General features: G+C 40.5%; 7 protein-coding genes across 10 annotated transcripts; 6 read left to right on the top strand and 1 right to left on the bottom strand.

Moving 5' to 3' along the window:
• Positions 1 to 4865: 4865 nt before the first annotated feature.
• On the top strand, positions 4866 to 17236 carry efna1b (ephrin-A1b). The gene is made up of 5 exons (XM_066683252.1): positions 4866 to 5050; positions 14597 to 14892; positions 15131 to 15196; positions 15371 to 15481; positions 16056 to 17236. The coding sequence occupies exons 1-5, from the start codon at positions 4959 to 4961 to the stop codon at positions 16178 to 16180; spliced, it is 690 nt and encodes a 229-aa protein (XP_066539349.1). The 5' UTR covers positions 4866 to 4958; the 3' UTR covers positions 16181 to 17236.
• A 4458-nt stretch (positions 17237 to 21694) lies between these two features.
• On the top strand, positions 21695 to 39061 carry slc50a1 (solute carrier family 50 member 1). 2 transcript variants are annotated; one of them, XM_066683794.1, is made up of 6 exons: positions 21695 to 21923; positions 25151 to 25228; positions 27621 to 27744; positions 32584 to 32745; positions 33452 to 33571; positions 34464 to 39061. In XM_066683794.1, the coding sequence occupies exons 1-6, from the start codon at positions 21856 to 21858 to the stop codon at positions 34569 to 34571; spliced, it is 660 nt and encodes a 219-aa protein (XP_066539891.1). In that variant the 5' UTR covers positions 21695 to 21855; the 3' UTR covers positions 34572 to 39061. The 2 variants fall into 2 exon arrangements, with proteins under 2 accessions (XP_066539891.1, XP_066539893.1); XM_066683796.1 differs by lacking the exon at positions 21695 to 21923 and adding an exon at positions 24264 to 24629.
• Positions 39062 to 52521: 13460 nt separating this feature from the next.
• trim46a (tripartite motif containing 46a) lies at positions 52522 to 71608 on the bottom strand. 2 transcript variants are annotated; one of them, XM_066682997.1, is made up of 12 exons: positions 71319 to 71608; positions 69185 to 69440; positions 66760 to 66910; positions 64268 to 64466; positions 63847 to 63993; positions 62906 to 63001; positions 61800 to 62053; positions 61109 to 61230; positions 58652 to 58990; positions 56088 to 56317; positions 55936 to 56003; positions 52522 to 55821 (listed from the first exon to the last, which is right to left on the bottom strand). In XM_066682997.1, the coding sequence occupies exons 1-12, from the start codon at positions 71376 to 71378 to the stop codon at positions 55431 to 55433; spliced, it is 2313 nt and encodes a 770-aa protein (XP_066539094.1). In that variant the 5' UTR covers positions 71379 to 71608; the 3' UTR covers positions 52522 to 55430. The 2 variants fall into 2 exon arrangements, with proteins under 2 accessions (XP_066539094.1, XP_066539095.1); XM_066682998.1 differs by lacking the exons at positions 52522 to 55821; positions 55936 to 56003; positions 56088 to 56317 and adding an exon at positions 56731 to 57343.
• Positions 71609 to 90087: 18479 nt separating this feature from the next.
• Positions 90088 to 94588, top strand: krtcap2 (keratinocyte associated protein 2). Its single transcript, XM_066683962.1, has 5 exons — positions 90088 to 90245; positions 91888 to 92042; positions 92547 to 92610; positions 92713 to 92779; positions 94106 to 94588. The coding sequence occupies exons 1-5, from the start codon at positions 90242 to 90244 to the stop codon at positions 94224 to 94226; spliced, it is 411 nt and encodes a 136-aa protein (XP_066540059.1). The 5' UTR covers positions 90088 to 90241; the 3' UTR covers positions 94227 to 94588.
• Positions 94589 to 100725: 6137 nt separating this feature from the next.
• Positions 100726 to 103210, top strand: s100a10b (S100 calcium binding protein A10b). The gene is made up of 3 exons (XM_066682905.1): positions 100726 to 100865; positions 101684 to 101833; positions 102789 to 103210. The coding sequence occupies exons 2-3, from the start codon at positions 101693 to 101695 to the stop codon at positions 102948 to 102950; spliced, it is 303 nt and encodes a 100-aa protein (XP_066539002.1). The 5' UTR covers positions 100726 to 100865; positions 101684 to 101692; the 3' UTR covers positions 102951 to 103210.
• Positions 103211 to 110630: 7420 nt separating this feature from the next.
• On the top strand, positions 110631 to 113765 carry s100w (S100 calcium binding protein W). 2 transcript variants are annotated; one of them, XM_066683901.1, is made up of 4 exons: positions 110631 to 110738; positions 110835 to 110965; positions 111624 to 111766; positions 113425 to 113765. In XM_066683901.1, exons 3-4 carry the CDS (start codon positions 111626 to 111628, stop codon positions 113599 to 113601), a joined length of 318 nt encoding a protein of 105 aa, XP_066539998.1. In that variant the 5' UTR covers positions 110631 to 110738; positions 110835 to 110965; positions 111624 to 111625; the 3' UTR covers positions 113602 to 113765. The 2 variants fall into 2 exon arrangements, with proteins under 2 accessions (XP_066539998.1, XP_066539997.1); XM_066683900.1 differs by having other exon boundaries at positions 110738 to 110965.
• A 22863-nt stretch (positions 113766 to 136628) lies between these two features.
• Positions 136629 to 138954, top strand: LOC136708326 (ictacalcin-like). Its single transcript, XM_066682806.1, has 3 exons — positions 136629 to 136769; positions 138194 to 138339; positions 138688 to 138954. The coding sequence occupies exons 2-3, from the start codon at positions 138202 to 138204 to the stop codon at positions 138832 to 138834; spliced, it is 285 nt and encodes a 94-aa protein (XP_066538903.1). The 5' UTR covers positions 136629 to 136769; positions 138194 to 138201; the 3' UTR covers positions 138835 to 138954.
• The last annotated feature ends 5225 nt before the right edge of the window (positions 138955 to 144179 follow it).

Here is a 144179-nt window from a genome sequence, read left to right on the forward strand (position 1 = left end):
TATTTGGACTTTTAAACCCATCCCTGTGCTGTTAACAACCCACCCTTTGCATTAAACAGTCATTCTCTAATGTTTTTCAGCTGGAACTACATGTGATATCCTACCAGTTTCTTTAATAGAGTCATTCCTAAGCTGTGATTTAGCGTAAGTAAATTTCACTCGGATGTGGACATGAATAATACATGTACTGTACGTAAGAAATACTTGTAAATGATATATTGTGTCACCTACAGGTCTAGTCTAATACATGTAAATATTAATAAAATATTTTGGCTATTCATCTTTCACGTTTTTCCTAGATTTTCCCTCAATATCCGCAATATAGCGGCCATAAGCCCCCCTTAAAAACCTGCGAAGTAGTGAATCCGTGAAAGATGAACCACAAAGTAGCGAGGGATTACTTCAGTGGGAATCGTAATGGCAATATGACAGATTTTAATGTGAGAAGCAGGAACAAGCCCCTTCATTTAGAAAGTGAATAGATTCCTTAATTGAAAGTCTCTCCTGTGAGATGATGTTGGCAAATTTGCAGGGAACCATAAACATGGGGAAGAATGGGAAGATCTTTTTTTAAAAAAATAAGCCACTTTTTTATGTTCTTAATATGTGTATTATTTTGCAGTTGTATTCTATGAAAATAGATTCTAATATAAAAGTCCTCTAGGGCGGCAAGGTGGCAAAGCAGGTTAGTGTCGCAGTCACACAGCTCCAGGGACCTGGAGGTTCTGTGTTCAAGTCCCGCTCCGGGTGACTGTTTGTGAGGAGTGTGGTGTGTTCTCCCTGTGTCTGTGTGGTTTCCTCCGGGTGCTGTGTGATTTCCTCCCATGGTCCAAAAGACACACGTTTGTAGGTGGATTGGCGACTCAAAAGTGTCCATAGGTGAATGTGTGCATGGGGTGTGTGTGTGTTGCCCTGTAAAGGATTGGCGCCCCCTACAGGGTGTATTCCCACCTTGCATCCAATGATTCCAGGTAGGCTCCGGACCTACCGCGACCCTGAACTGGATTACAGATAATGAATTAATTAATTAATTAATTAATTAAATTCCTGTGTAACTCACAAAACTCATATAATAACAATTAGGAAAACTTGATAAACAGCTTCTGAGGTGATTCTAAATTGCATGAGAAAGCTGTAGAACATCATAATGCTTCATGTTTTCATCTCATTGTAGATAACATGAAAAAATTATTATATAAAATACAACATAATTATAGGATGTTACACTATTCTATGATGAAATTGCTTTAACACTTCCTACGAATCCTGTATTTATAATGCTTTATATGTGCACTTAGCATACATAAGACCTTATAATGCCTGGTATAAGCCTATACTTACTAATAAGATGTAATAATTACATGAATGACACCACAAATCTTCATAAAGTTGGGTTTCATAATGCATTGCACCATCTGTGGATCCATAGACGCTGTTGTTATATGAAGTGGTATGCACGTAACATAAGAGCAGATATGCCATGCATCATAAGCATCAGATCCACCATACACCTCTTTGTAAATGCTCTTGCAAATCCTTAGCAATAGAGAATTTCTAAGAATCGCTTCCACTAATTCTTTATCATCTGCTCCCAAATAACAATTTTTCTTCCAAAAATACTTGCTGGAGTCTAGTTTAGAAAGTCTGATTCCTCACTGTATAAATTATTATGTAGTAAAGTAACAGTGAAGTGATTAATATGATCAAGTCCTTCCAGCCTTTTAAACAGTGGCGTACGCGCAGTCATTAGTGGACAGCATGCACCCGCGAATGGAGCGTCCACCCACGCCCAGTTTTCTGGACACGGACAAAGGAGAGAACAAAGAAGGCAGCAGTGCGAGACGCGGAGTGTGGAGGAACAAACGGGCGACAGAAGTTTCAAAGGAGAAAGCGAGAAATGGAAAGAGAAAGGACAAAAGGGACATCTTGGCTTCGTCTAAAAACAGTGTCCTATGCCCCGCATAGTGTGCATATATAGTTCACTATTTTGGGAGTCCAGTAAATTAAGATCAGTATTACAGTCTCTTAATGCATTGCAATGGGTAATGTATAAACAATATACCATAGCTGAATACCCACAATGCATTGTGTCATTGGCAACAGAATGTAACTATTGTGATAGTTCTGAGCAAATCTATGTACTGTTCATGCAGAAACATTTACTTCCATCATAAAGTCAGTTCAGTCTAATAGTGTTCTGTAGAGTGCTGCAAGGTGGGAAACGCTGATTGGGAGGCTATATTTGTTCCCTATTAAATGGTGCTGATGATTTTTATGCCTTTTGGCAGATGCTATTAGCCTGAATGAAGTACAGCTCATGTGCAATCATCTTACAGATATAGGCTAATGCAGTGTTAGATATCTTATCCAATGCTTACACGAGCAGGGAATCAAACAGTAGTCTTCGGCGTAAACCATCAGCATATTTTATGTTTTCAGAGGGCATTAAATCTCTGCTACTTCTCTCGGTGACACACTTCAAATTTATAACTTAAATGATTTTCCCTACTATAGTTTTTAGTATAGCACCTCAGTGCAGAATAATAATTAGGGACCATTTCTTCTCCATATATAAGAGCTCTGTATAGTGCCTCATATTTAATAGTGATTAAGGACCATTTCTGTTATTTTACATGGAACGCTTTACGTTTCCATCGTTGATTAGGAATTAATTTGGATTTGTATAATAGTGTGCCATATAGTGTTAATAACTTCCTGATGTAGGGCATTATATCAGGAGGCTATTCTGATGTTCATAAGTGTGCTCCAGACTTTTCAGTCTAGTTACTCATGATTGGGAGATTTCTGCTGCACAGACCCAAGGTAGGGAACAGTGATTAGGGACGTTTTCTGCTCTATGTTCTTGTTAAGACTAGGTTACTTCCAATTATAACGCTCAAAAGTAAAGATCAGTGATCATTGAACCAGTCCTCTTCCATGCAATAGCGTCCTATATCGTGGTAATGACTTTCCAGTGTAGGGAACAGTGTTTAGTAGACCGTTTTGAACACAGCATGCGAGATTCACAGAGTTGGGCGCCAAAGCCGGAGCCAAAGGGAAGGCCTGCTGTGGCCTGATCTGTTACCGAACATTTGGTGCTTTTTTTTTTTCTTCCTTTCCTCGCCCACGCTGATAAAGCTCCAACACTGGCCTCTAATCCATTATGTGCAGTAGTAGGTTTAGTTAGATAGTGAGAAGTAAGAAATTTTATTAGCTGGTGATCACACACAGGTACAGTGTTTCAGATCACTAGGTAAAGATGAAGCTGCACTTAATAAAGTGCATTACAGAGAGCTATATACAGGCAGGTGGATATTGTTATGTTAGCATTAATCTAAACTCCTTAGACCTTAGAGTTTAGCATTTGTTTTCTAATGAAAGGCTTTTTTTTTTTACAAAGACTTTTCACATTAAATACACTGTTAAAATGTTCGTGTTTTCCTTCAGCGTGGGGACATTTGGTGTCAAGAAAAAGCTAAATATATCTAACAAATACACACACGCACACACACAGACACATGTTACGTTGACTAATAGGCTCATTCTGGAGATTGCAACAAAACAGGACAAGCATATACCTGCCCAGCCAAGCCCAAAGTAGAAACCAGCCAGACGTACACTTTACTCACTCCACTTTCCACCTCAAACCACCAGGGTTTTTGGTCATCCTGTCTCCACTTTGCCCCAAGGCCATGCTCCTAAGCTGGGTTAAAGACCACCAGGAGCCCCTCTGGTGCCCCCCAGGTGCATGTGTGAGTGGTGGGAAAGGGGGCTGAAAAGTGGAAAAGCCCTGCTGACTGTTCAGGGGATGTCATAACACCCTTATAAAGCTCAGTAAGGATTACTAGGATTATTCCATTTAACTGACACCTGGAGCCTGGAGTTTTTGTTTTGAACGCTGACGCACAACCCACGAGTTTCCAGAAGTTATATTTTATTCACTGTCACATCAGATTCCCCTGTGAATTTTAATGTACGGTTAATGTAAGGTTTAGATCGTTATGACACAGTTTTGCCCCTAAAATCGAACGGACTAAAATTACATTACTGGAAAATCTAAAACACTTCTAATATCAGTGTCTTCAGTCGTATTAAAATCAGTTTGTGAAATATATCCTGGAATAATAACTCTTTTAAAAACCCCACGTCTTAAAATCTTGTAAATAACCAATTTTGACATAATATCTCAAAAATAACACTAAAAAGCTAAAATTGAGATACTAGGCAAATATTTAAAGAAAATAAGAATCTTTTTTTTAAAGATATTTAGTCCTTATTTGAGAAAATAAGTTAATATTTCCAGACATGCCAAATTTTCTAAAAAATAAATGATATTTTCCTGATATTCCAATAACTTCTTTCTTTTTTAAAACATTCAGGTTTTTGTTTTTTGATGAAAATAATTATTTTGAAATTAGCCAATATTATAATAATATTATTTTTAGGATAATACATCAAGAAAATTATTAAAATAAGCAATCTTTTTTTCTTATTGATGTATTGTATATAAATGATTCCTTAAAAAAATTAAGCCAGTATTTCAGAAACAGGAGGAAAAAGAAGTGACACCGTTATCAACTGTAGATGAGACCTATTTACAGCTTCTTCAAATATGCCTTTTACAAGTTGGTCGTGGCATGAAAAATTACTCACAAGTTCTTATTCGGAGTATTTAATGTTGTATCTAATCTCTGTTACAGTAATAGTGTCGACCTGCTTCTGAGGGGAAATCTAAACAATGGGCGTGACTAAAGGCGGGGTGACGCGCCGAGTGGCGCTCTCATTGGCTAATCGTCGCCAGGGGCGGTTCTTTAGGGATAAAAAGCCGCCACACGACAGTCTCTGTATTCTTCCTCAGTGAGCGAGACGAGGTAGTAGTTACAGAGAGCGAATTATCAGCAGTTTGCGCTTTACTTTTCTTTATTGTTTTTAGAAAGTAAGTGGAACAGAACCTGACCATGGATTTCCTGTGGTTGTTTTGCTTCTTATTGAGCGCCTGGTTCATCTCAGCCGAGCGCCACAGCGTTTATTGGAACAGCACCAACCCCAAGTGAGTAACGGTTTGCTGCCTGTTTGTGTTTACGTTTTTGGGCTTTGCTTTTGTATTGAGTTTAATGCAAAGAGAGTGCTAAGCTATGCAGTCTCACCTTAGCAACTGTGGCAGTTGTATCACCTTTACCTGTGGTTTTTTAGTTAGTTTTAAAGAATTTAAATGTATTCCACCCGCACCCTAAAACTCGGATGAGTTTTTAATTTCGATCTTAACAGGTCTTTGTGGAATATTGTAAAACAGTGTTGTAAAAGTGGAAAAAAAAAAGTTACTGATTAATTTCTGTGATTTTTCAAAGACTTGTGCATAAGAATTAAGTCATTAAGATGCAAATTTATTCCGACTGGTTTGGTGTGGAGTGCTTTATTCTAGGGAAACTCTGATAAAGTGAAGGTAAAGTCAGATTTGTTCACAGCGATGATGATTTTTGTCCCTAAAACTACATTATCTACTTAAAGTTGTTACACCAAATGGCTACATTGTTGTCTGATGCCTCATGCAGATAAGATATTTGTGAGATAAGAATAGGGCCAGAAAAAAACAGGGCAGGCGAAGGCAAAATTCACTACTTGGGATTGGGATTCACTACTAGTTTCCTAAAAACTAAAACTCGTAAATGAATATTGGATTTGTAAAAGCTGTTCAGATTTATTACACCCTGCAGTGAAGCTTCCCTAATGTCCTGTTTTTATCTGTGTCCAACCTTTAACCTGCACTAATGTAGACTGTGATTACCCACTCTGGCACCCCTTTACTTACACATTATCCATTATAGATAGTGGTCTATGTTAGAAGCGAGAGAGTTCAATTAGTGCATTGCACAGAGTCTGAGTAGGGAGATAAGGCAGCAAAGAACATGAAAACAAATGCCTAGACATATGGACAGACAGATCAGATTAAATATACTCTTCTGCAGCGTTCTGTCTCACACACTCTCCGACAGAGCAATAAATAGGCAGGCATGACCAAACTAGACATGCATGTCTGTAGTAGCCCTCTTATTTTTATGGTAAGTCTTATATTACACTGTGTTACCAGGGGCCAAGGGGCCATACAGCTGTACGGCTCAAAGTGTGGATGTTTGGCCGACTGTGCCTCTCTTCTGATTTCACCCTGCATTGTAGAAACTGAAATGACAGACAAGCACTTTTGTGGGGATCGATACAAGATGCAGCATTCCGTGCAATTTATCTGCCCTTAAGAGGTCTACTATTGGGCTTTTAGGAATGCAACTTCAGCCCTTAAGAGCTCTGCGATATGTCTTACGGGTCATTCAACCACAACTGTGTTTCATCATAAACCTGTTTTATGAGCCTAAATCCCATATGTGGTTCCAAAGTAATCATTTGTTTTCGTTGTAAGTGGAGTTTGATCGCCTGTGTCCATTTCCTTGTAACATCTCTAGTAGTAGTGCTGTCATAACTAGCAATTGTAGGATTTAGAGTGGTTCATGTCGACGTGACCACTGGGGGAGTTGTAGAGAAGGGGGTGGTGCATGGAGGCCCCCGGGTTTTACTATTAGTCAATCACATGTTTTTACCTTATCTACCACGTCATTATTAATGTGATTGTGTAATACTAGAGTTACCTAGAATTTCCTGCTTCAGCCAGTCTCAGTGCAGCCTGACTCACCATCAGTCACTGACAAATGAGAGAAAGAGAGAGAGGAATAGGCAGAGATGAATTAGAGAGAAGGGAGGGATTGAAACTCAACTCTAAGCTAGGGAGGAAGAGTGTGACGGAAAGAGAAATCAGAGATGCTGAGCACTGGTGAAGCACAAGAGAAGGGGAAAAAGAAGACAGAAAGCATCATTTATGCATCACTGTAGACTCTGAGTTCTGTACATTTCAGAAGCTTCTCTTATTATATGAAATGTATGCAGTATGATGTTTCTTCTGAATTACTGATGTATGTTGTTCAGAAATACTGTAATTAATTTCAGAATTAAAGACTAAATAAAGTTTCTGTCTAGCTTGTTCTGTATCAGAGAGAGAGCGAGAGACCTTTTGGTAGTGGTGTGCCTCAAGGTTCAATCTTAGGCCCATTTCTGTTAATCTTCATATGGTCCAAATTCATGCTAAAGCTTTAAATTGTGTAACCACTGCTAGAAAAATCATAATATATCACAATCTTCTGTCCATGGCTAAATTTAGATTCCCTTTCAAAACAATCATATCACACACAAACCGACAAACACAGGAATCTTAGACTTATGAAAATAATCCCATCTGGGTGGGCTATAATCTGGTCGGGGACTTACAATTTATACACCATTTTCACTGTAAAACCCCCTCTGTCTCTCACTTGCTGTTTAATCACATGTTCTAAGGAAGAGAAAGGAGCACAGTTTTATCAATTACAGTTTAATCAGATTTTTTTTGCTTTCATTTCCTTGTTTTTTCCCCTAGTGGGTCACTTCATTTCTTGCAATTCAGTTTCCGAAAATTTGTTCTCAATCTCAGTGATCAATCAGAGGGAGAGAAAATAAAGATGGGCAATTCAATCCATGAGTGGATTAGTCAGCAGTGGAGGTGTGAATTGGAAAGCAGTCAGAGCACCTGAGTCTGCCAGTTACTGGAACACACAAAAAAACATATAAACAGGTACTGCTTGTGCCTTTATATGAAAGAGTGTAGTGTGTCACGTGTGGACTTGTTTATGAGAGGGTGTGAAGGAGTGTGAACAGTAATGGTTTAATCCTTAGCGTGTGCCTGTTGGAAAGTTGCCTCTCTGGTTTGGCAGGCGCGTGTGTGTGTTTGTGTGTTTCTGACGATGGGCTTGTCAGGTTTGATGTCTTTACACCCCGTCTGCAGGGTTATGTGGACCTGCCTTGTTTTTCTTCTGGCTGGTGCGTGCCTGTGCTTGCAATCTACATATGTTTTTGTGCTAAAGGGGAACAACATAATGAAGTTAGCAACAGCTGGCCTCAAAGCCGTTAGACATGGATACAAAATACATGTGTGTCTGTGTGTTGTTGGGCGGGGGTGTTTTCATAATCAATACATATACAGGCTGCACAATATATTGTTTGTTAATTACTATCATTATATAATTAAGCTTTGCAATACTGCTATCAAATTAGCGGTATGCTAATGAGTCTGTTAATAAACTGATGAATTATGCACAAAAATATTTACATATGTTCCAGATGAGTTTATAGCTTATGTATTTTTGGGAACTACTTTACAGCATGCACCTCTCCACCAGGACTTTGCAGGAGGCTGAACTAGCCAGGTCACCAAACAATGTGTATTCCTTTGTATTTGTAACATACAGAATCTACGTTCATCAGCCCTGCACTGCCAGTAAGGGCCAAGGAGTGTGTTGACTTTATGCAATGCCCTCTGATAAAAGTGACTCACCCACATACATAAGGTTAGCGCATGTGGAATGTGTGATTTGGGTATATTTAGTAAGCGGAGAGGCCTGCCAGCAGACGTGTTGCTATACTTGACCATCAGCTGTCCACTCATCCTCCAGCCATTCCCCTTGCTCTCCCCACTTGCTCTCTCTTCCAGTACCTGTCTGTTCCTTTCTCCATCCTCACTCCCTCGCTCTCTGCCTGCTGTGTATTCCACCACTCATATTCTTCCTCAGCTTACTCTTTTCATTGCCATCTGTTTTGTATTTGTGCAAGTCCATTCTCATAAATACAGCATTTTGGCATATGTTTACATCCTGAAACCAAGAAGACAACTGCTGTAAGAAGCTACAAGGCCTATGTTCGTCGACAAAACATGTTCAACAGGCCTAAAAACTAATAATGGAAGAGCAGAACTACTTTTTTTCTCACTTCCTTCCAGGTAGTTGTAGCGTTTTATTGAGTGCTGTATATGGCTCTAGATCGGAGGGTCGTTGTAGTGTTTTATTGGCAGCTGTGTATTTTTGTAGCCTCTAGGCCTACAGTGGTTCCCTGTTAAAAACTATGAATAGGGAGCCAGCTGTAGCTCTAAAGTAACAGACTGGGGAATAAATACATGCTTGCTTTCATTTTCATTCATGCTTATTCTTAGTAAACATTGTATTCCTTCTCAGAATCCCTACGTCTCTTGTCTCCAACACCCCCGCAACCATTTCTGCCTCGACCACATGCGCGCACACGCAACAGTCTCTGCCGTCCAGCCACGTATGGGCCACTATAATCTGTGGTACGGACAGTTCAGTCAGATTACAGGCAGCTGTGTGTAATCCGGGCGGATGACCCATTCACACCGCCATTCCTCGCTAAGCTTTATATATAGCCACTGTAATCCAGCGCTGCATAATCCCATCCCGACTCCATGTTATATACGGAAAACCTAAATCCACCACCTTATGGGACAAAGTGGACCTGTTTAACAAAACACTGTTCGCAGATCATTTTCTTAAGTTTCTACTTGAGACTTCTTTGCTTCCACTTCACTGAAGCAACCTGAGGATGGGTTGTGAACACGCTGGTATTGTTTTGTCAGTCTTGGGCTTTCCTCACCTCCCCCTCACCACATTCTTCCTTATCTCCGTCCCAGACTTCCTCCCTTACTCCTGATCCTTCTTCATCTCCCGATTCTCACAGTCGCTCCTGCACTCCTTTTCCTTTCCCCAGTGTTTTTCCTTTGCCATTCCCAGCCATCTCTTTTCTTCATCTCCCACAGTGATTGCTGTTTTGGTTCTCACTCCACCAAAGAGTTGAAGCTTTCCTGTCCTCGCTTTTGTAGTATAGGGGAGGAGCTGTTCTGCAAGGCTCTTTAAACGTGAGAAGTGTATGTTTTTCTAATTAGCATCTGCTTGTCTGCACTGATTGTATTGGCCTAGTCAAGCTGGGTCTTTTCCGTATGGTGTTTACTACAGCTCACTGTTGCCACCTAGGGAGCAGAAATAATAAATCATTACAGTAATTGCTCTATAACTGATTACTTCTCTTTTTCATCTGGAGAGGAGACAAAATAAAAGTAATATTTTATTGCATAACAGTTTAACGTTCAGCATCACAGCAGGCCGCAGAACCACAGGACGGCATACCAGCTAGCAATTAGCATCCATTTAAAAGGGAAAGGGAGAAAGTGGGGGGTGGTGTAGGAGCAACGTTAAAGGATAGATAGATAGGTGGGGGATGGGCCAAGGGCGCAAGGTCAGACAGAGGAGAAAGGAGGGTTCCCCTCAAAAATTAGTTGGAATGAAGAGGCCCCTGTTTATAATGTGATCTTAAAGAGAAAGAGTGAGGGGAAGGGGGATGTGGCAAGTATGGAGAGATAAAAAGATAGACAAAAGAGGGAGGATGGACAGGACATTGATGGATGGCATGAAATTTGAGGGTGGGGTGCGAGGGCAAAAAAATTGCAAGCTGTCTCCCATGAGTTTTTAAAAGAAGTGTCTGTCTAAGCTCAGCAGGGACAATAAGTGACATTGAGTTGAGTAAGACTAGCATATGGTTTACAACGGAAGTGTAAAAACGCGTTGTGGAGGTCCTAACAGATAATAATCATTAGTACAAGACAGAAATGTTTTCTGTATTTTTGCAGAGTTTTCTGCATTTGTAAAAATGATTGATCCAAACAGCAACGTAAAATAAGGCAAATGAGGTTCTTGATGCACCGAATCATTGACCATACAGTAAACTCCTCTTATATTCACCCTCTCTGTCAGTTGGGTTGTGTGTGTAAGGTCCGGTGCTGGTGAATAGACAGTATGTGATCTGCGGGCTTGGTGTGATAATCCTACTTTGGAATAGTGGATTATCTGCCTGGCATTCCAACCCAGTCGGCCATGGTTGGTTTAATTACTGCCATGATAGCCTGGAATAACAATAGACCAAGCAGTGAAGAACTTGTTTGGGGGGGGGGGCATGGAGCGAGAGAATGAATAAGGGATTGTTTGAATGCGGTGTGCCTCAAGGTTCAGTCTTAGGTCTGTTTATTTAAATACACAGTAAAACATAAGGGAAGAAAAAAATCATTCTGACTCATCCACAGACACCACAGAAGAAGGGTTAAGGCTAAGAAGCATTATCAAATTAACAGCTCAGCTTTCACAGCCTGCCAGCCTTTTTCCAGTAAGAAATCCCAAGATTGGGACTTCCCCGCCATTTACACTGGTACTGGGGGTGCTTACAGCGAAAAACAGAGCATGAGTGTTTGGTGTTGGGGTGGGAGGTGGTAGACAGATTTTATTACTTGATAACATAAGAATAAACCTTCATTCTTGTTACAGCATGCCGTCCCTTTAGTCTCATTCCAGAATGTGAGCCCACTGTTGTGTGTGTTTCTTTGTCAGAGTGTGAACTGCTGACTGTCGTCACAGTGCAGTTGGCGTGGAGTGCCTGTGTTTGGTGCTGACTGTGTTGTGTAAGCGTGTGTGTGTGTGTGTGTGTGTGTCTGTCTGTCTTGCTGACTCCGACAGTGTGTGTGAAACATCTGACCCCGCACTTTGACTCCACTGACCTGCTTGACAGCTCAGCAGCTAGAGACATTCCAGAGAGAGAAAGAAAAAGTTTGACCTCGAAGTCTGAACCCTAACCATCATTTCAGTGACTCCAGAGTCAGTCATATACACTCACAAACAAAGACCTGAAACAACAGCAGCGACAGTATTCAGGTAAAAATTCTAGTCTGAGCAGTCGTTCCAAACACGCGCCTGCAGCCCTCTACTAAACATGTTGGTGCCTGAGGGGCTGCAGCTGCAAAAAGTCCTGGGCCAATGGTCTGCAAGTACATGCATGCGGGTATTCTGGCTGTTAGTTCAAACTTTTAATTACAGTTTAGGAACTTTCATTTCTATTTTTGTTTTACTTCCTTTTACAGTGTAATGCAAGTTAAAGCTTTGCATTATTTACAAATAAGTCACTAAATAAAGCTAAATATAAGCTACACACCTCACAGTATTCACAAAGCTAATGTAGTTTCAAATATAGCCCCAAAAAATGCAAACTAGAAGCATAAAAAGTTTGTGCATTTGCATTCTATTTTTCTACTGGAGAAAATAACAGTTCACAATTTAAATAGTAGGCACAAAGTGCTGTCTTATATAAACTTGGAAAATACCAGTGGTTGATCATTATAAGCATTAAATTTTAAAGAAAGACAACAGATTATAAATGCAAATGCTAGTTAAAGCTAACAGAGCATAGGCTTTTCTAGTCCCACCAGATGATTAAGTTGTAAAAACAATGTGTGGAGCAGTGGCCTTGGCTGCGATAAAGTTATAAAGATACAGAATGGAAAGAAGCAGCATAATCTCCATCCCTCGCACCCAACACCTCCCCTCTTCCACTGCCGCTAACTATCACATGAGAACAAGGGAACAATCTTTTGAAGTGACTGATCGCCGAGACGAAAAGAACAACAGGAGTTACTGTGTGATTGTAGGCCCCACAATACACTGGCCTCAGATCTGGTGCACCCAGATGAAACAGGTCTGGGAAAACGATGTGGACTCGCCTACTGGGGGCCTTCGATGGAGCGGCATGGGTTTCTACTCTCCATGATGTCTTATAACCTTCATATGGTGCAAACCGTACTTCAAATAGGCTGCAATACTGTAAAGGATGCCGAAATCATCATATAATGGTTACTTTAGTCAGTTACTTGGAATAACAGGCGAGACTAATCGTATTTGCAGCCCACACTGTATCCATTCATGAATGAGCAAGAGCCAAACACCAGGCTATGATCCCATCTGGGTGTTTAAGGGGGGGTGAGAGAAAGAGAGAGAGAGTTAATGACACCTCATTACAGCTACTCTCTTGTTCAGAGAACCACACTGGAAGCAGACCTCAAACAGCTAGCTCCTAATCAACTTAGCTTCAAAGAAAAGCCGTGGTGGTGGGGGGTGACGGAGTGGGAGAAAGAGTTTGAAAAAAAGTTGGGTGAATAATATATGAAGTTTTATTGACGGTTTTTTGAAATTACTTTTAAACAGCTTGAGATTGCATGCACTTTTGCGCATTACTAAGCTTAGCGTTGCAGCACCAGTTCAGAATTTAAAAGCAAAGGTTGTGTAGATTTAACTATTTTTGGCCAAACTTTTGCTTCAAAAACAAGTCAAGCTGGGCTGAAGTTGGTACAGGTTTTAGCACCAATAACGGTCAATAGTGTAGCGCAATCATGACCAGCAGCATTGAGCTGAATACCAATTATACATAAACATTTCTGCACAAAAACACAAGAGTAACATTTACCCACATGCAGAAAAGTCAGCATGCTTAGCAGCATTTACCCTTATGTCACTTGAATGTGGCATTGATTACAAGCTGTGGGAGACACAGTGTAATCCCAACATTAGTCTGCGCTAACGAAGGCAGTGGGGTGTGTGTGTTTACCCCACTCTGAATAGGCTGCGAGGTCTGTTTTGACAGGTCGGCTAATTCCAACAAGACAAAAACAGTGGGGTGGGAATCCACTTTGTGAGTGTGTGTGGGGAGGGGGGGGTGGTCAGGAGCCAGTGTGTCTCTCGGAAACTTAACTAGGGGGCTTGAATACAACAACATGAGAAAAAGTGAGAGAGGTAGACGGCCATTGTTTTCAAGGCAGCTCTCTCTATCTCATACACACACACACACTTGTAAGTTCAGGTGCTAATCAGGGCAATACAGAGCTTAAAAGAAATGCAAATCAGAAAAAGGTGTTTATAGCATCGTAGCAGTCAATAGTCAGTCACAGGCTTCAATATACAGTAGGGTCCAAATTTATATAAATTCATCATATAAAACCAACATTAAAATAATAAGTAAATAAATGTAAATTATTGATATCAGTATCAAAAGTGCTGGATGGAATTTACTTGGTAACATGTGGTAAAGGTTAAAAAGTCTAATCACAGCAAAAGGGAGGACAGTAAAGTGAGAGAAAAGAGGGAGACAGCCCGAGACAGAGTCATAAACACACTGAGGGGGGGGACTAGCCGTCTCCATTACGTCTCTGAACCGACTGGATGAATGAACAATGTGACATTCACACTATGAGAAGTAATTACTTTCAGGATTTAACATGTTACTGCTTGCACATCACCTCATACCGTTGTATCAAAACCTGAAACATTGAGTAATTATTTTATATTTCAATTCTCACATATCAGTAACATAATGTAGAGACTGGTCTAAGGTTAGCAAACGACTGGAGACTCTTCGAAAAACAATCACGGCAGGTTCAGTCTCGACTTCGTGTAACCAAAACACTGCAAAGAAAACACAGACAGTGACAAGACGGAGGGGAGGAGACGGAGAGGACATAAAAGAAGTGTTTACGTCCTGTCACAAAACCAGAAAGACGAGGTGACGGTAAACATGAATCCTACCCAAAACATCAAATAACACCCAATTAGTCATGTGCCATGTTTTGGGGTGAAGGCAGGCTTTTGCTTGGCAGTGATGCTTGCCTCGGGCTCGTTGGGTGTGTTTTGTCAATGTCTGTTTTGCATTAAACAATCTTCTGTCACGAATTTTGTACATTCCCACACTGTCAGTAATTAGCACGGTGTTATTTATCTCCCAGCAGAGATTGCATCACCGCCCCAGCAACCCTTCCAGATGTTGATAGATGCTGACCCCTGCTTTTTCCTCTTTCTCTTTCCAGCTTCCTGTGGGACGAGTACACGGTTCAAGTGCGCATTAATGACTACCTGGACATCATCTGCCCCCACTACATGCGCGGGGAGATCCCATCCCAGGAGGCGGAGCGCTACGTCCTCTACATGGTGGAGCTGGAGGACTACGAGTCCTGTAAGCCTCACTCGTTCGACCAGCTGCGGTGGGAGTGCTCCAGGCCCTTTGCTGCACACGCACCGGAGAAGTTCTCCGAAAAGTTCCAGCGCTTCACACCCTTCACCCTCGGCAAGGAGTTCCGCCAGGGAGAGAGCTACTACTACATCTGTAAGTTTCTAAGCACAGACTTCTGTTGCCTGTGACATATAAATCCTTTTAGATTTATACATTTAAGTGGTGAAAGAACATCTCAAGTGTGCACACCCAGCTAGCTAAAGCCCACAGCTGCATTTGAAAGATATACATTCGTTCACTCTTAAGAGCAGCTGAAAGCATCTTTTACTGTATGTCAGCAACTGTTTGTTTTATTGTATCTAAAATTTCCCCTCTCTGCTCACCTCCACAGCCAAGCCTCTCCACCATCACGGGCAGGAGTGCTTGCGGCTAAAGGTCGACGTGGTCGGACCTCACAGTAAGTGTCAAATATATTATTAGCATTCCTAGCATTAGCCACAGGCCGCTTTACTCAACACATGCTTAGCGTTCACGAGCACCTGACGCAGACGAGTGGCGGCTATTTTTGGTTCCTCTGTCTAATAACTGGGTTCTTGCCAAGCCCCTAACAATGCAATGATTGATGTTGTAGGCTCCAAGACCCACAAGAAGACAGTGGAGAAAGAGGAGGAGACGGAGGGTGGAAGGAACTCGCGGATGGGCGCGGGAGGAGTGCACAACCCATCAAACAGGCTTCCAGCAGGTGAGCATCTCGCATCTGTCATCTCTCTCCCTCTCAGCTCTGAGCCCTTCTGTTTGCTTTAGAAAGACTCATCATTCCAAGCTCAAGCTTTAACCTGAAGAGTAAGAGTCGTAACCAGTTTTACTATTAGAATATACCCGTTTTTGATGGGATATATATTAATTAAAATATTGCATTTCTGAAAAATAAAATTACCTTTTCATAATTAAATGTTGGTTCAATTTGGATTTGTGTGCTTTAGTGATTTAGCCTCGTGTATTTAACCCCCTCCTGACAGCTTAAAGAATGAAAATTCACATTCACATCCAAGTTTACAATTTTACACCAGCACAAGTGCACAAAGTTTATTATATTTTTATAAACCTCGTTTGTTAAACGTGTATTTTGATTCATGTTTCCAATTTCTTCTTTTGAAAATTGGTTTCTGACCTCCTGAAATGAAATACTAATTTGCTAAAAGTAAGACATGGTATCAGCTGCTGGTGCATTTCTCTGCATGATCTATATTACACACTCACCCATTACTGATCTGTTAAGTATTGTTAACCAAGTGCTGTCTCTCTTTCTCTCACAGATGACCCTGTTGCAATGATCCCAGTTGTTCAGAGGAGCGTAGGAAACTCTGCAGTCTCCATCTCTTCAGTTTCATTCATCACGTTATTCCCAGTCTTCCTCACCTTGCTCTTACACAGAGACTGAGGATCTTTTTGTTGACTTTGGTCCATTTGGATCTACATTAAGACTTGAACAGCAGTGCTGGTCGCTGACTTTGAAAATACAGATTTTATATAGATTTTTTTATATCTGAAAGAACTGAAAGTGGTGTGTAAGTTGCTGAGTGAAGTGCTTGTGTTTGTGTGAGTGATATTTTTGACCTTTGAAGGAGGAGAATATTTTTTGTCTTTTTTTTTTTTTTAACAGAAGTATTACCTACCAACTTTCCATGTTTGCCCTGGATTATTTCTACTTTGTTTTTGTAGCCTTTGTGTGATATTTTTCCCCCACCCCAGTGTTCACAACAAAAGACTTGCCCAATAAGCCCCAAATGGAAAAGGAATGAATGTGTAAACTACAGTTTTTATAGTTTGTGCTTGGTATTCAACTTAGATTTACCATTCTCAGCATATCTGAGCCAAAGAATGTGGTGATTCTCTATTGTATTGAATAAACTTGTATCATCATCTTGTATATTATGTAGAACTTAATATCTAGCTTGGTGTGTTTTTTAAACATAGTTGTCTGTTTTCAAAAACCTGCTGTAAGCACTACATAATTTATACACTAAATGTGAATCTCCACAGGCAGATGAATAAAAGTAAAACACATCAAAACAGAGCAATGGGCTGGCAAAAAAAATTAAATATATATAAAATCATTGCTGTCATCCAATATGGCAAAATTTAAGATTTTATTCTTAGTAATTTTCCTATTGGTCCATTGATTTTTAGATGGTCACACAGTATTAAATTGCAGCTGGCGTTTATTAATCATTAAAATATTGTGATAAAACAGCAAAAATAAATAAATTAACTGACAGCAGTGCTATTCAGTTGTACTGTGTGTGTGATATAGAGAGCTGGATTTCTCTTCAACAGTAGAGCACTCAGTACAATTGAACACACAAATGGATCCAAGTTGGCAGGACAGTGTCTACTCAAGCTGTGTTTTGTTTACTTCTTGTAAATACATTTGTAAAAAGTGTACATAGAGAGATATATGAAGACTTTGTTAATTATTAAATGAGAATTAAATAAACTGTGCTATGTTAACATTTTGGTTGTATTTTCTGACTTTGCAATGGGACTTTAAGCTGTGGGAATTCATTTTTTATTGGAGGGTATTGTTAATAAAAAAAGTTGTGAGCAAAATAATGCAAATACCTGTTTAAACTCATCGTTTTACAGTTACTGACTGAAGTCTGTTCGTTTCTGCCGATTATATCAACATCATTGTAGTTCATTCATATTGGAAAAGGACCGCAATATTATAAACTCTTAACTTTACTGAAAATTCTGGACATTTTGTAAAATTCAATGAAACAGATTTTTTTGCCCACTTGAACCTTTACTTAATTAACAAACGTGCAAGAAAAAATATTCCAGTTTTCTCAGAAATCATGTTCAGTTTAAGATTTTACCTTTCTTTACCATCTACCATACAGAAAATTAGCAAACATTCCAGTCCATATAGGGTAAGGCCAAAAACCAGTGTTGAATTACTTTGACCTTCAAGCCCTCAGATGACACTGCAGGAGAAGCAGTCGTGGTAAATATAGTCAACATGGGCTTGGCAATATTTCAGAAAACTTTTCTCATCACAGTCGCCTGTGGCATCAAGAAATACGACCTGAAATTCCATTAAATAAAAAGAAAACTAAACTATAAATGAATTGTATCCAAACACTGGAGAGTTATTTGGCCCAGAGGTCATCTCAGACGGTCCGAGAGACAGTGAGAACGCATGCTGTGTTCAGAAGAATCAATACGTTAACTTGTTTTTTGGAAAACAAACATTGAGTTTTATGCCAGAAATGAAAGGGACCATTTAGGATGTTATCTGCAAAGGGTACAAAAGCCAAGTCTCTGAATGTCTCATGGAACTGTGGAGTGTGTCTTTGCCCACAGCAAGGGAAAAGTGTGATGGTCTCATTGATGTGGAAGAGTATATTTGTATTTTAGTTAGCCATATGATGCCATCAAAGCAATATAAAATTCTAGTCCATGGTAATTTCACTCAGACAATGTCAGGCTTCTTCATGTGTTACAACAATGTGGCTTTGCAGACAGAGTGTATGTGTTTGACAGGTAGAGATCTATCTCCTATGGCACATCATGCAGTTCCAGATAATGAAGACCCAAGGTCGTTGAGCAGTTAAAATCTCTTTTCATAGTTTATTTCATAGAGTTAAAACTTCCGTTTAAGGATGCAGTTGATGAAGAATTTGAAAGGAAGAAGCTGAAGTATGCAAACTTGGCGGCTGAGGTGAGGGAACGTGGGTGGCAGGCATGTGTAAGACCAGTGGAGATAGGTGTTAGGGGATTTGTAGCCAAGTCTGCCACATCCCTGCTTGTGCAGTTCAGTATTAGGGGCCTGAAACTAAGGGCAGGTGTGAAGGAGTTATCAGAAACAGCTGAAAGGTCTAGTCAGTGGTTGTGGAAAAGGAGAGCACTGATACTTGGGGAAATGCACTGTAGAGGTGCTGTTGTGATGGTTGGTGATGTAGCACATAAAGATCATATGGAATTGGTGGCACTGAGCATGCATTAACAGTGCCACTGGGGCTAGGTACAGCCTTAGTCACCAGGGAGGCCAGTGTGGATTCACGGTTGTTGATGGTTAAGGGAAAGGAATGACTGTAAAGCTAGCTTGGAGGAGGCTGGGACTGGGATGCAAGACTTCACTGTTGAGCCTTCTGCTGGTGTTGTGGGTTTAATTCAGCGAAACACTGACAAGGGGAGGTGCCTACCTGATGACCCGTGTGAAGAGCTAGTGATGCAGCGGGTGGTTTGGGTACTCATGTGATGGGCTTAATGATTAATCGTAGATGTTAAGGAGAGCTGGTTGCTGATCGGATCATAAACGATCACAGCAACCATATGGTGTAGTAGGATTGGAACAATGGAAATTGTGTGGCTGCTGTTAGGAAGAGAATGGGGTGGGCCCTATGTGAAGCTCTAATGGATCAGAATAGGATATTTTTCATCTAAACATGTGTTTGATTATTGAATTGAATGAATGAATGTAAAAAAGTGGTAATGCCTCTATGAAAACCTGAAGTGAGTTGCGGGCGCTGAATTCTAAACTTGCTTATATTTACAAACTACAATAAAGTTTGTCAGTGAATATATTAGAAAGCTTTTTTCCCTGTACATGTTTGCTTAAACAAAGGCTAAAGATAATTAACAAAACACAGATTATTGGGGCAGAGGTGTTGTTTGGGTTTGTTAGTTTCACTCTTTCACTTCACAAATTATCCCAACTTTTTTGAAAATGGGGTTTTGATTTGGCTGGTTGACCATAAACTGTAAGAACACTGGTGGCTGTTCAAATCACAGCCAATAAGTTTTCTCAGTGACAGCTCCCCTCTTATGTCCTACTGTTCAATTGTTATTGAGATACCAGCCTTAACAATGCTGACATTGTTGATGTGTGAAATATGCAAATGAACCTTTAGAATTCCTGACCACTCAGAGATTTTTTGGGGGTCATTTAGATGAAGTCAGGTCATTCATGTGATTAAACAAATGCAAATAACAACAACAACTGATCACCAATGGGTTTTGATGCATTAAAATGGACATATCATGCTATGATAGCTTCTAAACTTATGATTAATTTTTATTTGATTAAGGATGCCATAATTTATAAAGCACAAATGACACATTTTCATTGCTCATTTTGAAAATTGTGATTGCTTAAGTAACATCAGACTATAACAAATGTTTCTGTAAACAGCAGCTCAAAGCCATGTCCTCCACATGCTTTACATAGTAAACAATAAAATGTTGCATAGTGCTCTAGAAAAAAGTTAACAATGCTTGTGGCAAACCATAATGTTTTATGTTTCGGAACTGTGTAAACAGCTCAGGCAGAAACATGACATCACACACGGTGTTAGCTTATATCTGTAACATGATTAAAAATAAAATCATGCAATTCCCTCTGGATACGACCATCTGCCATAAGTGCAAATATTAATGTGTATTACTTTGTCCAAACTGCTGTATCTTTCTGACAAGTTACTCATGACTTTAGCAAGCTTATGCCAAACCAAATGTCAACTCCACACCACTACTTTCTCTCTGTTTCCCTCTCCTCTATCGTTCCCCCTTTCATCCCACGTCCTTGGCCGGGGCTTCACAACCCTTATTCAAACATGCGAAATAACGGGGGGGAGGAATGAAAGGAGAGAGAGAGGGTGCCATGGAGAACTGTAAACTGTCACCAGGGTGCGAGGATGTCACTTTTGCACACTTTCTCTGGCACTTTCACCCCGCTTTCTGTGCCGTCTCCTGAGAAAGGTCAACATTTGTCAGTGCTCATTGCGTTTATGCCAACTCTCAGACAAAGCCCCATTTATTTCACTGAATTTGATACCACAAAAACAAATCTAATGCAAATGGTGTCTAGGTCAAAGAAGAAACAAAAGTTACACATGTAAAACACAACGCTTCAGTTTCACTACAGTGGTAAACAAAGCTTCTAGAGAAGATTAAAATAAAAATTTGGTTAAGCTTTTTTGGCATAATATTAATTAGATTTTAAAATGCAAATTATTATTATTATTATTTTTTTATCGTTACACTTATATAGCGCCTTTCTAGATACCCAAGGACGCTTTACAATCTACACTGCTCAGAACGCAATGACTTTGAGTCGCCAATCCATCTACCAACATGTGTTTTTGGACTGTGAGAGGAAACCGGAGCACCCGGAGGAAACCCATGCGGACACAGGGAGAACACACCAACTCCTCACAGACAGTCACCCGGAGCAGGAATCAAACCCACAACCTCCAGGTCTCTGGAGGTGTGACTGTGACACTACCTGCTGCGCCACAGTGCTGCCAAGAAACAAACGGATAATCAAATTAAATAGTAAAGTCAGATATAGAAATAGGTATCTTTGTATTAGATTGCTAACATGTACAAGAGGTGTTTTTAAATGCCAGAAAAATTTTTGTTTTGAAACTCTCAGGCAGAAAAATTCAGTCATGTAGGTTTTTTTTTTTACATCATAAACCCAAGGGGGAAAATCCTGTCAATTACTGTGTGGGGTCTTCAAAAAATAGATGCATTTTAAACTATAAATACATGAATGAAGGCTTAAAGACGGTCATTGTTCATGAAAATTACATAAGCCTCTTAACTTTACTTGTGTTTCCTGTGGTTTAATCTTGTTTCAGCTGATGTACGTTATTTTTCTCATTGTTAATGGCTACAACACCTTCAGAAGCCTTTTATAGCAAATGACTGAAAGGTATGTAACAACAACAAGCAAATATGTGCTTCATGAAAAGTTACCAAAACGCATTTGATCTGTTAAAGAGAAAATAATGCTATACCAATACATGCTAACAATCAGTGGTACTTTTGATTCACTAGATCAGACACCTCGAAGGAATCGGTTCGCTGAAGTGAATCAAACTTCTCACTACTACGAGTCTTCGTCACAGACCGTCAAGCAACTCTCTGATTGGCGGAGAGCCTCGCTTTCGTCGCTGCTGCAGCCAATTAGCGCGGAGGAGAACGTGGACTGCGGATTACAAACACGGAACTAGAGAGGAGGACGTCAGCAGAGTTGCATTCGTGTTAAAAGTGTTTGTGTTGATGTTTAGTTTCTAGTAATAAACGTACACAATCCTTTATCGTTCTATGGATTTTCTGGAGGTTTTATCATGGGCGTGTATCGTGTTTACGGTCGGAATGTTCTCCACGGGACTGTAAGCCACTACCTGTTCACTTCAAGTCTTCATTACCGTAAACTGTAGCTACTTACTGTACTATTATTTTACAGGGGTTTAATACTGACCACGCGATATTACACAGCTTCTAATAAGACATATAAACCTGTGGCATGAGTCCTGCACTTACAGCCAGAAATGTCACCGTTCCTATTGTTTAAAGTAGAACTGGTTTGTCTTCATCAGTTTAAGTGACGTGTACAGTTTGTCAGGATGTTTTACCTTGGTAATGATACATAGACTAAAGTAGAGTCGATCTTAACCAACACAACTAGTAGTACAGGATGTTTCTAACGAGCAGGTGTATTCCATAAAGCAGGATTGCTTAGTTATCCATGTAACATAAGCCCAAAATTGAGGACTATCGAATAGGAATTTCCCTCACCTCTATTCCTGAAAGACAGGCTTAACTTTGGCTTGTGGAATACCTCCCTGGACACATGCCAATAAGTCAAAACGTAAATAAAGCATCTAACGGAAGCCTATACTTTGAGGAATATCCTTAAAAACTTACTCACTCGGGACTCATCTTCATGAACAATGTTGAATCCAGTCAGTGGTCGCTCAGATATAGAAAAATATTACAGAAATAATGCAAAAAGTGAAGACTGCACTGAGGTGGACACGGTCAGATTGGTGCCTTTTTTTCTTTTTTTTTTAAACTGCGCATGCTTAATTGCTGCTCCATTATGACGTACCTGGCCAGCGCTAAAAAATGAACCATTTAAAATATAAAATCTTAATATGAGACTTTTTTTTGTAAACACCCCTTAATCCTGAAAAATTGCTTTTTGATATGTGCTATTTCAAATAATAAATTAAGGCAGTGCAAAATGTAAATATATATCTGTAAATTATATGCTTAAGTTTAAAAGTATCTTTTAAGACCCCCTCAGTTAGCAACAAACATTCCTAAAATCTTATTTTGGTCAGCAAAACACACACACACACACACACACACACACTATCTTAAATAGTCAGCTCACATGACCCTAACTGCAATGCTAATTGGATTTATTCCTTAAGTTTATGGCATAAAATATCCTGCCTATCTGAATTAGCCCTTTTGCGAGTTTCAAAGCGGAAATTCTCAGCAGTGGCAATTACCTCTTATTTCACATATTGTCGCTGTCCAATTAAAAACATTTATCTCCCAAAAACGACATTTTACAGGAAAGGCATAGGACATTCTTAACTTAATGGAGGCAAATGTAAAAATATTTAATTCCAAGTAATTTTAGAGCATTTCTATTGGTCCATTCATTATGAAATTTGACAGCTGTTGTGTTCAAATGTTGAAACAATAAACTAAAAATTGACAAAAATGGAGATACGTGTTTTTAATTGCACAGGGAGGATATGTTATGTCTTCTAGCGTCTTAAAACCCTACATGGACATGGTCACAAAGGAAGAAAACTGGAGTGGGTCTTTAATTGGAAAGAGAAAAATGTCCATTATTGCATTAATTGAGGTTTAGGCACTAATCTTATGTTTACACACTTGACATTTGCAAAGTTAAGTGTATATTTATAGCTTTGAATTAATCCCTTTATCAATGTTAAGGTATTATAGGTATTATATACATATTATATACATATTTAAACTTTAAGTTTATTTAAGCAAAAAATAAAAATTATAAATGTGTAAGGTGTGAAAAGAGGCGAGAGGCTACTGGACCTCTTATTGGCTTTAATTAACATAACAACATGGGCTTTTGTGTGCCTCCCTAATGAAATACAAACTAATATTTATTTTTGCATATAGTCAGTGCCCTAAGAATTATATTTACTTAAGTTCAGTTAATTAGTTCAGCTATGTTAATTTTATGGCTGTATTACAACAGAATTCTTGTAAGGTCTGAAACTTAGTTTTAAATTAGTTTGTGTTTTACCATAAAAATGATTTCAGAAGCTTAAATAGGGTATGTATAGATAGTACAGTATTACATTGTCTAGAATTAGAAGTTGTTTGGTTTAAGTAGATATCTGACACTGAGTCACACACTAAACAGGGCTTAACACAGGGTCAATCACTTGATACGAGGATGTGTTTTACAAGGGCTCTCTGGCTAAAATGAGAAATGTAAGCATTGGTTCATCTGTTAAATGCCTAAAGTATTCCTACTCACCTCCAATAATAGTGCCTCAGCAATCCACCCAGGGGATTTTTTTTAGGTTTTTTTTTTTGTTTGTTTGTTTGTTTTGTTTGTTTGTCTTATTTACCCACTACCTGGCTAATACTGTATGAAGCCATATAGGTATTATTCATGGATACCACTTTACTACATTCAAACTACATTTTAAAGGGTTTTTAAATTTAGATCTTCAAGGGTTCAAATGTAATTAATTTGAATAAAAAAGCAGTAACACAAATAAAACGTAGCATGTTTTAGGCATTAGTGGCCTAATTGTTAACCATTACTAAACAAATTTTACACCAATCATAAACTTTCAAGACGGCATAGTGGCACAACAGGTAGTGTCTAAGTCACACAGCTTTAGGGTCCTGCGTGTGTAGGAGGTGAGGAGTTTGGTATGTTCTCTCTGTGTTCGCGTGGGTTTCCTCCAGGTGACTGTCTGTGAGGAGTGTGGTGTGTTCTCTCTGTGTCTGTGTGGGTTTCCTCCGGGTGACTGTCTGTAAGGAGTGTGGTGTGTTCTCCCTGTGTCCGCGTGGGTTTCCTCCAGGTGCTTTTAATCAATTGTTAATCCTAAATTTCTCTGGATTTATCATATATGTGTGTTTGTGTGGATAGTATTTAAATAAAACACAACAGTAATCAATGAATTCAGTGAAAGTCTATTAGGCCTAATGGCAGTTTTAGATCAGAAAATAAATTTAAATTAACCTTACTTACTTCTGATCCCCTGTCATTGTGAGTATAAGCCTTTCTGAAGACTCTTACAGTGTGTATATTGTCAGTGCAGATGTGAACTGAAATAATTTTTAGTGGTGTTTAATTTAACTTGGAAGATGCCTGCAGGCTCTCAGTTACTGAATGATAGATGTAAAGCCTGCTTTTTAAGAACTGCTCTTATGTAGGGTTTAGTTAAACCTCTCCAAGGGCTAATCTTCAAATGCCTTGGGTAATATATGATTTAAAATAATTACCCTTTGTAGTAGCTTCAGACATCTAGCCAAAAGAATTAAGTCAGCCTAAACCAAAATGTTCAGTAATTTATTTACTGTGTTTATCTTCATGTTACAGAACCGACCTGAAGAAAATGAGAGCTACTCAGAGTGCAGAGAGTGTTCAGTTCCTGCCCTTTCTTACCACATGCTTAAAGTAAGTGCTTCTGCAATGGTGTGTTGTTAACTTTTAATTTTTTTGGACCTAATTTAAAAGTGCAATCTATTCTTTGTCCAAAATTACTTAAAAAAAAAAAGTGTAAAATCTTTTTCTCTTAAAGGAACAAGCAGTCATTTTTACCAACAAAATGGAGCAAACAATATACAGGGTGGACCATTTATATGGATACACCTTAATAAAATGGGAATGGTTGGTGATATTAACTTCCTGTTTGTGGCACATTAGTATATGGCAGGGGTGGGCAATTATTTTTTCCATGGGGCCACATGAGAAACAGAAAATATTGTGGAGGGCCGGCCAAAAGGCTGATCTCAATTCTGCATAATATTAACTGTACTTCTTTGTAAAAAGCAGTAAATAGCATTGTTTTGACAAGCTGGTAAGAGTATATGTTATAATTAAGCAATGAAAACATGAGGTTGCCTTCCAAAAAATGTAATTTATTCAAGCGAATTTCACAAAACAGTGGGAAAGGCAATTAATCACTAAAACGGCATCATAAAAACACGCTAAACATGCAAATAAAAAAAAAAAAGAAGCTTGGTAAAAAAGCCTTGCTGCTTTTGCAGTTTAGCTAGCAAAGCTTCCGATGTCCGCGCCCTTTCAGCATCAGTCACGTTCTTGTATTTCTCCCCGTGTTTCGTCTCGTAATGCCGACTCAAATTGTAGTCCTTAAACATGGCGATCTGCTCCCCGCAAACTAAACACACGGCTTTACCTCTCACTTCAGTAAATAAATACTTAGCAGTCCAATTTTTGTTGAAAACCCTGCATTCGGCATCTACCTTCCTTTTTTGAGCATGAGCAGACATTTCTGAGGGCTAAAGTCGTCTTGTGACTTGCTAGTGACAACGATCAAATCACGCCCATGCCTCAATATACGTTTTGCGTCATCATGTACGTAAATAAAAAACAACTTCAAAATAAAAGCAATGCAGCTTCAGTCCATGCATCAGGTAAAATAAGAAAATATGTTTATTTTGTAATTTCCAATTAACGTTACACGGGCCGGTCAGAGTCAATCAAAGGGCCGTATGCGGCCCGGGGGCCGTACAATGCCCAGGTTTGGTATATGGGATGGGGGAAACTTTTCAAGATGGATGGAGACCATGGTGGCCAATTTGAAGTCGGCCATTTTGGATCCAATTTTTGTTTTTTCAGTGGGAAGAGGGTCATGTGACACATCAAACTTATTGGGAATTTCACAAAAATAACAATGGTGTGCTTGGTTTTAATGTAACTTTTTATTCTTTCATGAGTTATTTACAATTTTCTGACCACTTATAAAATGTGTTCAAAGTGCTGCCCATTGTGTTGTATTGTCAAAGCAACCCTCTTCCACCACTCCTCACACTCTGATAGCAACACAGAGGAGAAATGCTAGGACAGGCAATGGGCAGCACTTTGAACACATTTTATAAGTGGTCAGAAACTTGTAAATATCAAATGAAAGAATAAAGTTACTTTAAAACCAAGCACACCATTGTTTTTCTTGTGAAATTCCCAATGAGTTTGATGTGTCACATGACCCTCTTCCCATTGAAAAAAACAAAAGTTGGATCCAAAATGTCCAACTTCCAAATGGCCGCCATGGTCACCACCCACCTTGAAAAGTTTTCCCCCTCCCATAAACTAATGTGCCACAAATAGGAAGTTAATATCACCAACCATTCCCATTTTATTAAGGTGTATCCATATAAATGGCCCACCCTGTATATGAAATGTATCATCAAATACCTTCACACTACAATGGCATAGATTCACCAGTTCCCTGGATACATATAATGGAGAGGACCATTATATTTGTCCAAAGGTTTCTCTCTTATTTGGAGCTCATATACATCCACAATTTTCATAGGTATTCATCTGAGTGTAGATTTAGTCATCATCGTTTTATAATAATAAAACCATTCAGTGATATTTCATGACCTGTGTATTAGGCACAAATACATAAACACAAAGCTTATAGTAGGCCTGCAGTTCATTAAACTCTCATTACAAAAGTAAATGCATGGTTGAAGTTTTAGCGGGCACTGATCTACAAAGATGTGGAAAAATGTAATGCAGGTGAGTGCATTATGAAAATAGTTTAAATCTATTCGAGTTGTTTTGCTTGATCACCTTTATCCTGTGATAAAAGATTTCTATCCAGGGAGAGGTCTCTTCTAGAATGATGCCATCTACAGATCACAAGGGATCACTGAATGTTTGACCCCTGCTGTTCCAGTGCTCCAGTTCAAATGCTAAGAACTTTGAAGCTATTCATTTGCCTGTAACAGCCCAGCTCTTTATTTAGTAGTTTTTTTTATTTTATTTTCTCACTTGTCTGCACATGCATGCAAAGGTTTTATTAGTGTTGCCTCTTCAGTAATCTAGGTTGGCTGTACTACGGTCTTCTAAAACATGACGGGACAGTGATACTTGTTAATGCCATTGGAGCCTCCCTGCAGAGCCTGTACATCTTCACCTACTTAATTTATGCCATAAACAAGGTGAGTGAAGCTAACTAATTCTGGTTTAGATCTGAAGTTCTTGTGCACATAGGGTTTTAAACCATTTTGCTTATACACTAGCAGTGCTTTTCAAAAGTTCCATTCATTTTTCCTATTCAGAAATCAAGCTTCATTCCTAATACAGCAACAACCACAGCACAGTATTTACAGTAGTGTGGAATTTTTACAAATATCTAGTTTGTGCTTGTTGTCTGCATTTCACTGTGATTGACAAGTCACTTAGGCCAATCAGCACACTGCAAGATTTTCAACAGTTTATACCCTACTATGCTCCTTTGGAACAACAAGGAAGCAGGTACTAAAAAGATACCACCTACCAAATTTGCTTAATGTAAAAGCAGAAAAGCAAAGTAGAGTCAAGTCGAGTAGGTACTATGCAGTGGAAAAGTGCCATTAGATGTATGATTATCAACATAAGGCCAGGGACTCCAACATTTTTAACATCATTTTATACATATTGGATTATTTTTGTCATTAGATTATTACTGCATCCTCTGTGTCAGAATATTTTCAAAGAAAATAAATAAGAAAATTGAATATTTAAAATCAGTGGGCTGGGTGAAACTGATAATCCTGATTTTTCACAAGAACAAAATCGTTCTGTTTTTAGATATTGCCTTAACAATTATCAAAGAACAAGTCATTTCAATCATCTGCTTATAATTATCCATCCATCCATTATTCACCGCTTATCCGGGTCGCGGGGGAAGCAGTCGGAGCAAAGAAACCCAGACCTCCCTCTCCCCAGCCACCGACGCCAGCTCCTCCGGGGGTATACCGAGGCGTTCCCAGGCATAGTCTCTCCAGCGTGTTCTTGGTCTGCCCCGGGGCCTCCTCCCCATTGGACATGCCCGGAACACCTCTCCAGGAAGGCGTCCAGGAGGCATCCGAACCAGATGCCCGAACCACCTCAACTGACTCCTCTCGACGTGGAGGAGCAGCGGCTCCACTCCGAGTCTCTCCCGGATGTCCGAGCTCCTAACCCTGTCTCTAAGGGAGAGTCCAGACATCCTGCGGAGAAAACTCATTTCAGCCGCTTGTACCCGCGATCTCGTTCTTTCGGTCACTACCCAAAGCTCGTGACCATAGGTGAGGGTTGGGACGTAGATTGAACGGTAAATCGAGAGCTTTGCTTTTCTGCTCAGCTCTTTCTTCACCACAACGGACCGGTACAGAGCCCGCATTACTGCTGACGCTGCACCGATCCGCCTGTCAATCTCACGCTCTATCTTTCCCTCACTCGTGAACAAGACCCCGAGGTATTTAAACTCCTCCACTTGAGGCAGGATCTCACTTCCAACCTGGAGAGAGCATTCCACCCTTTTCCGACTGAGTACCATGGACTCGGACTTGGAGGTACTGATCCTCATCCCTACCGCTTCACACTCGGCTGCAAACTGGTCCAGCAAGAGCTGGAGGTCCCAGCTCGATGAAGCCAACAAGACCACATCATCTGCAAAAAGCAGACATGGGATCCTGAGACCACCAAACCGGACACCCTCTGCCACTTGGCTACGCCGAGAAATTCTGTCCATAAAAATTGTGAACAGAACCGGTGACAACGGGCAGCCCTGACGGAGTCCAACTCCGACTGGTTTCCCGTTGTCACCGGTTCTGTTCAGTACTTACTGCCAGCCATACGAACCAGACTCCTGCTCTGTTTGTACAGGGACTGAATAGCTCGTAACAAAGAGCCCAGTACCCCATACTCCCTGAGCACCCCACACAGAATACCCCGAGGGACACGGTCGAATGCCTTCTCCAGATCCACAAAACAAATGTAGACTGGTTGAGCAAACTCCCATGCACCCTCCAGGATCCTAACGAGGGTAAAGAGCTGGTCCTGTGTTCCACGACCGGGGCGGAATCCGCATTGTTCCTCCTGGATCCGAGGTTCAACTATCGGTCGGACTCTCTTCTCCAGTACCCCTGCATAGACCTTACCGGGGAGGCTGAGGAGTGTGATCCCCCTATAGTTGGAACACACCCTCCGATCCCCCTTTTTAAAAAGGGGAACCACCACCCCAGTCTGCCAGTCCAGAGGCACTGCCCCCAATGTCCACGCGATGTTGCAAAGACGTGTCAACCAGGACAGCCCCACAACATCCAGAGCCTTGAGGAACCCGGGGTGAACCTCATCCACCCCCGGGGCCCTACCGCCAAGGAGTTTCACTACCACCTTGGCCACTTCAGCCCCAGTGATAGACGAGCCCCCCCCGGGGTCCCCAAGCTCTGCTTCCTCTGCGGAAGACGTGCTGGTGGGATTGAGAAGATCCTCGAAGTATTCCTTCCACCGTCTGGTGACGTCCCCAGTCGAGGTCAACAGTTCCCCACCCGCACCATATACAGTGTTGGTGGAAAACTGCTTTCCCCTCCTGAGTCGCCTGACGGTTTGCCAGAAACTTCTCAGAGCCGACCGGAAGTCGTTTTCCATGTTCTCACCGAACTCCTCCCACACCCGAGTTTTTGCCTCAGCGACTGCCGAGGCCGCGAGCCGCTTGGCTCCTCGGTACCTGTCGGCTGCCTCCGGAGTCCCCTGAGCCAACCAGGCTCGATAGGACTCTTTCTTCAGCTTGACAACCCCCCTCACCCGGGGTGTCCACCACCGAGTGCGGGGATTGCCACCCCGACAGGCACCGACAACCTTGCAGCCACAGCTCCGTTCAGCCTCCTCAACAATGGAGGTCCGGAACATGGCCCACTCGGACTCAATGTCACCGGCCTCCCCCGGGATGCAGTCGAAGCTCTGCCGGATGTGGGAGTTGAAGATCTTTCTGACAGGTTCCTCTGCCAAACGTTCCCAGCAAACCCTCAGCACACATTTGGGCCTGCCAGGTCTGTCCGGCATCCTCCCCCGCCATCTGATCCAACACACCACAAGGTGGTGATCAGTTGACAGCTCAGCGCCTCTCTTCACCCGAGTGTCCAGAACATATGGTCGCAGGTCAGATGATACGACTATAAAATCGATCATCGAAATGCGGCCTAGGGTGTCCTGATGCCAGGTGTACTTGTGGACACCCTTATGTTCGAACATGGTGTTCGTAATGGACAAACTGTGACGAGCACAGAAATCCAATAACTGAACACCACTCGGGTTCAGATCAGCGGGGCCGTTCCTCCCAATCACGCCCCTCCAGGTCTCACTGTCATTACCCACGTGAGCGTTGAAGTCCCCCAGCAGAACAATGGAGTCCCCAGAATGAGTGTTCTCCAGCACTCCCTCTAGGGTCCCCAAGAAGGCATGGTACTCTGAACTGCTGTTCGGTGCATAAGCACAAACAACAGTCAGAGCCCTTTCCCCAACCCGAAGGCGCAGGGAAATTACCCTCTCGTCCACTGGGGTAAACCCCAACGTACAGGCGCCAAGCCGGGGGGCTATGAGTAAGCCCACACCTGCCTTACGCCTCTCACCCTGGGCAACTCCAGAGTGAAAGAGCATCCAGCCCCTCTCGAGGAGATTGGTTCCAGAGCCCATACTGTGTGTCGAGGTGAGCCCAACTATATCTAGTCGGTATCTCTCAACCTTGCGCACCAGCTCAGGCTCTTTTCCCACCAGAGAGGTTACGTTCCATGTTCCAAAAGCCAGTTTCAGTAACCGAGGATCGTAACGCCAGGGCCCCCGACCCCGACCACCACCCGATCCACAATGCACCAGACCCGGATTACTACCTCTCACACAGGTGGTGGGCCCATGGGAGAGTGGACCCATGTATCCCCTTCGGGCTAAGCCCGGCCAGACTCCATAGGTGAAAGTCCGGCCACCAGGCGCTCGCCAAGGAGCCCCTCCCCCAGGCCTGGCTCCAGGGTGAGGCCCCGGTAACCCTGCTCCGGGCAAGGGAGGCTGTGTCCTCGTTGTTATCTTTTTCATTCGTGTCTTTATGGATCACTCTTTGTCTGGCCCATCACCTAGGACCAATTTGCCTTGGGAGACCCTACCAGGGGCTATTGCCCCCGACAACATAGCTCCTAGGCTCACGCAGGCACGCAAACCCCTCCACCACGTTAAGGTGGTGATCCAAGGAGGAGCTTATAATTATTGTTTTCTTAAAAAAGAACCAAAATCCTTTCTATTATAACAGAAGATTTGCCACTTAAATTTAAGTCGTTTTGCGCGCAGGGAAACTGATCTAATATGTTTACGAAGCCAGTGCCTGTAAAGGAGAAAAAATACAAACTGTCTCAGTCCAGTATGCTAGGCTTTCTCTCTTTCTCTTTCTCTCTCTCTCTCTTTTTTTTCCTCTCTCTCTCTCTCTCTCTCTCTCTCTCTCTCTCTCTCAGTCCATGGATATTGGAGTATTTAAGACAATGGAGAGAACTCCAAATTTTGAAAAGCATGGACAGAGATGAGAATATTGCTCTATTCCTGTTCCATTCCTTGCTGTTTCTGATCACTTAAAGTAGAAATGTTTCCAAATTTGGAAGACGGTTAAGTGCATTGCCAAAAGTGCTACAAATCTAAACAACCCGAGTTAAAAATGAGTTTCTGTGGTAATTCAAAAAGTGAATAAAATCATATAGACAAGTTATACTTCAGCCACATACTAACAACAGTCATTTTGTCCCCATCAAACATACTGTTCCACCTTAAAAGACCTGGAGGTTCTAAATGTAAACGAACCAGAGAGAACGTGTGCGTTTCACCACAGTTGTAGACTTTCGCGTTAAGGTTTCAGCAAGAAAGAGCCATGTCGCCCCCTATGCATCCAGTTGTATACTGGAAAGGTTAAGTAGTTGAGTAAAGTATATTCATTTTCGTCTTCTACTTCCTAACCAATTAAACTGTGTTTTTGTGTGTGTGTCTCTGACCTTCCACAGAGGCGTGTGGCTATTCAGACACTGGTCATGGTGTGTGTGCTGTGTGTGGCCTGGGTTTATTTCAGTGTGATCCTTCCACACGGTGAATCTCAGCTTTCCCAGCTTGGCCTCTTCTGCAGTGTCTTCACCGTTAGCATGTACCTGTCACCACTCACTGACCTGGTAAACAAACACATCTACACAATATAGAAATACAACTGTTACAACACAGTAGCTCAGCACATTATGTACAAACAATGACATATATTCTCACTGGTACAAAGCACCAAAAGCTGCTCTGAGTGCCAACAGCAGCCTTTGCAGAGACTCTTCAGGCTGCTAAATGTAAGAGTGAGAGAACGAGTGAACGAGTTAATGAGTTAGTGAATCCACAGTGAGATAAAATACTGACTTCAGATAAACGCCAGTTCGCAAATAAATAACCTTAAAAATCCTAATATTTGTTTGTGGTATTGAAGTGAAGAAATGAGACTGATGTTGTATTACATCACTGTTATAAGACTGGTGTGAATATCAGTATTATCTGAAAGACTAAAACCTCCTTTAAAGCGTCTAGTTTTGAGTTTCTCTCTCCCTTCTTTTTCTCCCTCTTTCTATTTCCCTTGTCCCTTTCTATATTTTAGACCATCTTCCATTGTATGTTCTATAGTTTATTTCCTGCCTTTCTTTTGTTTCTTCCTGTTTTTCCCTGTTTCTCCATGTGTGAGTGTCTGAACCTTGGTGTGTGTGAGTGAGATACTTGAATATGCTGAATTCTTTTTATATTTTATGGTAATATCGTCTTCTGAATTAACTGGAATTAAACTGCTATGCTGTATTGCATTATTCTCTCTCTCTCTCTGTCTGTCACTCTCTCTCTCTTTCATAGGTGGAGATTGTTCGCACTCATTCAGTTGAACGTCTGTCCTTCTCTCTCACCGTCGCTACTTTTTTTACTTCAGCCTCATGGACACTTTATGGCCTTCAACTGCAAGATTATTATATAATGGTGAGGATGGGAAAACTTGAAGATATTATTAATACTAGGACTTCACACTGACTTATTTGTTTAAAGGGGAACCAATCAGTTTTTCTAAATGCCTGTGTAATTAAATATCCAAGGGTTTAAAAAGTCATTTAGAGTGGTTTGACTAGAGAAACTTAGTCAGAGTTGAGTCACAGTTGTTCACAGTAGTGGTGATAGGAACCAGGCATCTGAGTCCCTCACAGAAAACTATTACATGAAACTCATTTGAATTAATACAGGAACGTTAAACAATGCCCTTTAATCAAGTATTTTCGGGAGTTGAGTTTAAGCGAGTATTATAGCTGCTGTAACCCAATTGTTGCTCTGTGATTTAAACACTTTTCATCCAATCAGATTCTGTGAAACCAACTGTGACATAACATTGTTTACTGCAACATTACCACAACAAGGTCCTGAAACATGGTTAAGCATCGATAGCCAAATACTCCCCACAGAGCCTTTATGACTACACAGCTTGAGCTGGGTGGATATGTTTACGTGCAGCTTGACGATCCCTTAATAACTCAGAAACATTTGTAGGAACATCTCAATGAGGATATAGCAAACCAAATAAAATTACTGTGAGATTGAACAGAGTGGATCCTAGAAATAAATAGTTTAATAGCCTCTGAGTGCACTCTTATGCTCCTTGGCGTTATGGTATCAATGTATCTGTGTAGTTGTGGTCAAATTTAATTATGATATGCATGAAAATAGTGTATGTAATCAGATTATTGATAAAAGTGTACATATTAACATAAATCCAGATTGATACATTGGAAATGGGTGAAATTATTTGCCTGTTTTTATTTGAATTTCAGTTTTAAACATTGTTCATATATTCATTTATATATTATTCTGTCTCTTGTCTCAGGTGCCCAACACCCCAGGCATCATAACTAGCCTCATTCGCTTCTTCCTCTTCTGGAGATTTGGAGCTGTCAGTAAAGATAAACCATCCTATAAACTCCTCCAGATCTGAGCAGATTTGATTCCATTACCTAAGTGCCTTTCTCATGCTCCCAGGCCCAATTTAAATAATTTCTCCATTTTCTCAGTTTGGGATTTTACATCAGGACCTGTTTATTACCCAAACAGAACCTGGAGGAAGTGGGGTATACAGGGCCATACTGTGGACCGTTCTTTTGCTCTTTAGTCCAGCTGTTCCTGCCACTGGATTTTGACACATCCATTGGAAAATGCCAGCTTTCTCCCCGTTCTGTTTGTACACATGCAGCAGTTTGGGTGCCCTTATCAAAAGACTTATTACAGCCTATTTCAACTTTGGTCTCCCTTATCACATGGTGCTACCTACCTGCTTCCTCTGACCAGCACCTGCTTTCTCTGAGACATGTGATGCCAGCCACCACTTTTTGAAAAGCCACTAGGGCTGGACGATATGTCCGGAATTTATTTAAAGACATGTTTCTTAATTTCTGTCAATATAATTCCAATATCATTATGAACAATATAAAAGCCATGGTTACTGAAACAGTTTTATATTGTGATATATATTGATACTGAAGTATTGTCCAGCCCTTACATCAACCAAAACTCAACACCCTTGTAGGAAAACACTAACAGCCTATCTGTGTTAATGCATATTTGCGTCTAATGATTATTGCAAATAAAGGGGACAGAGGAAGGGCCATTCTACTCACCCAGAGAGAGTGAGGCCAATTATACGGCCTTGGACCATCAAAATATGTCGCTTTTCCATTACATGGGGCTGGCTCTAATCGACTCGACTCTACATGGGTCGGCTCGGCTTGCTTAAAGCCGGTCGCTTTTCCACTGGCAGGGCTCCCTGCGAAATGGACCCGGTGATATTGCAAAACCCCGTCTCTAACAGGAATCACTGGCTTTTCAAAAAGCACAACAACGGCAGCGGAAAAGTGAGGCAGTGTTTACTCATCGTGTATTCATGTGTTGTTTTTTTATTTTTGGACTGAACACTTGTTGCACGTTCGGCATTCACTGGAAATGTTCGTTGGCCACCGACCCAAGGAGCATTTAAACCTCTTCAAAACACCTTGAGGTACAGTTACGAGCTGCCGTTGTGAGTCTGATAAAAAATAAATGTGAAAGCTGCTGTACTTTAAGAGATTTTATAAGCGGTGGTTTGTGCTGGATTTGAACGAGCGCTGCATTTCGTGGTGATTGACCTGGCTCTGGCCAATCAGCGCTCTGCAGGGTTTACACCTCACCATTTAGTACCTGCTCGCCACGGATGGAACTCCGGGGGAGTAGGGACTGAAAACCTATCCGGTTCCAGGGACCATGTCCCAGATTTGGCCAGTGGAAAAGCAAAAGAGCCGTGCAGAGTTGAGCACAGTCGTGTAGGTTCTATGCAGTGGAAAAGCACCAATGGTCTGCCCACCTTTAGGTCCCATGATTTGATTTTGTAAGTGAAAAGTTGTAGACATTGTCTATGAAGACCACACATTAAAACACACAACTATGGTCCTTTGCTAAATTTATTTGAGACAAACATATTAAATATTGTCTAATAATGCCTTCGCATTCCACTTGGAATTTTAACAAAACGTAATTTGAAAAGAGGTAACCCAATGTGTGCATATTAATGTACATTTACAACAGAGTTCTATTCCAAACCGTCCAGAAAACATGCTACTTCTCTTAGCTCAGTACCTCCTTAATGAAGAAATAAAGGAAGAAAAGCTGGGACTTAAGCACAAAGCCAGCACTTTTGGCAGCAAGACCAGAGCTATTTGTTATGCAAACAGGTCATGCCTCATAGCTTTTCATTGCCACTTTAATCTTGCTATTTTAAAGGAACAATAGGTCATTTTAGAACCAAAAAGTAGCAAGTAATACCTAAGTATACATAAATAATAATATTCTTATTTATTTTCTATTTAAACTAAAATAAGATGAAGAATTTAATTGCTAAAAAAGTGGCAGCGTGTGTTTTAATTGCAGACTGTTTGATGTCAGTATGATGGCTTGGTCTTTATGTGAAAATGACTGATTGCTCCTTTAACCATTTAACTGCCTTACTGTGATGATCAGGTAGTGGATATTTAAGTAACTGACCCCCAGGTCTTATTCTGAATGTTTGTACTGCATAGTAATGTGTACAAATCTGATCTTGGACTTTTGGGCATAACCCACGATTCAGAGATGTAGTGTTTCTCCCTGCTCGTTTCTGACTCACCCCTGGACGTGACTTATCAAGTTTGTTTGGTTTGGGCTGGAGCAAACAGGGACACACCTAGTGGGGATGAAGTTCAGCTTATGTACTTATACCTGGCTTTGTTTAACAGTCTAACAGTTAAACAGCAGTTTTACAAAGCTACAGAGTGCAGTGTACAGTCCGGAGACCACCCTTCACTTTATTTCTTAAGTTAAAACAGCTGTACAAGGGGGAAAAGGCAAAAATGTATATTAATAAGGCAAGGCAAGGCAAGGCAAGTTTATTTATAGAGCACCTTTCATACAGAAGCAATTCAAAGTGCTTAATAATAACATTGCATCATGCACCATTTGCCCTTAATTTCAGAATCCATTCTTTTTCAAGAGACCTGCTCACTGTTTTTAATTTTTCACTTAAATCTGCAGGGGTAGTTTTCCCATTTCCAAAGTTAGCTCTTAGAAGTTGATTGCCAAGATGTTGCAACGACAATCGATGTTGAACCCCGGGTTCTGGGATAACTAGTCATTGTACTGCCAATGTTCTGATAGCACTATCCGCTCCAAATGTACTTCCTGAAGCTTGACAGCTATTTTTCTTTTCAAAGCGTAGATGAAATAGATGTCAACTGATGATCTTATATCGAGTCTCCTTAAAAACGAGCATGGACAGCACCCCCATGCGTTCCACTCCTTCTCCATATGTGAGTGAGTGAGTTACTAGACACTTTCATGAGGTGCTTTGCATCTAAAAAAAAACTGAATCAATTGTGGTCTCTGACTTTTATTATATGGTAGGTGCATGTAATAAAATTGCCAGTGTGCATAGACACAAGGAAAGTGTAGATAGATACAAAATGGTGATTCGTACAAAAGGGAATCCTTTGCCTCTAAGTCTTGGTACATACCTATAATTTTCAAACAAAGGCATTCAAAGGGTATGCAGTGTAATCAGCCAGAAACTGGACACTGCCATCTGTGTTGTTTTCCAAAGCAGGCCCATTCAATTCACTGACAAAATGCTGTTTGGACTGGACATTCTGGACAATCTATTCATCATTCCCATTTGTTTGGATGGGAAATGGCAAATTTGCACAGATGACAGTTCAATCAGAGCCCCTGGCTTAGTATCTCAACTTGGAAGTGTCCTCCCTTCCACCCACAGTCGAAGGCTCCATACGGCTTTTGTAAGCAACATTTGTAAAGGCACTTGTCTGTAAGGTGACAGAAGGGTTTCTTTGGATTGGAATTTTTTTTTTTGTTCCCTGAAGAACTATATTTGTAAATGAGATTTAAAGAACTTTGAAATAATGTAAAGGTTTAAGGTGAAATAATGTAAATTTAAGAACGTGTGATCCCTGGCAGAGGGGGAAAATGATAAGCACTCGTTTATCTTAATATATATTTATATGAAACTTTTCTTTTTAGTTACAGTATCTCAAAGTGCTTTACACAGGAATGTACAAAATGACTTTCCACCCACTGAGCATTTGCAGTAGCTGAGTGAGGTGGTTTGGCCAGGTTTTAAGGACTCAGCAGATCAGTAAAATTTTCTGAGGCTTTCAGTGTCGTAAGCATGACTTTGTAGTTAAAGCAGAATCTGATCAAATTGAATAAGACCAAAACGATGTGGTTTTTATTTTTTATTTATTTATTTATTTTCCCCCAAAACCTTTTTCACTCAAAAATTCCAGTGCCAAAAAAATTCCAAGTGCAGACATCCCGGAAGATCAATGGGACCTGCTCCTTATTGGGCCTACTTTTTTTGTAGCAAATTTCTCAAAACGAGGAATGAGCAGAATGAATTGACTCATGAGAATGAGAGGAAAGTACAGATGGAATCCTTTGCATATTCCTTCTGCCCATCTGGCAGAGTCCTGCAAGACCTGCAAAATCTGAGTCATTGTCGCGTCACTCCCTCTAAGGCCCATGTTTATTGGGACACATATAGAAAGCCAATATGGTGAAGCGGGATTGGTGTTCAACCAACATCTTGTTTGTCACAAAGTGCTTTGGCATAAGCTCCGTAGGAGTTGAAGGTTTTCATAAACAGATTCTGGACGTCATCACAAGCTTGTTTGAATGTGTTCTACGCGGAACTGTGCCCCTGCTGAAGAGTTCCAGCAAGGGAATCTGATGCGATACAAAACAAATCTCTGATTATTGAGATTTTCTATATTCTGAATGTAAATAATTGTGTTTACTAGTTTTCACGCTGTTATCTTTACTATTGGGGGAATGTTTTATCGTATGCAATTGGTGTTTTTAATACTGCATTTAATCTGAGGATTGAAGGGATGTTCTTTTTGAATCCTGACTGGAAACTCTTTGGAAAATAAATTTTTGAAAAAGTTTATATAACACAGTTTTGGTGTCTGATTTTTAAGGCGAGAATTAGAGGAGAGGCTCCCGGAGCTTAGTGTCTGAATGTGAGTGGATTTTCTGTCTCAGAGAGGATAATCTCTGGCTGAAAAGCGCAAGCAAACACAAAAGTATCGTCGCTTTTGCAGCTCATTAGATGGAATGTGGCTCATGAGGATAGGAATTTAATTACCGCCACTGTGTGAAATTACACTACAGCAGGTCTCCCTTACCACAGAGTTTCTCAATGTTTTTGAGTCACGAATCCATCCCTCTTGACACCCTCTGTACGGGCCTTGTCCCAACTGCCACATTTGCAGCCCTCATTTGTGCATGCCCACGAGCACTACAAGGCCACATTGTGCCCCATTTCTCATTGCTGCTTGCTCTTGAGGCCAGTCTGTGCATCTTTATTGTGGCCTATGGCAAGGACTGCATCGAAGAGTTTGTTCCAATTGCTCTCTAAACTATGGCACTCCTCAGAGTCTACGCTTTGGTGACATTAACAGCATGTAAATGTTAAAAGTGTGAATTTGGGACGGACATAGAAGTCTATACAGGCACAAAAACGCAACATAGTTATGTCCTTGGTTCTATCTTTTTTCAAGGAAGATTCAGTCCATTTTTTTGAGGATTAGCATTTTTCAGGAATGCTAATATTAACAGAATAGTAAAGGATTACTTGACATAAGTAAAGAAAACAACCATAGCCGACTAGCATTCAGTGGCAAAATTCTAATAGTGGTGTCTGTCTTTGGTAGCATACAATAAATATCCATTAATGACAGTGGCATGTAGGGTAGCAAATTTAAAAAGTGTTTAAATAATTCTAATCTGGTCATACCTAAAAATATGCTTAAGTCACAAGTAGGGCACAAAATGTATTGACTAGCGTATAAGCCACTGTGTAATATAATGTAGCATTAGCTTGTGGAACTGTTAGCATAGAGCATGATAGTTGTTTGCTTTATTCTCTTAAAAGACTTCACTAACTGGTGAAAGATAGTTTCAGTAACAGAAGCTCATTGGACTAATGTAGCATGTTGCTAGATATGTGTGCAGTGGGAACTGTGGATTAGTCTGTTCTCAGTGTCTCCTATGGAGTCTCGGAATCAGTTTCCTTCCCCCTGCTCAGGGAAAGATAGAGATGAAAGAGGAGAACAGTCATGGGAGCGATTGTTCATTGCTGTCTGGAGGAGAATTAAGGTAAAAGAGAAGGTGGGAGAGTCTATAAAGACAATGGAAGTACTTCTTGTTCTGGAGACAACTCACTGTAAAAGTCATATCTTCACAGGTGTAGGTTCTTTCATGTTTACTGACAAGATAAGAGATGTTATTCTAAGGTGGAGAGAGAATTTAGGCCTAAAGTCACATCCATTTTAACATATTCTGCCACTCGGTGACCATTTTATGAAAATTTTTTGTACTTTCACTTAGACGTTACTATAAGGTCTTCAACTTATTGCTGTGGCAGACCCAGAAGAAATAGTTGTAATTATATTCTATAAATATTTTACTTACCACTGTTTAAATTGAATGAAATTTCCTGGTCCCAAGTTACAAATATTTGCACTAAAGTACTACTATTCCACAGTGAAAGCACAGTATCTTCTAGATCAAAACAAGACTTTACCTTGCACAAATTTTTCATCTTTAAAAAAGTTGAAAGTATGCAGCAGACTTGAAGCATGAGGAAGCCAGAGTATAAACATTGGGAAAGATAATGGATGTACAGCTTGGAGACACTGAGACTAGACTACAGTATTTGTGTGTGTGTGTGTGTCTGTCTGTCTGTCTGTCTGTCTGCCTGCCTGCCGGAAAGATGTTAACTTTATTGCTTATGATTAGCATACAATAGTGCAAAATTAGTAATAACAATAATAATTTAAACACTTTAAATTATTTTAGAAGGTTTACAAAGCTGGAATTTGATTAAATTATTAAAAACCCAGAAAACGGGAACCATGCAAGACCTGCTAGACAACCAAACTTTCCCCTATCAGATACACAACACTTTCAAGGTAAATTCTCACTTATTTAACAAAAAATTGCACGGTCACATTCTAAGAGACATTTAGAGTAGTGTGCAAAAGTCAGCAGTGGTGGACAAAGTACAAAAACCATGTACTTGAGTGACAAGATATTTTACACAAGGTCAAATATTACTCCAGTAAAAGTCCTCATTGTAGATCTCCACTTGAGTAAAATTACAAAAGTATTTACTGTCAAACGTACTTAAGTATCGAATGTAAAAGTACCATGACGTATTATGGTTCAATTGTCCTATCATTTTTGTTACAAGACTCACGCTTAACACATTGTAGGTGAAAAGACTCTAGTGTCAATCTTGGTTCCTCAGTCTTTTAACAGAATGTTATTAATTAGATATGAATGGATAAACACAGCAGAAATGACCAAAGATTAAATAAAATGAATGAATGTTATATCCACTATTACACACACACAAGGCGCTGCCCCTCCAAACCAACAGAAGTCGCTGTGGCCTGAGTATTAAAGCCCAATTTATGCGTATGTGTTGAACCTATACCGTGAGCTGCGCGCTCAGACTATGACTATAACATGGTTTAAGTAACGGTTCTAAGAATGGAAAGTGATTACTTACAGTCTCAAATTCGCACAACAGTTGATAAACAAAGTTGGCTTCTGGTATTTGTTTTAGGCGGAGAAACATTTTCGCTTGTTTTAGCGCAGCAACTGTGTTCGTTCGTCTCCTAGCAACAGTGCCGCTGTGCGGAGCAGCGAGATATGTTCAGACATAAACCAAAATTAACGGTAGATTTTCATAATGTAGTGGAGTAAAAAGTACGATATTTGACTTTGAAATGTAGTGGAGTAAAATAAACGTCACCCCAAATAGAAATACTTCAGTAAAGTACAGATACACGAAAATAATAATAATGAAGTACAGTAACGAATTACATTTACTTCGTTACCGTCCACAACAGAAAACCACTGACGAACCTGTACTTTATTTTCACTCAAAACGGCCATTATGTACATTCAGTAATTAAATATCAATTTTTTTTACAGAAAACTTATAATTAGTGAGATATTATACATATTATACAAGCCTTAACCGCTACATATTGAATCTAGATGTTTTCCAAGATTTTCCACATTTTTTCCCCTTAGATTTGCTTTCAGCTTTTCAAAACCTTGAATTAAGAAAACTCCTATAAATTGAATGTATATTTTAGATTTCTTGAAAAATATATCTTAAATAATAAACCTGCCAACATGGCAAAAGTATAAATTTGACTTTATGTTAATATTATCTTAAGTAAGATGAATATTAACATACTGATTAAATGATGGGAAGAACAAAAATAGATGTACTCGGCTGGCTCATCACTATCACCACAGTAACACTGTGTGTGTGTGTGTGTGTGTGTGTGTGTGTGTGTGTGTGTGTGTGTGTGTGTGTGTGTGTGTGTTGGCCTAATCAGTGCAACAATGGGAGACTACTCAAAAACAGGATCCCTCTGTTTCCTGAGTTAGAGATGTGCATGTAACAGAGTGTTTCTCTTTCTCATTCCCACACCAATCTGTCCACAGTCATATTACACAGTCAAATGCAATTGATTGGCACCACTGGTCCAATCAGGGGGCACCAAAGGTTTCAAATGAACAAAATGTTTTGGGGTGTTTGCTCTTTTTAGCTGATTTTATCTGTGACACGTACACAGATAAAGATTGTGCTCTTTTTACTGAATGTTTCACTACTGATTTAAAGTTGTCAGTTTTTTTTCAGTAATATAGCACACATTACAGATTGATTTATAAATCAGTGCTATATTATATTAAGTGCTATATAATATTTAAATCCCAAGGAATCCTAGTCTATTGAGTGAATTAATTTACTATAGTGTCCAAAGAAAAGCATTTCTAATAGAATGGGCTATCACCATGCACCAATGACACGCATCAACTAGAGCTAGGCTTTCACTTCAACTTTTTAAGCCAGTGGGATAACCTGCATTATTGTACCTACCTTGTTTTTACAAAGAAATGTAGAATACACTATACACACACAGGCACACACACTCAGTGGGTGGTGTTAGCTGTTAGCATGTGTCTACAGGTAGATTTTGGCATTGCTTTCCTATTGGCTTTTAAGTGGGATTTGTGCATTGTCCCAGCTTTCATCATGTAGAAGCACGCTTCTGTTTGACTCCAGATTTTTGGCTGTTATTCATCACATTCATAAAGCATATGGAGCATTAAGGAGACTCATTTATTATGTTTGTTTGTTGGAGGTGCAAAGCCAAAGTCAAAAGTTTGTGTCATTGTATGTAAGCAGTTATTCTGCAAAGAAATGATCTCTTATTATGTGAAAACATCCGGTGTATCTCATTATGATCATGATATGATTATCCAAGCTACATGTTTCTGGATATTTGATCGGAACATTTAGGCCTTTTGGCATGGCACAGCTGTGTCTATTTAAGGACTAAACAATCAAGGTGGACCACTACAGAGCAAGTATGCTGGTGGTGGGTCAGTGTGTGTTGCTGGTGCACTGGTATGAGTGGATCAGACACAGCAGTGATGCTGGAGTTTTTAAACACTGTGTTCACTCTTTCCACTTTGTTAGACACATCTACTTCAATGGTCCACTTTGTAGATATAAAGGCACAGACTGTAGCTCATCTGTTGCTGCACAGTTTGTTGGTCACTTTATAGCCCTTTATCAGTGGACACAGGATGCCCCACATGTTTGAATAACCAATCCATCTGTAAACATGTGGTAAACATTTGGAATGTGGAAGGATACCTGAGTACCTTGAGGACACCCATGTAAACAAGGGGAAAACAAACTTCTCACTTAGTGAATGCAGATTATTGCTTTGGTGCTGACTCAACACAGAGCCTGCATTGTAGCCTGCACAAGTGCCCTATGCCTTTGTGAGTGAGATGTACATCAGACTATGGCCTAGGGTTCCCGTCTACATTGGTGTAGGTTTGTTGCAGAAGTATAAATTGGACTTCACGCGAAGCCACGGCTCCAAGACTGTGAAGCTGTGTGAGAGTAACACTACCTGTAGCGCCGCCATGACACCATTTTGGTATAATCACCTATTTGCTTGAAGGCTTGTATTGCTTGCACTGAAGGTTGAAGGCACTGTACTGTGCATGATCAAAAGTATGCAAACAGTTGGCCGTCACTCCTATACGAACTGGTGGGACGTACCACTCCAAAAGCTTTAAAGTGGAGCTGTTTGAATTATTTTATATTTCATAAAGGCCACCAATTCTAACTATTGCTCAAAAGTACAATGTAGTTACTGATTTCAGCTTCTTTAAAATGCATTTCTGATATATATTCAATGCTTGTATTAACTCCTTAGAAATTCATGGCCTAAAAGAATGGGGCACTCTAGAGCAAATGAACATGAGCTTAAGATCAGAGCTTCTGTTGACAAGAGCGGTGTATAAAATATTGTGAAATTTCAGGACCACAATTATTTGTTATATACTGATGCCTTTATTTTGATTTGATTCTAGAAACTCACAGGTGTTTTAAATAAAACCAACTACTAATTGCTTAGCAGTGCATTTGTAAAAAATAGCCCTGAGTGTGTTTGTCTGGAGTGGGGATGTGTTTACTCTCTTTTCTCTACGTCAAACGCACCTGCGATCTCCAGCTGTTGTTTTGGAGGGAGAAAAAGAGATAAGTAAAGGAATGTGCCTCCTCTTGTTTTCTCTCTTTTCCATCATCTGTAATTTAGTGTCTCTCCGTCTGATTCATGTTTTTCCCACTGTGCTTATCTCCACCTTCTTCCTTCTTATTGTTTACACCAGGGGTGCCCAAACTTTTTATTTATTTATTATTTTTTTAATCTTTGGGTGTTGGGTCAATGTTTTGTGGTGGGGTAGAGTGAGAAAAGAAAATATACTAAATTTCCAGTCAATTTTCTTACACTAATCCATTGATAAAACTTTAACAGTAGTAATGGTGCACTTTTTTAATGCCTTTAACATATTTTTGTAGTTTGGCTACATGACAGCTACTAATTCACGGTTTCTTTAAGAGGCTCAGAATGTAAAAGTGTGTGGATGTTTTGCTGAAGAGTTTATGTTGCAATGAAGACACAGGCTCCTTACGCTTTATTTACTTTTGTTTGTAATTAACACAGTCACAACACTGTGGGCTGGTTCTAATTCATATATGAAAAGTACATATGTAGCCATCAGAGCTAGCTTTATATGGTCACTGCTCAACAGGTTATTTTTACTACAGTTTATACAATGTCCAACATTTCTTACAGACATCCAACAATGTCTGTAAGAAAAATCCATACCACTTTAACCAAATTTTATATTTAAACATAGCACAAAATGTAAGGAAATTTGTGTTTGGTAGATTATTTATTTCTTGTAACAATGCTTCTTGGCAATAAATCTTATACTGTTGAAAAGCCTGTTCATTTCCCTTTTAAATGGTGTCACATTTGTAAGGAACATTTGTGTATTTGTGGGAGGAGCAGTAGAGCTGAGTATGTGGGTTGCACCCATGAAAAATCTGCCAAATCCTCTCTGTCAAAGTCAAACAGCTTATTCTACCATTGACTCGTTTGGTGTTTGGTGACTGGATGATGGAAGTTTGAAGAAACAAGACGTATGGGCAATTTAACAATTTATTCATTTAACAAACAGGAGCCTCGGTAGTGTGTGGAAGAACCATACACAGCCACAACAGCCTCCACCTCCTCCTCACGCTGGTCACCAGCCTGGTCACACACTGCTGTGGGATGGCATCCCAATCTTCAACCAGCATTTGTTGCAAGTTGCAAGCCACCGTGGTTGTGTTGGTCATTCTGGCGCTTAACAAGGTCATTCCATCCTCTCCACTCCTAAATTCTGGAGGTAGTCTCTGATAAACCATGCTCTGTGGGGCAAGCGTTTTCATCTTGGAGGATAGAGTTCGGTCCCAGACTGTGGAGATATGGGATTGCCACTGGTTGCAGAAGTTCATCTCGATATCTCGATATGCATTGAGATTGCCTCCAATGATGACAAGCCTCGTTTTTCCAGTGAGGGAGATGCCGCCCCACACCATCATACAAGATAAACTGTTTGGCATTGGCAGAGAGGATTTGGCAAATGTTTCATGGGTGCAACCCACACACTCAGCTCTACTGTTCATCCCACAAATGCATATTCCTTATAAATGTGACACCGTGTAAAAGGGAAATTAACAGGCTTTCTATCGGTATAATATTTAGTGTCAAGAAGCAACAACAAAGAAATAATCTACCAAACACATATTTCCTTACTTTTTGTGCTATGTTTATGTGAGGTAACATTTTGATGATACCTCTGATACACCTAAACTCTACCAGTTAGATAAATTGGACTTTGAGAGACAGGAGTAGATCCAATTCCACTCAAAGCTTCGGATCTAAAAAAAATCCAAACCATCCTTCCACTGTGAAATGACAGATCCATGCTATGGGCCTGAGACATGTGGAGCTATGAAGGCTCTTCCCAAAAAAGGAAACAGCCACAAAAGAAGAACCCAGAAGCTGCTAGCATTCTCAGGACACTAGACTGACAACCCCACTGCCATATTCCTGAAGCGATTTGTGTTTACTTGGATTTAAACATTGTGACCGTCACTGCCTGCATATGTCTATACATCTTTTACGTTGTCATGGATGTTAAGCAATACGTTGACTAGATGGGAGTGAAGGGTTAAAAGATTCTAACCCAACAAAAACTGATGATAATGTTTTACTTACTACAAAAAGATGAAAGGGTCTTTGAAGCCATTAAATACTTTTTGCGACATGTGGATGAAGAATTATTTTCTACCAGCTACACTGCCTCCACAGTCTCCTACTTTTTCCATCCCATTCGTATGCTTTCAAGGACAAACACAAATACAGACAAGATGTGGGCAGAGTACAGACAGAAGACAGAAGTGCATATCCATATCCTTGTTTAATTTAGAGTTTAAATAGCTTGCAGTTATGGTAGTTTAGACTGGAAATGTAATAAATGAAATTATGGTCTCTATGTTTTGCACAGCACTGAACCTCAGTCTAACCAGCCTGTGTAGTTCATTAACACACCCCTCTGGCACCTGCTGTTGTAAACAATTTGAGGGGTCAACCTGTTGTTAGGGTAACAGGTGAGGTCAGAAGTCAGGCTCATAAAGCAGTAGTCGCCTGACTTAGCTTTTGGCCAACTGTTAAAGGGAATGTTCACCTAAATATCAATTGCCAAGCCAAGATGTGTTTGTTCTTAAACGTTTACTGCTTTACTTTTGCATTGGTCGCAGTCAATTTATAGAATTTGCTGAACGGATAACACTTACTAAAATATATATTAGAGCATTACACACACCTGGTAGAGCCCCAAAATGTCCCCATCAGATAAACAGCACTTATTAGAAAATCATGCTCCCTTCTCATTTCCAATCTGATAAAATCCACAGGTGATGCTGCCCATCCTGACACTGTGAGAAGACAACTGAACTGAACTGTGTGGGTCTGAAATTATGTGGAGCTGTCAAAAATCCTCTACCAAAATAAGATGATGTTGGTGTTCTAAGGACAGGATGTGCTCCCACTTATGCACCCAGTGGTTAAGGGGTGAGTGTAGGCATAAAAGCAGGTAGTTTATCCAGTCATTCATTTGGTCTGAATGAAATCATTGGTCAGGGTTGGATTTGGGTTTTTTGATTGTTTTGTTTTGTTTTGTTTGTTTGTTTGTTACTTTTTTTTTTTTTTTTCTACAGTCCTACAGCTAACAAAGTTAATTATTTTTTACTTTAAAATTTTATTTTTACGATCAAATCATTTTATATATAGATTGCTACTGGGATTATGAACCTATTGATTATGAACCGAATAAATTACCTGCTCCATGTTTAATGATTTTGTGCTGTAAAGAGCATTTTAATTTTGCACATGTTTTGATTGTAGTGTTCAGGCTGTGATTACAGTTCTGGCTGTAATCCTGCAGCTCTAATTTCACATCTACTTGAGTAATTATCATTTTAAAACTTAAAGTACTTTAAAATGAATTTAACGGTACTCCAAAACACCCCCAAGTATGATATAATGTAGGTTCTCCCAAATGTTCAGAAATGGCCAGAAATATTCAGAAAACATTGAAGATTTGCACGGTGGTGCAGCAGGTAGTGTCGCAGTCACACAGCTCCAGGGGCCTGGAGGTTGTGGGTTCAAGCCCCAATCCAGGTGACTGTCTGTGAGGAGTGTGGTGTGTTCTCTCTGTATCTGTGTGGGTTTCCTCCGGGTGACTGTCTGTGAGGAGTGTGGTGTGTTCTCTCTGTATCTGTGTGGGTTTCCTCCTGGTGACTGTCTGTGAGGAGTGTGGTGTTTTCTCCTTGTATCTGTGTGGGTTTCCTCCGGGTGACTGTCTGTGAGGAGTGTGGTGTGTTCTCCCTGTGTCTGCGTGGGTTTCATCCAGGTGCTCCACTTAGTAGTTTATGTCACTAAACTATTGACCTACTTGTTGTGAAAAAGGGGTCAGGACGTTCACTTGCCACATAATAATCCCATACTGTCTGTGTGTGTGTGTGTGTGTGTGTGTGTGTGTGTGTATGTATGTATGTGTTTGCATTTTTCATCTTGGTGATGTATTGGAGGAGTTTATCACACTTTTCTATGTTGAGGCTCTTGTTGTGGCCATCATCAGCGTAAACAATCAACTCCTCCCTCAGTGTATCAGTGCTAATCAGTGTGTGTGATAGAGAATTTGTGTGTGTGTGTGAGAGTGAGAGAGTGAGAGTGAGAGTAAGAGAGAGAGAGAGAGAGAGAGAGAGAGAGAATGAGTATCTATCATTGCCAGTTCCACCTATTAATTCTCCCCCAGTCACACAGTATTACCAGTGTGGGTGGGAAAAGGCAGCACATACACACAAGATGTGTGGAGTTCAACATACATGGAGGAGAACACCACATGCCCAAATCTGTTATCTCAGCTAATAAATGCCCAGGCTGGCTGGAACTGTGCTGGGTTGTGGGGAGAGAGGTGGCCATTTTACCTACTCAAAGAGATAGAGAGACAAGAATAAGAAGGATAAGAACAAAGAATATATGACCACATCCAAACATTCATTCATTCATTCATTATCTGTAACCCTTATCCAGTTTAGGGTCGTGGTGGGTCCAGAGCCTACCTGGAATCATTGGGCACAAGGCGGGAATACACCCTGGAGGGGGCGCCAGTCCTTCACAGGGCAACACAGACACACACACACATTCACTCACACCTACGGACACTTTTGAGTCGCCAATTCACCTACCAACGTGTGTTTTTGGACTGTGGGAGGAAACCGGAGCACCCGCAGGAAACCCACGTAGACACAGGGAGAACACACCACACTCCTCACAGACAGTCACCCAGAGCAGGAATCAACCCACAACCTCCAGGCAACTGTGCCGCCCCCACATCCAAACAGTTATGGATATTTGTCTGCGTTTTAAGACTGGACACTGAAAACAGAGGAGTTCATGGTGGAGATTTGTGAAAACACCATTGTCAGTGTCCTCGTGTGGATGAGGAAAACACATCTTCTGATGTCACACAGTGTGCCCTTCTCTGGCTGAACTTCAAATAGCTCCTCACTCTTTATATAGTGAATTATGTACGTCATATAACAACAATGTATACATGCAGACAGCACCAGATTTTGGATTTTGGAATAAATATAAATGATATTGTATTAGAAATATATAAGACCCTATTAAGATTTGGTAATTTCATGATTTGCACAGTGCACTACATAGGGAGTATAGAGTGGGATTATTCATCTGTGATTCTGCATTTTCAAAATCAAACTAGTTTTTTTTTCCTATGGGATTTCATCTGTAGTCCCAAATGAGGCCCCAGTCAATTATATTGGAGGCATTTTCCTAAACTTAAATTGATAAGATGTATCTAGATCACACATAAACTCTCAATGAAAATGAAAGATATGGCTGCCATTCAAACAGGCCACAACGCTCCCACCACCATGTTTAAAATAGGAGACTGCCTTGGCTCTTTTTACATTTCCTGTTCGCTTCCACACCTTGCTCTTACCATCATTCTGATAAGTTACTTTTGGCTTCATCTGTCCACAAGACCTTTTTCCAGATATTTGCAAGTCCCTTTTACCAAACTGTACTACTCATTTCCATCATTCATTCAATTTTTAATGTCTCTGTGTCTCTGTTCAGGAAACCTTCTGTGGTCAATAAATTTTTATGCCTGTATTTTAATTTGGATTATCTCTATCCTGATATAATCCTGATACTCCGAACACGAGAAACAATGAGGTATAAACAGTGTAGCTTCTTCTTTCTTGCTTGTGTTTGAACTGCAGTGAAAAAAATGAGGGCAGGATCTCAACAGTCATTGGCTGTTGGACAAGTTATAAACACAGAACTAATAAGACATACCCATAGAATCCTTAAAAATCATTCATTCATTACCTGTAAGCACTTATCCAGTACAGGGTTGCGGTGGGTCCAGAGCCTACTTGGAATCACTTGGCGCAAGGCGGGTGGTAGGTGGTAGGTTAATCCTTAAAATGAAGCTGTCAGAAGTGCTGAACTGAGGAAAATTCGATTAAAAAACAAAACAAAACAAAACAAAGTAAATACCATATGGTAGACTAATTCAGAATTTAAAAATTCTTCTTATTTGTACATTTATAATTACTAATGCCATTTATTGTCACTGTTTAAGAACAATAATTGCTCACCATAAGATTTACAAATTTTTACTGGTTCCAGACTCAGTTTTTGGTTCTCAATTGCTTTTTGTGCTCTTATTTTGATAACTTTAAAGAGCTTTATGATATGATAGCCTTGACTGAAAAAAATTAAATGTTCAGCAAAGGACAGCAAAGGGACAAAGGGTTGTTGATACCAGAATTTTTCGGTGTCCTTAAAGCCATTTGTTCCTTATGTAAGATGATTTTGCAAAATATCCCTAATACATGTTCTGATTGACTTGTTAATGTATCCAAATTTTTTGGAGAAAATAAAGATACTCAATCAGTGTGTTTATTTATTTATTTATTTATTATTTAATGTATTTTGTTCTTCACAAAAGTATTTTATCTGGACTTTTATTATTTAGGAGTCATTTTACACTTGGTATAAATTTACCACACGGACTCCAAATATTAGAACAGAAGTGTTTACATGATGCCGGTTATGAGGCCATGGAAGAATTGTTTTTTATGTATTTTCACTCGTTATATTAAAGAGTTTAAATAACTTCTACTGTTGACTCATAAGGTGACAGAAAGTAGAGAAGCCACCGATATTCTGGAGAATTTGCAGCAGCCGGAAGCAAATATGCAGACAACACCGCCATCCACAGGCTACAACACGCTATTGTTGCTGTGAGACAGACACATTTACTACGAACCCGCCCAAAAGATTGTAAACACCCCTCGAGATTAGTGAAATTAACCAACACATGTATTCAATTACACACACAGATTGTAGGCCTGTAATATTCATTGAAAATCATTGCCAAAGCTTAAGTTCACCGTGTCCATTGTCAAGAATCTGCCGGACGGGTACAAACTCCAGTTATGTCCTCTGAGAGATGGAGCAACATATGATACTTTTGGAATAAATTGATTTACGTGACCGAGAATGAATCATCCACCATCCACTGTCGTTCATTCACCTGTAACCACTTCATCCAGTTGGTGTAACAGCTACTTATTCTTAATGGAAGGCATTACACTAGATATTGGAACATTGCTTTAAGGGTTTTATTGCATTTAGCCATAAAAACTTCGTGAGGTCAGGAAGTAATGTATTATTAGTTGTGAATCACAAACTCCACGGTATTGTGCATACATACATACAATCTATATCTAGACAAAAATGAGCACCTATATGGTGAGTAAAATAGACAGTGGGATCATTTTAATATATTTGTAAGGTGTAAATATAGAATGGAATTTAGGGAGCCAACCAGGAGCCTTGATTTTTAAACAAATATGAGGTTAACTGCTTAGGTACCAAACTTAGTCTCTCGTAATTAATAGTATAAAGTAATTCCATATTTAAAGTACTAGTTCTATTGTTGTCATATATATATGGCGTAGCAGGTAGTGTCGCAGTCACACTGCTTCAGGGACTTGGAGGTTGTTAGTTCAAATCCTTCTCCGGGTGACTGTCTGTGAGGAGTGTGGTGTGTTCTCCCTGTGTCTGCGTGGGTTTCCTCCAGGTGACTATCTGTGAGGAGTGTGGTGTGTTCTCCCTGTGTCTGCGTGGGTTTCCTCCAGGTGACTATCTGTGAGGAGTGTGGTGTGTTCTCCCTGTGTCTGCGTGGGTTTCCTCCGGGTGACTGTCTGTGAGGAGTGTGGTGTGTTCTCCCTGTGTCTGCGTGGGTTTCCTCCGGGTGACTGTCTGTGAGGAGTGTGGTGTGTTCTCCCTGTGTCTGCGTGGGTTTCCTCCGGGTGACTGTCTGTGAGGAGTGTGGTGTGTTCTCCCTGTGTCTGTATGGGTTTCCTCCAGGTGCTCCGGTTTCCCCACACACGATTGGCATCACAAAAAGTGTCCATAGGTGTGAGTGAAGGTGTGAATGTATGTCCCCCTGTGAAGGACTGGCACCCCCTTCAGGGTGTGTTCCCACCTTTCATGTCTGTGATGACTTATCCTACCCTGAATCACAGGGCGCAAGGCAGAACACACCCAGGATGGTGTGTTACATGACACACACTTACACCTATGGGCACATGAATAGTCAATTCACCTGCCAATGTATTTTCTGGACTGTGTGAGGGAACCATGGAGGAAAGCCATGCAGACACTGGGAGAACACATCAAATTTCTCACACGAGTTTGGGCTTGAACCCCCAACCTCAAGATTATGGAGCTGTGTGACAGTGACACTACGTGTTCCGTCACCTCATTGCCTACATGACATTAATTCCAGATATTTCTGTACAAATGTATTTGTAAATCCATCTGAAGATAAGGATTATACACCATTGTATTTCGATTTATTAAATAAATCCATGAATATAACTCTGTGTATTTGTCTTTATTGTCTACATTCCATTAATAAATAAATGGTTCCTCCTATCACACGTGTGCTCACGCCTATTTTTAAAAATAATTCCTAACTGAAATGAATCAACTCAGAACTGAATATTGTATGATGGCTTTGTAAAAGAATTGGAACAGACTCCAGGTCTTAAGCAGGTATTTATGTCTGATCAAATACATGTGAATATTAGGGATGTGACAATATAAATAACCATTTTAAATAAACATCAATGTACACGATTAAACAATCAGGGTATTTCCTCACAGAAAGTTATTAGAAGCAACTTTGGTTTAGCTAAATACGTCATGATTCTTTAAAAACAACAGTCAACAACAGTCACTGTGTACTGTCACCTGAAACAGGCAGGAAAACGATACACTGACATAAAGATACATTACCAAACTTCATTTTCATATTGTCACAGCCCCAATGAAGATCACAGTGAAGACCTTTTTGGCCAGTTTAGGCTCAGCCTGAAACCCTTGCAGTCTTGAGGGGGCCTTATGTGATCTCACAACAAGGACATTTGGAGACATCCATGAGAAATGTTCGGCTAAATACGGGGAGAAATAAAGGCTTAAGGCTGACAAAATGAGTGAAATTTCTGAACCAGTTCAACTTCTTGTGTTCTACAGCTCCTTTAAAGACCTCTGGTGGACATTTGGCACTAGGTGTGGTGACTTTAAGTGCAGCTGCTGCAGAGCATACCATTCATGGAAATTATACATTAGTTTGCATTAATTTCAAAGAGTGGCTCCAAACAAACTTTTGTTTTAAGATCACACCTGGCCCTGCAACACTACATATGAAGCAGAATAAATATAAGTGGGTTTTGCAAACGGACTGACACCAACATGGCTCTGATATTATTAATGCATCTCAAAAGAGTAATAACCTATGCAAAGGATGTTACTGAAATTCCACACACAACACATTAACATATCGTCGCTGTCATAACAAAAAAACACTTTAAATCAATTTTTTTAGGTTCAGATCTACTCACTAGATAGCGATAGTTCTGCCATCAGGCGACGCTACCAAACTCAGAGGGTGAAGGCTAAACTGAAATGCATCCATATTCACATTTGTTTGTTTATGTTCAGAAGTTTAACTTTGTCTGTATGTGTTTATTCACTGTATGAATTACCACAGAATCTAATTTGGTGCTTGAGTTCTTTAGTTTTTTGTAGTACTTAAGGTCTGTGATTACTTTCATTCAGTTAGCAGTCTCCTGAATTTCAAGTCAGTTCCATCTAAGTCAATATTACCCACTTACAGAGCAAGAATAGAGCAATATCCTCATCTCAGTTCATGCTTTTCAACGTTTGGCAATCTCTTCATTGTCCAAATGCCTCCAAAATGCAGCTTTTCTGCCAGGAGCAGAGAGAGAAAGCCTAGCATAACAGACCCAGACGATTTGTTTTTAACCATTCACTGACACTGGGGTTTATAAACACATTAGATCTGTTTCAAACATGGAAACAGACAGGAAAGCTAGCAAATGGGGAGGAAATATCATCAGAGTTTTATAAAAAATTCTTTTTTGGAAAATGCAAAGCATTTTTCACCTCGCCTAAAGTTACCATTCCAAAGATCCAGTTTTGTTATGACAGCGACAATAATGCTAACATCTCAAGACATGATCCAATGTCCTGTACTTACAATCAGTTTAACCTCAGGGAGACTTTCTGTTAAAAACACACACCGACAGGACTCTTGGGACTACGACAGGGATATAAAACTATTGGAGCCAAGTAGAGATCCAAACATGTTCAAGGCAATCAAACAGTCCTATAAAAAAAGCACATTAATCAGAAATAATTTCAACGTATTTACAAATTATTCACATATCTTTTAGGTACATAACAGGCTCAGTGTCAAAAGTGTCATAAATAATGAGAAATCCTTCATTCCTATAATTATTCAAATGAATTGTTTCCGTTTGTTTATATTATGTATATACCTAAAGCTGAATCCTGACGTTCATGCACCAAACCTGACGTACGCTGTTATTGTTATGCATCTGAAATCAAACAATTTCTCATTATTTAGCCTTCTAATAATTGACATACATAATAGTCATGCTGGAGTTTCTATGCACTGTTCCAGTATTAATGCAAATATAATGCAAACTTTATAATAAAACCTTTGTGGCATAAATTAAAAAATACAAGCATAAAAGATACTAATTGCAAATAAAAAATAAATAAAGACTCATTTAAAAGTGCTTTAAAGGTAATTAAACATCCTGAAGATTCCATCTCATTGTTTTTCAGTTACTGAAATTGGTAACAGTCGATTGGATGGTTACTCTTCTGGGCGGGGCTTGCTCTGTACTGCGATTGGCTATAAGCTCCTGCAGCTGCAGAGCCCCTCCCCCAATAAAACAGAACGCAGGGCAAACAGGGGCAGAGCAATCCACAGTTCTCTCCCACAACACCCGCAGCGAGTGTGCGTCATAGAAAGTGACCCGTCCCTTGTCACAGTCTAGGCACACCCCGAGGCGGGGTGGCAGGGGGGCAGTCAGTGGGGCAGATGGGGCATTTGAAACACTGGATTTGGGCAGCAGAATTTTGCCCATGCCCATGGTCAGGAAACAGAATGAAGGAGGACAGTCTTGAGCATCCTCAGCTCCGCTGTCATGGCCACTGTCTGGGTCATACCTACAGGGGAAAAAGAAAGAAGGCAGCAAAGTGTACATTTTAAATTTATGTCCCTTAAAAAACAGCTTACTTTTTACCTTCGGGTATTTGTCGAGTTATTCTTAGAAGCCTTACCGTGGACTGGCCATGTCTTGTGGTAAGTGAAACCACTCCTGTAATTTAGTCTCTAGACCAACACCAACCTGCTCAAACACACACAGGTCAGTATCACATCAACATCTCTCTAAATCGTAAAGCTTCTACAGTCCAAACCGCCACCCACTCACCTTCACCAGGTAGGAGCCAGGCTCCACTGAGCACGCCCAGTAGTGTCGGCCCTGAGTGACGGACACGTCTGCTACCAGGAGGTCAGAGGTCAGGTGGCAGGAAGTGAGGGCACGGTCAGCAGCCTGGAGAAGGGTCAATCCAGGCACGCTGCGGGCATACGTCTGACCTTTACCTAGAGCTATCCTCTCCGCGTGTAAACCCCAACGAGAGTCCAGACAAAATGACAAGACTGAGAGAGAGACAAACGAGAGACAGACAAACAGACAGAGAGAGAGAAAGAGGGAGAAAGCATGGGGGAACAGAGAACAAGAGGGTGACAGAAAGAGAAGGAGGAAGGAATCAGGGTGTTGGAGAACAAACACAAAGGAAGGGTACAGGAGAGGGAGTAGGAGTAGAAAAGGATAAAAAGGGAGGATAAAAGGAGGGACAAAAAAGAAAGGAAGAAAAACAGGGATAAAAAGTTTGGGAAAGGTCGAGGAGCAGAAGAGCAGGAGAGAGGAAAGCAGGAACATTAGGCAGGTTTCCATCTGAGCCATTTTATGCTAAACACTAAATATATTCCAACTGAAAATACTGGTTAGACTTATATAAGTTCTATACGTTTGCATGCGTTGTAGCCATGCTAATTGGCGACTACTAGCTTCTATAGGCTATTAGCCATACTGGTATGGCTTGTGTCATTGGTTAGTTTGCAAAATGATAACAATCAGACCAGTAATAACCAATGCTCTAGATATCTTTTATTTTTTAGTCCACCAGGTTCACCCCTTATTACATGCTGTAGTGTGAAGTCCAGTGCATGGCTAGTTCTTTTCAAACCACTCCTAACAAACTACAGCTCATCACACCTGGAGGAGAACACTACCTGCCAATTCTTTTACATCAGCTACCAGATGTCTATGTTAGCTAGCATCTTTCTTAGGGAGTGTGTGAACTACCTTACCCTCCCGGAGAGTGAGCCACCTCGGACTCCTGACCACGACCACCCGTATATATTTATATTTATTTATTTTTTTGGTCGCATTACCCTTTCCTATCACCTTCATAATATGCATAAAACGGATGGAAACCCAGCTATTTCACATATTTGAGGATTCCGATCATATTCCGGTTCAAACAGGAATACAAGTCTGAGCAAAGGTGGAGAATAACTGAGAGAAATAGAGGAAGGAGCATGAGGATAGAACATAAATAGCAGGACTGAGATGCAGGGCGAGTGTGTTGACATGAGGTAACAGGAGTGGGATGCTTGGTTCTGTTTTAATACATGAGAAACAGAAAGCAGGAAGAAAAGGAGTGTGGGAGCAGGAAAGAAAGTGGAATGGATGGGTGGAATAAAGAGGATGGATAAAAAAAAGTTGAAATATGGGGAAAAAGTGCAGAGATGGATAGAAAAAAACTGAATTTAAAAATGAAAAAATATGGCAGTGAGTGTATATGCAGTCTATAGTTTAAGAAACAGGATGCTTTTTTTACAACCCACATTACGTTAAAATCAGTTTCAGAATTTTCTATTTTTCTTAGAAACAAATATTTAGACAAAAGCCTACAGCATATAATCAGTCCTTATTCATCAAAATGGCTTCTGGGCAAAACTAAAAATAAACGCAAGCAAAATTCACAAACTGTTTTTTAATGATCAGTTTTATTTTTTATGTATTCACTTAAAATCATGGTTCTTTAAGGGTTCTTCAGTAAAGAAAATGGTTCTTTATAGAACTGTGAACACTCTTTTGCATAATTAAATATTTATTTGCATCATGAAGAGGTTCTTTAGATTGATGACAAATATGCTATAGACAGTTAAATATAGCACTTTTCAGAAAAGGGTTCTATACGGCACCAAAAACGGTTCTGTGCCACATACAACACTTCTCTAAAAGATGCTAATTGATGCAAAGAACAATTTAATCAGGCAAAAGTTTCTTTGAGTGTTCAGGGTTCTATAAAGAACTTTTTCTTTACTAAAGAACCCTTGAAGAACAATCCTTTTTAAGTGTGTATATTTGAACTGATGTTTAAGTCAATACTAGATCAAACTTTAATTTTTGACTAGTCCTTTACAAACACAGATCAGCCATAACTTTACTACCACCTCCTGGTTTCAGTTTGTCCAGGTTCAGTTTGTAGTTCTACAATTACAGACAGTCGTCCATGTGTTGCTCTGCATACTTTGTTTACCCCCTTTCACACTGCTCTTCAATGGCCAGGGCCCCCACAGAGTCACAGTAGAGAAGATATTATTTGGGTGGTGGATCATTCTCAGTGTTGCAGTGACACTCACGTTGTGGTATTGTGTAGTGTGTGTTGCGTTGGTAAAAGTGGATCAGACATGAGAGAAATAGTCCACCAAACAAAACCATCCATAACCCAAAGAATACCTGCTCTGTGGCGGTTCTGTGGGGGTCTTGAATTGAAGAACAAGAGGCTTAACAATAGATGGACTACAGTTCATATATACAGTCATTTAATAATGAGTGTAATTAGCTAGTAGTAGTTTTATAAATGATATGAGTGTATATGTGTATAAACATATATGTGTGTGTGTGTGTATTTGTATTACCTGGTGCAGGTGGTGTGTGTAGATACACCTCCTCACTGTATTCCCCGTACCCGGCCTTGTTACAGCCTCTCACCCTCAGCACATAAACACTGTCCATCTCCAGTCTGTCAATCACAGCACTGGTCCCGCCCACCTCCTCCAATCGCAGCCATGGGCTGTTGCCGCCTCCTGTGCCTTCTGACTTGACTCCACCCCACAGTGCCCCAGCCCCACCTACTTTCCTCTGATATTCTACTGAGTAATGCCAAGCAGGGGCAGAGTCCTGAGGGAGGCGCCAGCACAAATACAGTTGGTCATAGGCCAAAGTTTTTTGAGTGTCGATTACAGGAGCCAATGGTGCTGCAAGACAGAAAGACGGGCTCACTTAGAGCAGGCAGTCATAGGTGATTTTACTATGCATTAGATATCACTTATAATTAGTGAATTCAACGAGGTTAAGATGTGTCCACTGAGGACATAGATGGTTAACTGTGAACAAAAAGGGTCAAACTCCCTATTAATTCCCTTCATTTTAGTAGAAATGTTGGTTGAACAAGTGTCTGCAAACTTTATGGTGTATGGTTCAGCCACAAATTGTTTTTAAAAAGTCAAAATGTTTGTTTCAGAACTATTTTAAGGCAACACTGTAAACAATAATGACTCTGCAGAATGAAGGGTGTCACATAAAACTACTCTGAATATTTCCATCTTTACCTTAAAATTACAGCTTTAAAATCATTGTAATGCTTCACTGACCTGTAATAGGGAAAATAGAGCCTCCGTCTTTGCTACTCTGGGCTCAACAACGCAGAAACTATAAACTGCACTATGCAACTTTTGAAGGAGGGCGGGAAACCACACCCTGACTCCACCTACTGCTCTTGATACAGTGCTGTAAAAGTGAATTACACTCTACAACTGTAGGGAGGGCCAGGAGCAAAAATACTAAACCTTAACTGATCTTAGTGTTCCTTTAACTAGTTCCTTTTACGTGGAACGTTCCTTTAAAGGCCCCATTCACAGGAAAACTGTGTTTTTAGCTCATTGAGGTTTTTGAAAACACTCTCCAAGGTGGAGATTTTTGAAAACTTTGTTGCATTGGTGTCAACCTTATGGCCAAAACATAGCTTTTAAGTGAAACGTTGTCATAAAGCGTGCTTGTTTCTGGCTGAAATGCAAATTCCTCATTCCCTATATTGTGTATAACTTAAAATATATAACTACAATATATACATACAAAAAGCACTAGATTTCAGATTCCCACATGTGAATAAATATAATTCATCATTTAGATGTATGTAATGCACTAAGGGTAGTGCATTACATACATCTAACTAGCAGGTAGTGTCGCAGTCACACAGCTCCAGGGGCCTGGAGGTTGTGGGTTTGATTCCCGCTCCGGGTGACTGTCTGTGAGGAGTTGGTGTGTTCTCCCTGTGTCGTGTGGCTTTCCTCCGGGTGCTCCGGTTTTCTCCCACAGTCCAAAAACACACGTTGGTAGGTGGATTGGCGACTCTAAAGTGTCCGTAGGTGTGAGTGTGTGTGTTGCCCTGTGAAGGACTGGCACCCCCTCCAGGGTGTATTCCTGCCTTGCGCCCAATGATTCCAGGTAGGCTCTGGACTCACCGCGACCCTGAACTGGATAAGGGTTACAGACAGTAAATGAATGAATAATGCACTACATATTCGGGTCTAGATCCAGTAATTTCATTAGTTGCATAGTGCACTACAGAGAGTATGGAGTGGTTTGGGATGTTTTTCTCATGCTTTGCAGTTTGTTTTGAAGGCCCCTTACTGGACTGGCATGATAATGCTGCCGTTTTCATATTTGTAATGTGGTTAGTTTTGTGTTCTTTACTGTTTCTTGTTTGTGCTTCCTTGTCATGTGACTGTTTCCCCCTGTCTTGTGTCTGCTTCCTGATTGTTCCCTGGTCATGTGACACCCTTCCCTTGTGTTTCTAGTGTCATGTGTCTTAACTAGTGCCCAGGGGTTTCTTGTTGGTGTTGTCTTTATATAGTCCTTGTCAGTGTTTCCCGTTTGTGGTTTATTGTACGTATGTTTGGTTGATGTTCATGGTCCTTAGCCTTGTTCTGTGTTTAATGCTCTGTGTTTTGTCTTTCTCTATGTTTAACTTTGCTATTTGTTTTTACCCCTTTGTTCTGTTTAGTACTTGTCTAATGCTTAGTCGTGTTTGTTGTTCATAAGCTTTGTGTTTAGCTGAATTTAGCATTTAGCCTTGTTTAGTGCTTAGCCTTGTTTAGTGTTAGCTTGTTTCTGTCTTGTTATCTTTTGTTTATAGTTATTAAAGTCTCCTGCATATACCTCATCCCCTTGCTCTTTGGCCACTCCTACACACCCTGAATAATTACAATATTCATCTAGATAGGGATATTTTTCAGAAACAGGTGTGGTAAAATATGTCTGTATATAAAGTCTGTAGTGAATATGTTATAAATTGTAGGTTAATTTTTTAAAACCTTGTATGAAATCCATGCTACATAGCAGCTTGAGCTCTCTGGAGACTTCCATGTGGTAGTGTCGGAATGAAGGGTCGGCAGAGAGGGAGAAATGCTGAAGGTTGTCTATGGACTTGACAAGCCTGGGAAATAAAAACAAAAGTCACATTACAGTATAAGTTCAATTGTGGCCCTCAAAACTACTTCCCAAAGTGTTTGGAAAATCTAGAGCACTACATATATCAGGGAAGATCATATTCCCTCATAAAATATTCCTTATTGTGTATATGTCATTGAGCAGCTCCATATTCTTTCAGTTCCATAGAGTTAAACTGTATTCTCACCATCGAAGCATGGACAAAAACACTTGAGGATTTTCAGACCAGAAGCAAAGCTATTCATTTAAATGGGCACTGTTTTTGGTGCTTTCCTAGGACTTGCATGGTTGGTAGTGGTCCCTTTTTCTTTTACGTGCCTCATACAACTAACTCAGGGTCACAGATAACTCACTATTTGTTTCACTTATTTTCCCTGGACTTTTTCTGATTATGCAGAGGGTTTATCTAATATCTATTTTCCACAGAATTGTTTCCTGAAAAATGAATAACTTGAACTTCTGGAAATGACATAAATGTACTGCAGACATGTTGTTTTGAACAAATCTGTTTAGAGAGAGTAGTTATTGTATACACACACACAGAGGCACTCTGACCTGTTGTGAGTTATTCTGGCAGCCTGGACAAAGCAGGGTTGATCGGTTTCTTTGAGCAGCTCCTGTGTGTAAGTGAGGAGTCCAGCATTTTCCAGCAGGTTCTGTTTCTCTGAGAGCTGACTGTTCAAAGCTTCAGTTCTCTGAGCCCGAGCCCCCTCTATAATTTTAGCCAGACCCCCCTGCCTCTCAGCCAGGACGCCTCGCAGTTCACTCACACATTGATTGAGCTGCTCCTTAGACACTGCACTGTTCACCTACACAAATACACACAGTTTATATTATTTACATTCAGCTATGAAACTGAATTCATTCTGGGGTTGGCCTGATTAACCTTTTTACAGCTTGCAAATTTACATAGTGCAGTTTCTGCAGTGTCAAGCACAGAGTAGCAAAGACAGAAGTGGGTTTTCCATGTACTGAGTTTTTGCAAATTCTGAAAATATAACTAGAAAAGAAAAAGCACCCAAATATTACAAAAAGCTTTTTTACACTTGGAAAAATTCATTCATTATCTGTAAACGCTTATCCAGTTCAGGGTCGCGGTGGGTCCAGAGCCTACCTGGAATCATTGGGCACAAGGCAGGAACACACCCTAGAGAGGGCGCTAGTCCTTCACAGGGCAACACAGACACACACACATACGGACACTTTTGAGTCATCAATCCACCTAACAACGCATGTTTTTGGACAATGGGAGGAAACCAGAGCACCTGGAGGAAACCCACGCAGACACAGGGAGAACACACCACACTCCTCACAGACAGTCACCCGGAAGAAACCCACGCAGACACAGGGAGAATACACCACACTCCTCACAGACAGTCATCCGGAGGAAACCCACACAGACACAGAAAGAACACATCACACTCCACACAGACAGTCACCCGGAGGAAACCCACGCAGACACAGGAAGAACACACCACACTCCTCACAGATAGTCACCTGGAGCAGAACTGTCTGACTGCGACACCTACCTGCTGTGCCACCTTGCCGCCCTGAATCTGTAATGTTATGATTAAAATACTTCCTAGTGTGTCCTTTAAAATGAACAGAATTGGCTTCTCCTCATACAGTTCTTAGAGGTCTAATACATCTAATACATTTACCTCTGTCTGAGCGATGGCACTCTCTACTTGGGTGATTTGTGCCTGTACCATCTCCTGATTGGCCAAAACATAGTTCATCTCCTTGGTGATTTTATCCTGTGAAATCAAAACATGGGTTACTAGGCATGCTAAAATCTGCTAAGTTCATCTCATGTTAATTTGATGCTGTGCGCATGCAGATTCTTACGTCATGAAAAGTCTGAATGTATATTATGTGAAGAATTAGATAAAAATAAACAACTATGAACGTGAAAGTATGAATGTGTACCCTGATAAATTGGTTAGCTTTAAAAGCCAAGGAAACCAAGGCTGTCATGGACCATTCAAATCAATAAAGTTTTTATTCAACCAACTGTAATTAAATACTAATAAACTTTGTAAATGTACTGTTCACTCCCCAGTCCTTGATCGAAATGTACCCTTCACACTGAAGATATAAGGTGTTGTTCAGCTTAGACCGCTTTTTAAATGAGGCTCAATACAACGCAGCCAATCAAAACAGCTTGTATATACATATCCAACTTAAAAGCAGAGTAAAGCAGAACTAAAATGCCTATGTAATGGTAAGGGATGAAGAAAATATGGTCATGTAAAAATGAATAACAACAGAACATGCCAGAAGTGGACCTCAACGGACAAAATAAAACATACAAATTAAAAGTACAATTACTATTTATTTGCTGTGTGTAACAAATCAAAGCAAATGCACTTTGTGTAAAGGTTTTGTTATTTCTAATAATTTCTAATCATTTTTGTGCACTACATATTCAGAACATTGCAGTATTCACTACTATTTCCTGTAGAAGATGTTTTCACTTATGTTCCTTTTAAAAATAACCAGAACATGTTATTGGATATCTGCATGAGCTTAAAACACTTTGTGCTGGATTTTCTGCTGTGATTGATGTTAAAGGGTGAAAGGGTGAGGTTTAGGAAATTACCTTTAAGGTCTGGTAGGCCTGTGCAATGGGCATGACCTTGTGCCCACTGTGGACCCTCCGGAGTTTACAGAGGGCACACAACAGACGCTGACATGACCGGCAATAGAACTGCAGCCTCTCCTGCTCATGCTCAACACACACCAGGATCTGGAATGGAAGTGGTAGTTAGGCAAAAAAAAATCTTGGTGCTACAAATGTAAAATAATAATAATAATAATAATAATAATAATAATAATAATAATAAAAATAATAACAATGACTGTATTGTACGTATATGGAATGTATTCCAATAGCACAATGCTTTGATGCACCCCTGTACCCTATATATCCCACACATCTTTTATAAATAACCATATGTCCCCAATGCCTGGTCAGCAAAAGGCAGCATTCTGGATTGAAACCAAAGTTGTTGTGTTGTTACCTTGGGTCTGAAGCTATGTGTGGGCAGGATGTGTTCATGCTGGGCACGTGGTGTTCCCCACGGGTGGTAGAGCTTGAAACATTCGTTACAGAAGTTAGCCCTGCAGTCGGCACAGCCTTTAGTGGCCTCTAGGGTTTGAGGAGGTTTACAGAACTGACACATCACAGCCATGCTTCCCAGGCTGACCGTGTGTCTATACCTATTAAAAACACACACACACACACACACACACACACACACACATCATTTTTATCATTCACCATCCAGAATAATTAAAAACATTGGAATTAATGGGAGCATTGTGATGATATCTGTAATATTTATACTATTTATTTACTGTTTTATTTAAAATTTTAACAAATCATCACTGCATCACAGATTGTTTTTCAATTTTCAACATAATTTGAAAAGACGACCACCTGAAAACGTCTTTCTTTGAAAGAAGACCAAGAGAAATGCTCAAATATGACTTTGAATAAAATCTCTTCACATTAAAGGAACTCTACTTAATGTTTTTACCTAACAGAGCCTCTGTTTTTGCTTTTCTGGGCTCAGTACTGCAGAAAATACAAAATGTAACTTTTGGAGGAGGGTAGGAAACCACCACCTCCCCCCTCAATTCCTGTGTCTACTGATTTTAGAACAGTGCTGTAAAAATTAATTACACTTGGTCAAGCCCCAGGAGCAAAAAACACAAATCTTATTAGTGTTCCGTTAACTTTACCTGTATTTGTATCTATCTCCTGAAAATCCTAAATTTTGTTCCATGCACTGTATCAGTGCTAAGTGTATCAAATGCTGAAACACCACATCAGCAGACTGCTAAGAGCCCACCTCTCCAATCCAACACACCATCCATCTCTCTCTCTCTCTCTCTCTCTCTCTCTCTCTCTCTCTCTCTCTCTACCTACCTATCTATCTATCTATCTATCTTTCTGTCCCTCTGTGAGTGTCTCTCGCCCCCACCTTTCCTCCCACCCCCACTCTCTTTGCTGGTCTTTAATTAAGTGTGGGTCAGTGTTTGTGCTAGTTCCTCTGCAGTTGGTGTTTTCCAGGCCAGGACGAGACAGGCACATTCCTCAGTTTAAAGAATTAGGGTGGGAAGCTAAGTGGACACTTTCTTTTTGTTTGTTGCCAAGAAGAGCTAAGCAAAGCTTTTTTGTCGTCACTTGTTTCTTTCGTACTGAATCAGTTCTTTTTTTAATGCTACTGAAGCTTGACTGTAGCCTTCCTTTGCACTTCAGGCATGAGGAACTAGGACTCACTAACAAAAAGCCGTCTGATGAAATGGGGCAGGGGCTATAAATAACTGATCAACCTGTAAGATTATTGGTAAGCATATAGATTACATTCATTCTTAGGTATGTGATGGATACTGTTCTTTGAAATCACATGTAAAATATAGGGATAAGCTGGAAAAAACATCTAATGCACAGACTGAATATGTGTGAAATGCCATCGTTTAATGTCCATGCACTTGTAGTAAACAGTACACAAATTTATACAGTGCACTGGTTGAGATTTGTCGTAAAGCATGTCTGCTCCCCGTGTCTGCGTGGGTTTCCTCTGGGTGACTGTCTGTGAGGAGTGTGGTGTGTTCTCCCTGTGTCTGCGTGGGTTTTCTCCGGGTGACTGTCTGTGAGGAGTATGGTGTGTTCTCCCTGTGTCTGCGTGGGTTTCCTCCGGGTGACTGTCTGTGAGGAGTGTGGTGTGTTCTCCCTGTGTCTGGGTGGGTTTCCTCCGGGTGACTGTCTGTGAGGAGTGTGGTGTGTTCTCCCTGTGTCTGCGTGGGTTTCCTCTGGGTGACTGTCTGTAAGGAGTGTGGTGTGTTCTCCCTGTGTCTGCGTGGGTTTCCTCCGGGTGACTGTCTGTAAGGAGTGTGGTGTGTTCTCCCTGTGTCTGCGTGGGTTTCCTCCGGGTGACTGTCTGTAAGGAGTGTGGTGTGTTCTCCCTGTGTCTGCGTGGGTTTCCTCCGGGTGACTGTCTGTGAGGAGTGTGGTGTGTTCTCCCTGTGTCTGTGTGGGTTTCCTCCGGGTGACTGTCTGTAAGGAGTGTGGTGTGTTCTCCCTGTGAACATTCATCTAATCCCTATTAAGAAATTGGGAAGGACACCTGGGAAGGACTTTTACTTCTTGACCTGAATTTCCAGCCTCTGGTGCTGGAGGGCATTATGATGAATTGGTGGAGAGGGAGGGCCATCCTACCCACCCAGAGAGAGCACAGACGGTTGTGTTCTCTTGGAATCTTGTTCAGGTGTCTGTGCTATCACCAAGGATCAAACTCACAATCTCCCAATGACAGGGCCAATGATTAGACTTGATTTCTATAGTGTGTGTAACTTCATTAAACCCTAGTCCTATTAAGTTGGCTTTAGTTACATAAGCCTCATAGCTTCAGTGAAAAACTATGGAAGAAGCCTGAGAAACCAAACCTTAACTGGTTGAGTACATTTGGGATTTTCATTCAATTTTAATGTGCGTTTTTTTGTTTACCTCTCCACAATCCGCTCCAGCGTGAGATTTCTGAGGCAGTCCATCAGCCCTCGCTCTCCCAACTCCACGTCACAGCGACATGTCGGACATGGGAACATCATGGTCATAACGGTATTGTCCTTCCGTCTACGGCCCGGATACGTCCCACATACTGAAAGCAAGAAATTATGTTTTCTGCAGAAATATATAGTTATGACATAAATAAAGTAATTCAGTGTATTTTGGTGTGAAATATTTTATCAAAGAGAAAGCAACAGAGTCAGTATTGGCAATCAGACCTCTGGTTTCAAAGCATTTAAGGCCTCTAAAACCTATATAAAATGGTCATGATACACTGCCTGACACCTGCAGCATTATATTATGATAGTTCTTATAATGTGTATTACTTTATTCATAGTGGAGGAGTAAATTCAGTGTGCATCTCCAGTACTGTCAGTGTCTCTGCAGCAGCGCATTTAACATCAAACCACTCTGAAGGACTATAACACAACACCTGAAACTGGCAGAAAGTGAAAATGTCAAAAACAGCATAATATTTCACATTAAATGTGTGCAATTTCCTGTGTGTGTTCGTGTTTACTGACCATCAGCAATGCAAACGTATTATTTTGCATCACTTTATGCTTGAGAAGTTGAATTGAGGACAAGTGAGAGCATCAGAGAGAGGAAAATAAGAACAGAGAACAGACTCCAGAGGATCTGGGTGTGCTGACACATTCAGAATTAGCCCAGCTGCTGCCCCACACACACACACACACCTGCAGAATAAAGAGGCTGTGCATCTGTTTGTTGGAGCAGAACCCTAACCAAAGTGCACCAGCAGTGAGTGATGAAGTCGTAATTCTGTCATTTTACACTTCATTAAAGTCAGGAGTTCTGACTCATTGCATTGATGCCATTGAGCGAAAACACGAGGCTGATACAGCTGCTTTAAACACATCACTAAACTCGCCCTTCTGTAGCTACTGCATCCAGATACTGAATGGATCTGTATTTCCACCTCGTCCCTGTTGGAACAAAGCCTTCAATCTCTATTTTTCACCTAATGCAAACGCAACAGCTCCGCTTTACATTGTGTGACCGTTTCATTATAAATGAGAGCATAGAAAAGGGTTTAAAACTGCAATTCACTGCAAAAGGTAACTGGGGCTTGTAGGCCTGTACTGACTACAGTGTGTTTGACTCCTTAAAGCAATCTCACATTGGAGCTGCACACTGGTTATGGCACAAATTTCAAAGCTGACTGTCCTCAATCTTCTCATGATTAAAAATAACAACTTAAACCAGAGAGGCAGAAACAAAGGAGGCTTCACGCCAGACACTGAATGTAGTCAAGCAGGCCACACTGTGTCTAGATCAAACACACATCCCCAGAGTACACAACTACAGAGTACCCTACAGATCTGGTGTGTTCCCGACTACCTCAGGATTACAACAACTAGGACACTATATTTTTTGTACAAGCACCTTACAAGTGGGATTTAAACATTTAAGCTAACAGCATACTTCCAAACACCAAAGAAATTAATGAAATCAAACAGCTGTTTACATAGTTATGTACATGTACTTTCATGTATTCCACTAATGTTATGCCTCCGGAGCGCTCAACACCGTGGTGGATTTGTCACGTCTGTGAATAGACTGTTTATGTGGTAGGGGAGAAAGGATTGGACCAATCACACCCAGGGGGAGATTTCAAACTGCATTAATGAGGCGATGTGTTCAGCAAGACCTGCACACTTGGAAACGCACTAAAATTAAAATTAAAATCAAAATAGTCTGTTTTATGTTATTAGTCAATGTCTCCGGTGACAGCAATCATAATCAATTTGGATAACAGGGTTTGAACAGGTATTTTATAATAAAATAAAAATAATAAAATCAGTATAATAAAACTAAACCTAAAATATATATGTGAAGTATCAGCTCACATATTTTGTACTCCTTAAAATTGGCATTGATGGAGCTCCAGAGTGGCACAGCAGTCTAAACAGTGGCACTATTATTGGGCTGTTTTCAACACCAGACATTCTACACTATGGGTCCAAGGGAATTCCTCAGAGAATTCACCTTATTTGCAGAGAAACAACTGTGCCTACCCATTGTGCCAAAGCTCATCCAAAGGTAATGTATCTGTCGAGCCATACAACTTCAAATACTTGGATTGATATCACTTACACTTACAATTTTTATTTTTTTCATACATGGGTGGGTGGTTTTTTGTGCTGGCTGTGGTTCTGGTTGTATGGGGTGGGGCTTAGGTTGTATTAAGCAGAGTTTTGGATGTTGTGTGCAGATTAGTGGGTGAATGTTGCTTGTGTAGACATGAGCTATCAGTTTTAAATGCATCTATCCAGATCTAAGCCACATGAAAAACTAGATGAACTGGGGACATAGTATATGCTAAGGATAAATTCATACACACCTGTCCTGAGCACTCTGTCAAGGCGGTCAGTTTTGGGCGGGGGTCTGCGTGCCTGCCGTGGTGAACGGGTGTTGGGGCTGGAGGTAGGTGTGTTGGGCTCTGGAGGGAGTTCAGGAGGAGGATAGCCCCTCTGGACCAATACCTCAGCTGCACATAGCACACAAACACTGTGCAAACAAGGCAGGACAATGGGCTGCTTCACCATCTCCTCACACACCGGACAGCGCAACTCACGCTCCATACTCTTCATATTAGACTAGAGAGAGAGAGAGAAAGAGAGAGAGAGAAAGAGAGAGAGAGAGAGAGATCAGAGAGTTGACTTAGTGAATAATTCAGGGCTAAAATAACAAAAAGCAAAAAGTATGCAGGACAGACCTGACATAATCACATTGAAAAAAAAGAAAAATATGAATTTTAAGTAAACATCTGTAGTGTACTTTTTTTTTAAAAATGCCATTATCTACAAAAATACAGTATTACATCATACCTTATTTATCTTGTGCATTTAACCTAGACCCCTCCCAGTGAAGATCACTTTTTGAACCTTGCTAATATGTGGTGTTTATTTTTCTAAACTATATCATGAATGAAATAAACAGTCAGCACCATGTCCGAGCATTTCGCTTTCCAACTGTGTTCCAAAGGCAGGTCCAAAGTGGTGGATTCTGACAGCAAGGCCTTCTCTCAAACATCAAGGACAACACTACTGTAAACTGGATTTGAGTTTGATTTTTTTCCTCAAAATGACAAAAAACACTGCCCCTATTTTTGATCAGTTTATTTTATTATTTTATTAATCACTTATTCCTATTCCTGTTAATTCACAAACGTGATTGAGGATGAAAGATAGATCTCAGGCGACAGAAAAAAAATGTAGTGATGAAACCTACCACAACATAACAAGAATGTACTTAATTCCAAAAATGATTCATCATCCACACTACGCTAAGAACCGACTCAAAATAAATCAAATTATTTTAACATATAGGCAAGGTCCGTGTTTAAATATTCTACCAAAACTGGGACACTGATTATACACTATATGTACACGTTTTCACAGCGTGAACATAAAAAAAAAATTAACGTCTTATATCATGCTTTAAAAAATATAGATTATGTGAGTCGGTTAAATCGGACGTCTCTTTCAAAAGAGTCGGTTCGATTCATTCAATCGAGCTTCTCGTCGCGCACGCTGCGTCGTTATGGCAACAAGCTTCCAGCACACAAGCATGAGAACGGCCTTTTGTTTTTAATCGGTATTTTAAAGAATATTTTCGTTTTTTCTTGTTCTTTTTCCATTTTAACCATCTAATATGTGTCTTCGTATTACATACTACAGTCATTCCTTATATACTATGCGCAAATCACCGTTTTAAAACGTCAATTTAAGATCAAAATACACAGGAGTATCCCACAGACGCTAATGCGAAGGTATTTTTGTGCCTAAGAGCGGAAGCCATGACCACATGACGTCACAATGAAGCAACAGCCTTATTAGAACAGCAAGTGATAATAATATCCTTATATCGTTGGTGTGTGTTTTTTATATGCCAGGAAATGTTTTATCTTCATCAGTAAAATAAGCAAACATTGCCATGGCTGAACATTTTCACTTTGAAACTTCAGTACCCCAAAAACATTATTTAACGGGTGGATTCAGTGTGCCAGATTTTCTTATGTCACAAACCCAACGAACCCATCAGCTGCACGGGCTGCAGGCAAGCAGCAGAGACGAGGACTAATTACATATACATAAATTCATGGAAAGTAGGTGTCAAATAAAACCTAGGGGACTGTTTTCTTTATAACATTTAACAGGCAAATCAACCAATGCATCAGCAAATGGCCTAAAGTGGATTATCACGACAATATGACTAGAAATAATAGAAATAAATGAGATGTAGTCTCTGGTTTTACAGCGTACTTCTGTTCTCACAGTTCTGTACAGAGAATTAACAACTTTCAAATAGCTGCAATGGCCTAAACAGCAACAGTAATTGGGCGTTTTGGAATGGCTGCTATTTCTGTTCCTCAGAACCTAAGTGGGTTAGGAAATAAATCCGAAGTGACCCAGAGACATTCGAAAAAAAAATGATTTCATCATCACGAGCCAGATGATAGGAATAATACTCACACTGATGCGCACGAGTGCATCCATGATGGATGTAAACGTTTGTAACTCCGCGTCCGTCATGGCTGGAACTGAGAGAGGAAAGCAATTGAGAATGAAAATAAAAGGTTATTCTTCGTCCAGGTTCATCAAAACGTGGAAGACAGACTCGTCGGTGGCGAATAAAATCACTCAGCCTGGAGGGCTGGCCTCAGTAGCAGCAGCTGGAATTAAACTGTTGGCCAATACATCGAAGAAAATAAAGCTCCAGCTTAAACCCGTTCATTTTTCTGAGTGTTTTAAGAAGCTGGTTGTTCTGGTAAAACGCTTCAGTAGCAGATGACTCGTGTCTTCCACGGTGATGGAGCCTGATGAAACGAATAGCGCATGCGTAGTGGGTTACTGTAGCTATAACGGTATTACTACAAGCGGTGGGTTACAAGCTGTGTACATTTTGAAAAAAAAAAAACAACTTTACAGACTTTAGAGGAATTCACATGAGCTCAGAAACGGCTCTATGTTTAATGTATGAAACAATCTTTAAAAAAAAAAAAACATTTCGAATATCATATGTAATACGCAGACGTTACACATCAAAGGGAAATCTCAGTTTATATAAATAATTGCAATACACAATGTGTCCACCAGAGGGTTTAGGGAGAGAGTTTATTTATTTATTTATTTATTTTTGCATTTCTCAGTAAATACTGTCCACAAGTTTGTGGACAGGTGTTCGTCCAACGGTTCTTCTGGAATAAAAGTTTATTGAATCAGATAAAGTTAATTCTATGATGTAGCACTACGTTTAAAGTACGACTGCATTCAGCCAGATCAAAAAAATACACATAATGCGATAGCTGGACAAAACTGCAGGACATTAAACAAATGGTCAAGGCCTTCCATGTTTTATTTTATTTATGTTCCTGAGTTACTGGGATAACAGTATCCTCCATAATGTACAAGATCAATCAAGGACTACAGAAAACAGTTGTCCATTTTTCCAGCTCCTCATCTCTATCTCTTTCTCAGGGGTTAAAACTCAACTCCATTTGTCAAATTGACATATAACCTGTAGGTTCAAATCAGAAATGCTCAGCCACTGGCGCTGATAGCTTATTTTACTCATCATATATGTAACATACAAAAACAAACAAACAAAAACTTGAATGAACACTTAAAAAAAAGCCAAACACTTGGGTCCAATGATATCGTTATTGGGGTCCTTAGCCCTAACCCAGATGATATTAGTTTTTCTCAATTGCCAAGACACATTTCCTGAAACCATGCATCCATTTCTCCAAACTCTAAACACACAAAACACAATTTACACACTAAATTCACAAAACCTCTGACTCTTCCTCCAGAACCAAACTATTGCCTCAAAACAGTCCAAGCAGTGCTCAAAACCAAACAATGTTGTCAAATCAGGCCTCGAGTCAATCAAAATGAAAAACAGCACTGAACAGTCATTACACACAACACTGGGAGAAGGAAAACACAATGATCAGATCATGAAGCTGTAGAAATAATCTTTATTGTCCACAAAGGAAAATGCAGTTTCAAAACAATACTCTTGTTTAACAAAAATAAGTAATTATGTAGTGTGTAAAAAAATTATATATATATATACAAAGAAATACTTTATAACAGAAGTGCATACAGTACAGTATCTACTCTAGTACGTTGATGTGCTGGGTCAGGCCACAGGACTTCATCTACATCAAAGGCCACATTCTCCCTGGGCAGACAGCATGGGAAATAACTCATAATATGCTGGGTCCATGCTTGGCATGCATCCACCCCTATGTCATTACAGGCCAGTTCCATGGCCTGCAAGAGATTTTGCTGCAAGAGTGTTCATTCATTCATTCATTATCTGTAACTGCTTATCCAATTCAGGGTCGCAGTGGGTCCAGAGCCTACCTGGAATCATTGGGCGCAAGGCGGGAATAGACCCTGGAGGGGGCGCCAGTCCTTCAGAGGGCAACACACACACACGGACACTTTTGAGTCGCCAATCCACCTACCAACGTGTGTTTTTGGACTGTGGGAGGAAACCGGAGCACCCGGAGGAAACCCACACGGACACGGGGAGAACACACCAACTCCTCACATACAGCCCCTTGGAGGAAACCCACACGGACACAGAGAGAACACACCACACTCCTCACAGACAGTCACCCGGAGCGGGAATCAAAACCACAACCTCCAGGCCCATGGAGCTGTGTGACTGCAACACTACCTGCTGCGCCACCGTGCCGCCCTAACAAAAAACAATTAAGTAAATTAAAAATGTCCATTTTTAGTGTTGTCACTGAACAACGTATAATAATAATAAATAAAAATAAAAATAGAAGTGGTCAGAAAACCTGATGTGAATTTCATGTGCTGTGTGAATGCGAATTTTAAAACGTTTTATGACCTGAGCCTAACAAGGACCAAACCCACAAATCTTTTAATATTAACTTACATTTATAAGAAATTTGACTAGAAATCACAAAATAATTGCTGTTACTGTACGACAGAACAAAACCATTGAGCAAAAATGTAAAAAAGGGAATGTAATAAATACAAAAATGCAGTGCAAGTAATAACAGCACAAATTTTTAATAAATAAATATATATATAATACATAATTCTGTATCCCCACCAGACATGAACATATGAAGCCTTCATATTGAGACATTAAAACCCAACAGTATGAAAGGGAAATTTCATCCAGCATACGACCTCAGGAATATTCTCACAGTTGAATTTTAATCACATTGCAAAGGAGAACAAACAATTTCTATTCATGCTGATAGACACTTTTTATTAAAATAACTGTTGTTCATATTGCTTAAACTGTAAACATTATACGTTTGCTGACGTTAGGTTTCATTTAAAAAAAAATTATATATATATAATTTTTTTTTCCCTTTATATGATACCTAAACTTGTGCTACCGTATACAACAACCCTATGGAAAAAGCTTTAAAGGAACGCTACGGAATATTTTTACCATAAAATTCTAGCATCAGAATCATGTTCCACTGTGCTGTACTTGTGTTCCTTTAAAGAATTGTTGCTAAACCAGGAACCAATAATTACAATTAATTTAAACAGGCTACAAAATGAAGTGAGGTTAACGTGATTGTAAATGTATAACACCTCCTTTTCCAAAAGTCACCATTTGGTTTAAATATTTGGCTCTGACGTTTTCTGAGTGTCAGGTGCTTAGAGAAATGAATGCAACACATAAATGCAAGAAGAGAAAATCGCTAACACACACACACACACACACACAAACATATTAAATTAAAATGAGAAACATGATGAACACTTAGTTAGCAACTTAACTCACAATAAGTCACAATAAGTCACAATAAATTATACAGTACTCTTGTCCAGTGCCTGTAACTGCTTCACTGTTTAAGGCCTGTAACACTGGCAGCATTTAAGGCGGAACTAAAACGTCAAAGAACTTAATGTACTTAAAACTTGGGAATAATCATGCCATTTTGGTGGAATGAAATAGTAAGCAACCTTTAGACTACTGGTGTAGTTTAAATGAGTACTAGACAATATAAAAACATCAAAAGTTTGGTTCCGTATCGGTGCTGTAATTAACACTGCAAAACTTTTAAGGTCGTGGAGAACATGAAGCTCACAAATATAGGCATCAACACACCGCTATGCAACTGGATATTGGACTTTCTCTCCGATAGACCCCAGACAGTAAGAGTGGGAAAGAATACCTCTCAAAGTACCAGCACGAACACTGGGGTTCCTCAGGGCTGTGTTTTGAGTCCCCTGTTGTTTACACTGAAGACTCACGACTGTTGCTCAAAGTACGGTTCTAACCATATCATCAAGTTAACAACAATGATGAGGTGGCCTATAGACATGAAGTGAACCAACTGGTGGACTGGTGTGACAACAACAACCTGTTACTGAATGTCAACAAAACAAAATAAATCACAGTTGACTTCAGGAGAAAACACACGGCCCACACTCCACTCGTAATCCGCGGCAGTACGGTGGAATCTGTTAAAAGCACTAAGTTTCTGGGGGTTCATATTACAGACAGCCTTGGTTGGACAAAACCAGTTCACCAGTGTTAAATTAACACTCTCAGGGGAATTTGGTGTGTATGAGTGAGGTAAGACTGACTACTCAGAATGAAGTGGTTATAATAAAGAAATGAACGAATGAAAACAATTCCTTTTTTAAGCCTCGTAATTTGGAGCACCAGGAAGAGCCATTTCAATCATTCATTTGGGCCTCGTGTAGCTATTTCTGCAACAGGCATCTCTCAGCTACCACAAATACCTGCAGATATGAAAACATTTCATATTATATTCACCCACAGAACAACAGCCACACTAGAAATAAAAATGCACCCTAACAATGGACCCTGACATTGTTTTTTATTATTAAGGGCATTCATGTTATTATTTTAAAGTGACATGGTGGCACAGCAGGAAGTGTCGCAGTCACAGAGCTCCAGGGACCTGTGAGGAGTGTGGTGTGTTCTCCCTGTGTCTGCGTGGGCTTCCTCCAGGTGATTGTCTGTGAGGAGTGTGGTGTGTTCTCCCTGTGTCTGCGTGGGTTTCCTCCAGGTGATTGTCTGTGAGGAGTGTGGTGTGTTCTCCCTGTGTCTCCGTGGGTTTCCTCCGGGTGAATGTCTGCGAGGAGTGTGGTGTGTTCTCCCTGTGTCTGCGTGGGTTTCCTCCGGTGACTGTCGGTGAGGAGTGTGGTGTGTTCTCCCTGTGTCTGCGTGGGTTTCCTCCGGTGACTGTCTGTGAGGAGTGTGGTGTGTTCTCCCTGTGTCTGCGTGGGTTTCCTCCGGGTGACTGTCTGTGAGGAGTGTGGTGTGTTCTCCCTGTGTCTGTGTGGGTTTCCTCCGGGTGACTGTCTGTGAGGAGTGTGGTGTGTTCTCCCTGTGTCTGTGTGGGTTTCCTCCGGGTGACTGTCTGTGAGGAGTGTGGTGTGTTCTCCCTGTGTCTGCGTGGGTTTCCTCCGGGTGATTGTCTGTGAGGAGTGTGGTGTGTTCTCCCTGTGTCTCCGTGGGTTTCCTCCAGGTGACTGTCTGTGAGGAGTGTGGTGTGTTCTCCCTGTGTCTCCGTGGGTTTCCTCCAGGTGACTGTCTGTGAGGAGTGTGGTGTGTTCTCCCTGTGTCTGCGTGGGTTTCCTCCAGGTGCTCCGGGTTCCTCCCAGGCTCCAAAAACACACAGTGAATTGGTGATTCAAAAGTGTCCATAGGTGTAAGTGTGTAATTGAAAGTGTGAGTGTCTGTCGCCCTGGTGAAGGAATGGTGCTCCCTCCAGGGTGTGTTCCTGCCATGAACAGGATAAGTGGTTACAGACAATGAATGAATGTCATTATTTTGAGAAAGGTCTGTGTAATCTGATTAATCTCAAACAATGAGAAAATGTCCTTTTTAAAAATACAAAATATATATCTATATATAAATTGAGTTAGGCTCTTACTTCTTCAGTTTCTCTCTCTTATACACAGCTGTGCAGAGAGCACCGAGGATAAAGAGAATCACAGCAGCAATTCCTACAATAGAACCATGATCTAAAGCAGCTGGCGTGGTATGTTCTGTGGGAAAAGACAAAACACACATTTATTTGGTTTGACTGACTTCACTTGAGGACCTTGTTGTCATTGCCATCCCACTGGTCTGCTTGTGCTGTCACAGATCCAGCCCTGGACTTTATGGAACTCCACACTCTGACACTTGAGACTCCCCTGGGGAGAAACAAATTCAAACTCCAGTTTAGTGGCGGGGCCTACCCTCGGTTGAAGTTGCCTCTCACCAGGGGAATCCCAGGTTTCCTTTTTTTAAGAATCCCTAGGAGTTAGGTGTGGGGTGAAGGGGCTGAATTTGTGGTAGCTTTCCCTGACAAGTGTAACGTCAAATAAAGAAACACACTTCTCTCAGAGTCCTAAATCTCTGCCTGCTCCCTACATAGTGTACACTCCTTTAAATCTGGACAAAATCATGCAGTTTATGGCTAAATAAAAATTGTCTCATATTAGTCAGTCATTAACACCCTGCTTTTATAGTTACATCAACAACATGGTGCACTACAGGGGGAATAATGCGCCTTTTGGGATTCAACTCAAGTGTGAGATGAGAGCTTTCTCCTTGTGGATTAAACTATTATTTTTAATCAGATTTACATTTCACTTGAATTGGTCTCAAACTATTGACTCTCTTCTGACTGAAGTGTAAATATGAACATTGTGTATGTATCCAATTAACCATTTCACATCAAACCACTGTGAATATGTTTGTATTCATCTCAGGGCCTGGGTTATGTACAAATTAATTCCCTGTTAAAGAGGCTCAGGATGGAAAACCTTTTGATCTGTGGGTATTTAATAGATCCGAGGTTTGGGAGGAAAACCACACACTTAAAATAAGTGGTTTCTTGACAACCTTTTCCTGAAAACCAGGCTTTCTGACCCCAAACCGGACATCATAGTAAGTTTGTAGATAATAGAAAGTACCTTTAAGAGTGGGACAGAGGACTGTAAAAATAAAGACAACAAAAAAAGACATAACATCAAAGACACAGTTAATAGACAATATCACAGACAAAAGGCTAAATATGGTTTGAAATAAAATTGTGCTGAAGGATATAAGGACTTTAACTCACCTGAACAATTGGTGAGGACCTGTGAATGAAAATAAAAACAGAAAAAACTTAAGTTCATGAAACCTTGACACCGTCTCATCTTTAAACATCAAAACAATAAACGTGTGTCGCACTGTTCTTTTGCGCAGGGAGGTGAGTTTTGAAGTGTAATATGTTCGAATAATGTAGGAAATATGATGCATTACAAAGAAAATGTGAACAGCCCCGAATATAAAATCACATATAGTCACAAAACCTGAATTTGAACCACATGCCTGCTGTGTGAACGTTGCCCATGTGACGTAATGTACAATTTCAGACTAAACTGGACTGGATATTCTAATAAACCTTTTATGACTCACCCCAGTGCAGGCATTTTTGTGTGTGATGTTTCCAAAACAAGAGTAAAAGGTGCAGAAATGAGGGCCACAGCTCTCCACAAACGTGTTGATGAAATGGACTTCATTGGCGTACACTGTTCCCTAAAGACACACAAACAGACCACATGTTCAAAGGAGGAGTGTGGTGTGTTCTCTCTGTGTCTGCGTGGGTTTCCTCCGGGTGACTGTCTGTGAGGAGTGTGGTGTGTTCTCCCTGTGTCTGCATGGGTCTCCTCCGGGTGACTGTCTGTGAGGAGTGTGGTGTGTTCTCCGTGTCTGCGTGGGTTTCCTCCGGGTGACTGTCTGTGAGGAGTGTCCTCACACAGTCCAAAAACACATGTTGATAGGTGGTGATTGGTGACTCAAAAGTGTGACTGAATGTGTGAGTGTGTGTTGCCCTGTGAATGACTGGCGCCCCCTCCAGGGTGTGTTCCTGTCTTGCGCCCAGTGATTCCGGGTAGGCTCCAGACCCACTGCGACCCTGAACTGGATAAGGGTTACAGACAATGAATGAATGAATAATTGCTTCTAGGGGCATAGGATCATGTTACTGAAAAAAAAAAAATCTCTTCTCCTATTCTAGATATACATGTAACATGTATACATATGCATGTTTCTACATGTGTAAGAAGCTGCTGGAATTCAGCCAAAAAAGCATTACAGAGGTTAGGCATTAAAACTGGAGGATCTCCCCATGGTTAGCATTAGGCGTGGTGATTTTATGCTCATGTTCAGCTGCTCCACTGTGTGCCAACAAACTTTGGATATATGAGTTACATCACCAATAACATGTGCAGATGTTATTCTTATACACATATGTCGGCTACTCACATTCATATTCCAGCTGTAAGTTGGGCAGTGCTGTATACTGTGATTCAGGAAGAAGGAAAACGTCCCATTATGATTTGACTTTGCAAAACACTGGCTACTTGCTTCAGCAAGGAATAACCAGCGGCAGAGGATGAGAGCTGTGACAAAAACTGCACAGAAAAATGACAATAGTTATTGTGGTATCAAATAAAGACCAAGCTAAAACAACAAAAATAAATCAACATTTAATATTTCGAGAAGAACTAACACTGTGTTAAGGAGACCCACTTCCGTATATGAACTGTCATCATTCATTTTTATGATACAGCTGTCCTGCATTTTACTTCATTCAAAGAACATGGGGAATATGTGCAGCACGGTGGCGCAGCAGGTAGTGTCGCTGTCACACGGCCCCGGGGTCTTGGGGTTGTGGGTTCGAGTCCCACTCCGGTTTACTGTCTCTGGGGAGTTTGGTGTCTTGCCACCCCCGCCCATGAATGAGTGTTTGAGTAAAATGTTATTATCACTCCTTAAACTCCAGAACCCAATCTCTTTCATTCACTCACTCATTTACTGTAACTGCTTTATCCAGTCAGGGGTCATCGTGGGTCAACCTACTGGGACCAGGAGCACACACTTAATAACTCTCCAACACTGCCTCTCTCAAAAGTAACAACCCTCCACGTCTCTCTCACTGTGTTTTCCTGTTCTTTGATTCTTCTCCTGGCCACCGCCTCTCTCTCTCTCTCTATCTGTGTGTGTGTGAGAGTGAGAGTGAATGAGAGAGAGAGAGTGAATGAGAGAGAGAGAGAGAGAGTGAGAGAATGAGAGAGAGTGAGAGAATGAGAGAGAGTGAGAGAATGAGAGAGAGAGAGAGAGAGAGAGAGAGAGAGAGAGAGAGAGAGAGAGAGAATGTAGTCTAATCTGTTCGTGGGACACCATCATAATCGCTGAATTAAATAAACAAGATTTCTGAATACGTATAAACTCGCAACTGGACAAACAGATCCCGATTTGACCGTTAAACTGTAGCGAGTGTAAATGTGAAATGTAGCTGTCACCTGTGTGAAGAAAACCCGTATAGATCTTGGAGCTCATCTTCGTGGGTCTTGTCGCTGCTGTTAAAATCGCTTCTCTTGTCCCGGACCCACTGACGCGGATTCGCCAGTCTACTCTCAGACTGAAAAAGAGGCGCTGCACTGTCAAACAGTTTTGGGGGCGTTAAACTCAGCCTGCCCCGACCACTCAGAGCTCTCCTGGAGTCGACACGTGGAGAGCTCTGAGTGGTCGGTGCCCCACAAGTACATATCTCTGCAGGCCGGAGTCCCGGAAACCAGCAAGTGGGAGGGGCGTACGCAGCAAGTGGGTAGAAACCAGAAAGTGGGGGATTTAGATGTTTTGTGGGAAGGCGAATGTAGGAAATGCAGCCTTTGTGTTTTGAAAAAAAGGCATAGTTTATCTCCAACAGAACTAGGTGCCCTCTACTAGTTGTAGTTTAAAATATTACGTTTCAGTGAAAACGAAATACATAGCACTTCTGATATTTCAATTATATATTTTTGGAAATCTGATTATGGGGTGAACTGCAAACTTATGAAATCCATTAGGTCTCTCATGTCTACAATCATTATTTTTGATTAGATTACAGAATTATAGGACTGTATTATTTATTTTGTACTCAGCACAGTGTTGGATTATAATCAGTTTAAATGTGTAAACCCTTAGATAACACTTATGGCCCACTATTGAAATAAATATTTAAAGGAGCTCCTTTCCATTAATGGACATGGGAGAAATGGTGCTAATAATTTGCAAATAATCAGTCATGGTGGGTGTTTATGACAATAGAGTCAGTGCATGTAGCTACAAGTTAGGTGAACTTAATAAGAGGGAAATTCACTGTAATGTAGTTATGGTTTAATGAATTCCAAGATAGTGGTGCACCCTTTCAGGAAATTTGGCTCAATTAAGAATATAAATAGACATTCAGAGAAGTTCACTGTACTTCATCTAGTTCCTTTGATTGGTTTTAAATGATTCTTTATAGAAGTATGTCCTTGTTGTAGAGTATTATGTATTACTCTTTGTGTTCAGATGATCACACATGCTTTGATTTGGCATCAGAACCAGGTCCTGGAACACCCTACTCACAAAATTAGTTGAATCAAGTTTGTATGAACAGGTAGAATAGGAGCAGAATTGGATAACACTGGCTTAGACTGTCAGAAAGACTCCCTTTCTTCTTACCTGGATTGTGCATGTGAATTTGTAGAAGGACTATCATTCATTCATTCATTGTCTGAACTGCTTATCTAATTCAACTCCTCACAGACCGTCACATGGAGTGTGGCTCAAACCCACAACCTGGAGCTGTGTGACTGCATCACTACCTGCCGCACTACCGTGCCGGCCGAAGGGCTATCCATTTATTTTAATATAGTTCATTTATTCAGTTTAATTTATTTCAGAAATACACCATATGTACAAATATTTGAGGACAAATTTGTATTGAATATATTCTACATTAAGTTGCAACCGTTACTAACACAGATGTGCACACACTGCCTCTCTGATCCCTGTAGAGAAATACTGACAATAGAACTGGATTCTCTGGAGTAGAGAAACATGAACCTAATGCCAGGCGAGGAATATATAGCACCCCAGCACTGAGCTGTGCTGATGAACCCATATTTACTGTCATGTCTCTTGTCAGTAAGTGAGTAGTAGCCTATATGTAAGCAAACATTATCATTCTCAGTACATGTGGTCTCAGTTAAATGGTTATTCTCTTTTTATTGCAGGAATTTCACATATTAATCCAAACACAAACAAGTCTGTAAGTCACATAATGCTGAAAATGTACTCCATATAATGTACTCAGTGTTTACAAGGTACAATATTAACACTGAAAACAAAAGTTATTACATGGTCCCCAGGCATACAGCTGTGCTACAAAATACACAATAATCTAACACAATATCCCAAAGAACTCACTGACATTCTCTTAAACTTCCAAACAATGCTCAAACAGAGCAATCTCAGCTGCATTAGTTATGGAAATTTGTTAGAACAAAGAAAATAACTAGGATACCTATTTTGTGCAGGGCATTTTACACAAAGCAGGACGTCACAGTTAACCAGACAGCCTAGGTTTCTAAAAGTATCAAACTATACACATTGTCTGAACTGTGGTGTACAAGGTGCCCTGCAGTCTAGTCTCTGTGCCTTAAGAATTGAGGTGAGGGGCCTACAGTCCAGTTTACATGACTTAAGAAAATTCTGGGGTGAGGGGCATGGCGTAACCACAAACATCGCATTGACCCTGAGACCCTGCTCATCGACACAAGCTTTCAGAAACAGCTCCATATCAGCCCTGTTTTTAAAAACAAATAAAAAAGTTTATTTAGCCTCTGGGTCGTCTCCAGAGCCTTTACGACAACTACATATCTCGAAGCCAGCGACGTGCTTGAGTCGTGCTTAAAATGTTCTTCCGCGCTCACTTGGAGCTGTACCTCCCACTTGGAGCTGCCTCCGGCCTGCAGAGATACCCTTCTCGTCGGGGCAGGCTGAGCTTAACGTCCCAAAACTGTTTGAGTCGACACATGACCGTAGGAGGAGTACTCCTCAGCAGGAAGAGGATTAATTAGCTTTTTTATTTTATTTAGCTTTTTTGTTGTTTTTTAATTAGCTTATAATTAGTTATATTTTTACACACTTTATTTATGAAAAATGTATAGAAGTGCACTGAAGGGAAGAAATTCCTTATTTTTGAATTATTTTATTGTATTGTTCGACTTGAAAAACAGAATTAGTTTGAAACTGTTTACAGTGTTTGTTGTGGTGTGTTAATGTTGTTCTATTGTGGTTTGTCAGCCCTCTTGTTGTGTTGAGTGATATTTTGTACACTCCAAGGTTTGTAAAACCTTAATGCACTGAAAGGAAGTTCTTTTTTTTCCTAAGAACAATTCTAGTTGAAAAAAGAAAGAAACAAAGAAAGAACTAGAAAAGATGTGTAGTGAGGGGAGAATTTTTATTTTATTTTGTATTGGGTTTCTCCTTTTCTACCTCCAAAAAATATTTATTTTTCTAATGTTAAGGCAAACTTTGTTTTGTTGCTGTTCCATTGTTTCTAAACAAAAATGTTGATTGTGATAATAAAAAAGTATTTTTTGGTCACGTACAATGTTTGGTGAAATGCTATCCTAGGTCTTTTGAATCTATGAAGCTTAAATATTAAAAAGTATCGGTATCGATATCGGCAATACTGGCCTTGAATTTACTTGGTATTGGATCGATACCAAAATTCCTGGTATCGCCCACCTCTACTTGTGACGGCTCTGCCTACCATAGACATGTTCGCTTTTTTTTAGGGGTGCTGTAGGTGAATTTAGTCCCAGCACACCTAAAATAGGAGTAAAATTAATTGTTGTTGTTCCTGTAGAAAAAATAGGTAAAAATAAAAGCTACAGTTTTGTATGTGATAAACAGAAAAAAAAATGTTACAACATAATATTTAACAAAGAAAATACAGCACGTACTTGCCTTGCAAATGGAATGAACCACTACTCAGCTGATCGCGTGTGCACACACACACACACACACACAACTGTACAAAAAGGAAAAAGCGAGCAACACAGGCACAGATTTTTTTTTTAATGTTGTTGTTCTTAGGTAGGTAATAGCTAATGTGGCAGACTGCCAATCAACCAATATTCACTGTTTGAATTAGAGAGAGAGAAGCTAGCTGTTTTGTCGTTGGTAGTCTTTATGTGTATCAGCTCATTAACGTTACAGGATATTGTAGCCAGGTTCAGGTCAGAGAATAAGGTCAAAATGATGTGATTTCATTGCTCACAATGGAGTGACAATATGCCCTGAAATATCCAGAACATTTTCTCATGCTTCCTACAGCCTGCAGTGTAAACTCCAGCTAAAACCAGCTTGGAATTTAAGCTGAAACAAGCTGTTTTTCTCCATGCTGCACACTTTATTATTATCAAACTTAATAATGAATTACTTCATTCATTTTCTGCCTACTTATTCTGTTCAGTTATTTCGGAGCCTACCCCTACCCATACACCTTGGACAGGGTGCCAGTCCATCACAGGGCACTACACACTCACACAGTCACAGCTACCGACAGTTTTGCCTGGTCTGTCCACCTACCAGCATGTGTTCTGTGGGAGGAAATCAGAGCACCTGGAGGAAACCCACAAAGACACATGGAGAACACACCACACTCCTCACAAACAGTCACCTGGAGCGGGGCTTGGACCCACAACCTCTGGAACCTGGAGCTGTGTGATAGTAACACTACCTGACACAGTGATTTGTATACAAATAATTTCATGAAGGGCAGCTTGATGGCTTCTAGGAGGTCCAGGGTTCAGTCCTGCTCTCGGCTCACTCTCTGTGTGGGGTTTGTAGGAAAATGTTTTAGTGCTGGGTTTTGAATCCGATCACATCTCTGTGGCCTTTAAAAGGGAAAGGTGGTTTTGTTTTGTTTTTTTTAATATATAATATTTTCCCCTGCAACTTGGACACAGTGTACATCTTTATGAACAGAATAAACCAGAGATATATAAAGAGTAATTATTCCAGTGGTGGAAGATTAGGATAATTGTGTTCAAATATGCATTGAAAAAGTCAGAGACTTGTAGAAAATAAGTCTAGTCACGGTGGTGTCGCCTTAGTTACATGATGGAATGGTGACCTATGGTAACTTCCTGCTCTCCTCACTGGTGTTGTGAGGCTAAAAAAATACAACAAAAAAACACTATTTTACTGTCATCAACAGTATAATTAAATAGTGCTGTTAAAATTAAAAACTAAACAAAAGTGTGGAAGATTCAAAACTGGCTTTTGACTTTCGCTATTCTTTAGCACTTCCTACAGCAGTCCCTTCCCCCTCAACCTTTTTCACATTTTAACAAGAATTACATTTTAGATTTGATTTAAAACAGATTGTTTTATGGATTGTGTGTTGTTTAAATTCAGTGGTGGTTATGGAGAGTAAATAAAATATCTGTGAGCCCTGGCTGTATTTGTGACCCCTGGCTGTATTTGTGACCCCTGGCTGTATTTGTGACCCCTGGCTGTATTTGTGACCCCTGGTTCAGCAGCACTGTAAAAATATAAAATCAATTAGTGTATAATGATAATAGTGTGAAACACAGCACTAATTCCCTTCTATTCAGCTGCTGATGGTTGTGAATGTGAGGCGTGACAATAAAAGCGTGTGGATTCATGTGGGCAGCACAGTGGCTTGGTGATTAGCACATTTGCCTCTTAGCGCTGGAATCTTGGCTTCAAGTCCTGTCTGGGTGGAGTTTCCCTGTTCTCACTTTTTACATTTTCCTTCTTAAAGCGCAACACACAACACGTTACCTCCAGATGAACCCATTTTTGCTTCATACAGCTGGTCATCTTCATGAGATTAGCCGTGGGGTGGAGGGGCTGAATTTGTGGTAGCTTTCCCTGACAAGTGTAACATCAAATGTAGCCTCTTGGTATCTACAACTTGCCATAACAAGAAACACACTTCTGTCAGAGTCCTAAATTTCTACCTGCTCCCTACATAGTGTACACTCCTTTAAATCTGGACAGAATCATGCAGTTTATGGCTAAATAAAAATTGTCTCATATTAGTCAGTCATTAACACCCTGCTTTTATAGTTACATCAACAACATGGTGCACTACAGGGGGAATAATGCGCCTTTTGGGATTCAACTCAAGTGTGAGATGAGAGCTCTCTCTCCGTGGATTAAACTATTATTTTTAATCAGATTTACATTTCACTTGAATTGGTCTCAAACTATTGACTCTCTTCTGACTGAATTGTAAATATGAACATTGTGTACGTATCCAATTAACCATTTCACATCAAACCACTGTGAATATGTTTGTATTCATCTCAGGGCCTGGGTTATGTACAAATTATTTGGTGAGATTCTCAATAAGTGGTTTCTTGACAACCTTTTCCTGAAAACCAGGCTTTCTGACCCCAAACCGGACATCATAGTAAGTTTGTAGATAATAGAAAGTACCTTTAAGAGTGGGACAGAGGACTGTAAAAATAAAGACAACAAAAAAAGACATAACATCAAAGACACAGTTAATAGACAATATCACAGACAAAAGGCTAAATATGGTTTGAAATAAAATTGTGCTGAAGGATATAAGGACTCTAATTCACCTGAACAATTTGTGAGGACCTGTGAATGAAAATAAAAACAGAAAAAACTTAAGTCAATGAAACCTTGATGCCGTCTATCTTTAAACACCAAAACAATAAACATGTGTCACACTGTTCTTTTGCGCAGGGAGGTGAGTTTTGAAGTGCAATATGTTCGAATAATGTAGGAAATATGATGCATTACAAAGAAAATGTGAACAACCCCAAATATAAAATCACATATAGTCACAAAACCTGAATTTGAACCACATGCCTGCTGTGTGAACGTTGCCCATGTGACGTAATGTACAATTTCAGACTAAACTGGACTGGATATTCTGATAAACCTTTTATGACTCACCCCAGTGCAGGCTGTCTGTGAGGAGTGTGGTGTGTTCTCCCTGTGTCTGTGTGGGTCTCCTCAGGGTGACTGTCTGTGAGGAGTGTGGTGTGTTCTCCCTGTGTCTGCGTGGGTCTCCTCAGGGTGACTGTCTGTGAGGAGTGTGGTGTGTTCTCCCTGTGTCTGCGTGGGTATCCTCCGGGTGACTGTCTGTGAGGAGTGTGGTGTGTTCTCCCTGTGTCTGTGTGGGTCTCCTCAGGGTGACTGTCTGTGAGGAGTGTGGTGTGTTCTCCCTGTGTCTGCGTGGGTATCCTCCGGGTGACTGTCTGTGAGGAGTGTGGTGTGTTCTCCCTGTGTCTGTGTGGGTTTCCTCAGGGTGCTCCGGTTTCCACCTACAGTCCAAAAACAGGTAGGTCGATTGCCAACTCAAAAGTGTGAGTGTGTGAGTGAATGTGTGAGTGTGTGTCACCTTGTGAAGAACTGGCGCCCCGTCCAGGGTGTGTTCCTGCCTTGCGCCCAGTGACTCTGGGTAAGCTCCGGACCTACCGCGACCCTAAACTTCATAAGCAGTTATGCGGTTACACACAATGAAAGCTAAAATAATAATAATAAATTAACCCCTCAATGCTTCTGTGAGCTCCGTATACCGTTAGAAACCCACGCTGTCTCTGGGCAGAAAAATATGAGTCATCAGCAAAAACATATTTCTATTATTGATTTATAGTTTTTCAAGGTTTTTTTTAGGTTTCACATCAAATAACACTGGATTAGAACAACAAATATAAACTAAAAAGCTTAAATAATTATTTATTGTGTGTTTTCTAAATGAACAAGTATTATTTCATCATTTTTTAAAAAGATTATAATAATAATAATAACTGTAAACATTATCAGCATCTGAGAAAACTGCCAAAGTACCAAAATGTTTTTTATTTGTTGGGATATTGTCCATATTTGCCCTGAACTAAATTCCTGAAAGTCTGGGCCTGCTGTGACTGTCAGAACTTTATCAGTCATACATCCCAGAGCTTAGAATATCAAGAAAAATATGTCCGTCTGATGCTAAAAATTTATTTTGTCACAGTAATATGACAAATGTAATAAATGTGCATCAAAAATGCTTATGTTTTCAACTAAAATACACCTCACACTAACAATCTGTGACAAGATATCCGATGTGGGAATATTATTTCAAGGCTGTACATTGAGAAATATGAAAAAAAAAAGCAGGCGCTAGGTAAAATTTTTGGTCAAAACATGACAAATTTATAAAAAAATTGATTTATTGGTCAGCATGAAAACCTCAAGTGATTACATATTTGAGTAGCTAAGGTTCTTTAGAAAATAAAACAACATAGCCATATTCAATATGTCACATAATTACTGTTTAAATGCAACTGAAAGAGGCACTGACAAATAAACGGAATAGCAAAATAGCTATATATATAGAGTCCATAGGGTTAACATTTAAAATTTAGAGAAGAACTAACACTGTGTTTACAAACCAGATACTGCACTGCAATATTTACATGCAGTTTAATCTAAATAAAGACCAACTTCCATATATGAACCGCCATCTTTTATTTTTGCTGTCCTGTATTTTGCTTCATTCAAAGAGCAGTCCACCCTGGTTCAAAATAGTTACAACATGGTAGAAGTGGGCAGCATGGTAGTGCAGCAGGTAGTGTCGCTGTCACACAGCCCCAGGGTCCTGGAGTTCGTGGGTCCAAGCCCTGCTCCGGGTTACTGCTTTTAAGGAGTTTGGTGGGTGTCATTCCCCCCATATCCGCCTGGGTTTCCTCTGGTGCTTCTGTTTTCTCCCACGGTCCAAAAACACAGGTTGGAAGGTGGATTGGCTACTCAACAGTGTCCATAGTGTGAATGTGTGAGTGTGTGTCACCCTGTGAAGGACTGGCGCCCCCTCCAGGGTGAGTTCCTGCCTTGCTCCCAGTGATTCCAGGTAGGCTCCGGACCCACCGCCACCCTAAACTTCATAAGCAGTTACAGATAAGGAATGAATGTTAGAGTAAAATAATAGAGTTATTTCACTCCTTCCACCCCAGAATCCAATCTCATTCACTCACTCATATACTGTAATTGCTTTATACATTTCAGGAGTCACCGTGGGTCAGGAGCCTACCAGGACTGGAATCACTGGACAGGAACACACACTGGACAGGGTGCCAGTCCATCACAGGGCACCACACACACACAAGCAAATTTAGAACAGCTAATCCACCAACAAACATTTGTTTTTGGACTGTCGGAAAACTCAGCATCTGCAGGAAACCCATGCAGACACAGAGAGAACAGGCCAAACTCCTCTCACATATTGTTGCACCACCACGCAGCCCTCCAAGAAACAAACATCCTGTTTTATTGTTTCACGGTCTACATTCCATCCTTTCACCCTTCCTAACTCTAACACTGCCTCTTTTTTTTTCTTATGGGTTCTGTGGGTTCAACATAGACGTCCTCCCCTGCAATGTGGCAGTCTTGTGATTCTACAAAAGAACATGCCGTTACAAAATATGACATGCAGCACTAAGCTTACAAATGTTTTAGGAAAATCATGTAATGAAAAACCTTTTTACAGATCTGTACTGAGTCATAGTGTAAACATACACGACATTAATAAAGCAATTACCTGTTATCCTCACTGAATGTTCGGACTATGGTTGGGCTGAATTTGAATTCCTGCTTCCCTCATAGTCAATCCATGAACAAAAACATGGTCAATGATGGTTGCTCGTGTTTCACCTGAAATTATCATTATTCGTCTCATCCCTCCTCTTCTTCCACCCCTTCCCCTTACTCTGCCTCTGTTTCTATCCATAGGGAAACTTCTACCACCGGGACCCTTGTACTGGCTTATATTAGTTTCTTCACATCATCTGTCACATGTGGGATCAATTTAGAGTGGCTGTGTTTAAGTTGTGATACCAGTGCTTTATTTAAGTTTCACTTTTGCTACCTGTGCTTAACATTATGCAACCCACGTGCATCAGAGTACAAAATGTGTTTTAGTGGGTGAAAATACGTTTGCAAATTGTGTCTTAATAGGTGAAATGTACTTATGGTTCTGCCAAATGGGTGACAGTCACACAGCTCCAGGGGCCTGGAGGTTGTGGGTTCGATTCCCGCTCCGGGTGACTGTCTGTGAGGAGTGTGGTGTGTTCTCCCCGTGTCCGCGTGGGTTTCCTCCGGGTGCTCCGGTTTTCTCCCACAGTCCAAAAACACACGTTGCAGGTGGACTGGTGATTCGAAAGTGTCCGTAGGTGTAAGTGTGAGTGAATGTGTGTGTGTCTGTGTTGCCCTGTGAAGGACTGGCGCCCCCTCCAGGGTGTATTCCCGCCTTGCGCCCAATGACTCCAGGTAGGCTCTGGACCCACTGCGACCCTGAACTGGATAAGGGTTACAGATAATGGATGGATGTATATTCACATCACCTTTATCAGTGTTTAGTTCATTTGTACCAGTAGATGGCAGCAATAGTGCTCACAGCATTTAGTCTAGATCCTGCTCCACAAGAAGTAGAGAGTGGAGGAAGAAGCCGAGATATAAACCATTTTCTTGGACCAAGCTATCTTTCAGTCTTGTTTTGGGAATTAAGATGGGTACGATTTTACTTTTCTTACACTTTATTTTACTAGAAATATCTTAAGGAACCCACGACTTGATAACTAACAACCTTAACATTCAGTCGCAGTGTGGACCATTAACGGAGATTACTGTCATTCTAAATGTATTATTCATAGTTTGTTTGCAAACTATGCGGGTTTTTATGGTGTGGTATGTTGTTATAAGCTGAATATTGTTTGTCTGGTGTTAGATTTGTTTTTTTTAAATTGCTAGTTGTGGTTGGTAATACTAGGCTAAATACAAGCGAAGCGTTTATGCTTAATTTAATAAATTCGGTGTGGTGTAACAAGGCGGTTTGTTGGGTCAAGTCTTCTGCACGAAATAATTACTTAGAAAAACGTAAAATATAAATGTGAATGCATATTTTATAACCTTATAGTTTTTGCAAGTGTCTTAGTTATTGATAAGCTCTGTTTCCAGCCGGAACAGAGAGAGGTGAGAACACTGACGTGTCCCATACCGCACACAGCTACAGTGACGCTACACAGTGACCAGAAGTTTGTGGACATCTGCACATTCATGTTTTCTGAATTACGTCTGAAGTAGTTTGTCACACCAGAACATCACGAATTACTTTGTTTACACCTATTGAAGTACATTATCTTAAAATATTTATAGAAACCTCTTATAATGATTGAATTAAGCTTGAACTGTGTTGAATTAAGTGGAAATGTGTCAAGTGATGGAGCTCCTTCCAATACCTTTGAGATGAGTTTTAATCATCTGACATCATACCTGAAGTCAGTAGTTCTCTCAAACCACTAGTAAATTATCTCATAAAAATAAGATATTTAGGAGTTACTCCCAAGAATAAAATGTCCAATCACTTAAAGCAACACTAGGTAGTGTTTTTACCGTAAAATAACAGCTTCAAATGCTGTGACACTTTACTGGTCTGTAATAGGGAGAATAAAGCCTCTGTAACAGCAGCACAGCAGAAACTTCATTATGTAACATTTAGACACCACCCACTTCCTCCCCCTCCCCTTATTTACAGGACAGTGCTGTTAAAGTGAATTTCACTCTGCAACTCTAGGTGGAGCCCATCTTTCTTAGTGTTCCTTTTAAAAGTACCTCAGACACAACCCTGTAACCACACCTTCATTCAGTATGTGCAGATATATGAATATGTCATTAGTCCCGCTGCTGGCCTGTAGCTCAAAAGTACGGCCCCGCTAGTTGATGGGAACGGTTTCTTTCATCAAGTAAGAAACCCTGGCGTATTCACTCGTTTGAGTCTTTGTAACACTGCAGTTTCAAAGAAGAAATGCTCATGAAAATAGCCTAGATTTCAGAAGGAATGTTGTGGTTTTCTAACGTTTGGACGTAGACTGAGCATGAGTCAGAGGCTTCTTTTTGCAAAGAGGCCATGGGATTTTCTTCTTTGTTTCTTTGAGTCTGTCCTTCTAATAGTGTGCACAATGGATGCTGCTTCTCCTCATTTTCCATGCAGCACAAGAAATGTAAACAAGAGATTAAGTAAAGAATTTCATTAGAATTGTTAAGAATTCGCACAGTAGCCTATAAACAACCACTGGAAACAATGTTGCTGCAGCAATGATTAGTCATATATTCTCTCTCTCTCTCTCTCTCTCTCTCTCTCTCTCTCTCTCTCAGCTGTAAATACAGGAACGTCTCTTGTGTTGTCCAGTCTGTTGTCCGTGCTGGTCTTTGCGGGTATGCAGATGTTCAGCAGGCAGCTGGGGTCCACAGAATGGCTGACCATCTTAGGAGGCTTCCTGGGCTCTGTGCTCTTTGTCTGCTCCCTCACTGTATCCTGCTTTACATTTTGATTTCTTACCTCACTGACACGAGATCAGATAGTTTTCAACACACATGCAGTTTTTTAAAAGCTGTGAATAGATTATACTAAGCATTTTTGGTAGAGGTTTTGAAAGTCAATACATAAGGCCAGATATTCATCAAACCTGTACTGTTCAAACCAGGGTTGTTATACATTTTATTAATTTTGAAACACAAATAGAAATAAAGTATAATTATACGTTTTGCTTTTTCCCAGTCAGTTAATTTAAATTAGAATGCATCAACAGTGTTTTCTAGAAAATATTTTTAATAGATTTTTCTTTTCGGTTTTTCTTAAAGAATAAACACTTTGGTTGAAATTGTATGAACCCAGAAAAAGGTTCTCTATAGACCTTTGATCTAGTTTTTGGCGTGCTGTTGCTCAGAGCATATGTATTCAAAAAACAAACATCAAATTGAGTGGTGTGAGTTGAATTGGTTCAGTTTTGTTTCTCCTTAACCTTCACTGCTAGGCCTTCAATAATTTGGAGAACCTTGTCTTTGGTAAAGGTTTTCAGGCCAAAATCTTCCCAGAGGGTGAGTGATAACCTGATAATCATACAATGATCATGATCATGTTTATATTATGGCTGATCATTATAAAACATAGTCATAATAAGTTTCTTTTCTATATTTCAGTTCTTTTATGCCTGTTTCTGTCGCTGTTTGCCTCTGGTTTGGTACATCGAGTGTGTGTCACCACATGGTGAGTGTACAAAAAAAAACATCTGTCATTGTTTCCAAGAAAGAAATATAGAGATCATGTAGAAGCTCATTTGTGTGGATACCTACTGACACCAGCATTGACAGATTATTTTATGTTTTTAAATAAATGAAATGCCTTGAATCTGTTTTTTTGAACTGAGAAAAGTCCAAAGAAAATATTTCCAGTGTTTTCACTAACCAACATGAAAGTATTTTGCAAGTATAATCACGTTTTTAATTTGATGCCTGCAAATAAACTCCTCTTTTCACCATTTCACACTGTAAGGTGAATATTAAATGTTTATAAATGCACTGTCTTTATATATTTTATTGTCTAAACAGTAAAATACCTGTGCTGTGTTCAGAGAAGTCCATGTTTTCAGGTTGTATTTGGGGTGCATCAGATCATGACCATGGCATGGGTGACTTGCACATGTGAGACGTTTCCATTGATGTGGAAGCAAATATTGGGTATTTACAGAGACATATGCTGCCATCAAGAAGAAACCTTTTCCTGGGAAGTCCATGATTATTTCAGCAAGACAATGCTTGGCCTTCTGTACATGCTACAACAACATGGCTTCATAAACTCAGAATGCATGACCTACCTGCATTCCAAATCTTTCTCCTATGGCACATAACAGAGGGAGAGTCAGGCAGTGGTGACCACAAGCTGCTGAGCAGCTGAAGACGTGTATCAAGCCAGAATTGCACTTGCAAAATTTTAAGAGTTAGTATCCTCAGTTCTGCCCCAACCTTTTTGGAGTGTGTTGAAGGTATCAATTTCTAAGGTGTTTACAAAATAAAATTAAGTTGTTATATTGGAAATATTTTCTTTGTGGCTTTGTCAGCTTCAAGGGTGTTAACAAATCATATATTTTAGTTTTTATTGCAGTTTAGAAATGGTCCCAGGCAAATTTGCTTTGTCAGATTTCTGAAAACTGATGCTGTGACCTGAGGGCATCAAAAATGTTGACCCTAACAGGCATTTTGTATATACATCATTTCTGGCTGTATATTATCGAGCATATTTAACCAGCTCAGATCAGCAACCGAATTTCTTACTCATCTTGAGTTAGATACTATAAATGTGCTGCTAATAATAATGTGCATTGTGGTTTGCATAAATAAAAATGAACTTGTTTTTATACGGCAGTGAGTATTTACTATCACTAGGGGCCTCTACCCTGGTAACTAGGCTGTGTAGACAGTTGTACGGCTGAAAAAAAGCTAGTATACTGCTATCTTCTCAAATAGTAGCATCCTTTTGTTTTTACATTTATTATTGCATTTGTTAAATCATTTGTACCTGTCTTTTTCTTCACAGTTTGATTTTCTCACTGTTCGCTCTCTACTACATCAACAAGGTTTCTGCAGCTCTTTACCAGGCAGCTGTTCCTGTGGCAACACCTGCAAAAACCACCAGCAAGGGCAAGAGGAAAAACTAAAACCCTGTATCTTTATTGTCCAAACAACAACAGTCTCACACAGAGGGGTGTATAACGTGGCGCTGCATTAACGTTATGTTTAAAAGTTGGCAAATTCTATGATTTCTACATTCCATTGTTTTCCAGATATTTTAATGCCCCAGTCTCGCTAAAATTACAGCTGAGAATCTAGAAGAGAAAGGTATAAACGGTCATATTTGAATGTTTATACAATTGTAGTTTGTATCATGTTTGTTCACATGGGTGTATCTGGCCATACAATGGCTACTGACTGGGAATATCAATATGAGTCTTCTCATACCAAGAGCTGTGTGAATTGGTTCTGCATTTGAAGTATTTTGGTTAAAAAATTTATTATTAAAACACTCAAAAACTATATAAAATCACTGTAGTTTTTTTTATTTGATATTTATCTTCACTGACAAGTAAAAAAGCACAGACCAGTAATGGGTTTCTTTGTAAGCCAACAGCCTTAGGGTTTTCTGAGAATCATAAGACTCAGTTTCGACCCTCAGTCATGTATTTGTCCGTGTGTGTGATAGCACACAGTTCAAAACAGCAACACATGGATTTAATTAAAGGACTACTCCAGTATATTTCAACCTTCTACCTTCTACATATCAATTAATATCAATAAGATCACTATCAATTCTGGGACTTAAATAAAAATAATAAACCATATAAGTTAATAATGATATATAGTTTCAATTTAAACAAACATTTGTGATGAGGATTGAGAGGAAATCTTTTAAATCTAAAATTAAATCAGGAGCAACGCAATATATAGTAGTTCTGTTTATTTTCACTGCCCCTTCTGGTATCCATGACAATCAAAAAGCACTTATGAAAACTGCCCTCACATTAATTCAGCTGCACTGGTTATAATCAAGTCAAATGTAATCATTTTATTAATTTCTTTTTAAAGTGTATTTAGTGATTCTTGGACATGATTTAAGCCTAGTCTCTACCTGGAATGTAGTTCCAATGTGGAATGTAAATTACAAATATTTATGTTCAAGAATTAGGTTTAATTTCAGTCTGGAAATCCAGCCCAGTGTATAATAACCCTTAACACCAGCACCTGTCATAAAAGTTACTCATGTAAATGCGTAATAACTACCCCCTTATTGCACACGGCCAAAATTATAGTTTTGACGACGTGTCAAATGTCCTGGTGTTTTAATCATTTTAATATATGCCATTTAAGTTGGTACACTCAAGATAACTAAACACAACCGCATTATTTATTTAAAAATGTCTAAATATGTGCCAGGACGAAGTCACAATTAAATAATTCCCTGTCCAAACAATACATTTACAGCATTTACCAGGTGCTCTTGTCCAGGGTGACTTATAAAACTGCTTTTATTTATTTATTTTATTGCATTTATTATTGAGCATTATCAAAATAGCAGAATACACTTATCCAGTTCAGAGCTGCGGTGTGTCCAGAGCCTACTTGGAATCATTGGGCACAAGGTGGGAATACACCCTGGAGGGGGCGCCAGTTCTTCACAGGGCAACACAGACATACACATTCTGACATTTTTGAGTCACCAATCCACCTACCAACGTGTGTTTTTGGAGCGTGGAAAGAAAACGGGAGCACCTGGAGGAAACCCACGCAGACGCAGAGAGAGCACACCACACTCCTCACAGACAGTCACCCGGAGGAAACCCACGCAGACACAGGGAGAACACACCACACTCCTCACAGACAGCCACCCGGAGGAAACCCACACACACAGAGAGAACACACCACACTCCTCACAGACAGTCACCTGGAGAAAACCCACACAGACACAGAGAGAACACACCACACTCCTCACAGACAGTCACCTGGAGGAAACCCACACAGACACAGAGAGAACACACCACACTCCTCACAGACACCTGGAGCGGGAATCGAACCCACAACCTCCAGGCCCCTGGAGCTGTGTGACTGAGACACTACCTGCTGCGACACCGTGCCGCCCCAGAATGCACATATTTAACAGAAATACTTTGTCCAATTACACTACCACTATGAATATTCCATCCTTCAAAACTGTTCTCAAAAGAATTACTGACATTATGTTCCTCATCAGAGAGACGCTAACTTATAAACAAGCAACCACACACACACACACACACCTCAGCTGCCAGACATTTTTGATTTTTGAGATAAGTGTTTATGGACTGATGAATATGAATAGGTCTGGGTTTATGAAAATAAACCCCAGGCTGTCTCTGACTGTGGATTGGCTGTGTACAGTGATCCTCAGTAATGCTACAGGAATCCATGCTCCAATCATGATAAATTGGGGTGGAGGACGGTCCTGCTTCTTACCCTATCACAATAAGGGCTTCTGTTGGTTTATACAAGAACATTAGCAGCAAGTGTCCTCATACAAGAGACCTGAGCTGTGTCCTTAAAGGACCTGTGTGACTTGTAAGGACATGTATTTTATCGGATCATTTCAAGTATATGTTTACTAGTGTATCATGACGTGTTCATGTGTTGATTTGAAAGTACCACAAAAGAATCCATCAAACACCACTTTCTATATCCAAACAATATTTAGTGACATTTGGAACAAAACGTAATATTTCCAAGAAACACACGAGTGAATTAATGTTAACTTTCAGTTTGGATAATTTCCTTTCGTCATGTTCTGATTCTGTTTTGATGATGTGTGAATGGACACTGCGAATTTCATTCATTCAGTCATTTTCTCTAACCACTTCTTTTTATAGAAATGACAAAAAAATGTGATGGTTTCCCAGACAGGGGTTAATCCTAGTCCTGGATTCCTCAGCATTTTGAATTGTGATTTTTCATTAAAACCAGGACATAGCATATGACTAGGCCCAATCCCCCTCTGGGAAACCATCTCAATGTGCTTGGATACCAGTTAAACACTGTTTTGAAACTAAGATTAATTGCGTTTATTGATTCCTCTTCTGTAAAGACTTCACCATGGTCAGGGTCGATGTGGGTCCATAGCCTACCCAAATCATGGGGTGCAGAGCAAGAACACGCCCTGGACCGTCTGCACCATAGGGCATTAAAACACACAGCCAGTCCGTCATAGATTCACACCTGTGGATAATATTACACAGACAACCAAACTACCAACAAGGTTTGTTGGATTGTGCAAGGAAACCTTTGCAGACACAGGGAGCTGCTGTTATTCTTTCAAAAACATTGTTGTTCATTAAATTAAACACTGCAAATGACCCTTGTTCAAAAGATTAACTGTCCATAAATATGTGGTCATGTCCACTTGAGAAGTTGAATTATAAATGTGAAATTTGGTGGACTTTCCCTTCTTGTCTGTTACACTCCTGTCCTGGAATGTAGAGAATGAGAACACTGCTGAAGGATGTTGAATCAGTTCAGACAAAAGAGGACAGGTAAAGCTTTAGCCCTCGTGGGCTGTAGAAGTGCTAGACAAGTCTGGGCTCAACATTAGGTTTAAAAGAGCCCTAGTACTCACAGGTTTACACAAACCTGTCCTTCCTTTGGTGCTTTTCCACTAGGTAAAATATGTCTGTTTCAAAGAATTAGGTTTATGTCAATGGCAAAGGAACGTAAATCTCATTTTTGCCCTGGACATATTGACTTTGCTGTGGAAGACATGGCCTTAAAGTTGCAGAAACTTGTCCTCAGAACATGAGCAATGATTTCTTGCTTGGTTGGTTCTGTGAGAAAAATCTGAAGTTTCCAGAAGAATGGTGTTATTACAACACACCCATCACTGATATCTGTGAACTAAACGAGAGGGTGTAGACTTTTGGCTGCTTTTACAAATATGTAGCCTTCCAGCCTAACCTTGGCATAAGGAAATGAAGAACTGGAGATCACAACATCAATCAAAGATACAAAGCAAATAGGTCACTTAACACCCATGCAAGACCTGGCAGACCACCAAACTGTCCCCATCGGATAAACAGTACTTAAAACTTTGAACTTGCAGGCCTGGAGAACATCAAGCTTCACCCTCTTTTAGGGTATGTTTCTGACCACTCTTCCACTGTGCAAAGACAGTTTATAATGATATAAGTCTATCAAGAAACTCTTACTGAGAAAAGGAAATTTACTAAATGAATCCCAGATTATTGACCAAACCAATGAAGATGCTGTCTTCTCAGGCAAATAGACAGGTCACTCCAGAGTCCAAACCTAAAATAAAACTGATGTTTTTGGAATTATCTAGTTGGTGAGAAACAGAACATACAGCAAACTTCGTTCATTCATTATCTGTAACCACTTATCCAGTTCAGGGTTGCGGTGGGTCCAAAGCCTGCATGGAATCACTGGGCGCAAAGAGGGAATACACCCTGGAGGGGGCAGCAGTCTTTCACAGGGCGACACACACTCACTCACATACCTATGGACCACCTACCAATGTATGTTTTTTGACCGTGGGAGGAATCCAGAGCACCCAGAGGAAACCCACGCAGACACAGGGAGAACACACCACACTCCTCACAGACAGTCACCTGGAGGAAACCCACACAGACACAAAGAGAACACGCCACACTCCTCACAGACAGTCACCCGGAGGAAACCCACACAGACATAGAGAGAACACACCACACTCCTCACTGACAGTCACCCGGAGGAAACCCACACAGACACAAAGAGAACACGCCACACTCCTCACAGACAGTCACCCGAAGGAAACTCATATACGTTTTATGTACAGTATATGTATATCTTACTTATGAAGACCAGTGTGCATAATAACAGAACAATAAGGCCAGAGTTAAATAGCAGTGCGGAGGGTGGGGTGGGGGGATTGTGTGGGTGTGCTGGGTGTGTCTGCAGACTAAACCAAGCCCTACAAATGGTCACATGCATCTCTTGACGTGGATCCAAAATACACTCTCTCTTCCTCACACCCCCACACACAGAGCTATTGGTTAGGAGAACTTCTGGAAGCTATGACTCACTGGGTTGTGAAAGCAGCAGAGAATGGGTGGAGACAAATCCCACCCTCAACAAACATCAGAATGGTGGCCTACATAAACAGTTTTATAGTAATATGAACCTCCAAACACTCATTTCATTCTGGATTCATCTTTGAAACTGTGTCAGGAGGATTCAGATATTACTCTTTGTTTTAAGACATACAATACATGCTCTAAAATTTGTTAACTCCATTTATAGTTCATCAATTCAGCTACTTTAATGTGCACACACAGCTTGTATACTCTCCATATGAATGCATTGCCATGTTCACTGTCAAGGTGTCAGCTAGTAGTGTAAACCGTTCCTTATCCATGGAGAAATGTTTTCTGGAGTTACTGAGCACCATTCAAATCCTCTGGGATGAGTTGGACTGGTTTATTAGATCCGTATCTAATCATACAACATCAGTATTTGACCTCACTAATTACCCTTGTGGTTGAATCGCAATCCTCATTCTTCTGCATTTCAAATATAAAGCACTGAAGCTTTTAATACGACGTTGTTGCACCAGGATCCCTTTACTGTTTTGTGTTTGGCTATTAGAAAACTAATATTCCTACATTTGCTGAATACTGAAGAAGTTTGCTATTTGTTGTTATTTGACACACATTTTATTTAAAATTTTATTGCATTATTTTACCCAAGTTTGGTGTGTTCTCCCTGTGTCCGCGTGCGTTTCCTCTGGGTGACTGTCTGTGAGGAGTGTGGTGTGTTCTCCCTGTGTCTCTGTGGGTTTCCTCCGGGTGACTGTCTGTGAGGAGTGTGGTGTGTTCTCTCTGTGTCTGTGTGGGTTTCCTCCGGGTGACTGTCTGTGAGGAGTGTGGTGTGTTCTCCCCATGTCTGTGTGGGTTTCCTCTGGGTGACTGTCTGTGAGGAGTGTGGTGTGTCCTCTCTGTGTCTGTGTGGGTTTCCTCCGGTTTCCTCCCACAGTCCAAAAACACACGTTGGTAGGTGGATTGGCGACTCTAAAATGTCCGTAGGTGTGAGTGTGAATGTGTGAGTGTGTGTATTGCCCTGTGAAGGACTGGCGCCCCCTCCAGGGTGTATTCTCGCCTTGCGTCCAATGATTCCAGGAAGGCTCTGGGCCCACTGTGACCCTGAACTGGATAAGCGCTTACAGATAATGAATGAATGAATGAATTTTACCCAAGTATCAACAACTTGACTATGGATTTAGACTGCAGTGTATGTGAAATGGTCAGAAATGTGTTACAAAATAGGCCTCAACCATGTTCAGGCATCACCTCACCTCAGTTAACCTATGATTATTATTATTATTATTATTATTATTATTATTACCTATGTCTTGTTAACTCCCATTCCAATTTGTCGCGTCATTTCCTACAGTTTCAGCACTTTAGTTTTGACTAGAGTTGGGTATTTGAATTTCGAATGGGATTTAACAAGATATTAAATGGGATTTAAAAGAGCGTGTAGTAAAGTAAAAGAAAAAAGTAATATATATATATATATATATATTATTATTATTTTTTTTACTTTACTACCACACATTCCTTGGTTGCTCCACCTTTAGCTCTCTGGGTGGGATAGACTGGACACGCGCTGTGCGCATGCGCGCAGGGCGGTGCCTGAGTATAAATTCTTGCTGCAAGCCTTCGCACTTCTTCCCTTTGAGCCAAAAAAATCTGTGTTCCTTCAGTTGTTCTCCTTCTTCCAAACCGGTAAGTTTTATTTACGTTTTTATAACTTTTGTGGCTCATTTTATATGACGTTTACATGGAACGTTTGCAAAAGTTTCAAACATCTTTTCAGGTGAAATACACCTTAAGTACGTCCTAAGTGTTAAACTTCCATCTTGCTCTTTAATTACTTACATTTTATTTTATGCTTTTCTTATTTGTGCTTACCTCTGCAAGTCACTTTTTTTGTTTTTGTTTTCCCCCGAAGTCTCTAAGATCCTATTTGTCCAATGACGTATTGCGCACGTTGGCATTAATAAGACGTCTCTTATTGTGACATTCTTTTCTCTTTTTATGCTTAAACCTTTTTATTTATTTATTTCGTTATTTATTTATTTTCTCTCAATGAGGTTTACGCATGCCTGGAAATGAGTCATGGTTAGGGCATAATCTGGTTTGGAAAAATATCTCATCGGTTTCCAGAGCTTTTGTTTTAAGCCGAATGGACACTTTTTAAAAAAAAAAAAAAAATCTCCATAGAAAAGCATGAAGTGAAATAGATGCCATGCTCACTGCCAAGCGTTGGCTAGAAGGGTATAAAGCACTGGGCTGTGAAGCAGTAGAACTGTTTTCTGGAGTGGTGATGGAGCTCCTTTTGGAATGAGTTGATGTGGTGTTTCTGATCCAGGACCCAACATACCTCATACTTTGTGGCTGAACATTATTATGACGCCCCCCCCCCCCACACACACACACCCCCCAGTTTTAAATTTTCAATATTTTTTCAAGAGTTTTTAGTGTCTTTTTTTTTTTACTAACATTGATTTACCCTTTTGTTTTCCCCGATTGTTTCCCTCCAGTAATCCACCATGCCGTCAGACCTGGAGAGAGCAATGGAGACCCTGATAACGGTGTTTCATCGTTACGCGGACAAAGAGGGAAACTGTAACACTCTGAGTCGCAGAGAACTCCGCCAGCTCATGGAAACGGAGCTCTCCAGCTTTCTCAAGGTAATGCATCCCACTCTTCCTTCTCCTCCCCTCCCTCTCCAAGTAGTAATGCGTTATTTTACCACCAAACACGAGCAAACAATATTTAAGAATGTGATTATTCTTTTTTTTTTTTTCAATAAAATCCGAGGCATGAGGTCATGACTCATAATGTTATCTTTAAACGAACAAGTTTGTGTCACAGACCAGCTCCTTCCACATGGGGGCAGCAATGTTTAAAATAAGTTTAGCACGTAATCATTGATCTTTCCGGGCCGGAAATGTAAAGGTTGTTCATAACCCGAAGAACATGATGGGGCCCTGAAAAGTGCCAGGGATTATGACTGACTTTTTGTGAATTTTAATTGAACAGTTATATTATTAATACATGAGTCTATTACTGTTTTTAAAAAGCAATAAATGGATTTAGAAAACTGAGCAGTGGGGAGCAATGCATAGACAAAGTGTACATGCCTCTAATGATACAGGCCGTTCCAGACGCTTTAAACAATGGGTATTATCGTCATTACGAGGAAAGCTTTAAGTACTGTTTATAGGAGAGGGATAGCGTCTGTGGTCTACCAGGTACTGGTTGTTAGGAAGTCCCATTTTCTCCATTTTTAATCATTTGAAATCATCATTTTTGGAAACCCCTTAAATGAATACACACTTGTACATAGAAAAATGTTTTACCTAATAGTTACTTAGTAAAGGGATAGAATTTCAAGCCTCGCCCTGCTGTGTCCTTGCCCTTTGTTCTCAGTTTCTGGTGCATGTTCAATCACTGGCTCATTCTCTACTATGACCTCTGCATTACATTCACATATTTTCCCTCTCAATGCTACGTGACTGGAATTCAAGGTCTCTCTCTAATTTTTGTTGTTGATAGATGGGTGTACATTATCAGTGTCATGTGTATGTTCTCATCCTCTCTCTCTGTCTTTCTCTCTGTGTCTGTGTCTCTTTCTCTCTCTAGAGTCAGAAAGACCCTGCCACAGTGGACAAGATAATGAAGGACCTGGACGCTAATGGGGATGGAGAGGTGAACTTTGAGGAGTTTGTCTCTCTGGTGGTGGGTCTCTCCATTGCCTGTGAACAGCTCTACCAAATGAAAAAGACACATTCCTGTAAAAAGTAGAGGGAGAAGGAGGGAAGATGTCCTGTTTTCTACTGAATCATTTTATAAATGAGATTTATTAAACACCACTGCGTACAACAAGCTTGTGTGTAAATGTATGTGTCTGTTAACTACTTATTTCTCCTACACAACTTACACAATGGTCTTAAAGTTATTGCTGAATATTAACAGTATTTACAAAATCATTTTGATTTGCAGAATAACTTGCTAAATATAAGAAGCTCTAAACAGTCTCTTGGTGGAAATGTGGGTTATGGGGGTGCTGGCTTTAGCTTCAGTTCCCTGTCGGTGTGAAACTAGAAAAGCAATAAAAAATGGAACAAATGTACATCCTTTTGTCAAAAGGCAGTTTTGTGATAGACACAGTTCCTGCTCTGCCACAGAATGCTAATGCATCATGTCATTACAAATATGTTGGAGTCTGATCAGTATAATCATCTGATTGCAATTAGTGCACAATATTAAATTAGAAAGATGTATCCTGTAATCACCACCACTGTAAATCTGGCCTGGTACGTTTCTGTAGAAGACCCCATTTACACATGAAACCCAATAAGTATTGGATTTGTTTACACATACAAGCCTTTGATTTTTTTTTTTTTTTTTTTTTTTTAAATTACACAGTGATCAGTACTCATACCATATCAGAAAGATTCACTGTCTCACACAGTGCTGCAAGTTGTAATGTTCTTATCAATGTGTTTGAATTCCACACGTGTTAGGTAAGTCTAATATTAATTAATTTGAATAAGTTTCCCAGTGCTGTACAATAAGACAATACCACCCTTCCTGGACCATCACACTGTTTAATCCAATACTTGCACTGCAAAAAATAAAATCTAAGCAAGTAAAATTTACTAAAATCTAGTCTAAATATCTAGTGTTACTCATTTGGAAGTTGTTGTAAGAATATAAGATTACTCAACTTATTTCTAACTTATTTTGACCTGTTTTAAATCATTTTATCTACAGAAAGTGTCTTATTCCATTGGGAGATATTTTTGCTTCTTTTAAGCATCATTTTCTGTTATTTCTTGAATTAAGAAAAAATATCTCCCAATGGAATAAGACACTTTCTGTAGATAAAATGATTTAAAACAGGTAACAAGTTAAAAATAAGTTGAATAATCTTATATTCTTACAACAACTTCCAAATGAGTAATACTAGATATTTAGACTAGATTTTAGTAAATTTTACTTGCTTAGATTTCACTTTTTATGAAAAGCTGTGATTTAGTTGTGTATGTTAATACAGACCCCTGTGTATTAGGTTTCTACGGTGTTTTGGAAACAGTATTGGCCTTTCGATTTCTCTGTATTTGTGGCCAGCATATCCATACTTTCCTACACCGATGAGCACAATACTGGCCACGAATTAATCAAATAGCCAGTTAGAGTTCTCTAATTGTGAGGTGTATTTGCCTTCATCCTCACTTCATCTCTATCGCAGTGAGAGTATGGGAGACAAAGCTAGTGAATGGAAATTTCTATGATTGAAATAAAGTGAAAAAATAGTAATTGGCTATGAATAATGAATGAATGGTGTAGATTTGTGTTGTAAATATTGGGGCGTCTGGTCACTAATACTGTAAAAATTTGGCTGGTAAATTATATTACACATAAAACCGTCCTTGTTCACATCAACCAGTCACTGACTGCAGAAATGAATCAAATTAGCTAGAATTCTTCATCAATAACATTCAGCATAGAATACTGAGCAGTTTTGGGGTAGTAGTAAGATCTGGTGTCTCTGCTTAATATTTTCCAGCAACAGACAACACATGACGTGACTAATCCTCTTCATTTGAGCCCTAGCAGTGAAGAACCATATCAACCATCCATCCATCCATTATCTGTAACCACTTATCCAATTTAGGGTCGCGGGGGGTCCAGAGCCTACCTGGAATCATCGGGCGCAAGGCGGGAATATACCCTGGAGGGGACGCCAGTCCTTCACAGGGCAACACAGACACACACACATTCATACCTACGGACACTTTCGAGTCACCAATCCACCTGCAACGTGTGTTTTTGGACTGTGGGAGGAAACCGGAGCACCCGGAGGAAACCCACGCGGACACGGGGAGAACACACCAACTCCTCACAGACAGTCACCCGGAGCGGGAATCGAACCCACAACCTCCAGGCCCCTGGAGCTGTGTGACTGCGACACTACCTGCTGCGCCACCGTGCCGCCACCATATCAACCATTTCGACATTTTACTGACTAGCACTGCTTGCTTGTCAAGTTTTGGCAGTGGAGATAAACAGATTTTCAGTGTGGGAATTTATTTACACTAGTGGTGGTGGTGGTGTGTTGTGCCGGTACGAGAGGATCAGACACAGCAGTGCTGCTCAACATTTTAAACACTGTCCACTCTGTTAGACACACCTATGTGATTGGTCCACCTTGTAGATGTAAAGTCAGAGACAGTAGCTCATCTGTTTCTGCACAGTGTGCGTCGGTTGTCCTTTAGTCCTTCATCAGTGACACAAGACACTGTCGGCTGGAAATTGTTTTAGTTGGTGGACTATTCTCAGTCCAGCAGTAATAACGCTCTAAACTCCAACAACCTTCCTGTATCTGATCCACTCATACCAGCACAACACACACTAACAAATTACAACTGTGTCAGTGCAGTGCTGAGAATGATCCACCACCCTAATCACACCTGTTCTGTGTTGGTCTTGTGTGGGTCCTGACCTTTGAACAGCAGGGTGAAATAAGGATGAAAAAGTATGCAGAGAAACAGGTGGACTACCTTCTGTAATTGTAGAACTACAAAGTGCTCCCTTATGTTCAGTGAAGCTGATAAAATGGACAGTGAATACAAGGTAGGTGTTTCTAATACAGTGATCATTTAGTGTGAGTTGAAGAAATATGAAGAAATATATGAAGAGAGGTTTTGGGGGGTTTCATTAAAAAAAGCTTAGAGTGGTTGAAATCTACAAACCTGAGCACTTGAGCACCACATTTCCCTCCCAATCCCCCTTAGAGCAACATGTGTTTCCTATTTACTGCAAGCTACAATCAGCGGCCATTTTGAATGCATTCTTTGGCCAGGAGATTTGCAATATAAAAACCTTCTGTTGCTCTGACAGTGGCGTCGCAGTCTGCACATTTTAACATTCTCCCGTTCTGATTTAATGCTTTTAATACAGCACTTAGATGTAAACAAGTTCATTCAGAGTGGTTAAATGCAAAATTGTTCAAGATAGAGAAACATAAGTAGCCTCATAGACTACTATAGATAGGCTTCCATTGTATGGTTAGATTAGCCTAACCGCTCCAGTGCAAAACTAAAGGAGAACATTTCTGGCACCAAACATGCTAATGCTAATTCACTGTTTGAGGAAAATTGTGTAATCTCTCTCTCTCTCTGCACTCTGTGAGTGGGTGTGTATGTAGTCTGTGCAAACAAAGTAGTTGCTAAGGTACTTTCTGTGGCGCTTGGGGCCAAGATGTAATGAAAGACTCTTCTTTGTAAGCCTCACAAAATACTTTCTCATCCCTTAGATTATTGTACATATTACAACTCTTAGTTCAGGTATTGTATTTTTGTTTAACAATAAAACAGGGGTTGAGCTGGATACACAGTTCTTGTTTTGCTGACTTACTCAAGTAACCGAAAATAGGTCAGAAATTCTTTAAATGAGAGATGAAATATGAGCAGGGAGCACCTAATAACTACCTCTGACTAATCCCACTATGCTACCAAGCTGGGAGGGAAAATTTCAAACTGACACTAACCCAAGAGGACAATATAAATTGGCGGTTTCTGCTGTATCTGTTAGCAGACGCCAAGGTTGACAATCATGTTGAGTGATGTAGGTACGCACATCCAAGAGGGGCTAAACCATTCTCATGGTCTCTAACTGTGCACAAAATGCTACTTCATTTTCTTAGCTTAGCTTAGCTTTTTTTTCTTTTCTTTTTTTTTACAGGAAAACACATGCAACAGTTGGAACTTTTGGTTTTGTGTTTTGGATTGGAGTTCACAAAAGAGGGGCTTGTCCTCAGATCACCCCGAGCTTTTCTTTAGGAAAGTAGCTGTTATTTTAAAAGATAACCACTAGGTGACAGCAAGAGACAGCATGCAGACAGCTATTTTCGAGCTGTAATGCTTGGATGAAGGGCTATGTCACCCATTTTTTAAAACTTCCATACAAAGGGGAAATGTATGGATTTAAATAAATGCTTTTCCAAACACAACATACTTTATAAATGAAGCTCTTTGAGCCGCACTGCGTTTGCTGACCTCTGCTGCACTAGTCCAGCGGTTCTTAAACTGGGGGTCGCGGCCGCAGAAATGCATTATGGGTTGAATCTTTTTTTTTTTTTTTTCACTCATGTCTATTTATCATTAATTTATTTGGTCATGATTTAAAACTTATTGTTTTAAAAATAATTATAATAATCCAAAAAAAAAAAACGTTGTAAAAATACATATCCGCCAGCCAATCACAACTCACAGTCGCCCGCGGTGACTTGGCGATGACAAAGGGCGTCCCATATTAAAAAACTCTGAGAACCGCTGCTCTTGAGCACCTCATTTTTCATATTATTCTTGAGATTTTTTCCTGCACTCCCGAGTCGCATAACAACATTTAAGGAAATGACATAGATTTAAAAAATGCTTCATTAAAGCAACACTATAGGTAGGATTTGGTGTTGTTGCTCCTGAGTTCTCCCTGCAGTTCACTGAATACAAGAGCCCCTTTCATATACAAAGTCCACAGAAACCCCAGAGAAACTCTGGAGTATCAGGCCCGAGATCCAATGGAGAGGTCCTTACACACATGTAGTGCACAGCGGGTGATTTTCTGTGTCAGGTGCATCCTCACAGCAGGAAGTGTTCCGGGTGCTTTAGGCATAGGATACCGCCTGTGCCGCCATCCCATGAGACATAGTGGCTGTGTTCAGACATGCACTGAGGTCGTTGGCAGCCTGCTGCTTCGGGTGTGATGTGAAGAATTGCTCACTAATGTGTATTTGTGCGTTCACTACCACAGATGCGTTAAATGCAGATAAGAATTTAAGTAAGGGATTAACAAAGGCGTTTCTTCTCCTTCTAAAGGCAAGCTTAGTCACAGCGGTCAAATGAATGTGATCAAATTAATTTCCTTAATGCAGTGTTTTTAAAATGCTGCATGTCTGGTAATGTATTTACGGGATTTGTAAATGTTATGATGACCTTTCAAAAAACTTAACACAGCTTGTGGAACTCGAAGCATTAACGTTTTCCTAATGTGTTAAGGTGTGTCACAGATAAGACAAACACTCCACACCCCTCTGACTTGAACTCAGTGTAAAAGAATCTATAGTGTTCAGTCATACTATTACTATCACCTCTTTTCACACTCTGTTCTTCAACATTCAGGACCTCCACAGAGCAGGTATTATTTAAGTAGTGGATATTTTTAGTTGGTAGACTATTCTCAGTCAAGAAGTGGTTTAAAATCTCAGCACTGCTGTGTCTGATCCACCCATATCAGCGTCATGCACACTAACACACCACTACCACAGTGTCATTGTAGTGAATGATCAGCTGAGACACGTTTGATGTCTGATGTGTGCTGTGGAGCTATCTATCATTGTCTGTAACTGCTCATCCAGTTCAGGGTCACGGCAGGTCCGGAGCCTGCCCGGAACCACAGGGCGCAAGGATGGAACACACCAGTCACACACACAGACACACACATGGACACTTGGACCGTGTTTTTGCACCATGGGAGGAAGCACCTGGAGGAAACCCACGTAGACACTGGGTGAACACACCAAACTCCTTACAGACAGTCACCCTGAGAAAACCCACGCAGACACAGGGAGAACACACCACACTCCTCACAGACAGTCACCCGGAGGAAACCCACGCAGACACAGGGAGAACACACCACACTCCTCACAGACAGTCACCCGAAGGAAACCCCCACAGACACATGGAGAACACACCACACTCCTCACAGACAGTCACCCGAAGGAAACCCACGCAGACACAGGGAGAACACACCACACTCCTCACAGACAGTCACCCGAAGGAAACCCACGCAGACACAGGGAGAACACACCACACTCCTCACAGACAGTCAAACGAAGTGGGACTGGAACCCACAACCTCCAGGTCTCTGGAGCTGTTTGACTGCGACACCTACCTGCTGCACCACTGTGCCACCCTTAATTTAGTCTTGAGCTGAGTCTTTTCAGTCATTTCTTTACAACGGTGGTAATTGGAACCAGATTTTGCAACAAAACTGTAACAAAATTAAACCCATATTATTTACTCTTCATAAGTGTCCTACATGTGTCTCCTGAGTTTTATATGGAATGAGAATAATGGTGAAATAGTGGCAGCTCAAAGTAAATCGTGATGTCTCACTGACCCGTATCAGGGAGAACACTTCCGCTTCTGTTGTTGCTATACGAGGCTCAGCACTGCAGAAACTGCACTATGTAACTTCTGGAGAAGGGTAGGAATCTGCCCCCCAACCCATTGATGTCTGGGTGATGCTGTAAAAGTGAATTACACTCTCCAGCTGTAGGGCGGAGTTCAGAAGCAAAAATACTAAATATTACCTAGTGTTTCATTAATTTATTCCCATGCTTTGGAATAAGCTGCACATGACCTTAAGGTCACCATTCCCAATGGCAAATGTCAGCTGGAGGGTTTAAAATCAAACCAGAACAAACAAACGATTAAAAAACCCCACAGCATTGTCCTATAGAGGTGGAGATTAAACTTCGGTGAACAGGCCTTTCTTTATTTAGAGAGAGAATGTTTTCTGAGCAGTTGTTCAAATCTATCAAATGAACACATTTCCAAGACCATTATTAGTATTGCCTTTAAGGCATTGTTTGACAGCAGTGTCATGGGAAAAATGCCTAAACATTGTGACCAAAGTGTGGGAATGCAACACTGTCACGCAAATAGCCAGAGACTCCACCCTCTGCTCAATTGTTCCACTAATTTAATGGGCTGTATTTTGCAAATTTTAAAAGCCCTGAAGCCTGATCATTAAATAAGACGCGAGAGTGCGGATCTGTTAATGTACAGGCAGTGTAATGTACATTGAAATCTTGTTTCATGTACATATTGGATCTCAAGACCATGTAACACACACACACACACACACACACACACAAACACACACTACTATGTCAGTGCTGAACATGATCCTCCACCCAGATTTCAGAAGAGTACCAAAATAGTCATCTTGTGTACTATCCAAACAAACAAGTTAACCGGCATCAGTCAGCACCCCACCCTCCCCCAATACCACCCCACACACACACACAGGCTTTTCTAGACAGTGCTGTAAGTGAGTTACACTCTGCAACAGTAGGGGGAGTCTACTTTCTTAAGACGTAGGTTACAATTTAAACTACAGCTGCTGTGATTTGACATGGCACTATTTAAAATTGTGATTTGGATATGAATATGAGATACATGTATTATTTAGTCAAGCCATAACCCTTGAACAGATAGGTAAGGCATGCAAGGCCTTTAAATATGGCTTCAAGTTGCACTGAGAAAGCACTAGGATTAGACAAGGATAAAATATCCTACAAATTCTTTCAAGTAGGAAAGGAAATAATGGAGAGACTGAGGTCATTTATGTAGTGTTGGAGCAGAAGGGAGAGAGAGAGAGTTTGTGTGTAAGGGGGTGGGACTCCAAGGCCTCACTGAGTCAGAATCCCTGTTTTGATTCTAGAATGGAAAATTACCCTCACAGCTAACCCATGTAGTATGTGCAAGATGTGCTAATTCTGACAGCACTTCTCAACTGCAGGTATGACCATAATGTTGAATGACATCTAGATGGCATGCCAAAACAACTTTTTTAAGACTTTTATATCTTCCTTCTTTTTTTTCTTTCTCTTCTGAGTGGCACACGTTTGGGCGTGTAACAGACCTCACATTGCTCAGGCATGAATCACTAGCAAGTAGAAGCACAGCTACAAAAACTCTCCCGCAAAAACCAAGCAGCTATCATCTGAGCACACTCCAGGATTTCAGGTGAGATGGAGGGGTGAGGTGGGGTGGGATAGGTTTGACTGACTGGAAGGTTATTGAGCAATATGTAGTGGAGCAAAATAGCTTGGTTGTTTCAAGAGGCACCACAAACCCTGCTTCTGATTAGCAATAGAGGCTAATGTGCTATTATCATGACATAGAAAAGTCCTTTGGATGTTTAGGGTCCTAAGCAGGATGTCCTACGGCATGCTCAAAGACTGATCACATCTGCTTACATTTTGAGTAGCATTCGGGAGGAATGAAGTTCGCCGGTGAGCAGCTGGAACGTCCCTTAGAGGCTTGTGTTTGTTTTATTTATTTTAATGGGTTCTCTGAATTGAAAGCAGTTTGCTAGCAATGAAGCAAAAGACAGGACGGCGTTTTAAAACTGAATATGACAAAAAGGAACCCAACATGAGACATTTTATTCACACATAATATATTCTTTGCTAAATGTTTGTGGACAGCCAAAATTTCTTCTGAAATGAATAACCGCTTGTGTTCTGCTGGGAAGGCTTAACCTAGAGAGGGTGGAGCATCACTCTGAGGATTTGAGATGGCATTCAACCCTGAGGGCATTGGTGTGATGTTGCACTCTAATTGGTTCTCCAAATCATTTGAAATCTCTCTCTCTCTCTCTCTCTCACTCCTTTTTGGACAGCCATGTCTAAGCTGGAAAAAGTAATTTTGTCTATGGTGGAGGTGTTTGAAGAGTACAAATCGAAAGATGTCCAAAGAAAAACCCTTACTAATGCAGAGTTCTCAGAACTGATAAAACGCGAGCTGGCCTCCGATAACCTCAAGGTGAGACAGGGTTGGAAAATGATTGGCTTTGCAAGATAATTAATATTACATTCAGGTGTTACACGAAAAACTATGCAAAAACACATGCACACATCTTTGTTGTCATAAACCTTATACAGACTGTTCGTGTAAAGCTGCCCAAATTACATCCCTATTCTGAGAATGTGATTTGTTAATTCAACCTTTACTCAACTGACAAAGTACAAAAATATCAGCTATTTTCATTGACCAGTATGATTGCATTTTGTAACGATAAATTTACAATTTGATGCCTACAACACACTCCAAAAAAGCTGGGATAGAGGCATATGTACCATACATCACCTTTCCTTTTAAATATACTTTTTAATAATTTGGGAACTGAGGATACTATTTGTTAAAGTTTCCCAAGTGGATTGTTTTGTCCATTTCTGATAGATACAAAACAATCATTAATAATTTTCCTCTTCATGATGCACCCTATGAGACAGACCTCAACGACAGTAGACCGGCCATCCAACATTTAGGATGTGCAGAATGGGCCTGACACTTTTTTGCAGAAATAATCAAGAGCTTTACAAGAAAAAATGTCCCAGTGACACTGCATGCGTATGGCTCATGTTAATGATGCCTTTTCACATATGTCATTAACCCATGCCGTCACAGATATTAAATCGGGCACCTATTGCTGAGAAGAGTCTGGGTGGTCATTTTCATGTTTGGCATGGTGTCTGCTTTTCCTGTAAACAAGTTGAAACAGGAAATCATCTGAACATACCACATATTTCCACTGATTTTCTGACCATCTGGAATGAGCATTGCTTTCTTCTTGCGTAATATAATTTACAGTTTCACAGTGATTTCACAAGCAATGCCATCTGAAGGCTCAAAGGTCATTCTCATTCAGCAGTGGTGTCTGGCCTTACTTTGCACAGACAGATGTCCTGAAATACTTCATAAAATATGTTGCATTAAATGTTAAAAGACATAAAATCATTGCAATTTTCACGTTGATCTTTTTTTTTTTTTTTTGTAACTGTTTGAAAGTTCTCTTATGAAGTGTGGCAAAATGACCCATTTTTGCACGGAAAGACTGAGTATCTGAATATTGTAGAAGATCTTCACATTTCTGTCAAGAACAAAAATCTTTCTTTGTGCCGTTATGAGTTAAATAAAGTTTCATGATGTATTGAAACAAAAAGATTTTGTTTTAGTCGAAATTCACTTTAATAAAAATACTGTTCTTTTGCAAACTACCCACCCATGCCACAGAGCACCAAAGGAAGGCAATGAAGGCTACTATAGCAGCAATGCCAGTAAAGGGGATTCCCTGTGTGATTCATAGCCCTGCCACACCTCTTACTCCAAAATATCACTTTGTTCTCTGGCATATGCAATGAGTCATGAGTAAAGTAACCGCTCCCTTTTGTGAATGCTGTCAATTTCTCAGAGCAATGTATTTTGCAGTATACTACCACATAGATCACTCCAAAAAATGCAATTCTACTATTCCACAGGTTTTCTGGAGGTTTTAAATGAGCTCTGTGTGTGCAATTTAAGATCTGTTTTCACAGCAAATGGTTTTTGTAGTAATGTACTATTTATATTAGTATGGTGTCTACAAATATGTAATACATTCCTTTTGATGGAAGATTCTTTCTCTCTCTACTCTCTCTCAGGGTAAGATAGAAGAAGAGGAGATAAAGGAGGCCATAGAAAAAATAGACAAGAACCATGATGGCGAGGTGAACTTCCGTGAGTTTAGTCAGTGTGTGAGTGCTCTGGCTAAGGGCTACTACAAAAAAAAACATGGCAAGGGGAAAAAAGAGAAGGACGCAGCCAAAGCTGACAAATAAATAGTTGTGATATGTTGCTGGTAAATGTACTAGGGTCAGTGGAGACTTTGTAATCTGCTCAAAATGCTTCCAGTCCTGAGGTTTATACAAATGTAAGACATGTTCACACCTACTAATGGCTAGTACAGACATGTCACATTTAATACAAATAAAATAAAGCAAAAATAAACCATGAGTTTTGAGTGTCTTTATTTGTGTCACTTGCTGTTAGTTTTGGGAGTAAAACTTATGAATTATGGGATATAAAGACTCCAATCTAATTCCCACAATCAAACTTTCATCCTAATTTCAGCATTCCACCATTTATTTTTGAACTGCCACCAACACAACTGCAGTTTAGCACATTTGGTGCTAAGTTCAGTAACGTCAGCTAACACATCTAGAATCATGCTGAGTGAAGTTTGTTTTGGACGTTTGGCCTGGATAGCTGCAGTATTACCGAATCTGAAAGCGGGAATTCAAATGTGCCCTTTTACTAAACCGAAGACATAAGAGGAGTGTAGCATCCTGGTTAATCAGATCTAATTATCAATGCTATTCCTCATAAAACATTATGCACATCTGCTGAAGTGTTATTTTGGATTTAGAATCATGCAGCTAGGAAAATTAAGAAGAAATCAAAGCTGTATGCTAGCGGGCAATATAAATAAATATATTTGAACACACAACATGGTTTACTGTCCTTACCAGAAGAAGGGGCTGCATTAAAATACAACCCCCTTGTTTTAAAATAAAATGGATTAAAGTGATAAATGTATTATTCTTTGGTAGCTAGCTTAACTACACAACATTTTAGATATGTTAATGCACATTTCTACACAAGAGTTTTAGGGCCACAGCATTGAAAAAAAATTTGAGAATAAAGTCTGAATAATTCTGAGAATAAAGTCTGAATAATTATGAGGAAAAAAAAAGTATAATTCAGAGAATAAAATCGGAATGTTTAGAGAAACACTGTTTGGATTATTATTTATTATAATATTTAGACAGAGTGAGATGTGAAAGAAGCAATGAAGATCATAGAGTGAGATGTGAACAGAATTATTTATGAAATACTTCCATACACATGCCAACTAACCCCCAAATTTATTCCTGAAATCTATACCATAGTATGACTTCAGCAATACGCTGCATTCCTCAATTACACTGAGGTTGTGTCTGCCTCGTTATACATGAAGTAAAATATTCTTCATTCTCAGAATTATACTGACTTTTTTCTCCTAATTTAATCTCTGAATTCCGACATTATTCTGAGACTTTATTCTCAAAATTATTTTGAGTTTATTCTCAGAAATATTCCGACTTTATTCTCAGAATCTTTTCATGTTTTTTAATGCTGTGGCCCTTTCTACAAGTTATGAATCACCAGTAAAATAGGCTGAACCAGATGCTAAGCCTCAGTTACATCTTGAGTGTTCTGTTTATCTCTCACAAAAACCACATGACCATATGAATGGACAGGTCACGTGAACATGCTTCTTTGAAAAATCCACTGCTCAACTAACACTTGAAAGAACATGAAAGGCCTGAGAGAACAGTGCTCTGTTTGTGAAGGTGATTCAGACTTGTCTAGGGAGGGTCACATGGAAGAGCTGTGGATAAAGCCACTGTGGTTCTAACTAATTAAGTTATCTTTAAAACTATGTAATAATGATTATAATCCATAGCCAGTAATAATCTCAAAATACCAACCTCTCACAACAAACATCTGTGTTTTATGGTAAAATGTTAGAAACCTATACAGCTGCATGCAAATACATAGGAGCTTTAGTGTATGTATTGTTGATATTCAAAGCTGATGCTCCTAGTGTATATGTGTTTATATGTTTTTGTTGATATTCTAAACTGTGATAACATACTCTCTATAGAGAAGAGGTCTTTGCACAAGTTTTATTCTCACACTTTATTTTCTCATTTTCAAAAATTTAAAGCATATTTTTCATTTATTATAAACCCAGCAAATAAATATAATTTATGCCCATATTAATTTATTTTTACTCGTAAAACTCAACAAAACCTGCCATTCAAGGGTCTTGCATTCACCTTTAATGCAAGGGTCTGACATAAGATATACTTTTCTTTTCGTAATATTTTCTTTTTTACTTCTGTCACACTTTCTTTGCTGCAGTTTATTAGGAGTCAGTTGAGAACCATAGCACACCACTCTATGTTACTCATCATGCTCACTTAAATGCTAATCAAGTACATGTTTTGCATTAGGATTTGAATTATGTCTCAACTAATGCACATTCAGTTCAGAAATGCAATTGTAAATACATCATTTAACTCATCATTTAACTAGTTATTATTTGAATTTGAAAAACATGCTGACTATGCTGGCATATAATGGCTCAGGTAGGAAATCCATGTACTCCCTGAAAAGTAGGGGTCACAGGAGGATCTACTAGTCAGCTTGGGTTTCCACAGATCAAGAACCTGGGCCTAAAGAAACTCTGAAAATCAGAAACTTGAAAGGAATTCCCCTGGAAAGGAAACCTCTAAACTGAAGAGGGCAGTTTTGCTCTTAAGCAAGGGGACACCTCACAAACTTCAGAAACTTAAATTCCAGCCTTGAGAAACAGGGAATCCTTGCCTTTAAGCAGGAAACTTTGGAAACCCTGTGGAACCTTCAGAGTTAGCTTCAGAGTTCTTTGGGGTCCAGGGGGCTAGATCTATACTAGTGCACACAGAAAAGTGATTCCCACACAACAGTAGGTTAGGACCGAGCATTTCTGTTTATTTTGACAAAAATGTTGTTGAACTTCTTGCAGAATTCTGCAGAAGTCATGGAAATGCCTCACAAAGACAGGACTACATATTTGTGCATGTGTGTGAGAGCGAGCGTAAATACGTGCACACCCTCAAACCAGAGTGTGCTCTTCATAGACTGGTTATAATGAAGTAATGACTCATTTGTTTGTCTAGCTAGACATACCCCTCTTGGGCAATACTTACTCCCTCAGGCACTCCAAAAGCACCCATGCTGGTGCTAGCATACTTATAGCACCTTGAGGTGTTGTTTTTAATAAAATTTCAGTTTTATTCAACTTCCCACCTACCTTTGATGTCTGAAATTCAAGGTTGCTTAGCTGCCATGTTAACACTGAACAGTCTGCATGTCTAAGCCAACACATTCGCTTCCACCATCTTAGACAGACTTGTTGAACCTGTATGAAACACTCCTATCCATAAAATATCATTTCAAGATTCTAGATAAAATGTTCATGTAGTTTTAGCTACTAGATTAGACAACTGCAACATATTACTGGCTAGTTGCTGTACCCTGATTCCATTCTCCACTGACAACAAGGTCTTGTCTTAATAGCTGCTACAGTTGATAATAACAGTTGAACATTATATACTGAAGCAGGGTTAATGCAAATTACTTGAATCATTTACAGCTCAGTTTGTGGAAAATCATTCTCATATATAGCTTCTAAACTCTGGAACTGTATTCTAAGCTCAATAGGCAAATGTTTGTTTGTTAATGCTCACAAAAGGCTTAAAATATTTAAAATGTTTTCACATGTTGTTTATAATTGTGCTGTTCATACAGCTGCCGACTCCTACGGTTTAGTTTTCATATGTTTTGTGCACATATTTGATGTTATATAAAGCTTTTAAAGGACAGAATAGAGGAAATACAGTGTGTTTATAGTGTATTAGAACTATTTCCAAACTTTTACTTAAATGTAGAACTACACTGAGAACAAACATGATATAGGCCACCTGAATTAAATAAATATAATAATAATAATAATAATAATAATAATAATAATAATAGCACTAGTAGTAGTAGTAGTCACACAGCTCCATGGAGCTGGGGGTTGTGGGTTTGAGTCTTGCTCCAGGTGACTGTCTGTGAGGAGTGTGGTGTGTTCTCCCTTTGTCTGTGTGGGTTTCCTCCGGGTGACTGTCTGTGAGGAGTGTGGTGTGTTCTCCCTGTGTCTGTGTGGGTTTCCTCTGGGTGACTGTCTGTGAGGAGTGTGGTGTGTTCTCCCTGTGTCTGCGTGGGTTTCTTCCGGGTGACTGTCTGTGAGGAGTGTGGTGTGTTCTCCCTGTGTCTGTGTGGGTTTCTTCCGGGTGACTGTCTGTGAGGAGTGTGGTGTGTTCTCCCTGTGTCTGCGTGGGTTTCCTCCGGGTGACTGTCTGTGAGGAGTGTGGTGTGTTCTCCCTGTGTCTGCGTGGGTTTCCTCTGGGTGACTGTCTGTGAGGAGTGTGGTGTGTTCTCCCTGTGTCTGTGTGGGTTTCTTCCGGGTGACTGTCTGTGAGGAGTGTGGTGTGTAATCCCTGTGTCTGCGTGGGTTTCCTCCGGGTGACTGTCTGTGAGGAGTGTGGTGTGTTCTCCCTTTGTCTGTGTGGGTTTCCTCCGGGTGACTGTCTGTGAGGAGTGTGGTGTGTTCTCCCTGTTTCTGTGTGGGTTTTCTCCGGGTGACTGTCTGTGAGGAGTGTGGTGTGTTCTCCCTGTGTCTGTGTGGGTTTTCTCTGGGTGACTGTCTGTGAGTCGTGTGGTGTGTTCTCCCTGTGTCTGCGTGGGTTTCCTCTGGGAGACTGTCTGTGAGGAGTGTGGTGTGTAATCCCTGTGTCTGCGTGGGTTTCCTCCGGGTGACTGTCTGTGAAGAGTGTGGTGTGTTCTCTCTGTGTCTGCGTGGGTTTCCTCTGGGTGACTGTCTGTGAGGAGTGTGGTGTGTTCTTCCTGTGTCTGCGTGGGTTTCCTCTGGGTGCTCCGGTTACCTCATTGGTAGGTGGATTGGTGACTCAATAGGTGTGAATGTGTGAGTGTGTGTCACCCTGCGAAGGACTGGTGCCACCTCCAGGGTGTTGTTCCGCCTTGTGCCCAGTGATTCCGGGTAGGCTCCCGACCCACCGTGACCCTGAACTGGAGAAGTGGTTACAGACAATGAGTGAATGATGATAATAATTATTATTAGCAGGAGCTGTCTTTGTAGTAGTATTAAAGAACATGTAAAATGAAGACAAGACATGTGTTCCTGCTTTAAGCTGTGGAACATAATTCCGTCCTTTTGGATTGTAGGAAAAAATGTGTATAGCTGATTCTAAGTTCCACTTTTTTCTATAGCATTACATTACAAATGTTGTTTGAACTGACCCAGATAGACATAGTCAAATCAGTAACCCTGCTGTGACCAGTAGGCAAATTATATATCCTTGGCCTTCTGATTTGACCATTGTGACTTGTCATGGCTACAAACCTAATATAGAAATAAAGATTAGACTAATAGCTATTTGCCTAGTCAAAACTTACCTAGAAGTGACCATTGTAACTTGTCTTGAAAGGGGTATTGCCAGTGACCTAAGCAAGTGTTTTAACCAAATATGCCCAGCTCCTCTGATGCTGTCTGGTGAAAATGGCTCTTGATGGGATTTATACTCTCATGCGTTGCATTTATCCTTTTTAGCCTGTAAACTTTTGATCTAAAAAGTTGGATGGTGCTCCATCCGTCCAGAGAATACACTTCCTGTGCTCCACAACCCACTGCTGGGAGGCTTTATAAACCTCTAGAGGATGCTTTGAATTGGGTGTGGTGATCTTAGGCTCCCCTGTTGCTGCTATACCTGAGATGAGGTGTCTCTGTTGAGCATTTAATGCTGCATTGCTGCATTGTTTTTCCCATGATGGAGTCCCTGTTATTTTCCTGTTCCTCTTGTGAGGAACAAATACTTGTATTGCTCTTTTTTTTTTTTGGGGGGGGGGGGGGGCGTACTGTACTACTATGTATTACTGGGGATACTTACATGTAAGCCCAATCCTAAACTCAACATTAGTTCCGCTAAAGGGTAAAAAATAGAAGTTGGAATCTTTTCGTCCACTTGAGAACAAAAGCATACACACTAGATGCTCCTGCACTCACCATCCCATAAAACCATTCTAATGTGGTTACAAAGCCCCAGTGTCAGTAAATGGATAAAAAGAAAGTGTCTCAATTTGGTCTGTTAAGCTTTCTCTCTCTCTGCTCATGGCAGAAAAAAAGCACCTGCATGGAGAGACCTTCAAACGAGGATATTGAGGATATTGCTCTATTCATGCTCCATAGGTGGGTAATATTAATATTAATAATATTATATTATTATATTATATTATATTATTATATTATAATAATAATTTACTGTTTTGGATTACTTAAAGTTGAACAGATGCCAAATTCAAGAGACTATTTACTGCATGAAAGTAAACACAGACTTAGAATGCTACAAAACTAAACATACATTTATTCATTCATTCATTGTCTGTAACTGCTTTTCCAGTTCAGGGTCCTGGTTGGCTCATTGGGCGCACGCCTGGAAAACACTCTAGAGGGGACGCCAGTCCTTCACAGGGCGACACACACTCACACCTATGGACACTTTTGAGTCGCCAATTCACATATCAACATTTTTGGACCATAGTTGGAAACTGGAGCACCAGGAGGAAACCCACACTGACACAGGGAGAACACACCACACTCCTCACAGACAGTCACCCGGAGGAAACCCACGCAGACACAGAGAGAACACACCACACTCCTCACAGACAGTCACCCGGAGGAAACCCACACAGACACAAAGAGAACACGCCACACTCCTCACAGACAGTCACCCGGAGGAAACCCACGCAGACACAGAGAGAACACACCACACTCCTCACATAGAGTCACCCGGAGGAAACCCACGCAGACACAGGGAGAACACACCACACTCCTCACAGACAGTCACCCGGAGCGGGACTCAAACCCAAAAATGTATTAGTAGCTTGAATTTTGGATGAAAATTTAGATGAGCAGGCATACACAAACCTTTAGCTTTTCATTACAAAATGTCATGTGTAAAGCTTATTTCATGATGGTACTCAAACAAAATTTCCATAACACATTTGCTTATGATGAGAACTGCTTTAGTCTCCAGTCTATTAATCATGTGCTTATTACTAAATTAAATTGACTGCTGCTATTGATAATTCAAGTGTTTTGCATTTCACATGAGAAAAGCCTTCAGGACTCGAATCAGTCTATCTTGATCCAACACCACAGACTTCTACTCTAACGGCTGTGTAGTCTGTGTCTCACTTGTGTCATATTTTGGCTGTAACATTTAAACGGTCTTGGGGTGGTAATGTTTTGGAGCAGTGGGTGGGGTCTGTGTCTTTCAAAGCCTGAAGTAAAAGTTGTTAAATAATTGATATTACATTCATTTCTGAAAGATGTTTTCCTTATTTCCTCATTCCAATGTCTCTGTGCCATTAATCTCATGTTTAGAGTATACTACTCTGTATAAGGGTTAACATATGTAGAGATTGACACCCATTAGTGTAAGGCAATTTCAACCTATAATAACAATAGCCGCTAGGGACTAATTAGCAGTTTGCACACAGTCGTAAAGTAGTCTTGAGTAATAATTTAATTACATCATCTCAACAACTGAATAGATGTATGTAGGTCATAGCACACAGCTAAATACAGTAAAGCTATGCAGCATAAGTAACAAATTGTAACATCTTTTCCGTTTAGTCGATGTCAAGGTCAAGGTGACACCTCTGTCCCCCGCAAATTCCACCAGCTCTTCCTGAGGGATCCCCAGGCGTTCCCAGGTGAGCTGGAAGATATAATCCCTCTAGTGTGTCCTGGATCTATCCCAAGGGCTCCTCCCAGTTGAGAGGCATCAAGGGGACATCCTTATCAGATCCTGGAACCACCTTAACTGGCTCCTCTCAACATGAAGGAGCAACAAATCTACTCAGAGCACTGAGTTCCTCACCTGATCACAAAATTATGCCCAGTAACCTCAACTAGAGAACTCATTTCAGCCGCTTGTGTCCGCTGAGATACAACAGATGAAAGTGAGATCTCTGCTTTATGACTCAACTCCCTCTTCACCATGACGGTTCGGTACAGTGACCTCATCACTGCAGACGCCACATCTAACCTATGATCAACCTAATAATCCCTTTTCCCATCACTAACGAACTTGATCTCCTTCACTTGGGGTAGGTTCTCACCATCTGTTTCTGGGAGATAACCATGGCCTCAGACTTGGAGGTGCTGAACCACATACCAACTGCTTCAAACTCGGCTGCAAACCGCTCAAGTGAGTGCTGGAGGCCTCCATACAAGGAAACCAGGAGAACCACATTGTCTGAAAATAGCAGAGATGCCACTTCCTGAGACCTTTGACGAAAGCCCTCCTGTCCCAGGCTACAACTCACCACCTTATACATGAATATCTCAGATTAACTCTGCACCCAATTTTAACTCACACAGAATCCCTGATCACCTTCTCCTTCATCAGACTCATACATCACTAATATACTACATTTATATTACTATAACCCCTTCATCTGTCATCATTTCACTTTTACTTCTGTTCTCTGTTGTGTCTCTGGTGTCGACCCGAGGAGGTTGGGTTCCCCGTATGAGTCTTGGTTCCTTCCAAGGTTTCTTCCTCGTGTGCCGAGGGAGTTTTTCCTTGCCACTGTTGCCCCTGGCTTGCTCATAGGACGCTTGGACCCGGATCTCTGTAAAGCTGCTTTGTGATGACTTTTTGTTGTGAAAAGCGCTATATAAATAAAATTTGATTGATTGATTGATTGATTGATTGAATATCTGTATGCTTGACTTCATTCGGAGGATGTGAACACAACTAAAACTCTGAGAGTAAGATCACAGAGCCTAAGGTCACATCATCAAATGTCAAGCGATAGCTAGAGGGCATCAATAAAGCCTCCCAGCATTTGGAAACCAATGCTTTTAGATGATTTGGAGTGATCCAAAATTAATCATACATCATTAACTGACTTTCCTAAAGTGCTTTCAAACAAATCCTCACAGGAAAGGAAAAGTATGTTTTAGCCCAACTGTTTCTTTAAGAGATGATGAAATGTTGTATGACACAGTCACTACTCACCAAGTCAAGGTGTTTGTGTAATCGGTTTTTAGCAGGCTTAGGCCTATACGGCTGCTCATAGATGTGATATTTTATGATGTTTAGCACTAGCCTAACAGTGAAAATGCTACTAGTTTATTATTTTACTTTGAAATAAGGGCTTTGTATCCAGAAATTCACTCTTTATCCAGTCTTATGCTAGGTCTGGTTTTACCTTGATGTACAATTTACACAAGTCCAAAAATATCGTATGTTATTGTTCACCCACCACATGTTGCTAATTTGCTCCCCAGCAATTACACACAAAAAGAAAAAGGATAGGTTATGGAGGTGAGAAAGACAGAGAGAAAAGAGCAAGAGAGAGAAACTATGCTTTGCAGACCGGAGGCTTGTGTGGCTGGACAGTTTCCTGTGTTGAAGTGCCAGTGTGCCAAGGAGGCAGCAGGAAAACATTAGCCTTTGTTAATCGAGAGAGAGAGAGAGAGAGAGAGAGAGAGAGAGAGAGAGTTTCTGAAACTGGAAACTCAAAAAGCCTAGTTACACACAGATACACTTCAACACAAACATAACTATCACTGTAGTGGACTAGGCTAATTAGCATATAGACCAACGACAGTTATGAGTAGTGTCTCAACTTACACAAGTAAAACATGGAAGTTCCTACAATTAGAGAACCTAAAACACAAGGCCACTTTTTCAATGACTGAATTTACAACAAGAATGTCACACCACTGGAATAAGTTGCCAAAACAAGGTGTAAACGTATATTTAGCAGACCTTGGTCATGTTCTGTGTTTAATGTGCTAGTTTATGAGTCAAATCCTTTACAAGCGTTCTGAAACTCAGGGCTCCATTCCAAAACCTTACAAACAGCTACTTAACTTGATACATGTGTACAACCAATTAGGAGTTTGAAAAGAGCAAAAACTACTTCTCTTAGAACAAAATCATCATTATCTTTCACGTCTTCTAGACATAAATGCTTTTATTTTGTTGTTGTTTTTCTGAATATCAGTGGTCTTTAGTGCTATATATCACTGCTAGCCTAGACATTGCCCTAATAATAAACATAAGCTAAATACAAATATAACACTTCTAAAATACACAAAAAATCAGAACTTTAAAAGCTAAATGAGTTTTAAAAGGCACAGTGGATAGTCTAATGACCCATGCCCTATGTTTGATTATGTTTATGCTAAATTTGCAAGCTAGCTAGCATGAAGAATACTGATTTAAAAATGTGCCTGTTCAGATGGTGTGAGACTTAGAATTAGAATCAGAATCACTTTATTGGCCACTGTGCTTGTGCACAGAGGAATATGTTCTCCACATTTAACCCAATCCGTGCAGTGAAACTCACATTTACACACACACTAGTGAATTCTAGGGGGCAGTGAGCACACATGACCGGAGTGGTGGGCAGCCCTAGCCCCCTATCAGTTTACAAGCCCAGTTCCCTAACCACCAGGCCACTGCTGCCCCTTCTGATTGTGATTTTTACAGGATTCATGAATTAAACTGTAATAAGGTAGTCACTTCAGCACCCAGCTTGAACTGTGCTCTCTGTTCCAAAGTGCTGAACTGTTCCAAACATGCTTCCCCAACTAAGGCCAGAGCTGCTGCATAAAGGCTAGCTTTTTAGATACCACATGTAAACAAAATACCTGTGCGTCACTGGACCTAATAAATACATATTTTTCACACTGTAGATTAAGACTCAGATGCAAACAACTGGTTGCTGTGACTTGGCGAATTTCATTCATTCATTATCTGTAACCACTTATCCAGTTCAGGGTCGCGGTGGGTCCAGAGCCTACCTGGAATCATTGGGTGCAGGGCAGGAATACACCCTGGAGGGGGCGCCAGTCCTTCACAGGGCAACACAGATACACATTCACTCACACTTTTGAGTCACCAATTCACCTACCAACGTGTGTTTTTGGACAGTGGGAGGAAACCCACTGAGAACACACCACACTCCTCACAGACAGTCACCCGGATCAGGAATCGAACCCACAACCTCCAGATCCCTGGAGCTGAGTGACTGCGACACTACCTGCTGCGCCACCGTGCCGCCCCCTTGGCGAATTTAAAGTTTGCAAAAGCAACATATTAGGAGAGTGGGCATAATAGGAATCCTGGGACACTACTGCCACCAAACTTTAATTCTGACACCGTTTGACTTTCTGCCCCTTTGTCCCAAACAAACAAATCAAACACAGAGTTGAATGGGCTCCTCGTGTTATTCTACTGTGTAATGAGAATAAATGAATATCATGTGGCTAGCTTGTTTGGAGTCACACTTACGCATTAAAGGCCTCTGTAATGAATACACACTGGACAGTGTCCAGGCAAAACTGGCTATTGGAGAGTACAAGAGAGCAGGAAGGTTTAATGAAGTCTCTCTCTCTCTCTCTCTCTCTCTCTCTCTCTCTCTCTCTCTCTCTCTCTCTCTCTCTGCCAGTGCATTAGAGTTTGTTTCTTATTAAAAAGAACTTAGTCTTTGCTATTGCAAAAGCTCATTTTATGGCAAGGAGACAACTGCTGTGTGAACGCCTGAGACTTAAATTTCCAAAATTAAAACAGCCATAAATTGTTTATAAAACATGAATTTTTTTTCTGCATTAAGAAAACAAAGCATATACTTAACAAATAATACAGGAACTTCAGTAACTTTATCACTCGGTATTATTTTTCACACCAAGTTCAGTCTTAGAAATCGGTTGCATTTTTCTGCTTCTTGAAATACAAGTAATCCAACACACCTTCAGTGCTCATTGTCCTAAGAACACCAGCAGGTCCTGTGCTCGCTTTGTTTACTCCTTTATCTCAGTAAGATCGTCTTGGCAGCTCCGGGTGTCTTCAGACCCATTGTGTTGATTTGTCTTATCACAGTGGAAGAATGGACTGAAAAAAAAAATCTGGAATTTATTTAATTATTTGTTTTGCTTTTTATCAGAAGCCAGATTTAAACCTGATTTTTCAAAATGAATGTTGTAAGAGCTGTTTATCTGATGTGGATAGCTTTGGTGATCTACTGGGCCTTATATAGTTTTTAAGTTATGTTTATATAAAAGTTTTTATACAATGTATGAACAGTTTGTTCTTTAAAAGCATCATATACTCTTATAATGAATGAATGCTTTGTGAGGGAGCTTTATTCTGCAGACATCTGGTTCCTATCACCACTACTGTGAAATATCAGGACCTACAGTAGCTTCCAGAAAGGAGCCTTTCAGATCAAACCAGTCTGGGTGCTTTTTGTTAATATCTCAAACAATTAATTATTCAAAAATTTTGAAATCTACGTAATTCTCTTTTGAATCCAGAGGATCATTGGAGGTACGAGAACTAAAACGCTCATCTGTTTTGTGTTAGAATAAAGCCACATTCAAACTGAACCTAAATTCTTTCTCCCCATCTTCCAATTAAAGCCAGAACCAGGCATTTGTAAAGATATTCTTGTTTATAACAAGCGGATTCCTTCTTTCCAAATCCAAGACTTCATGCCTTATTCAAACTAAAATAGGACAGATTTTGGTCTGTTGTTTACACACCGGCTTATTAAGCTGCAGTGAGTGGCCAGAACTTTGTGGACATGTGCATCCAGATTTTTTGAAAAATGATGTGTGCTAATGGGGAGTTTGTCCCACTTTCCTGCAACAGCAGCCTCATATGTTTTGGGAAACCTTTACACTAGATGATGGAACATTGCTTTGAGGATCTGATAACGTTCAGACAATGACATTAAGTTTTAGTGAGGTCAGGTGCTGATTTTGGTTGATTATTTCTGGACACAAAAATGTATCCCTTAAATACTGCATGATACTTTATTACTGCAGAAAAATACAGATTCACTTTTCAACAGCTCAGTGTTGAGGAGGTAGACACTCTTACAGCCCACACTTGGCATTTGGCCTAATAACAAGTAGCACAGGTTTAGTGGAGACCACGTGCATGTTTTTCCATGAAGATTATAAAGATTCAAACTCCAGACTCAACATTTCTCATTGGGAGTTTGTAGTTTGAATTTAACCATAAGTTAATTGTCATCTGAGCATTCAAATGCCCTCAGTGCATCTGAATCCTACTGAAAAAAAAAAGGAATGGATAAAGTGTGTGTGTATGTGTGTGTGTGTGTGTGTGTGTAAGAACATAAAAATGTCCACAAACATTTTGGCAAAGATACACATTCTCTGGTACACAGTGTGGTACTTTCCCAAGAAGAATCATTTAAATCAACTATTTATGTGCACCCTTTTTTCTCTTCTTCATTTCTCTTCTCTTCTCTTTTTGAGACATAACATAGACTTCCATTAATATAATCATATCCTTAAGTCATTCTTTTCTAAATCTCACACACTAACCGTAAAGCAATCTCCAGCTCATGTTATGAGTTACATTGCAGGGACCAGATTGTCCCCAAATGTGATGTATACCTGGTAAACACACACACACACACACACACTGCACAATGCTTGTCCGTGGCACAAATGAGAGTGAGATTCTATTACAGTGATTCATGACTGTGTTATATAATAACCAGAGAGGTTAGCTGAGTTTACTCCTACACTTCTTCAGCCCTCCCTCCAAATCAGTTTCTCTACTCTATTCTTCCTTTCTTCATCTGTTTTAAAATGTGTCCCACTCCACTTTTTCACTCTCCTGGCCAGGCAAGCCATTAAACATGCTCAAGATATCACTCCCTCAATCTGTACTGTAATGTTCTCCAACAATTCAAAGGCAAAGATAAAATCTCTCTCTCTCTCTCTCTCACTCTCACTCTCTCTCTCTCTCTCTCTCTCTCTCTCTCTCTCTCTCTCTCTCTCTCACCACCCATCAACACATATTTACATTCTTGTCTGGCATCTGTGAATGTGCTGAATAACCAAGTTCATCTGTATAACTTCATGAGCCACATCCAGGCCAAGCAAGACAGGAAGAGTTGAAAGAAAATAACTTGGAAATCACTGAGCCAAAACGACATCAGTCCCTTTAAGTGTGTATTAGCCTGTTGGATAAGAGCCATAACAGCCATGCGACACCTTGTAGGAAACTGACAATGTCACAGTCATATATTATTTTATCTCAGAAATCTTGAAGGAGAACATAACATTTCCATCTCACAGATGGTTACCCGGAGGAAACCCACACGGACACAGGGAGAACACACCACACTCCTCACAGACAGTCACCCGGAGCAGGACTTGAACCTACAGGTCCATGGAGCTGTGTGATGGCGACACTACCTGCTGTGCCACCGTGCCGCCCCCATTTTGAATCAATTTAATAAAAAATTAAACATCGAAAAAGTAATTGCAAGTCTTCTGGGCAGATTGGAAGATGTTGAAAGTGTGAAGAGTGGATAAGGTACATGGTAAATGTATGTTCTGATGATAATTAAGGGTCATTTTGGATGACAATTCAATGAAACAAGTATGTCCTCTGACTGTTGTGCACTGCACTGTATGCACATGTATACACTATGGCTTTGTTTGATGTTTGTACAGCTGCTTTAGTGTGCTACTGATGTGAGCACGTTCAGACCTCATGGTAAAGAGGCCATTTTTACTGTCGGTTTATTGGCTGAACTTACTGAAGTGATTGATATGGCGAATAATATTCAGCAAATAAACAGTAAATTCATTCATTCATTCACTCATTCATTCTTCCTTCCATTTGCTATTCAGGGTTAAGGATGTGTTTAGGTAATTTTACAAATGAAATCAACATTACAGCGTTGTGCAGACCTTTGCATGAACATATGTTCTTTGTGCTGGATTGTTTCTTCATATTATACTGTATATAGTGACAAAAGTTTGGAGCATTGTGGTAACACACATTATATATATATATATATATATATATATATATATATATATATATATATATATATATATATGGGAAGAAGGCTTAACACTACATATCCCAACATTGCTGTGTAGATCTGATTGCAGCAACATGAGCATTAGTGAAGACATTTGTTGATGTTGGTTTTGCACATTATGCTGTGGTACAATATGTGTTGCAGATATACCCATGCACGCTTTGGTTTCTGCCCACTATTTTGTTCACTACATTGTCACCAACCAATTGCAAAAACAAATGTCGCTTCTCATGGCAGCAACCAAACACGCTCCATAGAAACACAACAGTGGACACACAGCAGACGCAAATCAAAGCCACACAGCTGACTCTGAATCATCCAGAGTGAGAGGAGGCAGAGGAGCACTGTTTTGTGGTTGTTTTGTGTGTATCTCTTTTCTCTACTTCTGCTTTTTTGCTTCTACGTGAGCTTGACTGCAGTATACATTAACAGCTTATGAAATAATGGTAACACATTAAATTACAGCCCGCTACTTACTGGGTAAGTACAGAGGAAGTACCTGTTAAATAAGCCGTAAGATAAAATAAGTACTGAGTAAGTAAAAGGTATGATACTAGAAATATGGGGTTATTACTGAGTATATCTGACAAACGTTTTAGAAATAAGGAAGTAGAGCGTAGAGAGTAGAGAGTAGAGAGAAACACTCATTCATCATTAGTCAGCTACAGTATGTGCATATAATCCTTCAATACATAGAGGCTAAACTGTGTAAAATATAAGTATTTGATGATAATTATTGTGGTTAATCACGTCCTGAACCTAATGAATACAAAGCACCATGAAACTCTGCTAGTGCCTGTAATTAAAGTAGCTGACCATGTCCTTCTCTGTAGGTGCTCTATAATTACATTCAGAACTACAGTCAGTTCAAAATCAAACTGCATTCCTTATTTAATAAATAAAAAAGACAGTAAAGGTCACTTGCATAAACTGTCATGCTTTTAATTTAGTTTTATAATCTACAATTATTCCGAGAATTAAAACTGATTCGGAACTTGGTTACATGCCGTATTTGTAAAGTATCTGTAAGACACTTACTTGTCATTATACAACATGCAACGAAATGTGTCTTCTGCATTTAACCTTAATTTAATGTGTGGCAGTGAACACACACATACACACACTAGTGCACCAGGGGCTGTGAACATACACCCAGAGCGGCGGGCAGCCATCCCTGGCACCTGGGGAGCATTTTGGGGTTCAGTGCCTTGCTCAAGGGCACTTCTGCCACGGATGTTCACGCCTGTCCTTTAACCATCAGGCCAAGGCTGCCCTCACTTTCTAATATCATACCCTTTCTTACTAAGTACTTTTTTTAACTTACAACTTACTTAACAGGTACTTACTCTGTTCTTGCAGTGTGTCTTATTTGTAAAATGTTTCTAAGATACAAGTAATAACCACATATTTCTAGTATCATATCCTTACAGACCCGGTCTGGTCACCTAATATTTCTTCTGAAATTAAGGATATTTTCAGAGTTTGTTCCCCTTTTGCTGTAGAAAGAGTTACAGCATTGATTTGTAGATCTGATTGCAGCAACATGGATTTCAGTGAAGTCATGTGCTGAAATTGGTTGATTAGTTCTCACTCATCTCAGTGGGACTGGATGGAGCTCCAACACCCCAGAGGACACTACTTAGAACCAAAAGTGGTTTTATACCTCAAGAGTTGCTACATATCTATTACTACTGACCACAAATGATGGCTAAAAGACGGCTAACACTGCAATTTTGCCACTGTGTTTTGACAAAGTACCAAATATCATCAAGAATAAACGACCACATATTATACCACTCATTATTTAAAAGCCTTCCATAGGAGATCAGTCCAGCCGAGACATATGCCTAAAAGGGTCCTAGAAGCAATTATTTTGGCAAACAAAGTGAGAGAAAAACAAAACTATTATGATTAAATATATACTACCACAGTGGCATTCCACGCGTGTAGAACACTCATACAAACCTGCATAAAATTTGGGATTTTATGTAATAGGCCAAACAAAATCTGTGAACTGTGAATAGTCTTGAAAGTGTATTAAAATAATAATAAAAATTTAATTAAAAACCAGAAAGAAATTAGTTCCAATATTTTCACTGAACAATATGATTACCCCTTCCTGGATCAGGGCCTTGTCGTGGCGGAAGGGCTTGTGTGGTCTCATGACCTCCAGGGCTATGTCGTCGGGAGCTGTTAGCTCCCAGTAGGGTCTCCCATGGCGAACAGGTCTGGAGTGAAGATCCAGACAAACATGATCCAAAAGCATTCCTATGAGTACACACATTAAAATTCAGTGTACCCTGCCCGGGAAAGGGTTACCGGGACCTACCCCTGGAGCCAGGCCTGGGGGTAGTGTCCGACGGCGAGCGCCTGGTGGCTGGGCAGCCCACGTAACCCGGCCGGGCTCAGCCCGAAATGGCAACGTGGGAGGATCATGTAGGCTCACCACCCGCAAGATCCAGAGTAGGGGTGCGGTGCAATGCCCATCGGGCACAGAGCGGGGGCAGGGGGCCCCTGGCGTCGTTGGAACTTGTCAGCGGAAACTGGTTCTTGGTATGTGGAACATAACCTCACTGGGGGGGAAAGAGCCAGAGCTGGTGCATGAGGTTGAGAGATACCAGCTAGATATAGTTGGGCTCACCTCTACACACAGTGTAGGCTCTGGAACTAAACTCCTCGATAGGGGTTGGTCTCTCTCTTACTCAGGAGTTGCACAGGGTGAGAGGCGCCGGACGGGTGTGGGGATACTCACAAGTCCCCGGCTGGCGCCTGTACAGCTGGAGTTTGTCCCAGTAAACGAGAGGGTCGCCTCAATGCGGCTCCGGCTTGCAGAGAGGAAAACTTTGACTGTTGTGTGTGCGTATGCACCGAACAGCAGCTCAGAGTATTCGGCCTTCTTGGAGGCATTGACTGGAGTTCTAGAGGGGATTCCATGCACTGACTCTGTTGTTTTGCTGGGGGACTTAAATGCTCACGTTGGCAATGACTGGGAAACCTGGAGAGGAGTGATTGGGAGGAACGGACTGCCTGATCTAAACCCGAGTGGTGTGATGTTGTTGGACTTCTGTGCTAGCCATGGTTTGTCCATAACGAACACCATGTTCGAACATAAGATTGCTCATAAGTGTACTTGGTACCAGAGCACTCTGGGCCAAAGGTCAATGATCGACTTTGTGGTTGTGTCTTCTGACCTGAGGCCGTATGTTTTGGACACTCGGGTAAAGAGAGGGGCTGAGCTGTCAACCGATCACCATCTGGTGGTGAGTTGGATCCGATGGCGGGGAAAGCTGCCGGACAGACCTGGTAAACCCAAACGCATTGTGAGGGTGTGCTGGGAAAAGCTGGCAGATGACTCTGTCCGGATGGATTTCAACTCTCACCTCCGAGAGAACTTCTCACATGTTCCGGAGGAGGTAGGGGGAATGGAGTCTGAATGGACACTGTTCCGGACCTCCATCGTGGAAGCGGCTGCATGTAGCTGTGGTCAAAAGCTTGTCGGTGCCTGTTATGGCGGCAACCCAAGAACCCGTTGGTGGACACCAGGGGTGAGGGAAGCTGTCAAGCGGAAGAAGGAGGCTTTTCGAGATTGGCTAGCCTCGGGGAACTTCCGATTCTGCGGATGGGTACCGGCAGGCGAAAAAGGCTGCAGCTGTGGCAGTTGCTGAAGCAAAATCCAGAGCATGGGAGGAGTTTGGAGAGGCCATGGAGAATGACTTCCGGGCGGCCTCAAAGAGGTTCTGGAAAACACTCCGACAGCTCAGGAGGGGGAGGGGGGACACTGTCCAAGCTGTGCTCAGCAAGGATGGTGAAACTCTGAACTCGACTGAGCGTATTGTTGGGCGTTGGAAGGAGCACTTTGAGGAACTCCTTAACCTGAGAGACATGCCTCCTGTACAGGAGGTAGGGCCAGAAGTGTCTGGGGGGTCAGATTCCATTTCCTTGGCTGAAGTCACTGAGGTGGTGAAAAAGCTCAGAGTTACTGAAGGCACTCGATACTGTGGGGCTGTCTTGGATGACACGCCTATACAATATCGCATGGACCTCGGGAACGGTGCCTTTGGATTGGCAAACCGGGGTGGTGGTTCCTATTTTCAAAAAAGGGGACCGGAGAAAGTGTGCCAATTATCGTGGCATTACACTTCTCAGCCTCCCGGGGAAAGTCTATGCAAAGGTGCTGGAAAGGAGAATCCGTCCGATAGTCGAACCTAGGATATTGGAGGAACAATGCGGATTTCGTCCTGGCCGTGGAACTATGGACCAACTCTTTACTTTTGCACAGATGATTGAGGGGGCGTGGGAATTTGCTACTCCACTCTACACATGCTTTGTGGATTTGGAGAAGGCATATGACCGTGTTCCCCGAGAGATTCTGGGGGAGGTGCTCCAGGAGTATGGGGTGCCAGGGTCGCTCTGGCGAGCCGTACGGTCCTTGTACTCTCAGAGTTTGAGTTGTGTTCGCATCCTTGGTAGTAAGTCAGGCTTGTTCAGTGTGGGCATTGGACTCCGTCAGGGCTGTGCCTTATCTCCACTCCTGTTCCTGATATTCATGGACAGGGTGGTGCGGCGTAGCCTGGGGCAGGAGGGCTTCTGTCGAGGATCTCGGGAGGTGGCATCTCTGCTTTTTGCGGACGATGTTGTTCTTCTGGCTTCTTCGCACGGAGGCCTCCAGCGTTCACTTGAGCAGTTTGCAGCCGAGTGTGAAGCGGTCGGTATGCGGATCAGCACCTCCAAATCTGAGGCCATGGTTATCTCCCGGAAACAGATGGCATGCTCCCTTCAGGTAAGGGGTGAGAACCTGCCCCAAGTGAAGGAGTTCAAGTATCTCGGGTTCTTGTTCACGAGTGATGGGAAGAGGGATGGTGAGATTGACCGTAGGATAGGTGCAGCGTCTGCAGTAATGCGGTCACTGTACCGCACCGTTGTGGTGAAGAGAGAGCTGAGCCATAAAGCAAAGCTCTCAATTTACCGGTCAGTCTACGTTCCCACTCTCACCTATGGTCATGAGCTCTGGGTAATGACCGAAAGAACAAGATCGCGGATACAAGCGGCCGAAATGAGCTTTCTCCGACAGGTCACTGGGCGTACTCTCCGTGATCGGGTGAGGAGCTCAGTGACTAGGGAGGAGCTCGGAGTAGAGTCGCTGCTCCTTCGCATTGAGAGAAGTCAGTTGAGGTGGTTTGGGCATTTGATCAGGATGCCTCCTGGACGCCTCCCACTGGAGGTATACCAGGCACGTCCAACTGGAAGGAGGCCCCGGGGTAGACCCAGGACACGCTGGAGGGATTATATCTCCCGGCTGTCCTGGGAACGCCTTGGGATCCCCCAGGAGGAATTGGTGGATGTTGCAAGGGACAGAGACGTCTGGGCTTCTTTGCTCGCCCTGTTGCCACCGCGACCCTGAAATGGAGAAGCGGAGAAGAAAATGATGATGAAAAAAATGATGATGAATATGATTACCTTTTCACACGTGCAGGTTACATACGCTGTATGCATTGATGCACCCAATACCATGATGGATATTTCACTGATAAGAGTCCAGATGGGCCAGTGGGCTCATCTGAACACTGTACACATTCCCTCGGTCTTTCAGAGTATCTGTGGCGCGCTTGAGCCCAAAGAACACTGCACAGAGACCTGCACAGAAATTATGTATGGCTTTCCCACTGCATAAACGTGTTTGTGATTGCTTTTATTGATGTAGTAGCAGACTCCTGGATGTAAAAGGGGACATCTACCATTGTGGGGAAACGCAATTCTCTTTTGAAGTTGTTTACTTTCAGGGCCTCGCTGTCTTTCACGGTGGAGCAGTACATTAAAACCGGTTTCCAGAACGCAAATAGACTGGAGAGCTAGCAAATGTTGAGGATACATCTCCTGAATTAAGTTTTTATTATTATTACAATGAATGTGAATGTTGTCTTTAAGTGACAATGCTTTTCCAAATGACTTTGAAGGCCATGTGATTATATTCAGCAAATATTTACCCAATGATCCGTGTGTAGTTTGTGTACTCATGAGTACTCAATCCCTAGTTGTTATGGGTAGCTGGTTGCTGATCGGATCATAAAGGGCCATAGGCGGTTAGGATTTAAACAATGGGTGATAATTAAAATTTTGTGGCTATGGGTAGGAAAAGGGTGTGGTGGGTGTTTTACATTTTCTCTCATATTTTGCTTCTGCTGGTCCGTTAAACCAGTTGTTCTATCATTCCTTACCTCAGACGAAGGAGAATTTCCGTGCCACACCTGTACCCCCCCAAAAAAAACTTTCTATTTTATTGAAATAATATCAACTTCTGTCTCTAAATCAGCAGATTAACATTACAACACCAGATACAACATTACCATCGATGTTCAAAAATACAGAAAATTGGCCTCTAATTAAACTGTACTTCAGTTTTTCACTTTTCAGTCTGTGCAAAAATGAGCAAAGGCAGGTGCAGGGCGTAGGGTGAGTTGCAGAGTTTGCTGAATCTAAGCCCGCCCCATTCCCAAAATATTAGCTAGCTATAAGCTGATTCCTGTAGATAAGGCGGTAAAACACATTTCAAATGCTGTTCCACATTTATAATGATGTGGAAAAGCATTTGATTAATGTTATTGTTAGAGAGTGAGGCTGTGTCCCAAACAACACACTTCGGAACTTTACATACTGCACTACAGAAAGTGCAGTTTGGAACAAGGCTAGAGGCTAACGTTAACTTGTTGCCTGTTTAGAGCACTTTCTCACAACCTAAACACAGCTAATATTAATGTTAACTAACTCTCAGATCCCCTAACAGTTATATACAAGCTGCTTTCATAACTGTAATTAGCCATCGTTGTTATCTGTTGTGCTCTCGTTACTGACCTCAAGCCCAGAGCTGGTAAAAGCTAAATTATAAACCTGCCTCTGATGAGGTGAATCGGAGGCCAGTGAAACTGATGATTGCAGCAGCTTTATATTTGGACATATTTTATATCTGAATATTTTATATTTAGAAAGAAGACCCACCGTGACTCGCTGCATAAATCTGAAGCCTGAATGTTGCCCACACACTGTGTGGATCTACAGTGCAGGCTAAAGGGCTAAAAGAAACTGTGTACATATTACCACATGCTCTTCCTTTCATTCTACTTAGTCCTCCTGTAACTAGAATATGTACTTTGCATTTTGTCAGTGTCACCTAACCCTGACGACTGGGTGTGTACTGTGTCTTTTTTGCACGGGACATGAGAACACACAAGGGCCACCTAATACACCTGATCATACCATGCCTTTATATGACATCATACTGCTAGTTTTATCTGCTGAATGATACAGGGCTGTGGTGTGGGTTTATGGTCTAACACTGATAATTTGTTAACTGTTTACTTACAATTACTCATTTATAATCCCTCCTTGTAGAGGACAGGTAGTGAACTCTTCCTATGAACTATAAACTGCAGTGTTAAAGTATGTATGGTGTATATTACAGGTTTTTCTACAGCTGGTAACGTCATGCACTCAATGCCTATCTTGATTTTCCACCTTGATGTACACTTGGACACTGTAGCCAATGGATAGCCTTGCATTTCGGACTCAGACCGTTTTTTCCCCCCCGTTTACAGACACTGGAGCTTTGTTAACACATTAAACTGGTTTGTAAGTGTATAAACAGACTCAAGAGCTAACAAATAGTGAGAAAACCTCCTCAGACGGTTTTAAAAAGTGTTATTTAAAGACTTCGCTCAATGCATCTGAAGTAGTTTATTATTAGAAAAGCTTCATCTTTATTCCTTGCCGAACTTCCTGTAATCTGCACTTTTAACTTGCTTAATTTGCAGGTGCTTCTGTTTGCCCACTGCTCTTAAGAGTATTTGGATTATTATAATACGTTGCAGTCTTTCTTTCAGACACACCTAGCTTTATTGTGTGCTCAAGTCTTAGTGGCTTCACTGAATCTGGCTGAACACGTTGGACCAGTTAACTGTAGATTGATTATTAAGAGTATGTCAGAATACCTCCTGGCTATTAACAGAAGGTTTAATTAGTTGTGGGTTTGAAAGGTTTTCAAGAAGCAAAAAATATGCACAATAAAAAACAAAGCAGACAGAGTTCCTGTAGTAGCTTGAGGCAGAAATACAAAGCCGCATTCTGTTTCAGAAAAGGCAGGACCAGCAGAGATGCTTTAGCATTTCTTGGTGGTAATTACAGAGCTATTGTAAACCTCCAACACCCGGAAGCCATAAAAAGACATCGAAAGAGGGAGGATAAGGAAGAGGAAGAGGAGGAGGGAGTTAGTGTTGAGGTTGGGCGGGTAGAACCGATTGGGCCAGAGGGTGTGGCAGCTAGGGGCATATAACAGCAGGTTCATCCTTCTTTCCCTCACTCCCTCCATCTCTCTCTTTCTTGTTGGTTGTCGTGGTGTCAGTGCAAATCAAAGGTAAGTGGGGATAAAGTGGGAAAAACTTCTTGTGAGTGCATTAATAAGTTATGTGAGTATAAGTTTAGGTACCGTACGTGTTCGCTGATGTTCTTCCACGGATCTTCATCTGGAGAAACTTTCTGCAGAAAAAAAGGAGTCTGATCTTTTGAAATGTTATTGTAACTAAATCTTGCTGTTTGCACAAATGCTGTGTAAATGTCTTTTATTCCAACACAATGCAGCTTCTCTTTTTCATGCTTTTTTTATTTAGCTTTTGTACCATTCGTTGCGAACATTGAGACAAGAAGCTCTGTGGAACTTGTAAACTTACACTCTCTCTCTCTCCCTCCCTCATTCACTCACTTTCCCTCCCTACTCTCTCTCTCTCTCTCCCTCCCTCCCTCATTCGCTCGCTTTCCCTCCCTACTCTCTCTCTCTCTCTCTCTCTCTCTCTCTCTCCCTCCCTCACATACACAAAATACACTCCTCCCTGTTTTTTTCCATTCTGTTTTTGGCTGTTTCTTTCCTTCCTTCACCTCATTTCACCCAAACATCTATGAGATCTGTGTTTCTGTGTTTGGGTGAATATATATATATAAATAAACCCAAAAAAGTGCATTGAATAAAGTAAACATATCAACATAATTTGTAATTTTAGCAACAACTGTTTTGCATTATTTTTGTTTTAATCTTGAAACTGCTCTCTTCCTTCGTTAACCCAACAATTTAATTACACTGTAGAGTGAAGGGCGTTGGCCGTAATCTGCTTGGGTATAAACCAGTCATTTACTTCACCACTCCTCTTAACCTCCCTCATTCTTTCATGTCCTCACCCTTCTCTTCACCCCTCTTTCTTTCACTACGTCTTTTCATTTCATTTGAATAATTGTCAGAAGGAATTAACGTCTTCTAGCCCAAAGCAGGGCGTGGCACTCCTGTTAGTCGCTGGCTGCATCTGAATTTTTTTTAAAGAGATTTCACTTCCTGCTTGTCTTGATTCCCCTGATCTGGCGCTATGCCAATAAGCCTCTTCCACTATATTTAATAAGGCCATGCGTTAAAGATCTGGCAAAAGCAAGGAAAGGAAGTTGTGTTGAATTATTATTGGAGAGATCATGTGAGAGATTTTTCTGCTTTGCATCATGTAGTGCCAAGATACATGCAATATTATATGCAAAAATATTCCACCTATGAATATAATAAGAATGATCTCCAAAGGCAAATTACTGAAAGTCACACTTGTCCTCAGCACTATTTCCTTTGTGAAGTGAAATGCATACTATTAATTTTTGCATGCACTTTACTGTGTATTTATCATAAAGACGATAAAGTCTCACATCATAGATTGCCATCTCAGTATTCTTGTGGTTAATCAAAACAAGAAAGAGAACGCATTTAAGAAACAAAACATTTTGTACAATTATGATTTCTTTCTTTTCCAGAAGCAAACATGTCCCAGATACAGCAGGCCATGGCAATGCTGATTGCTGCTTTCCATAAGTACTCTGGCAAGGAAGGAGACAAGTATACCCTGAGCAAGGGGGAGCTTAAAGACCTGCTCTCTGCTGAGCTTGGAGAAATTTTTGGGGTGAGAAGTGCTTAACAAGAGTTTAACAAGTAGCATGGTAACTGCATATAAGATTGGAACTAGTTTGGAACAATTAGAACTCAGACGTAGCTTAGAATCAAATCGTTCATTACCCCAAATGTTTCCATTGTGCCAATTCTTTTTTTTTTTTTTTTTGCTATGTGATATAGTTTTAGATAGAAATGACACTATTCAATAAATGTCACAACATGTGAGTAATTCTATTTAAGATTATTGAGGCAATTGAGTGATTATTTAGGCAAGTAGCTAATAGCTGCCTTTGTTTGTTTGCATGTGTTTTGTGTGTGTGTGTGTGCGTGTGTGTGTGTGGGTGTGTGTGTGTAACAGAAAACCACAGATCAAAAGGCATTGGATAAAATTTTTAAGGACCTGGACGCTAATGCTGATGGAACTGTGGACTTCCAGGAGTACGTCACCCTGGTGGCATGCCTCACAATGCTCTGCAATGACTTCTTTAAAGACCAAAAGAAGTAATAATATGGGACACACCGTAGTCACATTCACACATAAACACACACCCTTTATAATCTTTGCCTGATCGTGAACAGAAATGTTTTAGCATTCTGTACTGAAATTTTGAAATAAAATATTTTAACATGTTTTGTTTCCTGGTGATTGATTCAGTGCACTTTGAGACTGAGATGGGGCCTAGTTACTGAATTAATACTGACACTTTTACTGCATTCAAAAACAGCTGCTGAAAAGGTAGTCAATGACAAAAACCAAAGCATGGATGTAGACTTAGGAATTTGCCGCGCACCCTGAAAAAAAAATGGTTTCCAAAACATTCCAAGGAATTTCCCCTTTGTGCATTAACTTTTTTTTTTTTTCAAACTATAATGTTGTTGCTGGGCTGATTTGTGATTGGACAGCACTAAATTTAGAGATTCAGCTTTTTTATTTTAGAACGAAATGATCATGAACATGAGAAAGAATTGATACACAATTCCGTTCATGTGCTGATATGAACAGAGATGGTGCTGGATATACTCAGAAATTCCACTTCATTCATACTCAGTACTTAAGTTGCCTTTAAAGTGGGTAATGTCTCAGAAACCTGTAACTCTTAATGTAACTGTACCTAATTCTATGATAATTGAAGATTTTCTAATTATGTTCATTTCATGAACCCTCCAGGGTGTGTTCTTGCTTTGCGCCTAATGATTCAGTTAGGCTCTGGACCCACCGCGACCCTGAACTGGATAATGAATGAATGAATGAATAAATGAATGAATGTTGATTTCATATTCCATTTCATTTCCAGGGCTTATGTTCTTTTATTTTACACAATTCTATAAGAAATCTCATAAATATTCTCTCCTTCTGGAGCAGAGATTGTAATGTACCTTTATGGGACACTACCGGGTTTAAACTCACTGTTGTACCGTTAAAGTACAGTTACATTGTTTGTACCTTTGAATTTGGATTAAGGTTACACACGTCTGCTAAAGCTGAGTGTAAACATGGGTGAGGAAAGACGAATGAATTAAAAGAGAGAGACAGAGAGATGGAGTGAGGGGGGGGGAGTGAGATAGATGCCCTATCCCAGTTTTAACCCTAAGATCTGAGGGCTTCCTTGAAGCATGTAATATACAGGGTGGGCCATTTATATGGATACACCTTAATACAATGGGAATGGTTGGTGATATTAACTTCCTGTTTGTGGCACATTAGTATATGGGAGGGGGGAAACTTTTGAAGATGGGTGGTGACCATGGCGGCCATTTTGAAGTCTGCCATTTTGGATCCAATTTTTGTTTTTTCAATGGGAAGAGGGTCATGTTACACATCAAACTTACTAGGAATTGCACAAGAAAAACAATGGTGTGCTTGGTTTTAACTTTATTCTTTCATGAGTGTTTTACAAGTTTCTGACCACTTATAAAATGTGTTCAAAGTGCTGCCCATTGTGTTGGATTGTCAATGCAACCCTCTTCTCCCACTCTCCACACACTGATAGCAACACCGCAGGAGAAATGCTAGCACAGGCTTCCAGTATCCGTAGTTTCAGATGCTGATAATGTTACTTTAATTAAGGTGTAACCATATAAATGGCCCACCCTGTATACTGATAATGTTACTAAAGTGTTCAAGGGATCACAGAGCTGAGAACAGATTTCGTACACACTTTGCGTCACATCCCTTTAAGTGGTGTCGACTGTTAATGTCTTTCCAATGACTTATTTCTGCATAGATTTTCGACCTAACTTTAACATTTGAAAAATAAAAAAACAGGTTAATTCTAAAGGAATAAGATGAGAGCAAGTGGGTTGCTCAATATTTTAAACAAGACTATTTATAAAAGGTTTATATAGAAATGTAAACATAACATAAAGTCTTTAACAAGTTGATATTAGCACTAATTCTGGTTATTGGTTTAACATGGTAATTCCCTTCAGGGGAGGAAATATCCTCTCGTGCAGGCTTACAAGAGGGGAGCATTAAGTGCACAAATGGGGAAAATAAATGTATCAGGCCACCTTATACAGCTTTGCACAATTCAATGGAGAGAGAGAGAGAGAGAGAGAGAGAGAGAGAAAAACCGGAGTACCCGGAGGAAACCCACGCAGACACAGGGAGAACACACCACACTCCTCACAGACAGTCACCCGGAGGAAACCCACGCAGACATGGGGAGAACACACCACACTCCTCACAGACAGTCACCCAGAGGAAACCCATGCAGACACAGGGAGAACACACCACACTCCTCACAGACAGTCACCCGGAGGAAACCCACGCAGACACGGGGAGAACACACCAAACTCCTCACAGAGGAGCAGGACTCGAATCCACAACTTCCAGGTTCCTAGAGCTGTGTGACTGTGACCTGCTGCATCGCTGCACTGCCCTGATATATATAATATATGTAGAGATTTAGAATGAGATGTTATTTTAAAATTTGGCTCATAGGAGGGTAGAAAGACTTTTTTGGTGGGCAGCATTCCATCATTATTGACTAAACCAGCTATATTTTGACATGTCACCAAAACACCAGTGTCATTGTAGTGCTGTAAATGATTTCCCCACAAAATAATGTTGGTCCTGTAGGGGTCCTGACCACTGTCAAACAAACAAAGGGCAAAACAAAGTGTGCATACTCAAGTTCAACACACACTAACACGACACCATCACATCAGTGTACTGCAGCACTGACAATGATCTACTGCCCAAATCATGCCCTGTGGAGGTCCTGGAGGGGTCCCGAGCATTGATGAACAGGGTGAAAGAGGCCAACAGAGTGTAGAAATCTGAGATAATCTGTTTTGTAAATACATGGAAATAAGCAAACAATGGATTTAATTATTAAAAAATGACAAATACATATCCTTGATAAGTGGCATAAACATATATATAGTTATTAGGGCTTTTCAACCTACTGAAGCAAAGTCTAGAGCTGTACAGGACTTGTTTTTGTTTGCAGGAGACGCGTTTTAAGATGTCACCTTTTTCACATAATCTATTAAGGGATGTGTCTCCCTCTTGTGGTTGCATAAAGAACTCCTCCTTTAAAGGATATATTCTACTCCTTTTCCACAATTGAACAGTTCTGGGGTCAAAATACCACAAGGTTTCAGGTTCGATTACCACAACCGCCAGGACAATGAAATAGGTGATAATTGACTAAATAATTAAATTAATTAATCATTTTAATTCAGTTATTAATGAGATATTCATAATGAATTCATAAACCCCAGTGAAACATTCAAATAATTCAAATATTAATTGAAGCATTGAGTCAGTTGAGTCCAGACAGTGAGCATATATCTGTCCACTGTCATAAAATGACTGTAGGCCACTGCTGGTCCACCATCGGAGCACTCAGATTACTGTCCTGTACCGGATATAACTCATTTATAATCGCCTCAAACAGATTTTACATTCACAGAGACTTTTATTCTGGAAAACAAACTAATACAAATATTACAAACAACAAAGATATAATAATTTATATGCCTGAAATAGAAAATAATTATGCTGAAAATATGGACACTGTGCTGTATCTAATTACTAATCTAATTAGTAAAGAATAACTAAAGAACCTGATGTATAAAAAATTAGTGAATTTGAAAAATGCTAAAATGTGGCATTTGGTCTAAAATACGGCTTAATCACTGGTGGTCCGCCCAGGAAACGCTGTGCAAAACAGCAGTGGACCTCAAACTTTCCCTAAGCGAACTATATGCTACCAGGGTGCCTAATTGTATTAATTCATTCAATGTTTGTAAGCGCTTATCCAGATCGAGGTCTCGGTGGATCCTACCTGGAATCACTGGTCGCAAGGTGGGATCACACCCTGGAGGGGGTGCCAGTCCTTCACAGGGCAACACACACTCACACATTCACTCACACCTACGGACACTTTTTTGAGTCGCCAATCAACCTATCAACATGTGTTTTTGGACTGTGGGAGGAAAACGGAGCACCCAGAGGAAACCCACGCAGACACAGGGAGAACACACCACACTCCTCACAGACAGTTACCCGGAGGAAACCTACGCAGACACAGAGAGAACACACCACACTCCTCACAGACAGTTACTCAGAGCAGGACTTGAACCCACAACTTCCAGGTCCCTGGAACTGTGTGAATGCAACACTACCTTCTGTGCCACCCTGCTGCCTAATTTTAATTTTAATTTTCTCCAATCAGACAAAGCATATGATCCCTTTGTTTCTAAATTCATTATTCTTTTTATCAGCTCCACTGAACAAATAGGATCAATTTGTAGTTCTACAATTACAGATGGTAGTCCTTCTGTTGCTCTGCATATGTTAGCCCCCTGCAGGACCACCACAGCGCATGATTTGGGCAGTGGATCATTGTCAGCACTGAAGTGACACTGATGTGGTGGTGTCGTGTTAGTGTGTGTTGGACTTGTTGAAGTGGATCAGACACAGCAGTGCTGCTGAAGTTTTTAAACACCAGTATCATTGCTGGGCTGAGAATAGCCGGCAGTACTGTGGACATTGTCTTACTATCAGTGGTGCGGGGCTAAAGGATCCCACAAGTTGTTGGAACAGATGAAATATCTCTGAGTTTACATCTACAAGGTGGACCAAAAATGTAGGCGTGCCTAATAAATTGGCAAGTGAGTAGGTACTTTTTAAAAACTCCAGCAAAACTTGTGCCAAAAATGCCTTTATCCTTTTGCCCAGGGGAGGCGCTGTCTCTACGCTGAGTTTATCCAGTAAAGCGGAGAAGAAGAAGATTCTCAGAGCCCTGTGTTGAAAGAGGTACATTGTTTACATTATTTGTTTTACACATTTCGGCGCTACACACTAAACGACTCCTTATATTCTATCAGATTTTTAAACGTGAGGCTCTGAACATTATAAACGGAAGCAGCTCATGAATTTCCCCCGCGAATAGAATTTTATATACTTTCCTCTGTGTTTATTTTCACAAATTTGTGCAATTTCCCCTCCCCCCACAACTTTTTCACAGATATATAATCATTAACTAAATACAAATATAGTCATATACAATTAGTCTAGATTTAATTTTTAACAAATATTATAGATCACTTACTTTGGGCTACGACACCCATAAATAATGTACCCATAAATCTGATATTTATTTCATTTTGTTTGGCAGTGATTCTCCAAACAAATATTCATTTTGTTATAGAGAAATTCCATTTAGAATTCCTTATATGGGCATGGTTGGACTTGGTTGTCAAAAGAAAAATATATATCTCCAAAATAGTGAGACTACTATATAGAAGAAGGGAAAAAACCTTAATTTTCAATTGAAGTCAGTGTTGGAGCATTTCTATTTGGTTCATTCATCATGAAATGAAGATGTATGCTTTACT

The sequence above is a fragment of the Hoplias malabaricus genome, chromosome 10 (assembly GCF_029633855.1).
Source record: "Hoplias malabaricus isolate fHopMal1 chromosome 10, fHopMal1.hap1, whole genome shotgun sequence".
Lineage (NCBI taxonomy): Eukaryota > Metazoa > Chordata > Actinopteri > Characiformes > Erythrinidae > Hoplias > Hoplias malabaricus.

Bases quoted from the DNA above. Each gene is read 5' to 3' on its own strand.
- efna1b (XM_066683252.1), top strand. From the start codon at position 4,959: ATGGATTTCCTGTGGTTGTTTTGCTTCTTATTGAGCGCCTGGTTCATC. The intron at 14,893-15,130 runs GTAAGTTTCTAA...TCACCTCCACAG, and splicing joins AGAGAGCTACTACTACATCT to CCAAGCCTCTCCACCATCAC. The intron at 15,197-15,370 runs GTAAGTGTCAAA...TTGATGTTGTAG, and splicing joins CGACGTGGTCGGACCTCACA to GCTCCAAGACCCACAAGAAG.
- LOC136708326 (XM_066682806.1), top strand. From the start codon at position 138,202: ATGTCCCAGATACAGCAGGCCATGGCAATGCTGATTGCTGCTTTCCAT. The intron at 138,340-138,687 runs GTGAGAAGTGCT...TGTGTGTAACAG, and splicing joins AGCTTGGAGAAATTTTTGGG to AAAACCACAGATCAAAAGGC.
- s100w (XM_066683901.1), top strand. From the start codon at position 111,626: ATGTCTAAGCTGGAAAAAGTAATTTTGTCTATGGTGGAGGTGTTTGAA. The intron at 111,767-113,424 runs GTGAGACAGGGT...ACTCTCTCTCAG, and splicing joins TGGCCTCCGATAACCTCAAG to GGTAAGATAGAAGAAGAGGA.
- trim46a (XM_066682997.1), bottom strand. From the start codon at position 71,378: ATGACGGACGCGGAGTTACAAACGTTTACATCCATCATGGATGCACTC. The intron at 66,911-69,184 runs GTGTGTATGAAT...TCTTGCTTTCAG, and splicing joins TGACAGAGTGCTCAGGACAG to TATGTGGGACGTATCCGGGC. The intron at 56,004-56,087 runs GTGAGTGGGTGG...GTGTTTGAGCAG, and splicing joins CTGGCTCCTACCTGGTGAAG to GTTGGTGTTGGTCTAGAGAC.
- slc50a1 (XM_066683794.1), top strand. From the start codon at position 21,856: ATGGATTTTCTGGAGGTTTTATCATGGGCGTGTATCGTGTTTACGGTC. The intron at 25,229-27,620 runs GTAAGTGCTTCT...TTGCCTCTTCAG, and splicing joins TTTCTTACCACATGCTTAAA to TAATCTAGGTTGGCTGTACT. The intron at 33,572-34,463 runs GTGAGGATGGGA...CTCTTGTCTCAG, and splicing joins TGCAAGATTATTATATAATG to GTGCCCAACACCCCAGGCAT.
- s100a10b (XM_066682905.1), top strand. From the start codon at position 101,693: ATGCCGTCAGACCTGGAGAGAGCAATGGAGACCCTGATAACGGTGTTT. The intron at 101,834-102,788 runs GTAATGCATCCC...TTCTCTCTCTAG, and splicing joins AGCTCTCCAGCTTTCTCAAG to AGTCAGAAAGACCCTGCCAC.
- krtcap2 (XM_066683962.1), top strand. The intron at 92,043-92,546 runs GTATCCTGCTTT...CTTCACTGCTAG, and splicing joins TCTTTGTCTGCTCCCTCACT to GCCTTCAATAATTTGGAGAA. The intron at 92,780-94,105 runs GTGAGTGTACAA...TTTTCTTCACAG, and splicing joins CGAGTGTGTGTCACCACATG to TTTGATTTTCTCACTGTTCG.